The sequence below is a fragment of the Falco peregrinus genome, chromosome 7, assembly GCF_023634155.1.
Source record: "Falco peregrinus isolate bFalPer1 chromosome 7, bFalPer1.pri, whole genome shotgun sequence".
Taxonomy (NCBI): domain Eukaryota; kingdom Metazoa; phylum Chordata; class Aves; order Falconiformes; family Falconidae; genus Falco; species Falco peregrinus.
The window spans coordinates 49,557,791-49,684,252 of record NC_073727.1 but is presented as its reverse complement, the minus strand read 5'-3'; the positions used below and the strand labels follow the sequence as shown (position 1 = coordinate 49,684,252).

General features: G+C 43.0%; 4 protein-coding genes and 1 long non-coding RNA gene across 8 annotated transcripts; 1 reads left to right on the top strand and 4 right to left on the bottom strand.

The window, feature by feature from the left end:
- The first annotated feature begins 2,567 nt into the window (after nt 1–2,567).
- On the top strand, nt 2,568–20,149 carry SLC22A2 (solute carrier family 22 member 2). The gene is made up of 11 exons (XM_055809673.1): nt 2,568–2,978; nt 4,497–4,600; nt 7,902–8,056; nt 8,874–9,042; nt 9,878–9,992; nt 10,531–10,637; nt 10,797–11,011; nt 12,936–13,044; nt 13,790–13,902; nt 14,879–14,978; nt 16,379–20,149. The coding sequence occupies exons 1-11, from the start codon at nt 2,568–2,570 to the stop codon at nt 16,443–16,445; spliced, it is 1,665 nt and encodes a 554-aa protein (XP_055665648.1). The 3' UTR covers nt 16,446–20,149.
- On the bottom strand, nt 8,044–10,948 carry LOC129784858 (uncharacterized). Its single transcript, XR_008748004.1, has 3 exons — nt 10,864–10,948; nt 8,924–9,237; nt 8,044–8,240 (listed from the first exon to the last, which is right to left on the bottom strand). It is a non-coding gene; the product is annotated as an uncharacterized LOC129784858 (long non-coding RNA).
- On the bottom strand, nt 14,940–31,003 carry SLC22A1 (solute carrier family 22 member 1). Of its 4 annotated transcripts, XM_055809671.1 has the most exons (12): nt 30,686–31,003; nt 29,861–30,168; nt 27,915–28,018; nt 26,693–26,847; nt 24,607–24,775; nt 23,556–23,670; nt 23,337–23,443; nt 23,017–23,231; nt 22,477–22,585; nt 21,987–22,099; nt 20,822–20,921; nt 20,175–20,323 (listed from the first exon to the last, which is right to left on the bottom strand). In XM_055809671.1, coding segments are annotated over exons 1-12 (1,563 nt in total). In that variant the 5' UTR covers nt 30,687–31,003; the 3' UTR covers nt 20,175–20,256. The 4 variants fall into 4 exon arrangements, with proteins under 4 accessions (XP_055665644.1, XP_055665646.1, XP_027652783.1 ...); XM_055809669.1 differs by lacking the exon at nt 20,175–20,323 and adding an exon at nt 14,940–15,550 and having other exon boundaries at nt 29,861–31,003; XM_027796982.2 differs by having other exon boundaries at nt 29,861–31,003.
- Nucleotides 31,004–33,066: 2,063 nt separating this feature from the next.
- On the bottom strand, nt 33,067–93,975 carry IGF2R (insulin like growth factor 2 receptor). The gene is made up of 48 exons (XM_055809668.1): nt 93,746–93,975; nt 85,784–85,917; nt 79,716–79,840; nt 77,897–77,995; nt 77,364–77,493; nt 76,135–76,255; nt 74,186–74,300; nt 72,495–72,657; nt 72,162–72,342; nt 71,135–71,238; nt 70,508–70,672; nt 70,058–70,198; nt 69,571–69,717; nt 68,499–68,630; nt 66,841–66,988; nt 65,495–65,672; nt 64,801–64,916; nt 64,224–64,386; nt 62,514–62,693; nt 61,390–61,491; nt 60,562–60,663; nt 59,735–59,909; nt 58,229–58,396; nt 57,533–57,676; nt 56,646–56,824; nt 56,196–56,283; nt 54,504–54,710; nt 53,987–54,117; nt 53,218–53,315; nt 52,231–52,367; nt 51,413–51,603; nt 50,628–50,754; nt 50,135–50,257; nt 48,897–49,159; nt 47,006–47,218; nt 45,942–46,091; nt 44,686–44,847; nt 44,013–44,220; nt 43,467–43,613; nt 42,761–42,995; nt 41,640–41,776; nt 40,506–40,620; nt 39,435–39,581; nt 37,798–37,982; nt 37,112–37,298; nt 35,859–36,023; nt 35,194–35,263; nt 33,067–34,767 (listed from the first exon to the last, which is right to left on the bottom strand). Exons 1-48 carry the CDS (start codon nt 93,895–93,897, stop codon nt 34,366–34,368), a joined length of 7,452 nt encoding a protein of 2,483 aa, XP_055665643.1. The 5' UTR covers nt 93,898–93,975; the 3' UTR covers nt 33,067–34,365.
- A 14,118-nt stretch (nt 93,976–108,093) lies between these two features.
- MAS1 (MAS1 proto-oncogene, G protein-coupled receptor) lies at nt 108,094–109,137 on the bottom strand. Its single transcript, XM_005230219.2, has one exon. It carries the CDS (start codon nt 109,119–109,121, stop codon nt 108,132–108,134), a length of 990 nt encoding a protein of 329 aa, XP_005230276.1. The 5' UTR covers nt 109,122–109,137; the 3' UTR covers nt 108,094–108,131.
- Between the last annotated feature and the right edge of the window lie 17,325 nt (nt 109,138–126,462).

Below are 126,462 nucleotides of genomic sequence, written 5' to 3'. Positions count from 1 at the left end.
GATGCCCTCTGCTAACAGAGTTGCTCCGGCTTTTTTTGCATTGCTATTCTAGCTGCCTTACACATTATATGCTGATTGATGTTGTGCTGCATCTGTGCTAGTAAATAAAATAGGCAGTCCCAGTTTTTTAATGCTGGAGGCATGGGGTATGACATGGCTTACATCTGTATATACCATCCCCAGTCAAGGCGATCTTTTCCCTCCTGCCTACCAGAAACAGCCCGTCCAGCATCACCATTCCAAAGCTGCCTGGGTGTTGTGAGGACTGTGCTAACAGTTATCGGGCAAAACAGTACTAGGAAGGGTGGTAAAGGTTAAACCTTTATGTGTGTGGATATGGGATAGTGCTTGAGCCCATACACAGCCATGTTTAGTTTCTTTGTACAGATGTCACCCTGGCAAGCTGTCATGCTGCCTGCATTCACATGTGTGCAGATCCACCAGCAGGACCACATGCATGCTCACTCCCTGCTCTGTCCCCAGTGAAACGGAAAAAAATCTGCTGCAAAACATCATCAAGAGATCACACAAATGCAATCAGGTGTGTCCAGGTGACAAGAGTCACATGCCTTTATGTTGGTGGGGTGGACCATTCTGTTCCCCTGAGACTGATGTTGCTGTACACAGGAGGGAGTCAGGATATCCTCAGGCAGCTCAGATATCAATAACAAAAACCTCTAGACACCATGCAATTTGTGAAGCTAGTCAGTGGTCGCTCCCACTGTAGGACAATACTGTGTTTACTGGCAATGCAAGAGAATATTCAAGCGACACTAGAGGTTTTCCAGAAGAAATAACATCAATCTGCCTCAAAAGCAGAGATAGAACCTTCTGCTGGCATAATGGGCATACGAACACAAAACTCGTATCAGTCTTTCTTCTGGCTCTCCCCAGTGTGAAACTACTCCAGGCAGAACCAAGAAAAGGTGATTAAGTATATTTCCAGGATGCTTGATGCACTTCTTGTTGCATATGGCTAAGTTCTGGCTGACCCAGGTTTTAGCTGCTAACAAATGCATCGAATATGTGCTCCTCTGAGTAGCCTGTGTGCAGGCGGGTGCACGGTTTAAAAGCTGCTAGTGCAGTTAACTCCTTGAGCATTAACAGGGAGAATAGTCCATTCCCTGCTTCTGGTGTAAAACAGACCTGAACGGAGATAGGTAAACAGTTTAACTGTGAATGGTCAAAGGTCTGGTCTTTTCTTAGTTGTGAAAGACATTTATTGCAAAGTAGCAGTCCCATTTGTGATGCATGACAGTTCCTAGGCATGCAGGTTGTTGTAACTCAACAGGGCTTGTTATTAATAGCCCTTTAAAACATCATGTTACTTATCACCTCTGTTTTCCTCCAAGGTTCATTGTTTAGTTTTGTGTTTCATAAAACTCATCGAGGTCACCAAGTGCTCCTCAGGGGGGGAATTAACTCGATGAGAGCAGCCTGCTCAGGGATTGTCTTCAGAAGCGCTAAAAAAGCTACAAAGTCATTACAGTCTGACCTAGAAAGAAGGGTAAAAAAACATGTCTGCAAAAAATTTGCAGGCAGAAATCTTTGCCCATAGATGTTTTTTGTCCAGGTCCACACTTCTGATGTTCAGCTGCGCTGAACCTCATCCAGGCCTCCATCATCGCTTACATTAGTTGACACAAACTAATTGTTTACAGGGCAGGCAAATGGGGAACAACATGAAAGAACCTTATGCAACTGCAGCTATGGGAACACAACATAAATCATCCCCCTCGGTAAAAGAGGCTGAGGATGTCTCCTTGCTTAAGCACACATTTACACATTAGCATTGTCCAAGAAATTCACACTAAATAGCTGTAAAGTATTCATGAGATGGGGCTGTGGGTTACAGCAGCCTCTGCCCACTGCCTTCCCAGGGTGCAGGGCAGGAGGCAGAGGGCAGGGTGGGCACGCGAGAGCTGCTGGTGGGTCTCAGGGCCACTCCCAGCTCCTCAGGTGTGGGGCAGCAAGTTTGGTCTGGGCACCTCCGATTCAGAAGTGCCAACTCATACTGCAGTGGCCGGTCTGCTTCCTATTTGGGGCATAACACTCTTCCTTAGCTGTTAGGTGCCTAAAAGAAATCTGCCCTGTTGTGTCTTCTCTGGGTCATCTTCTACACCCTCAAAGTACCATGCAATCATGTCTGAGTATGAGGTTCTTCAGTTGCATATATATGAGGGAGAGGACAACATTGCTTTTGTAATATGTATGGCCTCTGAAAAGAGCAAACAAAGGAATTAGCACCTAGCCCATACTGTGCACTGGCAGGCTTTCGGTGACAGACTGAGATGGCCATAATCTAAGACATCAGCTCTGGTATTTCAAGGGTGTCATATACAAAACTTAATCACAATGGAGGCCAAAACAGGAGAGCCCAAGTATGGTTAGAAATGACATTTTAGAAACAAAGGTTGTGATGCATGGCTTGACAAATGACAAAGGTAATTAATTATTTATTTGTGAGTTCTGAGCACACACTTCAGCTGTTATTTAAGCATGCAGTGAAGGGCAAAGCCCTGGAAAGCAGCTGAGTTAGATATTTTAATGAGTTGCAACGTACAAAGATGCCAACCCTGGATGACATTTTAGAGCAGATCGGAGAATTTGACTTCTTTCAGAAACAAACTCTCTTTGTTGTATGCCTGCTCTCTGCTACCTTTGCTCCCATTTATGTGGGGATTTTTTTCCTGGGGTTCACCCCTGAGCACCATTGCCGCAGCCTCAGGGTGGCCGAGCTGAGCCAGCGCTGTGGCTGGAGCCTGGAGGAGCAGCTGAATCACACGGTTCCCGAGTGGGGCGGCCATGGGGGCGACTTCAGCAGCCGCTGCAGGAGGTACGAGGTGGACTGGAACGCAACTGGCATCAGCTGCACTGACCCCCTCGGCAGCCTCGTGGGCAACCGGAGCACCGTCCCCCTCGGTCCCTGCCGGGACGGCTGGGTCTATGACTCCCCAGGGACCACTCTCGTGACAGAGGTAAGACACAGCTCATCCAGCAAAATCACTCTTGCCTGCACAGCTGGGAACTAGAAGTTGTTGGGTTAGTATGCTAAGTAAGCAAAGTTTTCTTTTGGTGCGCAGTCTGAACCTCACTGCTAATAAATCGTGAATATCATGACTTACTAGGGACTTAGAGCAAAGATTCATATGGAGAAATAATGGGAAATGATTGCTTTTCTTGGGAAGCTAATGCTGCAAGCTTGTCATCAATCAGACAACAGCTATTCTCATAATTCCGTGTTTCAGTCACCAAGCTGAGGGTAGGACTCCACAGACCAAACCAAGGAACTGCACATTTGGGTGATAATCCACACAGAAACTCACTTACAATGAACAAGAAGCAGAGGATGGGGCTGCAGTTGTCAGATAATGAGTCAGCAGCAGCAGCAGCAGCGTTCTTTTCTTCCAACTTACAGTATCTAAACCAGATAATTTAGAAAGTGAAAAACTGCACAAACCATTACTAACAGCCATGTAGAGACCTGAAGCATAGGAAGGAACCTCAAGAGAGATCTCTTCTACTTCTACTGTCCCAAATCTCTAATAACTATAGCTAAACCATGCCTAGCAGATGTTTCTGTAACCTGTTCTTAAAAAACTCTGATGCTGGATGCTTCACAGCTTCCTTGGGCAAAGTATTCATATTCCTTTGCTTCACTATCATCACTGTTACAAAGCAACTCCTTCCCACTTTCCCTTGGGATAGATGGGTTAGGGCAGAGAAGAGCACTCCCAGCTGTCCTCTACATCAGGGAAGCCAGGGAAATGGATTTGAGCTGTTTGGTATGGCCCCAGCAAACTTGTCCAGGTTAGAAAAAGATGAAATAAGCAGCCAAGGACATTCATGCTTCCTTCTGGGCTGAAGTCTCGTTACACATGAATGAATATTTCCAGCAGCAGAGAAGTTAACGCCAGTTTGCCCTCCTCCTCTAGCTGGGTTCAGGTTGGTGACCTGTTAATTGTAAATCAAAAGCAAGTCACAGAGTACCAGCTCACTGCAGAGAAAAGTCAACCAAGCCCTGGGTGTTTTGCCAGTGCTAATGAGGAGTGAGACAGCCAGCTCTTGGCTCCCCTCCAGCAAGGCTCATGGCAGCCCCGACACCTCTCATGCCTGGCGATGCTTTTGTGCAGCGAGGTGATACATGGTTGGAGGCTTTGGCATCCAGGAAGGAAACCATGCTCCAAGTGTCCTCCAAATTTCAGGCAGATGGATGGGGAGGAGAGGGTGAGATTATTCTCAACGCCTTAATTTGTTTGTTCAGAGTTTTTCTCCCTTTCTCACTCTTCTCATGTGTCATTGTGCAATCATTTTCCAGGGTGTAACTTTTCCACAAGTTTTGGACAAGTGTTTTGGACAAGATGTATTGCAGATGTCAGTTTAAGAGATTAAGGGGGTTCTTTTCTGGAGCCTGTTTTCTAGTTGTGTGTCATTGGTTTCCTTCCTCCTTGAACAGCCATGGTTTGCATTGAATGTTCCTGTGGTTGCCCTTGCAGTTTAACCTGGTGTGTGAGGACTCCTGGAAGCTGGACCTCTTCCAGTCATGTGTGAACGCCGGGTTTTTTATTGGTTCCGTGAGCATTGGCTACCTAGCAGACAGGTAAGCAGTATGTAGACGGGTGTGAGATGAACCGTTTTCTCTGGTTATCTGCTTTATGCATGTCACTGAATAACTTCCATGATTCAAAGGGGAAATGAATGCAACTAAAACTTGATTAAAAAGGCCCATGTGTCACTTACAAAGGGGGTGGACAGTGGTTCCTAAGCCCCTGCTTTCAAAGACTGTTGTGACCCAAGAATCCATGGAAATGCCATAGTGTTTCTCCACTTTCATAGCTTCTCAGTGGCTGCATGGGGAATTTGTATATTCACGGATGAAGAGACTTTGGGTTTGTTCACAGTGGCAAACCGCAATGTGAGCTCAAAGTTTAAGATGAAACTTTAACTCACATGCGAGCTGTTTGCCCATCTTTGTGATAAATTTGTTTCACATTAATTTTAACAGCATCCAGATGGCCATAAATCAGTTTCAAAATAGAATAGTTTTTCTCAGATACAGAAATAGAAGTTGCTCCTTCTGAAATTTTCTTTGGTTTCCCTTTTTCTAGTTGGCTCTCTATGTAGCCAGTTCTAGACCTTGTTGTCCCTCATCTCCTCTTTTCCACCACAAGTGTCATTGTGCCATGTATCTGCCCAGTAGTGTTATTTTTAGGTTAGACTCTAAACAAATTTAATGCTTTGTAGGTGATCTTCCTGGGCATGTTTATGAAATTACAGTAAAATTACAAGAGATCTGAGACTGGAATTTAAAGGGATGAGGGTAACACAGGATGAAGAATCCTTCTGTAGAGTCAGTCTGTCTTGGAGGAATGTCTTTTTTTTCTGTATTCTCAGGACATCAGAGAGCACAATGAGCAATAGCCTTTTCCTCCCGTGCTGATCAGGCCCCAGAATCATCTCTGTTGGACAGATACTGCCACCATTCCCTTCTTTTAACTTTCCCCCTCCTCCAAGGGGGAAGGTCTATGGGAAGGGGCACAGCTGTCCCTCATAGTAGTTTTGTAGTGTCACAAAATAAGGATGGGTCTGTGATTGTCCTGCTGGTCCCTGCTCCCATGTTTCATTGCGGGCAAACACATCATCAGTTAGGTCGTGTACACCACCTTTGTGTACACGTAAGTAGCTACCAGGGTCCTAGCTAATGCCAGCCTGTCCCTCCGTGTGGACAAACCTGCTTGTGAAGAAGGTCACCTTTGCACAGATTGGACAGACCACTTTCCAGTCCTCAGTAAACCATTACCTTCCTACCAGTGAACCAGATCATGTTTATTTCAGGTGTTCTGCTTAAATGGATTTTACATCAGAAGATACTGATTTATCACAGTAACTCATCCTGGTCACATCTTGTGTGTAGCTACAGCTTTGGCATAAGGTTCTCTTGGGTGAAAGATATCAAATGACTACAGGAGTACTGCAAAGATCCTACATCCAGTCTTCAGTATGGGGCTGGAGTCCCCTGTCTGATTCGAAAGACAAAGGTTGACACACTTACACCAATTTTTGCTTTTCTTCACATACATTTGGAAGGATCTTGGTTTCTTTTTCATCTTGGAAATGTATGTCACACACACACACACACCATCCTCTCTTTCCCTTAAATCCAAATTCCTGTCTTCTGGCCAATCATCTAGTGAACTAGAAAGCATTCCATCCTTTTTCCCAGAACTGACACTCAGATAACAATGCACAGCTGATGGAAGCAAAGGAGGGGATATGTAGCAGCTGCTCATCCAGGCATGACAGGACATGGAGCAGCAGTAAGCAGATCCCGCGACCAGCAGAGGTGCCACTCTTCAGATCACCTCTTCAGCATAGAGGTGGATTAAGCAATCATGTTCCCTAGCAAAGGCATTTCTTGGCAGTGTATGGCTGTGCGAACCAATAGAAACTGGAGCTCCCAAACCCTCAGTCATTTATATCTGAAATGCTCTCTGTGTCAAAATACTGAAGGATCTTTTTACCATGGCTTATTATCAAGCAAAAGTATGAAAAGACATGAGGGAGTAGGATATCTTTGCTGCTAAGATAAAGCACATGCATGTCATAGTGTCGAGGGGTTTTTCTACTGCTCTGCTCACTGCTGTCCTGCCCCAGTTCACCATGGTCCCTCCGCTGCAAGCACTCAAGAGCGATACAAAATCCCATACCGAGCAAGTGTTATTCTTAGGGCAAAAACAAACAAAGAGCCCTCAAATTTAGGAGAGGGACTGGGGAAAATCCTCATGAATTTTGTGTTTCCTGGATTCGAGATACTCATCTTCTTCTTGTCAGACAGCCTGAGTGCAGCTGGAGTGCTGGTTTTCCTGTGCATGAGATTGCTGCAAACTGCTGTAGTCAGGACACCTCCTGAAAACGTTTCAGGTGCTTCAGGGAAGGTTTCATAAGCTTTGCAAGTGTGCTTCTCTCTGAGGGATTAGACCTACTCATCTACTTGATTGGTCTCGGGGCACACATCCAGATGCTGACTTTGACATTCAAGGGCCATAGCTGTCTTGGAAATTGGCAGTCCTGTGCCCCTAGGGAGCTCCCGGGGTCAGTGCTAACATGCAGCATTGCACCTCTCCCATTCAGAGCTGGGGCACTGGGAAAGGACCTTTGCTGGAGAGGACTCTGCTCGTGGTCTGACAAGGCTCTCTTGAGCTGGACTTCAAGACAAGTCAAAAACATCTGTATGTCAGGGTCCTGACAGAAGGAAAGTTTGAGCGATGGGATCTGCTGATGTTATTGTGGAGAACAGAAGACATTTATTTTGGCTGGCATTTATTATCATGCTATTTTTGTTAGTGGACATCCACTAGTTTAATGGTTTTTATAAATCATACTTCTAACAATATTTATCTCTGTCAGATAGAAAACAAATGCCCTTCCAGCGTTCCAGTAAGCTTGTTTCTTTTGGAAACAATTTATTTCCATCAGTGAGTCACGGTGATACAAGGAATGACAAATAACAGGGATGTACAAAACCCTCTTCAAGAGCTCAATAGTCAGCCAAGATTAATGAGAAAATAGGTAAAGATCACAGTTATTGAACAAGGTCCCCACTAAAAAGCTATGAAAGCTTTGACAGATAGGCTGAAGAGCCATATCAGAGCATTTCTTGAACTCATCAGCTAAGTCATTATCCAGAAGTGAACAATAACCTGAAAACAGGACAGGAGAGTCCCCTGGGCTTCCATTGAGATGAAAAATGTTGCAAAGGAAGAGCAGGTACAGACTCCTACTCAAAACAAACAGAATAAGGTGACAGGGACCACCTCCAGCCTCTTCAAACCCTTTGCTCTGCCACCATGCCCTGCCAGCAGCTGAGCCTCTTTCTTCTCTTTTCTGCTCTCCCTCTGCAGGTTTGGCCGCAAGCTCTGCCTCCTGGTCACAGTCTTCATCAGCGCGGTCTCAGGGGTTCTGATGGCCTTTGCACCCAGCTACAGCTGGGCAGTGATCTTCCGCCTGGTACAGGGGCTCGTCAGCAAGGCGGGCTGGCTGACTGGCTACGTCCTCAGTTACGGCAGCTTGCAATTACATTTGGGGGGGAGGAACCCCCTGTCTAGCAGCAGGGCTGACCCCCACTGGTGCCATCCAATTTTTAAGGAATTGCATGTAACAATAGCAGGGACACTGCTATTTACTGCCAAACAGCACCTCTTTACTTGAATCCAGGTGTTTAAGACGCAAGCTTGCGCCTGCTTGTAAACATAAAGGGAATAATTAGGAGGCAGCTCTGAAAACTAGGGAATGTTCATACCTGGAGAAGCGTGTGCCAAAATGAAGGAAAAGGTCTAGAGACAAGAACTAACTGAAAGCACTACGAAGATGTATAATGCTTTTCCAGGAAAGGCAGCAAGCAGGAGATGAGGGCTAACACTTGTGTTTGACAGCTTGGGTGCCAAAACAGTTTTTGCTGTGCTGTTTCAGGTGCTTGGAGGGCAGGGAGGCTCTGTTCCCAAGCCGTAAGGGAGGAGGGAGATGGAGGCAAGCAAATTCCAGCTGTCTATTTTATTTTCCCATTTTAGTTCTTAGCTAGGAGTCGGAAGAAGAAAGCACCCTTTGGCTCGCATCGATGGGTGGGGGCCTGACACCCTTGAAGGCAAGGGTAAAGTCTCCAGCTGACCAGTGGAAGAGGAAGGGTGGGGACTTGCCCTGTAATTTACACCAGGGACCCAAAACTGCTCCACTTTCCTATCTAAACCCACACCTGCACGCCGTGACGCAAGGGCACAGATAAGCACAGAGGCTCCATGTGGTTTTAGCTGGCAGGAGTTACATTCCCCCAGCTCTCCAAACCAATTTATTTTTGCTCATACAACTGACCTTTCCAGTTGCAGAATTTGTTGGCCCAAACTACCGGAGGGCAGCGGGCATCACTTACCAGCTTGCCTTCACGCTGGGACTCCTCATCCTCACCGCCCTGGCTTACGCGCTTCCACACTGGAGGTGGCTCCAGCTCACAGTCACACTGCCCAAATTCTTCTTCTTGCTCTATTATTGGTAAGTGCCTGCTCCTACAGCTCCCAGCAACACCAAGCCACATCGACAAAACCAGGGGATTGAAGCTGAGAGCTGAAGCTTCTCTGTAGGGATTGGCCATAGTGCTACATGTAGGATTTCCAAGACAACATCAGATGAGATCTGGCATTTTCCTTGCCCATGGGTTTAGTCTGAATCACCTAAGAGCAAGATTACCTGCAACACATTGCAATGCTTCTGTGTTTAGAGTCCTTGCCACCCATTAAAAAATAAGAAGTCATTATTTCTTGAACAGTATGTGAGCTGCTGTGAGAAGTGAGTTTTTCTAATCATCGATTAAATTTGTTTGGGTTTTTTAATGCAATCAACAGGCTTTTGTTGACTATTTATAAAAAAAATGAGTAAAAATGCTCCCTAGAAAATTCTATAACTACATCAGGGAACAGATTTGGGAGGGTTTTTTCCTTTGGTCTTTTTATGAAAGGTTATTTTTAACATGGAAGATCAGGTTTACAGCTGTTCTTCTTTATACCCACAGATTATTAGTCATTTCTAAAACATGTCAAAAGAATTTTATCAGAGTAATATTTCCAAACTATAATAAACTGGGTTTAGCCTTAAATATATATATATATATATATATATATTAAAAATCAGGCTGCGTTGTCACTCAAGTGGAGCACAAATCCGAGTACAATCACTGACAGCCACAGCTACCACTGAGTTCCGTACAACCCATGGATATTCAGTACACCTTAGGATCCTAGCCTGAGAAACTCGATTCTGTTTTCATTTTCTGTGTACCACTGACATACATTTTCTTTCCCTGTAGCTGTCATGCTTATATGTGTTGCAGGTGTCTGCCCGAGTCTCCCAGGTGGCTAATAGCTCAAAAGCAAAATGACAAAGCTATGGAAGTTATTAAACACATCGCCAAGGGAAATAAGAAGAAGTTACCTCTCTCTTTCCAGGTGACTGCACTGCATTTGCTGCATGTGTGCAAACAATGTTTTGGGTTTAGGACTGTTTTGTGTTTAGAGTAGGGAGCAGCTTGGTGACAAAAAGCACTGCAGTTCCCTAAAGCAAAGGCAAGTGAGTTTTCTTCAGTTTGACTGCCTAGAACCCTCACAGAGCGTATTTGGGAAAAGAGGCTCGCAAAACCAGCCAGAAGACAAGAAAAACTCTTCCTTTAAGTATCAATCAAAAATAAACTCACCAAATCTTATGACTAAAAATCCCAGAACACCTTTACTCATTATTTGTTACATGCTGCTCCATACCATGCAATAGCCTCATACACATGGCTACACAGATATGAAGACTGGTTATATAAATTTTCACGCTTCCTTTTCTCAAAACACTCTGGAGAAGCTATTTTGCCCCCAGTCACTTAACTGGCAAATGAAAACCCCCATCCTCCCATTAATCCGGAAGAAAATATTCATTGTAGTGCTTCCCACCCTCTCCCCTGCCTACTGTAATCTCTTGTTCTGTCGCTTGTGCTCCCAGAATCTCAGCTCCGAAGATGAAGATGGAGAAAAGCCAAAACCTTCATTTCTAGACCTGGTCAGGACACCTCAGATCAGAAAACACACGTTTATTTTGATGTACAGTTGGTAAGGGAAGGCTTTTGCAGCCCAAATGGAGGTGTGTGATTTGGTGCCCTAAATCGTCAACAATGATGTAAGCCTGTTTTGCTCCTAACCAACTGCAAATCTCAGCTCTTTGCATAAAACAAAGGGTTTGACTTCATTCACATCCTGTTCTCTACCCAGGTTCACAAGCTCCGTCCTCTACCAGGGGCTCATCATGCACATGGGAATAGCCGCTGGGAACATGTACCTGGATTTCCTCTATTCTGCTCTTGTCGAGTTCCCAGCTGCCTTCATCCTCATGCTAACACTGGATCGTGTTGGCCATCGCTACCCCTGGGCTGTGGCAAATGTGATGGCAGGTGGTGCTTGCCTCATCACAGCGTTAGTCCCAGACAGTGAGTCACGCAAACCTCCTCCGTCAATGAATTCTCTCCCTGTCTCTTGGTTATTGCCCTGGAAAATAGAAAACAATGCCTGCTAACCTGGCCCATGTCAGTACTGTGTTCCAATGAAGGCAAAACCATAAAAGCTAATTTACGTCCCACCATCAGCGTTTATACCAGTTAACGAGAGGCTGGAGAAATGGGGTGAACTAAATTTCTGAAATGGCATCAAATTAGATGGCAGGTCTGCATGTGCTAGATCATGAAGCATGCTGTGTTAAGTCCCCAGTTTTTGTCTGGCCTAAAATTTGGATCTGAATGCACACTTCAGCGTTTTCACCCAAAACTCCCATGTTTTCTGTTTCTAAAAAGGAAAAATGTATGGGCGCACACATACACTTAAACACCATATGGGTACAGTAAGTGCTTTCTGCCATCCACAGTGCTGCTGGCATGAATGTAGGTTGTTGAGCAACCACAGTGACAGAAACTTTGCTTTTGTTTATCTAAGGGTTCACTCCAAGGCCACAGTCTCAAAGCAATGTGTCCCTTAAGGGCCACTGAATGAAACATCTTACCTTTTTCTTTATGGCATACAGCTAGACTGGAACTACACACATAGAAGTGCCAAACAGCTGTCAGTCATGTGGGACAAGGACAAAGGACAAAGCCACAAAATGTTATGGAAAAATGTCATAGGGAAAAAACCCAAGGTGTCCAGACAATGGAAACTTATTTTAATGGGCAACTGGGGAGTGCAGGGGCTATGCAAGGACTACGCTGGGCTTTGCTGGGGGAGCCCAGGGGTGGAGTCCTGTGGCCCCACAGCTGCTGCCTGTGCCAGGGCAAAGGGAGCGGCAGTGCCCGGGTGAGCACCTTGCCCCAGGGACAGGTATGGCCAGTGAGGATGCTGCTGCCAGCCTGGCTCAGCCATGCCAGCAGGCTTGGCAGCAGCAGCCAACAGCAGAGACCCCAGCCTTCCCGGCTTGCTTGCCCACGGCAGCACCACCAGCCCTGAGCTGAGCCACCTTCAAAGCCCATAGCCCCAAGTCTGACCCTGCAGAACAGGCTTGTTTTACACCCAGGCAGGCCCTGCGGGGGTGATGGGGTGAGCAGAGCCCCAGCAGGGAGGCAGGGACCGGCCCAGGCACCTACAGCTGCAATTGCTGCAAACCACAGGCAGCAGTGCCTGGCGTCTCAGCTCTGGAGGCGCTTTGTTGGCAGGGCTTGCCAGCAGCTATGGGCCAGTAAAATACTGCCCTGGGCTTGATGCATCCCTCAGCTGCTAAATGAGGGAGAAACTCCATGCCCCAAGTATGCTAATAGTTGAAACATCTGAAGCCACCATCCAGGGTCAGTTTGGGGTCTACAAGCCCATGTGGCACACAGGTATCTTAGACTGATTCTGGCTTCAGGGCTGGGATATTCATTAATTTGCAGCTGACAGCTATAGCCCCAGGTGTGAAAGCAATTGTAAAGCACACACTGAGAGACAGGGAAGCAAAACAAACTTGTCCCAGCCTGAAAGCAATCGGAAGCCTCTGTGCAAAAGTATGGAGTATCTTGCTGGTAGCAGACTTCAACTACCAAACAATACAGTTGCCCTCTTTAGTTTTATTGCAAGCAAGAAATGGTGTCTTGTGTAAACTTTCGGTTAATGCACTGGATAACCCAAACTACTTTGTATCATTGACTTCTCTCTGTGACAGAAAACTAGCAAAGTCAAGTCTTGGTTATTTGACTGAGTCACAAGACAATTGCATTATAAATTCTTTATTGAGTGAAATAGAACATCATCATGTACTGTCCACTTGAGCTTTCATGATAGCAAACTTACTGTTTCCTTAAATTAAATATTTAATGCTGCTTTATGTCAAGAGCAGAAAAAAACCCGCAGTTTTGTATTCCAACCTTAACGAGCACGATGTCTTTACAGCTCTTTATTGGCTTAAAATGACAGCAGCTTGCTTGGGCAGGATGGGAATTACCATGTGCTATGAAATTATTTGCTTGGTAAATCCTGAGCTGTATCCAACATTTCTCAGGTAAGTGCACCATCTTCTGTTGGCTGGTAAAAGCACGGGGTGTTTCTCTGGGAAAGACTGCAAGAGGCCAGCTCAAGGCTGTGGATGCAGCTGAGGAGCCTGTGGCTCGTGCACTGACCTGCAAAAAGAGTTCGCGTGTATAAAACACACCTTGCAAAGGTGGAGGAGAGCTGCTGGGTGGTACAGCAGAAACTCGCCCCCTTCCCTGCTTCTGAGCCCAGCACTGAGGCAGGAGGTTTCTGAGGGGATGTGTGAGAAACCTTCCCAAACATCCTCCAGGCTTCCCTTCCAGTGCAGTTCAGTGAACCAGGAGAAGTCAAATGCTCATTCACACCTCTGCTCCAATACAGGGCTAGTCTTCATGTCTTGTCTCATCTAACTTGCTCCTTTCCTCACCCATTTCACCTTGTCATATTTCTCCATGGGAGAATGCTCTACCTGTGCTCTCTTTTGACTGTGTTCACCACGATGGGGGCCAGGCCTTTCTAAGCACCTTCCTAAGCCCCAGGAGGTTACCTGTCTTCTCCTCCCTGAGACCCACAGCACATCCCTCCTCCCACCAGCTGCAAATTCACTTGGACAGGGCGCTGACCCACTCATCCTGGCAGCAGGGCTGGGCAAACCTTTTGTGCATCCTGCCGTGGCACTGGGGTGCAGAGCTGGACGAGGCACTCCCAGGCGTAGTCAGTGACGTGTGTGCACACGTGCATACATGTGTGTGCGCATGTGTGCATGTGCTTTGCAGGAACCTGGGAGTCCTCGTCTGCTCATCCATGTGCGACCTCGGTGGGATAGTAACACCCTTCCTTGTGTACAGGCTAGCAGAGCTCTGGCACGAACTGCCCCTGGTCATCTTTGGTAAGAGAGCTGCAAGACAGGTTGGCTGGCCACAGCCTAGATGCGTGAGTTTTGTGATCTATTTCCCACCTTTAAAAAAGAAATGTGGAGAGCTGTATATACATGTGCACACACATGTAAGGTGCATCTTGGTAGGTCTGTTTCATCTGGAAGTTGGAGCAAGGTCACCCCTTAGCCCTATCTGCAGTGAAGGGGATCCCATGGTTTCGGGACAGCTCTTTCAAGCTTTGTCTTCCTCCTGCGGAGCCCTTCCCAAGGCAGGAATGTCTTTGGGTTCTGCTGCTCTCATCCACAGTGTGGTCACAGGACCTGCAGTGCGAGCAGGATGGCCTCTTGTCTCCCTACACAAAAGTCACTCTCCACCTCTTGCTGGCACCTCAGGGGGCCCAGTGTGTCGAGGATCCCATGGCAATTTAGGATGGCAAAGCAGCAGAACAGCCTGTTAAGGCTGCTATCCTAAAATAAAAGGCTGCCTTGAATGTCTGGTGCTGCACGGGTTCAAATCGCTGTGCCTGCATGCACCGTCTGCCCTGAGCATGGTCATAGGAGGATCCAAAACTAGTCAGAAGGTGAAACTGGCCAGGTGGGCTGGTAGCAACCTGTTGCGTATGTCCTAATCCAGCCAAAAGTGGGGATGACAGCTAGCTAGCATCACCCCGATCCCATGACAGCTAGGCAACCAGAGCCAAAACCTGTATCCTTTGCATTGCGTGCACAAAGCAAGGGAGCCAGACCACCCTTGAGTCTAGGGCCCAGGATTGCTTGCCAGGCCTCAGATGCACCTCAGAATTGTCAGCAATTACTCTGAAAAATGAGAATCGTGTAGATGAAAAGCCAAGAGTTATTACCACTTTGAGGAGTCCTTATTCAATCATCGAGGCAGCTGTGTCTCACTGGGAATTAGTGACTTGGAATTAAACTCAGGTATGACCATTGCATTGCCTTTGTGATCCTGAGCCTTGCTCTGTGTTGGCAGCTGTGATTGCTTTAATCGATGGCTGTTTGGTTTTGCTCCTACCTGAGACGAAGGGAAAGACTCTGCCTGAGACCATTGAAGATGCTGAAAATCTGCACAGGTATGGTAGCATTAAGTATCCTTCTGCAGAGCAGAGCAACTCCACTTTACATCTGCAAAATCTGCTAAAAAAAACCCCAACATTTATTATACATCTCTGAGAACCTGTTGGGTTTTGTTGTAGACATATACAGTGGATGGCTGGTGGGTAAGACCTCCAGGAGCAATATCAGGCTCTGGGCTCTCCTGTGTGATCTGACAGGAATCCACTAACACCTTAGTGGGAGCCAAACAGTAAGAGAAAGTGTGGAGGATGGTTTCATGGGCCATCTGAAAAGCACCGATCTGGGCTTCAGTCGCTCCTTAGGCAGCGCACACAGCCAGTCTGCCTTGAGAGGCGTCCGTCAGCATGAGGAAATGTGTCGTCCCTGCCATGGCCAGCCACTGCCAGCGGCTGAAGGCAGCTTTCAATCAGGAGAACACCCTGGCATGTTCTTTCATGAGGCTTTCAGCAGCTCATTCAGCCGTCCTACGTGCTCAGGGAAGGTGAGGCAGATGGGTGAAGGCACGGCTCCCCAGGGAAGAGTGAGCAGGTTGGCGGCATGGAAACCCTACTTGAGTTGCCTGTCATACCTGTGGGAAGTAAAGCCAGGAAACACAAACCTTGGTCATGCCATCCTCCCGAAAACTTAGCAGTCCCATCTAAGCATCTGTGGCCAACAGCTGCACCCTGCGTGTGCCTGGGGGTGCTCACCACCCCGTCTCACCTCCCATATGCAGCTGTGCCAGTGAGGGGACCATCCCCAGAGGTGCTCACACCCAACAGGGACAAAGCTGGCTGAGGTCTGGTTTTAAATCTGGGGAGCAAAGCAGGGAATGTCCTGTAGTTTCAGTGCTTTCTCCTTCTGGCATGACTCACACCTGCTGGAGCAGCTTCTGGGGTGAGGGCAGAGCTCCACAGGCACTGAAGGGGCTGCTCAGATTTACTGAAGCTGATGCGGAGCCAGAAAACACTTGTCCTGGTAAAAAATGAGGTGTGGGAGGAAAAGGACACAGCCTGGCCAGAAAGAGATGGCAACATAGCACAGGGTAAAACAAGGAGAGCTTGCCCCTAGGAACAATTAGGAAGTCCATACATGTAACTACACCCCCAGATGTTACTTTAGCAACCACTTCAAATAACAGTTTTTACAGCAGGAAGTGTCAGAGCTGAAGTTAGTAACACTGCTGTTGTGATAGAGTTTCCAGACAGCAGCACAGCTGCAACGAGGCCACTGGAAGTCTCCAATTTGCTCCTTATTCTGCTGCTCTTCAAAATAACCTAACCTCATCTGAAAAATTGCCAGTGATGAGATGCCCGTTAAACCTAGTCTTCAGTGAATGTAAGCACATGGATTATTTGGTGTACCATGCTGTTATCCACCAGGAGCATCATCTGCCTTTTCTCCTTTCCTTCTGCAGGCAAGAGAGAAGCAAAGAAAAAATGATTTATCTTCATATTCTGAATTCAGAACCTGTCCCCAAGTAAGGACCCATTTTGCCACAAATCTGCCTCTGTTGGGGCAGGGAGGCAGAAGCAGCCATAGCAAGCCCAGCCCTCAGCCCCAGATGCAGTGGATGAGCCAGACCAACGTGGTGACCTTGTCCCCACTGCACTCCCAGCTGCCAGCAGTCTGCGGCTCAGGGACTTCCTGAGCCAGAGGTCATCTGCCCACATTTCTGCTTCAGTCCCCTGTGGACCATCCTTCCGCAAATTTTTCTCTTTGCCTTCTGAACACATTCATACTTCTGGCAATCCAGGGCATCTGGCAGCAATGACTTGTACGGCTTGATTGGGAAAATCATGAAGGAACACTTTCTGCTGCTTGTTGTAGAACTAAAATTCTCGTCAGGCTGCTCACTCACAGCTCATCTCTGCAGCGAGCAGGAGTGCGCTCCTGAGCCCAACCCACCTCCTCCAAGCTACAACTGGTTCTGCATGAAAGCAAGCATGTAGGCAGTAGTGAATTAACTGCCAAAATTCCCCCTTAGACCCCTTAAAATCTGGGTTCTGTCAGTCGGTCTATGACTCCTGATGCCCAGCAGATCAGATTCGTGAGACAGCTCCTGCTGCCCGGCAGCGAGCACCGCTGCTGCAGAGCCAACTTCAGGAGCCCTGGGCACCCGCAAGCCCCTCTGCCCTCCCTGTTTGCTCCTCTTCTTCCAGAGAAATAAGTATGAAAAAGAAGCACTTCTAAGACCAGACTGGCTTTTAAGCTTTGGCATCTCAGAATTTGGCTGCATATTTGGCAAGCTGGAAAGCAAAAAGGAGGGTGAAGAGGAGTTGGAGGCAGCGAAGCCTCAGGACATGGAGGTGGGGGGGCTGTGTGCAACTACGATTTTGTTAAGGATCAGTAACGGGACAGGGGGACAAAGCAGCACCACGGCCACCCACCAGGAGCAGCACGAACACTAACAGGACACTATGCCCTGCATATTAAAGCATACCCATGTTTGCGTACATGCAGTGGGCTTACTGATGCCATGAGTTTGTTTTTTTACATGGTCAACTCCAAAACAGCTGTAAGGGGTAAGGGCTGACACAAGGGGGAAAGATGAGCCAAAATAGGATATGGTTTTTTAAGTAGATCTCCCTCGATAACATGAAATTCACTGCTCTAGAGCTTTTGAAGGTTGAGGGGTCATCTGCACAGCCCTTGGAAAGCATTTAAAATGTGATTCACGCAATATTCATCAACTTGTGTATATTCTCTGGATTTGGGTTTGTCTCCTGACCAGTGCCAGTTCTGGGAAAAGGCCCTATTTCTTCATATTTTAAAACATTTACAGAATGTAGGATCACACAGTGCCATACAGTAGGGATGGGATTGGAGCAAGTTGCAAATAAAAGCTAGCACATGCATCTTTTGATCATATGATAAACAGGAGAACTGGAAACCACATGAACTTTGCACTGGCCTGTAGGGTGTGATTTTCCAGCAATTCTTGAACACATGCACACAAGAACACCTTGATAAAACAACCATGTTAAGATTACAGCTTGCAGACAAGAAGCTTTAACAACCTTCTGATACATCACAGAGGCTTTGGACACATTTGATGGCACAAAATTAACACTGGAGTCTCCAAATAACAACTATGTTCAGGTGGTGGTGGTGGTTGTATATCGGTGCTGAGGGCAGGGGACAAAAACAGTGCTTAGAAGGTGCTGCCCTGGACCACAACTGCAGCCAGTCTGTCCATCAGATGATGCCAGGGAGAACACCAGAAACTTTGTAAAAGTAATGGAGCAATGCTTTCCAAAACCCAGTTATTGAAGGTTGGTCGGTACCCTGAAACATGGAGATTTTATATTCTCTTCAGGCACAGTCCTTACACAGTCCAGTTCTAAGTAGCTGGGTGAGGAACAGGATCTTCTTAAAAGGCCAGTGACGCTTTCATTAACCTGGGCACGGCCCAGTCCAGGTGCTCCCTGGGTTCCCTGAGCCAGACAATGGTCAGGCACTGAAATGCTCCTTCCCAAGCTCCAGGGACAGCCCTGCCCCTGAGCTGGTTAGCTCCAGCAGCCCCAGGAGCAGACAAGCTTCAGCTGCTATTAAGGGGAAGAGAATCTGGCAAACTGTTGTTTTATCTACAGCAGGACTTGAACTCGTCTCACACCCCAGAGGAGATCCACTCCTACGGCATTCCCAGGACAAAAGGCTTTCTGCATTTTGAGAGCAACCACGTGCAGTTGGACCATATCTGAGATGTTTCATTGACTTCCCAACTCCAAGCAGCAACCCCTGAATGGACAAGGTCACCAGCAAGGAAACTGAAGTACATTTGCCCTTGTGCTCACTGAAGTGCCACCAGAAGCAAACGCCATTATAACTTGTAGGTGACTGAGAAGCAAAGGCACACCAGAGCCTGCCCTGTCTGTAGCTCCTTCTGTAGTTACTCATTTATCCAGCCCAGTATTTGCTGTGCTTGACTTCTCGCCGCCTCCCTCATTTTCTTTCTGCAGAGCTTTCAACAATTTTCAAATCAATGCACTATAATAAAGACAGCTGTTCTGACAGATTTCTTTTGTTGCGGAGCAGAGACATCTCTGCAGCCACAGCAGGATGCCAGCCCCACAGGACATGTAATTACATCCCCACTGTCCCTCCTGCCCATCTCAGGACCAGCTTGTTCCCCTCTGACCCCAAAGCAACACTTTTGCAACTGCCTGGGCCAAAGTCACATCATTCCCGATCTGTCACTACTCTTGTCAGAGCAACCTCATCATGGCCCTGCTTGACTGGACAACATGCTTCCCTGCTTTTGAGGCCCTCGCAGCAACACTGAACATTAACTGGCTCAGGCCAGTTGAAAGCAAGGGCAAGGTCACCATACTGCCACACTGGGAAGCAATCCTTGGGGAACTTCACCCTGTCTGTGTCCAGCAATGCTTTGCTCAGCTGGGAGATCTCTCACTGCAGATGATCATTAAAGGGCAGCATTATCCTGTGCCCTGCTTATAGCATCCTTTTCGAAACCAGCGTTGTGCAGCAGTGCCTGGGACCAGCAACACAGACAGTGAAGGGGAGCCACAGTACCATTGTGCCTGTTCTCCTCTGCAAACACGAGCCTGTTATGTTTGCTCAATGGGATGGACTAGGAGATTTGTGAAAGGTGCTGGATATTCCCTGGAAGACCCAGTGTTGTCCCTAATTCTCCCTGAGGCACTGGATCGCTGGCCAAAACCCTGGTCAGAGTCCTGCAGGTCCCCAAGCCTGAGCCCAGCCCAGCCCAGCCCAGTCCAAAGGGGGAACCCTGCAGGGCTGCTCCCCCCAAACACTTAGAGATACAGCTTTGTCTTCAGCCTCCAGTAGAGCAGGACTCTGGTGGACTCTCAGTCCCTCCCCTGGCAGCTGTCATTCCCAACTGGAGTCTCAACACATACTTTATAATAATATTCTGCACGCTGGTGCATGTACATGCCCTGGTTCCATGACAGAGGTAGATCTGTTATATTCTGCTGCCCCTTCAGAAGACAAAACAAAGTCAGACTTCATGGCGGCTTATAAAGTTATGTTGCAACAGAACCCACCATCCCCAAGTTGACATTTGTCACCATGTTGAGGTATACACAGCTGGTATGAAAATTTATCTTACTGTGGACAGAGAGGGAAGCAGCTATGCAGGAATAGGGACAATCCCACCAGAAAACCCTAAACATTGTAAATAATGGAAAGGCAGACAAAAAAAAAAAAAAAAAAAAAAAAAGACAAGCCTTTTGAGAGAGCATTTATTCCAGTTTGCCTTTCCATGCTAAGTGCCCTAAAGTTGACTGTCCAGGAAGAATTATGCCCTCTTCAGTCATGTGCTACTTCTGATGTTTGGACATGGAGATAGATTTTTTTGGCCTTTGGAGCACTTTGCCTGCAAGAATAACAAGACATGAGCAGCAAGCCAGGAGCAAAAGGCGTCCAGTGAGCACCTAGGTTCAAGTTCTTCACTTGCTCTGCCTCTGCCCCAAAGAAAACGGGCACCTAATTCTGTAAGTTTGCTCTGGTTCCCTAGCAGATACTGGTGCTTCACTCACCTCATGAGTAGCTGCTATCAAGACTGCATTTTGTCTGTCCCACTGTTAGGGTTTTTTAAGCACAAATAACATTTATAAGAGTGTTGCAGCAGGTTTGAGAGACTAGTAAAGTTATTCACAGGCCAGGAAAGACCTATGCTGCTTGTTTTCAGATGCCTAGGTAGACAAGCAGTAAGGGTCCAAAATCTCTCCACCTAGAATCTGAGAATTCACTAGCAACTTCTTGGAAACATAGGGGGCAGCCAGATAACCCCTGGGCTTCCCTAGGGAGCTCTGGGCAGGAATTTCGCACAATTTCAAGTGAAAGCTGCTAAGAGTTCAGCATCCTGACTCACCCATGGAAGTTTTCAACATCTTCAACAGTCTCAGGCAAAACTCTTCCTTTAGTTTCAGGTAGAAGCAGCACCAATCCACCCGCAAACAAACCAAGAACAGCTTCAAATTGAACAGATGCGCAAAGAGCTTGTTAGCACACACCCCGCTTCCTACTGCCTGACACAAAGGACTTGTAAATGGCATTTTATTTTGTTCTTCATGCAAGACGTGTGCATTAAGGCTCTGTGTGCAAAACAGTCGTGCCATCCCTGGAGGATGTGGCTGCCACGTGGAGACAGCAATGAGCCAAGTTCAGTTGTGTTATGCACTGAACTGGGGCGTCTCAGACTGGACAGACAGTCCCTCCTTTATAGAGGAAAGAACCCTCTCTAGTGGGAGTATGCCAGGAAACGCATTCACTTTTTCTGCTGTTCACATAAGATTAGAAAATACATACAGGATGTATTATCTCCTACACAGTGTGATTAACTTCTCCACTGATGATTGCTTTTACCCACTTTGTACATGTTTGGTGTCTATATTTTAAAACTGCTAAGCACCCTCCTAAATGTCCTGTCTGTCAAAAACTGTGCATTGCCATTCAAGACATTTTTCCAAGTAGCGTGTTGATCTAAAGATTCAGAAAAGTTTTGCAGACCCTGACCTGAGAGTTCAGGTCCCTAGTCTGCAAACACTTGTCTTGCATTTATTTGCCAACCTCTTTCCAAACAGCTGGAGAATAGCCAGTTAACAGACTGTCAGAAAAGCTGAAGTGTAACAGCCACACTTGTACTCCATTAAATAGGCAATTACATGAAAATCTAAGTTTTGGCTCCTGGACTGAGACAATATGCCTCTCAGAAGAGCAGTAATTCATCAGATTTGAATCCATCAAATACTAATCGCATCAAAATGTTTCTCAGCCCTTTGCCACCTGCCAAACCTGTATTCACCTCTGACTTCCTTTCAAATGCAAGGGAAAATAAAAAGTACAAGGGCAAAGGAGACACAAATGCATAAGCAAGCTCCAGGTTGTTATAAACTGAAGGTTGTACGTTGCAGAGACAGCAAGGGGCTTCTGCTGAACTTGGGGCAACTGCCTCAGTGGCTTTTCCCTTCCTTTGAAACTTGCCCCCCTCTGCTGCACCCCAGGAGTGGCCCACAAGGCGGGAAGGTGGCACTTACTGAAGACTATCAGTGGCAGATCATGCCAGATTTCCACCAGTCTGTAGACAATGAATGGGACGATGACTCCACCAACATCACACAAGGAGGAACAGACCATCACCCCTAGGTTCCTGGTTCAACAGCAAAGGGATCACATCAGCGTCAGAGTACTAGAGATGAAAGAGGGCAGGTCACAGCTCTGACCCTTGTACAGGACAAATCCAAGCACTACGTGGGACTTCAGATGCCTCATCCACCCTGGTTTTCTCCACTTTTCCCTTTAGTTCAGTCCATGAGTTTTTCACTTGCCTTAAAGTATATTTGCTCTCCGTGTTAAGGTACCTTTTTAAAGCATTTTAATTGTGCTTCACCTACTTCATGTTCAGCAGTACTCCTGTAGCTCTGAAGCATTTGAGGATAACTTAATTTAGCATAACGTGTAACACACCCATTGGCCTCCGCTATTTGTTCCCAGGCCAAACGCCCATGGGGAGAAGGATGCACCTACCTGATGTATGTTGGATACAGTTCAGTGTTTACAAAGCAAACCATTTCAAAAGCCATTGTGATTCCCATTCTCCCAATGCAAGCAGCAATCACTTTTAGCCAATGTATGTCTGCAGAGAAAATGCATTCAACACATTTAAAAGCATCCCAGCAATTTAGCAGGTGTGAATACACCAGTGTTATTTTAGAGGGACTTCTGATCCCATGTCACTTGATGTTTTTAAGTGGCTTTGTTTCACCTGTGTGAATGAGGGGGTGGGAACAGTCAGCACCTCAAGATCTGTGGCACAGGGACCTTCCCAAAGCAGCACAGAGAACCCAGGTGCTTTGAGATTTATTATTAGCAGTGCTACAAATCAACCTCATTTCACTTCTGCAGCACGAGCACTGCTGAAGGTCACAGGGCAGCACCCGACAGCAGGTGTGGGTTTGTGAACCTTCGGGGCTGGGGCCTCAGGAAAGGGATGGAGAGGTGGGTGCTGTTCCCAGGGGGCAATGCCAGGGTGGGAAGCCACCACATGGCTTAGGGCAGGAGACTCACCCTCTGGGATCAGGGCTGTGACAAGGCAGGCAGCCCCAGCCACCAGGTTTGCCACAGCCCAGGGGTAGCGCCGCCCGACTCGGTCAATGGTGACGATGATGATGAAGGCGGCTGGGAATTCAACAAGTGCAGAATAGAGGAAGTCCAGATACATGTTCCCAGCAGCTATTCCCATGTGCATGATGAGCCCCTGGTAGAGGACGGAGCTTGTGAACCTAGGTGAAGAGCATCCCAGCTTTGTTAGAGAACAGAGGTCTGTGTCCTGCTGGCACCTTCAAAGCCAGAGCTTCAAAAACAGCTCTGCAATATCATCTTCTTACCAGTTGTACATCAAAATGAATGTGTTTTTTCTCATCTGTGGCGTCCTAACGAGGTCAATGAATGAGGGACTCTGCTTTCCACCATCTTCCTCTTCAAAATTAATGTCCTGCAGAAGAGCCCGTACAAAGTACAGAGTACAGTAAGTTTCTGCTGTGAGGAACCGATAGAAGGGACTGTCATGATGCTTACTTACATGTATAGCCAAACCCTGAGCTCACCTCAAAATGGGAAGGCATTTTTTTCTGATTTTTTTTAGCCATATCACTGATAATTTTCATAGCTTTGTCATTTTTTCCTTGAGATATCAGCCACCTGGGAGACTCTGGGAGGCACCTGCAACACAAGTGGATGTTATCATATACCAAAACATAAGGCCCCCATAGTGCTCCCACGTATAGACACTGCAGAGAGTGCTTTGGTTGAATAGAGGCAGGTGGGGAGTTGGGTTCGTTGATTTGTGTGCTCCTCCCTCCATCAGGAAAAGCAGCGTATCCCACCGCTGAAATGGGAAGAGGAGCAGTTGTGGTAGTAGCTTTAGTCCGACATGAATCTACTAAAGGTAAATCAGGGAAGAGTTTTGAACAGGAGTATTGCTATCATTTTATTCAGCCCATTTACCACAAACTGTCTCCTTCTTAGGGAGCCGTTTTCCAGTTGTGCCATCACAGGTTAACAAGAAGTAAACAAGCTAGAGCTCTCTTACCAATGCACAAATACGGCAAAAGGAAAACAAGTCTTTGTACTATTCCTAACCTCTCAACCTATGCAGACAATTTCCAAAACAGGAAGCCTTCCAACTGAAAAACATCAATCAAAAAGAGAGGAGTAAATCTAAAATAAAGGTGAACCCACAGACCAGAAAAATCTGCAACTTTTTTTGAACACGTAAACAACCTGTTACAGTTACGTTAGCATTCAACAATCTCTCAATAACCATCTTTTCAGTGTAGGATCTGCTAAATTATGTCAAGGCATTTATTTTCCTTTATGAAATGCTTAACAAAGATAATAGATGTTATTAAACCACTCTTCCCAAGTGTTTTTCAAAGTAGTCCGTCTTTTAAACACAAGTCAGGGGTGGTGCACAGGCTAAGATGCAATGAACTCTCAGTCGCTGAGGGGTCTTATTTCCCTCTCCTTTTTGCTGTGAACCTTGTAAAAGGTGTGCACAACCAAAAAGCAGTGCCAGATCTCCCTCAGTATCAAGCTTCAGGAAGCAGGAGAGTGGTTTTGGGGTCGTAGGCAGAGGTACAAGGAAAGCCTGTTTACCAGTAGTAGAGCAGGAAGAAGCAGCTCGGCAAGGTGACGGTGAGCTGCAGCCACCGCCAGTGGGGGATGGCGTAAGCGATGGCATCAAAGACCAGGAGCCCAACGGAGAAGGCCGTCTGGTAAAGGATGCCTACTGTCCTCCGGTACTTCGGACCGACAACTTCTGTCACTGCAAACATGCACAGAGACAGGTGAATGACAGCTCAGCCACGACTGCGCAGCACAGGAGTAACTTGCTCTGCAGGGAGGCTGGAAGACCAACGCTGCGCTAACACCCTGAAGAAACAGTCTTGCTAATCCCTGGGCTTCCTGGCATGAAGCCTCCAGACAAAATCCACTGGTGCTTGCAGAGGAAGGTTTGCTTTTTGGTCCCCCAGGCTCCAGCAGAGGAGAAAAAACTGCTCCTGCTCTTGCAGTGGCCTAAGGCATCCAGTACTGTCCCCTGTCATGGAAACCTCTGAGTAAATCAAACATTCCTCAAAGTGCACAGATGGGTTTTGTCATAAAGATCTAACATGATGTCTCCAACCAAATAACAAAGCAGAATATTTTGTTTTCTAAGTGCAGCCTTTCAGCCTGCATCTGGCTCCAAGCGTATGAGAAACGCCTGTACCACAGGATGGCATCGAGCTTGCTGGTCAGGACAGCACCATGGCTCATCTGCACTTCGCAACTGCACATCACAGGATAGACCCACAGGTTAAGTCTTGTTGATGCAGAGCTAAAAGCAATTATTCCAGCAGACAGGCACAAGCACACTCAAAATTTTGCATCCAGTTCTGTGATTTGAAGAAAGCAAACTGATTTAAAAAAGAATGGAAAGCAGTTATTTAGCAGCTGAAGAAAGTGCTGCATTTTGGAGCCACAGATTAGCTAATACTGCAGGGCCAAACACCACACAGGGGCAAGGGCACCTCCTCAGGCTCAACAGGACTGAGCCAAAAGCAGCTGAAGGGTAGGTAAGCGCCCCAGGAAAAGTGTGGTAACAAGGCTGCTCTGTCCTTATACCCTTCCCTGGGCAGGCAGTATTGGCACCCTTAGGGAGAGGATAAAATTTCAAGGGGCTTTGGGGCTGATTCTGCATGACACCTCTCTCATGAGAGAGTTTCAAGGAGAATCCAGAAGTAACAAGGTGCAAATGAGGGAAAGTATCAGCATAGGGCAAGTCAATGTCCTGAAGGGGATTTTGTGCTCTAAAATGGCAGGAAGTTTCCCAGAAGAGATGATGAAGATCTTTTTTGTGCCAGGTGGAGATTTAAGAGGCCAAGCAAGCATCTAGAACATGCACAGGAAGGAACAATCATGTCTTGGCAGAAAATGGTCTGGACTGTGGGCTACATGTTCTGATTTTATTTGTATCAGACATCTGGGTAACTGCATTAGCAAGATGTCCCTGCTAAAAGACTTAACAGAAGTTTAGGGTGTTAACATTTACATTTTTACCATTATCGCAATGAAGTGGATCATCCAGCGCCATGTGGCAGAGCCACCTGACACCCTAATCCAGATAAGGTTCTGTTGGGTAGCGTTTAAAATAATTTGCTGCTTTGGTGATCGCTTGATCTTGGCTATTTTTGACCAGAGCCTGAGCTCCACACCAGAGAAGCCCCAGGCAGCTCCACCATGCACCAGAAAGTGATCCTGAGCCACCCCAGCCCTGCTGTCCCGCAGCCAGACTTCACCGCCTGCCAGGACCAGCACGAGGTGCTGGAGCGGCCGCAATCTGCCCCGGAGCCATCGGCTTCCCCAGCCGGTGCCCAAGGGGAGGGAGAGCAGCCCAGGGCCCAGATCCACAAAGGGGAGAGCCAGTCTGGAGGTAACAGCCCTAATGTACTGCCGCTTGCCTGAGCTTGGACGGCTACTGTTGCTTCTCCCTAAGCACAGTGCTTGAAACAATCCTGAGAAGTCAAAGAGGGAGAAAACTCCTTGATAAAATACCATGGGGTAGGCTTTTTTTTTTAAAAAAAAAAAAAAAAAAAAGGCTTTTGTTGAGGGGTTTGGTACTTTGGTGGGTTTTTTTGTTTTCATCTTCTGAAGCTAGTAACTTCAAAACCAGTTTTGCTCCTGGGAAAAGGTCTGAACTCACCCAGGATGTAGCCTGCAGTCCAGCAGCCCTTGCTGACCAGCCCTTGCAAGAACCGGAGGATGACTATCCACAGGTACGTGGGCACGAAGACAAGAAGAATTCCACAGACAATGTTTGCAAGAATTGTATTTAAGAGGCAAAATTTACGGCCAAACCTGAATTGGAAGATAATACATGTAAAGCAAACCACCAGTCATGAACACACAGGTGTCTTAAACTACTAAGAGCTTTGTGCACCTTTTGGGGAAAAAAAAAAAATCCACCTTTGCTGTACATGGAATAGATACATACTTTTATTCTCAGCCCATTACTCACATATCTGCTTTTCCATCCAATGAAAAATTACTGTGCCAGTTGCTCTGCAATTCCACAAAGACTTTCAGGAAAAATTAAAATTTCCCAAGTTAAAGAACCATAGCGCCACATTTACATATATTTGGACTGTGACTGTTATCCCTGAATTTCAGAACAGGTGGCTTAGTAATCTGCTTTTTTATAATGGGGGTGAAAACCAAGTACATGTTATTGTGATTCTGATACATCTACGTGCACCAGATTTATAACAAATTTATGTACCACAACCTTAATCACCAAAAATCTCATATGTATGGATCTTGTTGTGAGTGGGCTGCACTTCACTGTACTAACTAGGCAGGAGGTGAACCAGGAGGGAAAAGGGCCTTAAAATACTGGCATTTCTTTCTTTTTAACCCCAGCCACCTGCGCTAGGGTGGCTGCCTCTGAACGTGGCAGGACACAGGGATTCCTGCTTTTTCACAGTGACTGCTGCTGTACCCATTTGGCAATCACCGTGTCTACTATTTCAAAGTTTCTCCAAAGGAAGCAAGACATCTCCAAGCTGCAGCCACATGGAGCGTGACAGATCAAGAGGGGCTCCAAACCAGCATCTCCTGGCTTCGGTTAACACCCCAGGGCTCTGGTGTGGCATGGTAGGGAGTTTGGGGTATACGGTCCTGAAATTGTCCTCACAGGCTCTGCAGGACGCACGGAGCGGGATATTTGCACAGAGCACTAGGTATGACCTAAGAGGCAGAGTACTTGCTCTTCATACCATGACATACCAGGACATCCAGGGGTTGACCTTATTTTGAGAAGAGCAGAGGTAGTAGCAGTTGCACAACCTTCCTCTGCCTTTATCTAGGCTTAGCTGCTCAACACCGATAAGCGAGGTCAAAGGGTTTTACTGTCAGCCCACACGTACCTGTCTGCTATGTAGCCAATGTTTATGGAGCCAATAAAAAACCCAGCATTCACAGCAGACTGAAAGAGGTCCAGCTTCCAGGAGTCCTCACACACCAGGTTAAACTAAAGGATCAACCACAGGTAGAAACAAAAATGTGAAATGAGGAGCTGGCTCACAGCCACAAGTTTAAATCTCTAACTGAAACGAAGGAGACTTGTTTCTGGTCAACACCTCTTTTATCAGCACCCAGAAATCCTACTGACGTAAGTGCCCAACATTAAAAATGGGATCCAGCTGTTGAACAGTTTACTGTTATTTTCCATGCATGTCTTATCTCGTCATTAAATTATTACCTGCCAATGTGAGGACCCTAATTTGTGTTAGGTCTTGTCGACCAAACCAGCACGGACCTGATGATCAACCCGGGCTTTTCAAACAGCTTTTTTTGTGGCTGATGGTGAACCTGTCTAAACAGTTCTGGTTGCCTCATACCCTTGCAGACCCCTCACAACTAAGGGCGATGCCTTCACTAAAGGTATCCCAGATGCTTGCAAAAGCCTGCCTTGCCCCACGTCCTGTGGAGCACTGGCTCCCTGAAGGAGGGTGGGAGGAGGTTTCTGCATCTGCCCCAGAGGCCACGGCATTTTCTCCCTGCTCTGGTCTTTTGCCCTAAATCGTCCTACAGCTTCATATGTCTGGAGACCACATATTTTGTATCCAAGTCCAAGCTTTATACCACATGGGTACCCACATATATTTGCTCGTTTCTGGTTATCCTGTGAAGAAAGCATCCCATGGGACTGCCCTCGCAGCCCCTTAAGAAGAAAAGGGAAGGTGACTGATGTGGGAGTGTGACTGCACAAACCCACACAGACTGCAAGCTTTCAGCTTCCCACAGTCTCAAGAAATCATGGTGGGGGCACCTGGTCCACAGCATCTGCTTGAGCCTTTGGCAGTGAGATGTGCCTGCTGCACTGCTCCTTTGTAGAAGTCCTGGGTCACCCTCACTTGAGGCGTCTCACTTCCTCACTTTAATATCACACCGTCCACACCTTGCTGAAAGAAGTACACACGGTACACCACCTAAAATCTAGCTCCAACCTCTAACAAGACTATAAATTCTGAAGTTGCTAGAGCACAGAATTTACCTACTCCTGTATTTGCATTATATACATACATATATGGGGGAAATACTGCATTAGGTATATGGGGGAAAGAATCCTGACTTCCACTTATCTCTCAAAATTTGTTGGAACTTTCTATGATGAAATCAAGTTTGTCATCCCAGATACCAATTTATTTTTAAAAGTTAAAGCACCTGAAACACTGAAGTACTCTGAGTAGCTTAAGTACCATTTTCAGTTTATTCAAGCAGCTTCTGAGAACATAAAACAGTCATCAGCTTTTCCACAGTTTATTCATGACTTAAGCTGTTTAATTGTGGCAAGTGATAACCTTTTCCCCCCCACCCACTGCCATTCAACGATATTTGAAACCAACTTTAAAAGTAGTTTCTTCATTTAAAAAAAAAAAAAAAAGGAAAGAAAAGGAAAAAGGAAAGAAACCAAGACCTTCACGCCTGGGCGTGGATCCCAGGAGGTCCCTGCTCAGGGATCAGCCAGGTTTGTTTGCAGCGCCATGAGCTGCTGCTCCCTCACCAGGGCTGTTTACACATTTCCACCAATCGGACCTCTCACCAGCAGGGAGTTTCATTCAGAACTGGACTTTATCTGCCTGGGAATTTATTTGCTGAAATATGCTTTGCTCCCCAGCTAGAGATATAAGCCTCCCGAGCAGCCAAGGCAACGCTTCACAGCAAGGACCGAGGGAAGACAACTTGTAAAGCACCCGGCATGAGTTCACAGTGAGAAAGGATTCCTCCTCCAGGTAAGCAGGTGTCTCTAACATAGCCAAGCCTACATCAACCCTCTCCCACAACACGGGAAAGGGGGCATTTGTTTTACCTCGGTCACGAGGGAGGTCCCTGGGGAGTCATAGACCCAGCCGTCCCGGCAGGGACCGAGGGGGACGGTGCTCCGGTTGCCCACGAGGCTGCCGAGGGGGTCAGTGCAGCTGATGCCAGTCGTGTTCCAGTCCACCTCGTACCTCCTGCAGCGGCTGCTGAAGTCGCCCCCGTGGCCGCCCCACTCGGGAACCGTGTGATTCAGCTGCTCCTCCAGGCTCCAGCCACAGCGCTGGCTCAGCTCGGCCACCCCGGGGCTGAAGCAGCGATGCTCCGGGATGAACCCAAAGAAGACGACACCCACATACACTGGGGTGAAGGCAGCAGAAAGCAAACACAGGACAAAGAAGGTTTGCTTCTGGAACCTGTCAAATTCTCCAACATTCTCTAAAATGTCATCTAAGGTTGGCATTTTGGCATCAAACCCCCCTCAAAAACCTCATCTAGGTCCTTCTCTGCAGCACTGATAAATAGCTTTGCTGCCAACCAAATGTAAGTGACAAAGACATTTGACCAAAAGTCAAGACTAACTCCATAAATTATTAAACTACATGTTGCAAGCTTTATTTTTTAGTTTTCATTTGAAATCAGACCTTAATTCACCCAGGGAGAATTTGCATTTAACCCCTAATCAGAGTGCATATATGTTCCTTTTCACCAGAAAAGCCCCTACCAACCACAGAACTTCAGTTGTTTGTTTTGGGGTTTTTATTAGGCAAGGCAGCCTCAAAAGAGGCATTTTAAGGAGCAAGTGTAGATGGAAAATTCCACCAACATACAAGTCTAGTGTAGCAGTTGCTGAGCACCACATGTGAATAAGGCTCACTAACCAGGCTCTACGAAGAATCACTAAGTACACTGTGAAATAAAAGCATCTGTGTGTTGAGCCATGTAACAGTAAAGGAACAGCTTTTCTGCAAGCTCCAATATCATGTGTCTCGCTCCTTACTCTCCACACTCCTTCCACCTCCAAGGAAAACCTCTCCTCACCTATATCAAGGAACACAATTTTCACCTGATCGTATTTTTGCAGTGACACAATGGAAAAAAAAGCATTCAGTAAGGAATTACGCACTGGGCGTAGCTGTATTGATAGCTGTATGAAGCCGTAATATACAATACTTATGGCCAAATCAGCTGCATTTCTTACCATAGAAGCCCTGTAAGGCTTCAGGTAGATTTCATTGTGGGGCACCCCAAATAAATCCAGTTCCATCAGACTCCAATGGTACCTTGTGCTGCTTATGGCTAGATACCAGCTACTCCAACATCTCTTAATGACAACAGCTGCTTCTACCAGAAAAAAAAAATGCATCTGAAGGTAACATTTTAAAGATGGGGGAAAAAAATGCAAAATGGTCTGGAGAGCAACTTGAACAGTTTAGGCAACAATCCACAAAAATTGTTAAGACCTCTAAATACACTTGAAAGAATAAACCAGCTGAGGAGGCCATTCTGGCCTGGGGACAGAAACAGAACCAGTTCTTCATCTGGTCTCACTGCCCAGAGAACATCAGAGCAACAGTGGCCTAACCAGCTGTGAAAGCTGCTTTGTGGAGCAGCGCGCTAAGATCATTCCCTGCATCACACAGATGTGCCACCTCCTCCTCTTCTCCATCAGGAACAGCTACAGCAAGGTAACAAGAACATCTCTCCTGCAGCCACTTACAGCTGTGCTACCGCAAGCCCAGCATAGCACCAGCCCACACCAGACTTTCACCCCCATGGCTGCAGGAGCTCCAAACGGAGCTAGGAAGGGGGACAGGGACACACGAGTGCACCGCAGCCCCCACACTCACAGCTAACCCCCACAGCCTCCCTCAGCAGGAGGCTGTGTGCAGTCAGCTGAGGCCAAGGAAACGGGCATCAAAGCCTGTCTGGGAGCAGGTGAATCACAGAACGGTTTGGGTTGGAAGGGACCTTAAAGATCATCTAGTTCCATCCCCCGTGCCATGGACAGGACACCTCCCACTAGACCAGGTTGCTCAGAGCCCCATCCACCTGGCCCTGAACAATTCCAGGGATGGGGCATCCACAGCTTCTCTGGGCAACCTGTTCCAGTGCCTCACCACCCTCACAGTAAAGAATTTCTTCCTAATCTATCATCTAAATTACCTTCTTTTAGTTTAAAACCATTACACCTTGTCCTTAAAGCCATTAGGCTGTGTCTTAAAAATACACCCAAACACCTCACCATTTTTTCCCCCCTAGTGTTTTGTTTTTTTTAAACAGTTGACAATGGTGTGCCTAAGTTCCACATGAACTGAAGAAGTCAGATCCATACTGGACCTTTTTTCCTGATCTCCCACCACCCTCTCCGCAGTCCAGACAGGGGTTGGGTGGCACTGTGCCATGTGGGAGGTATCTTAGGGACACACCTCCCAGGGTGTCATGCTGATGACTGGCAGGGTTTCTGCTCTTGGCCCAGTCATTTTTACATACTTGTCTGGTCCCAACTATTCTTCTAACACTCCCCACCCTATGGTTAAGCAGGGCATTCTACTGGAAAAATAGTCTGGTGAAGCAAGTCACGCATCCAGCTCTGAACAAGGTAAGACTACTCAGTCAGCCTGCCTACTAATCCTAGATACAAGAGAGCAACAGTTCCAAGACCAGGCACTGAAGTTGCTGCTGTCAGCTGCATATTAGAAATACATCATCGATATCACTCCCAGAAGCACCCCGGCAGAGTACCTCTGTTCTCCCTAAGCCTCGTTAGGCACAGTCACAACGAAGAGACCAGGAGGCATTACACATTTATACGTGGAAAGTCATTTCACGCAGTAGTTCATGGACCAAACAACTCCAGGATGCCAGCCTTGAAGACTTGGGGAAGGGAAGGAGGTTTTTTCAAGATCCATCGAGAGAACTGCTGCAATGGTAACAGACAGTACTAAAAATACACTGTCAAGCCTCTCATTCCCCCGTTAACCTAATGCTAAATACAAAAATGCTTCTTTAAGTATGACAAGATGCAGCTTTAGCCAAACTGATTTACAGCTTCACAGGTAACAATGCACAACGAAAAAAACCCAAATCTGATAAAATAAAAGAATACACCACTGTGGCTTACCTATATATTCTGATGTTTGTAAACACTGATTCTCATTTTCAATGATGCAATTAAGATATTGGCTACCACAAAAAAACACGGTATCACCAGACTGAAGAGAAGCATTACAGACTAGTGTAAGAAAGATTCCAGACTTGCGATGTGGGATTTGGAATACCCACTTCATATCTTTTATTGAAATTGCTGAATACTTTATATTACACTATTTTGATTCAAAATGGAGTTTTTATAAAAAGAAACCATTGTTGAAACTGAGCAAGCCAGCCAAAAAGAATAATGAAAAAGTTTCAAAAAAATTCTGACTTGTATGATGCTTTGAAATCCCATCATCGCCCATAATTTAATTTAGGAAATACCTGCAGAAGACTGCTAGAGAAAATTTGACTTGCATTCATTGCCAGCAACATTTCAAATCAATGACCATGGCCATGACCATACCATAAGAGCTAGCACTTAGGCTATCAGGACACATTGGCCCAAAATTTTTTTTCTTGTAATTAATACCAGAGAGGTGCATTGTGCTGACTAAAGCTCCTCTAATTGTTGGGCTTTTCTTGGTGATGACAAACTGGGCAGCGCAGACTGTATTATAGGAATTCTACCTCTATGTCCTTGAAAACTCTGGTTCTCATGCAGTTGGCCTAGTCCAGCCATAATTTAGAAAAAAAAAAATCTTTGGGTGCTTGTCAGCTGCTTAGGCAAATACTGATGAAGTCAGTCATATGACCAGTACCAAAAAAAAATATCATGCAAAGAACAGCAACCATTTCAGGCTAAAGCTACATAGAAATGTACCTTTCAGTCAATACCTTTGAACCAATGATCTGTTTAAATTAGAATGGATATTCAAATTTACAGGATAAATTAGACCAGTTCCAAAATTTACATCAAATCATCCCAACACACGCAAGTTATATTTTTCCTTGTCTTACGATGAGAAATGAACCCATAGAGTACCCTGCCGGCAGGAAGAACGTGTTGCTATTAAGCAAACCTGAGTAGTGAGGATCAATAAATACAAGGAGTTAAAATGCTAGTAGTCAGATAACTTGAGTCTCAGGAGCCAGGGGATTCATTAAGCCTTAAATCCGTTAAATCCGTTCCTTTCAAAGGTTTCTCTTTTTTTTTTTAAGCAAGCATTTAGCATCTGAGCCTTAAAAAAAAAAAAAAAAGAAAGAAAGAAAGAAAAAAAGTGTCCTGGCTAGAGAGAGTCAACATAACTCAGCCAACTGGATGTTAGAAATCCAGTCATTACCGAACAGATCATTGTAAACAACCAAGAAATCTTTCTTTTCTTCCCTTTTCAATGGTTTCTTGTTAAAGGCAAAATTCAGAAAAATCTTTCAGGCTGAAGTCCTCATATTTGGTTGGAAATGTTGTCCCGTTATATATAATTCTCTCTATATATATTTGATTAGGCACGAGAAGGGTTATTAAACATTCAACAAGTCCTCATCACTATCATCATGAAACGATACTGTATTTGTAGAGTTCTGTGCCTGCTGCTGGCCTGGCTTGTCTTTTGCTTTCCTTTCCTTTCCCCCATTCAGCAAATAAGCTTTCTTATCACTGCCAAGACTGGGTGGCTTCTTTTGTGGGTGTTTGCTTTTGTCTAGTCCTCTTCCTGTCTGAATCTTTACATCTGGAATAGTTAATACTTCATCCTCACTGTCCAGGTCATCTACATGGAGAGAGGTAAAGGCTTCAGATGTAACAGACTTGGTAGTAATGTGACCATTCTCCTGCCCTCCTTTTGCTGTTCTTTGATTCGGTGCTGCGATTTCCTCCATAAGCCACTCTGTTTCATTCTCATTAGCTTCTTCTTCACTGTTTATCTGTGAGGAAAACAAAGATAAATATGCTGCATATACCCCTCTAGACTCTGCCACACGCTGCTCTCCCCAGCTGTCAGACCCCACACCACACCTGGCCTTGGGTTCAACTCAGTCATAAGACAGAAATACTGCAATAGCATGCTGCTACTATTGTTTTTCACTATGTCTGAAAGAGACTTTTTCTCTTCCTGTACTTGTTATTTGGCTATTTAGGGACTGTTCTTCATTTCTTCAACTCTATCTTCCTTTCCCATTTCACAATATAAATGTAAATCTCAGCTATGTGGCTTTCCTGAAGCCATACAGTATGCTTTCCATGCACTGAAGGAACTAAGAATTAAGGGGGGTTCTTTATCAAGAAATTAAAGCTTCATATTAAGAAAACTTGGCAAGAAACAAAACCTTCAATTTTTTCCACTGTATTACCTTTGTGTATTTGTAGGAGACACCAGATGTTCTTCTGCAGCAGTTCGTTATTTTGTTTATTACGATTTCCCTAAAGAAAGGGAAGAATGCTACATTAGGAAGACTGCATCCCCCTTATTAGCCCTCACTTCTCTTCACTGGATTTCTACCATCAACATAAAGCATTTCACCAAGCAAGCTGCAAGCTATTGCACAGTGACTCTTGATCCCGAACCGCCAATGAAACTCAGTCCATGACCATGTACATCTTTCTTTCCCCTTACCACAGCCTCAGAATTACTGTTTTGAAACACCTTGGGTCCCCGTGTCTAAGTGAAAACCAAACCTGTCTGGAAAGCAGAGAATCAGCGAGACTTGCACCTGTTCCTCACTGCTGTTGTATGGTTCCAGCTCAACACCACGAAAAGAGAGAGATATCAAACACCAACAATACTGTCACATTGTTTAATCCTCCCAAATTAGCAGTCATGCAGTACTCCAGCCCTCTTTACATGGGCCTTCAGACAGTAATGGGGAATTAAACAAACTAACAAACCAGGTGGTTTGACAACTGATGCTGCTAACTGAAAAACAGAACTTAAGACTCTACAGTTTACTACCTCCCATTCACTGAGGAAACAAAGTCCTACTAAAGAAACTTCTAAAGCCTCCCGATCATTTCTTACCTTCTCTCTTTTTTGTAGAACAGCAGGATTATTAGGCATGCAGTGAGGATAACCAGGAGGACACTCAGCACAGCACCAACAGCCTGACTTCTCCTTGAGAGGCCTTTATGTACTTGGGCCTCCTGATCAGTCTGGCGCTCGTCGCTTCCTGGATCATTGGTTGATCTAATAACATACATCAGGAAGAAAAGGAAGAGTAAGATCTGTTGACTGGTTGCATCAAACTTGACTAGGAACAGCAGATTCAACAAAATAAACACACCACACCATCCTGTCATTCCTACCTTACAGCTGTAAAGAACTGAGTATGGGGGATTTTATTTTACGTAAAAATAACTTAAAAAAATAGAAATGTATGCATTGTCCCTACATTCTGGTATGCTTTCAAGCCATGCATAGAACCGATGACAGTCATGACTGAAGTGCATAATTAGGCACTCTAGAGCTTACACATCAGCAGCTATCCACACAGAGCTGCTATTTTAGAACCAAACCTGCACTTGAGCAAGCTGCAAAAGCTACAGCGCTTATTTACCTTCCAGCTGACTATGGCACTACACAGACCAAATTCCCTCAATTGCCTGTTTAAACCAGAATAAACAGTTTCCCTGTGTTTTCAAGCTAGCAGCCAGAAAGTGAACAAGCCTAGAACTAGTCACTCCATTCTTTGCAGTGAGGCTGCCTACATGTCAAGAATGCCAGTAAGCACCTAGATAGTCACCTGGCTTTTAATACTGTCACCTCATTACTCCTTTTTTGATCCGTAGAATAAGCAGTTAATAATTAATTGCAGAAATACCTCATTATTCCTCTAAGATCTGTAACAATTTTCACTCCAGCCTAAAGAAGTGGGCAGACAGAAGGGACGGCCAGTCTTTGCCATGGTTTTAAATTCTTCCAGACAGTCAGGCAAGGACAACAAACTTACCAAAAAACTGGTTACTCCTCTCAGTAACATGAAACAGCACGTTCACTCAGCTACAGTAAGGTTTTACATAGTGAAAGTCTACTTCTACACCGTGCCTCTACATTTTCCATGTAAACAAGCAGTTTTAGGCCCAGATCAACTTGGCAAGCTTTAATTTAGTGGTCACGTGCCAAACATTACACATAAACACCAATTCCATCTATCCATAAGTACTGCTTTTTTAGCTTTTCCTTTTTTCAGAACCATTGTGATGAACAAATACGAAAAAGCCTTTAGCTAAGAAGTGCTGACAACAGCTGCTTTCAGAAAGTAGTTAGCTACTTACATTAATGGACACACAGCAGACGTGTACCAGGTAAATAAATACTGGCAATCTGCTGTCTCATGAAGGAATTCAGGGATGCCTTCCTTTACTTGTGGACTGCAGTGGAAGAAAATGGTTGAAGACACAAACTTTGATGTATCTTTACCACATCTGGAGTCTGATGAAAATATGACATCCAAGTCATCATCTACAACGAGAAGAAAACCTTATAGCTTACTACTTCCTTGAGAACAGTCTACTAACGCTAGACCCTGCAAAGTTACATATTTATTCTGCAGTAATAGCTTATACCTTGCAGTATCAACAGGTGAGCTCATACTTTTATATAGCTGACCCCATCAGTTGCTATGGAACAGTGGGTTAAGCTCTTCACAAGAAAAAGCAGCTAGATAAAGGCAATCACTGCTTATGCGGAACAAGCACAGAGAAAAACAGGAGACCAAGTCTTCTATCTTGCATCATTTCTACCAAAGTCTTTCAACAAGTGTCAAGCCCAAACCCTATTAGGGCCGTATTTGCAACTGAGCTTACACAGTAAGAAAAAAGCAATCTAAGTTCTGCTAGACAGACTCTGGATACCTTTACAGAAAGGGATTAGCACCAGTGATGTGAAACAAGAACCATTTTTTGATGAAACAATTCACACAGAGTATCTAAGCAACTCTGGCTAGTGAGCAAGTACTTACCCTCCACATAATATTTAGCTTTTCTGGCAGAACCGATTCTCCGAAAACGACGTTCATTAGTTTTAACCTGGCAGATGTTCGCTCCAGAGCATTCTGGGAAACTTGAGTTTCTTATACCAGAAAGTTGAATTTCATATACATATTTATCGCCATTTGTCCGTATGTCCCCAGAAGCTGTGTACAACCTGAAGAAACAGAGGGCAGGTCCATTCTTAAGTCTGAACTCACAGATTTAGGTTACTCCCGAGACATAAGGCTGGCAACAGTGATAGCTGCTACCACTGGCTGATTCCAGAGCAAGCCGAAGTGACTGATTCAGCAACCAGAAGAGATGCAGGACAGACCTCCTCCCTGAACATTAGGAATGAGAATTATATTTTAGCACAAATAATCTTCCTAAGAATGCACAAACCCCAATTTTTTCCAGTTACACTGCCCTCAATGGGTGTATGAATACGTAAATACCTCCAAAGGATTAAGATAAAATGGAGACAAAAAAGCATGATTCAGCAGCCCATACGCAAGTTAGCCTGCTGACAATAAAAACACATTGCTCTATAGCTATGATAAATAGCATAGCTTAGCTGTCTTCTCTAAAAGGTAACTAGTTCTGCTGTGTCACTTAAGTACTATTTACAATTGTATTTTTTCACATTGCCTGTCAGAGCATGAATGCTCTAAGATTCACAGCTATTTGTTCTAGCCACCTGCTCAAAGGCTGAGCTTCCTCAAATACAATTAATCTTTAATCGCACATTACACCAAGTTTTTAACATTGTCCTGACTTTCTCTCCTCCTTCATTCAGGCCTGTTTGACTTTTGCTTTTTCTCTATGCTTGTAATGCTATCACCACGTTTGCACAGCACGTTTATGCACAACACTTTTGCTCAGTTACTCCAGTCATGCACACTAATGGTTTGTGCCCTTCCAGCAGTTTATTCTTCCCATAACACTAGTACGGGGAGTTGCCTTCCATAACACTAGCATTGGCATTAAATATCATAGTTAGTATGAGAGTCTGGAACAGAGTTATGTGCAATGTGTAGTACAGTCAGTGTAACTGCTGGTCTTCCCCTGCCTCTCCTGGGTTCATTCATGCTTCACCATTCCTCCAGAGCTGTCCTTCCTCACTTCTAAGGCTTTTGAAGTACAGCTTCCTACTTCCATATGGGTCATCTGAGCAGGAAAAAAGGTGCTATGTAAAAAGCCAAGGAGTACTCTAGGTGAAACAAAACAAATCTAAAAAATCAAGTTCTCTGACACTGAACTAATGTCTACATGCCTTGGAAGAAAGCAACAATACACAACAGAGAAATCTAACATCAAGGTGATTATGTGCAGGCTTTAGACTAGCCATGAGTATACCTGGACATGCTCACAGCTATAAGCCCAGACGTGAGCTGCACTATTATCCATCCTTTAAGTCAGCCATCCATACAAGGTGAATTCAGTGCTATTTCCACTTGACAGTTAATAACCATTAAGGCAACACAGAATATTCACACCAAGCTCTTTTTTGCAGTACAGTTTTCTACAGGATTAAGGTGTTGTGGTTTTTGGTTGTTGCTGGGGTTTTGTTGTTTTGAGGTGTTTTGTTTTGTTTGTGGTTGTTTGGGGTTTTTTTTTTTTTACTTACTTGTAATAAACATCCCCTAAAGAGAAGTTTTTCCCAGTTGCAGGATTAATAACTGTTCCATTCACCACCTCCACCTCCTGCTGCTTCACAGCACAAGCTGCACGTGTGTCCCAAGTGATGTAGTAAGCACAGTTTTCTTCATCAATCCTACCGAACAGACATAACTGATGATTCCAGGAAACAGTAACAAGTGTTTAGTACTTTGACAAAGGGAAGACACACAGCTGCTAACCCATGTGTGAGAATGTCCTGCCAAAGCATGGTGCTGAGCATAAGCTAAAATAGTCAAGTAGCAATCAAAAAAAGCTACTTGAAGAATTGCGCTGCAATTTTCCACAGTTCCAAGACTTAAAAAGACCTGGCTACACTTGAACTTTCTACTTCAAGAGTTCCAGCAGTCACACAATGTATCAGAGGGGTTTATTGAAATATTTTAGCTAACAACCATTGTCAGGCTGCTCTTGGAAGGTTTAACGTGCTACACGTTATTTAAGACAACGAGTATAAGCTAGTCAGATCTTGCTACCTAGTTCTTTGACTCATCCAGAGCATCTCGCTCAGTTTCCCAATTCTGCAAACAACATAGAGCTAACCAAATCAAGACTCGGCAAAAAGCCATCAAGCTTTCTTAGTATTTGTGATCATGCATATACACCTTATTTTAGGCAGTTTCTAGTTAACTTATTTGTATTGAGGCAACAATAAGTGACTGAGCTACTAAAACATGGTTTATCTACAGTAAGTGTTCTGTACTAAACAGATTTTGAGCAAAGAGTGGCTGTAGTAAAGCTGACCTCAAAAACAACAGCATCCCAGCCATTGTCAGATCTAATTTGGAAGTAGAATGCCTACATTTTTGCCCAGAAATTTTAAGATGATACAGAATATAACTGCTTATGGAAGTGAACAGGTGTAGTAACTCTAAGATTCATGTCATAAAAGTACAGGCCAAGGATTATTTTAGGGACTGTACAACAAAACAGACAGTCACTGTCCTGAGACTTACAGTTTACTATAGAGGTACAAAGGAATAAGCCATGAAGATCAGTGGTATGTTAATTTGTTACTCACCTCTGCAGCATGGGCATGCCAACTGTTTTTGCACACTTCAGTTCTATAATTGTTGTTACTTTCTTGTTTTTCCTACATTCCTGCCCACTGGAATAACTAATATACACTGTATCACCTAGAAGAGAAAAATGGTCACACAAAGTTTTTGTAAGCAGCTGTCAGAAACCCCCTTTGCTCATTCTCCAGACTTCATTACTTTAGATTAATTTCTAGGACTTTTCTCCCCTGCACAGGCCATATATCACTTACAGCACTTCAGTAATCTGAGGGCCTTCATTCTGATGATTTTAAAAATCATTTCTCAGACCTCTGTATTTACATTGTACCACATGTTCAGGTAATCAGTATGGCCGTAAGAAGTGTTTACATTTAACATGTCATAAACATAAGAGTATAAGAGTAAATGAAGATATCCATTTATAAATTAAATTAAGCAATGGACACATGTAATACATTCCACTGTTTTTGTAGCTGGATGGAAAATTTCCCTCAATTTCACAAACTCAGCAGCAATTTGAAAAATATTCTTTAAACTGAAAACTTCAGTAAGGTTGAGATTTATTTTTTTATTCCTTTTCTTAAGAGTGAGGCTAATTAGTCATCTTTCACGAGCTGCTTTAATTGAAGAAGTTAGTGGACACAGAACAAGTCTTTCAAAACAGGATGAACAAAAAAAATAATTCCCCTTCCCACAGTTACAGAATAACTGACTGGTTGAGGTTGAAAGGAACTTCCAGAGGTCGTCTGGTCCAAACCCCTTGCTCAAGCTGGGCCACCTGGAGCCAGCTGCCCAGGAACATGTCCAGACAGCTTTTGAATATCTCCAAAGTAAGAGACACTCTACAACCTCCTTGGTCACCCTCACTGTAGAAAAGTGGTTCTTCATGTTCAGATGGTCAATTCATTTCTTACAGCTTTAATAACAACACCGTTTATTTGCTTCAGTGTTTGCACATGGCTTAAACACTCCTTCTTTTAAGTGAGTAGTAGCATTTACTGGTTTTGTTTTTAGACAAAAGATTCACTGGTAAATATATTTCAAAATAAAGGCTTCGCCATAATTTAAGAACCACTACAGCTAGGTCGTAAGATTTAACGATTTCTAGCTCTCTACAGGAATAAAAGTAACTCTACCTGTCACATTCAGCTTCTGCGTATGAACAAGTCCAAGAACTTGAACATCTCCATTATTGCTTTTCCTGCAAATACTGGCTCTTTCAGGGCAGCCTGTGGGTCCCTCATGTACCCTCTGACAGAGATTCACATAGTACCTATAGACAACAGGGTAGACAAGACTTCTTTACAATTAATTTAGGCTGAACTGAAACAGTGAGATACAAACTTCAGAATCCTCCTGGAAAGCTATCCATGTTGAAAGAAATTAAATACTCAAATTAGCTGACAGAATAAAGCACGTACTAAGATTCAGTGGATTATTTCTAACCATCATTTTCAAGTAAATGACTGTGCAAAAAATTGATCATTCACCAGATTAGTTCACTGGTTATGTTTGACCTAGGTCAAAACTAGAAATTGGAACGAAGTCAAGAAATGCCCAGAATTCTTTTCAGCTATAAAGGTTACAGTACTACCCTAAATTTAGCATCTTTTTGGAGCTATACCAGCTAAGTTTTATTAAAACAGAGGAATGAGTAGCAAGGTGGCAAATAAAACAGTTTTATAACCCCACAGTTTATGATAAGTTTACAATTAGATGCTCTCACCCTTACCAGTTCATTTCCATTTTCTAACTGGAGGGGGAATGCTAGAGAGGTTGATTACTTCCTGCCATTCATATCTTCCTCTAAGTTGTTACTTAGAGAAATGGAAGGAAAAGCACCCTACTTAAACTTTAGACAAGAAGTTACACTCTTTAGTCAAAAAATTATAATTAAGTCATTAAGATTTTTGTTCATCATAATCAAGAATTTAAACAATTGCATTTAAACTACAAAATTATTTTGTTGATACAGCAGTTTAAATAGAAAATCTTTTAAAAGCTTTGAGCTTAGACTTATTCATCCTTTAAAAGGGTTACCAACAGAGGGAAGGGGTAAGGATGAAGACAGTAATTATTCATCCTCTTCAGATAAAATGGGTTCCTTTTTTGTCTATACAGTGTTAAGCATCAACAGTTTTTAAGACACTGTCAGCAATTTAAACAGACTCTGAACAGGGACCAAAGTACTATGCCACATTACAACTGCAACTGTATTGATTAGCAAGCTGCTCCCTTAGAGTTGCTCATTACTCACGAGTTCCCATTGTGGAAAAATATCCAAGATCCTGTCAGGGAAGAAAGCATTCTCAAATCATAAGTTCTGTGTTTTTGGACAAATTTGCACTCCATCTTTTTGGGAGGACAAACAGCCTGAGTCTTCCATTCAAATGTCACAGCACAGCCAAGTGTCTCACTGAGAAGGTACGGTCTCCCAACACCAGCATTTTCATCACATGTGAAGATAATGGTCGATTCCCTTCTTGCAGTTGCTATAAGGGGGAAGGTTGTAAAAAAAAAAAAAAAAAACAAACAACACCACACACTTCGCAAGAGGCTTTCAGACACCCATGGATTTTAGTGTAGCAATTTTGCAGTATCAACAAAAAGTTTTAATCAGGTATCATTTCAAACAGCAAAGAGGCATAAGTGCTTTACCTAGTTTTCATGCTTTTTAGACAGTAGTGTTCCTTGCAAAACAACTGATCTCCATCAAAGCAAAGTCATCACTTACGACTTAACCACTCAACCACTCACTATGTAAAGGCATGAACTTTTTATTTCAAAAGTATTTTAATCGCTCACTCAAGTAAAGTCAGGTTTGTTCCACAGGCTCCTTGTTTTGCCCACTCCTATCCCTTTACTTCCATTTTACTGCACCAGAGGTCTTTGGGCCAGCCTGAAAATGGCTCACGCCCTGTGTTACCTCAGATCCTTGCACATGAGGTATAAGAAGTTCTTACCGTTACCACAAAATCCCCACTTTCCATCTCCTTGGTAGTCTCCAGTTGTAGCACACCACGGCCTATTCTTTTCGTCTGTAATACATTGCTCATACGTCTTCCCTTTGTACTTGAAGGGGAACACACAAAGCTCTCCCTTTTCAGTCACTGAGAAGGAAAGGTACATCCTCTTAATAACATGCAGTAGAATAGCAGGCATATCCATATTCAGGACCATACCCAAAGCCTGTACTTCAATACTGAGGAAGAGTCATAGGCAGACAACAGGAACACTGAAACATTGAGTCTAAACCCAATCAGAAACCTAGGACAACCTAGTGTACAATTAGCTACCATCATCCCTACAGAAGAGTTGCACTCTATCCTCTAGGAGATACATGTTGATGTTGCAGATTAGCACAGTGCCTGTGATTTAACAGAACTACAAGTTTCTATTAACATATGTAAAATCCATATGTTGCTTCCCTCCTATCACAACAAAACCTCATACTTTAAAGGTAAAACTGACAAGGTCTTACATAAAGAGGAGATCTGCTTCAGTCTTACCTGGAGGGCACCGATCACCACCTGTATACTGCAAGATGACAGTCTCATCCTGGTGGCTATAGTCCATTTTCATTTCCTTTATGTCTCCAAAAGATGATGCACCACTTTCAGATGTCAGACACACTGCCCCATCTTTGCATTTTCCCTGAGGCAAGTCTGCTGCCTTGCTGCACACACCAATGTGGTAACTGTTGGATCCAGAAAATACCTGTGTGGACATCCAGAACCATCACAACAAGGCTGCCTCAGAGCCTACACTCAATGCTTACAAAGAACCAGCCAAGTGCTCTATAAACCAAGTCTCATGCAGTACTTGCATAATGCAGGAGAAAAAGAAAGTAACTAATTGCAAGTCTGGCCTTCCTTAATATGGCAAAACTGCAGACAAAATACACCCAACAGGGCCAAGGACGCAGTCTGTTCAGCAGACTTGTTTTCACATTCAGGATTCTGCCACGGGTGAAGATTTCTCCTTCCTTTCCCTATCAGTATATATCCATGAATTTCCCTCTCAAAACCATTAAAACCCCAGTGTTTTCCCTCTATTATTACTCCCCCTGTCAGAGGCCAGACAAGCTTCAGTTTCCTCCGCTTCAGTTTTAAAATGTTGATAGCAAGGGGTAATTACCAAAAAAGACGGGGGGGGGGAAATCACACCACCAAAAGGCATTACCTCAAATGATCTTCCAGAAAGGCTGGTCAGGTTAAAAGTATAGTGTAGCTGTTCATCAGTCACAGAGCAGCCTAAAGTTTTAACTTTATCAGGACACACAACTGGGGTTTCCCACTCAAACACAAAACTGCAGTCAAGTTTCCTTATCATCTTTGGCTTACCCTGTTACCAAAGACAACAGCAAGATACATTAGGTTTAATTTTTGGAGTTTTTTGTTCTTTCTGGACTACTACCACCACCACCACCAAGTTACCTCAGTTATTACCAAGGCTAGGCTTTACTGACTAGGACGAACACCATGCCTTCATATTACAACCAGTACCAAAAAAAAAGCTACAAGTACTTTCTACCTAGCTCCAGAAAGCTATCAAAGCAGTAAGTACACAAACTTTCTTATTAATTAGGGTCAAGATTTTGATGTTTAACTCAGTTGCAAGCAGCAACAGAACTGTGAGAGAGTTGAGTTTCTCCATGGTAGAAAACATTAAGAAAGTTCACTGAGTTAAGGTTTAGAAAGAATGCCGTTGCCTTTGTCATATTTTGAAAAAAATTAGTATGGCCTGTATAATATTTAGAGCTGTCTAGAGTTTCAGCTTATGCCCCAAGTTGATGGAAAATGGTTCCCCTGAGTATTTTCAACAGGCTCTAGTTTGTCACACATATTCAAGTGCTTCTCTACAGTTTGCTAAAGCATTCAAAAATTTCAAGAGGTTTTAGATTCACACACCATGCAACTTCATTTTAGTATTCAGGTATCAACAGAAAATAAAAACCTAAGTATCTGAAAGCAAATTTTTAAAGCCTTGTATGATTATGGAAAGGGTTACAACATAGCAGAAATATTTCCCAGTACTAGCTTTACGAACAGTTACACTGGTTCTTGTGTTAGCTTGTGGTACAAGTACAAGTTTTTGGACCTAGACAACGTGCAATACAGCATTAAGTTTAATGCCAGAAATAAGTTATCGCTACATTACTTTAGTGGAATCTGATCCTTGAAACCATCAGAACCTGCTACTCTCAAGCCTAAAGTTCATGCACTCTATGAAATTTTGCCTGGTGAGGAACACAAATACTAAGTATTTAAGTGCTACGTATTCAAGTAGTTAAGAATACAAATACTAAGTTGTTTAAACACTTCCATCCTTACATGCTAGAAAGAAATCCTTGGTTTAATTTTAAACAAAGCTAACGTTGGTTACTACCTATTTCCCACTGCACTCCAATATCAATGTAAGTTTAATAGATGCCTTACCAGACTAGTTCCTTGGCTGCAGTGAAATACAATAAGAGAAGTATAGTTCAATTTGTTGTTTATCCGACAAGGAGTAGTGCTGTTGTAAGTGATGTAAACTTCATTCACTGCCTCATTTAACTTGGGAGGTTCAGTAACACGACCAATATCCTACACAAGCAAAAATATGTATTGAGACATAGGACATACCTAGATTTCAGATCAGCCCAGAGATTCAGATCAATTCAGACTCCTCTGTCTGGTTTATATGGAAGCTCTTTTGAAAACTGCATTCTATACTCAAACAATTTTTCCATTTCAATCCTAACAAAATGCAAGTTGAACAACTTAAAACATCTTCCATTAAGCTTGACAAAAGCTAAGGAGGTTCTGCATCTTACAGGTAGATTTTTCTTTAAATCACTGTGCCAAAATGCCAATATATCACTTAAAAATAGTGTAGTATTAGCAATGAAGTAAGGTACCTAGATCAACGTCGAAGTTCATGGAAGACAATCTCAACTTTTTATTTTGTGTATCTCCTACAGCTCATAAAGATGGTCTCAAAAGGTAAAGAGCCTCCATCTCTCAAAGTAATAACACAGACAAGTTAACCAATATTCTGCTACAGGCTTGCTATTCATGCAGCTGTCAAGTTTTTACATGGAACTACTAAATTCATTGTAGAGCATGCCAGGACATATCCTGCTTCATATTGTAACAGGCTATCATGGGATCAATCACGCCTTTCCTGTGCCACAGAATGGCAAACTAAGAGCCATTCTGCTTCCCAGTCTCCATATCTGGCACACAGCACTACATGACAAAAATTATCTGTAGTAATTTTTCATATTTGTCACTGTATGGAATCTTCTAGCACCCAAAAAAACCCTAGGGTTCAGGATAGGAATATACTTCATAGCAAAAAGCAACGAAAGGTAATTTTGCAGGGTAGATTTTGATTTTGTATTCCATTTCGTTAACCCATTGTCAAATCTCTGGTTCAGATCAGGTGTCTGTGCTGGGATACTGTTTTAAACTAGCAGGAGAATGCATGTTTCAGTGATTCCAGGCACAGTACTTACTATTGGTGCTTCATTAACAGGAACCATGCAAACAGCTGCTCCAGGTGGGCAACCAACATCCTTGATAGGATTGAGAGGCTCACAAATGTTGATGTAGAAGTCTGGAGAAACATCCGTTGTATCTTCATCCACAAATGCCTCGTAATACCCAGTGCGATGGATCAGAGGAGACAGGTCAATAATGGAACTGCCATTCAATACTGAGCACTTCACCTACAACAAAGCATGTTTTATTGCTCTTATTATTACTTGCTTTGATTTAGTGACAAACACCCTGTCCTTCAGAGGACCAGAAGTGTGACTGCATATAACGTATCAGACTTGATTGTGTAAAGCAGCATTTGTTACAAATTTGATTTGTCTACAGATACTAAGCTCCTACAAGATGTATACGAAAAACCTCAATTGTTTAAACATTCCTATGGAATGGAGTCCTTATCAGAACAATACTAAGACGTAAAGCTCTGGCACGCATACTCCAACATACAGTCAACTATGTCTTCCTAAGATCAGTAGATCCTACAGTTTCTTCCTCTCCGCATCTCCCACACACCACTGGACCACCTCCAGTAAACAAGCTTGGTTATAACAATGTAGTTATTGTATTGCAAGCTGATGTCTTGAGCACTGGATTTCCTCAGAACTTATTTCTCACATTCTTAAAAGTGCCTAAGCTTACTGACAGCCTATGTGGAACCTGGGAATCCTATTCTTGTTTAGATATTAGATAAGGAGCAAATAACAAAATCACTGTTTAATTTCAGGATAAATATTCATCATTCCTACCTAGCCATCACCTGAAATAGCTACGGTCACTGTGGATGCACTGTGAAAAGTGATCAGAAATGCACAAATGATCACTGAACAGAACGAACAGGCTAGGAAACACAATGTTTTTAGGCACTGCTGATTTTACTGCAGCATGGTACATACTACTGAAGAAGAAACTAGAACCATGTGTAGCACAACTCTTACAAAAGAAGGAGGGGAGACATGACAGTTCTTACCAGGAAAAGGAAAGCTGGAAAATGCTTTTCCTAAACTGAAGCAAGAACTGTGGTAGTATTGAGACAGCAATAAGGAGAAAAAACCCAACTTGTCACAGAGAATGACGGTCACAATAGAAGTAATCAAGGCAACAAAAAGAATGATTAGGCAGATTAACAAAAGATAACATTTCAGGTGTTAAGAAAAAAAAATCTGAATTCACCTTACAGCTCATTTAGCTTTCTATTCTTATTGCTATTTTTTACTCAGTGCATCCATTACCGGTAACAATTTAACTAGCTAAAATTAACTGAAGTAAGACTAGCTCCAAGTATTATCTGGAACACCAATTCATCCACAGCTGACCAAATCACATTATTACAGCATGTGTTATACAGCAGAGGCAGACCCTAAATTCATGCTATTGAGGTTTACCAATTTTTGCACTAAGCAAACTGATCATACACTTGCCTGGCCTCTAGTCACTTGCTCAGAAACAAAGACTACCTCCATGCACAGAGATGCTATCCATCCTCACCCTCAACTCAGCCTAAGCTCTATTGGCCTGTTACATTGGTGGATCTTTAACCATCAGTTGCCAAGAAGATGCCCTGTAGCTTCCATTTGAGCTGTACAGAAAAGCAGCTAAGTAGGTTCCACAGCGGGGTTATTCTGAAGTGTTAAAATTTTAACTTGGTTCACCATGCATGCAGTCCAGAAGTTTGCCAAATATTCTTCAACCCTGCTGGAAAAGTCACTAAGTATTTGAGAACTTCTGTATGAACTTGGGTTCTGTGCTACAGAAAGAGACCTTTCCCTCAAGGATTTAAAAACATATACTGCTATTAGCTTAATCACCCAGAAATTCAGTCCCACAAGTGTTTGCCATAAAAGTAATTCTTACCTCTTCCTCACAAGCCAAGGAAGTATGCCAAGAGAAGTAACTAGTGCACGTCTGCTCATCAAAAGACAGAAAAACAGGCTGGCTGTCATCGCCGACATCAGACTTGCACACAAAGCTAAAATAGCTTTTGTGCTTCAGTTCAGGGTCTGCAGGGCAAGGATCTCCATCTTTATAGACAAGCTTTAACACTTGATCTTCATAAGTTAAAGTTTTACTCTGTTTTCCAGCATTAATTGGTTTTGGACCACCAGTGATGCAGACAGCTAAAGGAAAAAAGAAAAATGAACAAAACAGATCTGATGCAACTGTCCTTCAAAATTGCACCTTACAACATGAACAGCAGGAAACTTAAGGTTTTAGCATGACTAATTTTCCTACGAAAGATAGGCTGTTTCACACCATCCAGAGGTTACCATTAATCTGAGATGAACTGCACTGAAACAAAGACCAAACATTGTCTTTAATACTTCATTAACCAGCAGGAAGTACTGCATTTATACACATTTAAGCAACCACAGAGCACAGTGTCTGGTTATCACTTCTCTGAAAGCCAAGAGATTAGCACAAAATAACAGCCAGATAAAATTTTATTAAGATGCCTCTTAAAAACCAAATCAACCAATTCACAAGTGATACTCCTATTTTAGCATTTAAAATGCTACTCATGCATTAGCATTTAAGATAATATTCAGTTTGACAGAACAGTTAGCAATTCAACCTGCTACTAAGCAGCTTGAAATAGAAGTTGATTTCTACTGATGTTTCAGAAGCATCCAAAACAGAACAGAAAACCAGAAAGAAGATTGGCAAGGGTTTGAAGTACAGACACAAGGCTCAGTGCAGATGCAATACAGCAGTACATCAGCACAAAGCAATTCTTGTGCTCAGCTCACTAGCTGGAATCTCCTAATGTCTTCCTTTTCACAACAGTCAAAAGGTGCAGTAGAAGTGTCTACACTCCTGCCCTTATGTCCAAAATAGTATCTACCCATTCAGACCTAAAGGGGTTGGACTGGCAGTGAGCCCATCTAAGTTTAGAAATGGAGTTTGATAGGAATACATTGCTTCATTCTCTAGAACAGTTTCAGGATCTTTTCATAACCAATTCAGCCACAGAGCTGCTCTCTTCATTCCTTCATGCCCCTCTCGTTTTACTGTAACTTCAGCATAAATACTTGCTTTGGGTACCCTACACAGTCAGTCAGTGATTATAGTATCAGAGGGGATAAGATTCTTACCAGCTCCATTAGCACATGAACTTTTAGCGTCAGCACAAACATTCAACTGAATTTTTCTGTTGTGCGAATCTTTGATGGTATAACCAGACTCTCGCTTTAGTGATGTCAAATCAAAGAGGTGACCTGTAGGCAGATCAGGGAATAATTTAATCTTTTTTAAGATTCAAAATCAAGACATTTCTTTCTTTAAAAGCTTTCAGTAACTTAGTAGGAAGGCCAAGCAGCTTCTACTTGCCTGCTAGCTTAGAAAGGCAAACAGTTACTAATTCATATTAACGGAGGCAAAACTAGTTTCAGAACTATAGACTATTTGTTCCAAGTGATATTGCAGCACCTTACAAGATATTTCTACCCACCAATAAGCTTGTTGGTCACTATCCAGAGTATGTGTCAACACTGCCCTTTTCTAATAAAGTCCCTCAAGAACACAAACACGGTAGTGCTGTTTCCAGAGGCTTCTTCCAGATACAAAATCCTGAGGCCACCTCCTCACCTGTTGCAGGATTGGTTACCCGACAGTCATTTTGCACATTGCTTTTAAGAGGACATGCAGCAGCGGTGAACCATAAGAAGGTATATTCACAATCCTCAATGGCCATTATAAGTTCTGGCTTCGATTCCTAAACAAGGAACAGTGGAGAAAGACTATCACTCTTTAGAGATGTGTCTAAGATTTCACGCCATGGAATTACCCCTGAAGCCTGCAGCTGAGCTCAATTTGAATGCCAGTCCTAGGACTTAACAGACCGATGAATTAACAGTCCAATGAATTATCCATGGGACAGAGTATTTAACTGTGAGTATTTCAAATAGACAACAGTACAGAACCATTATCAGGAACAAAAGAATTGATGAGAGGAGAGCTAAAGGCAGCCTAGCTGGGCAACAGAAAACGCAAAAAGTGAGGGTAAGACATCTCACCAAGGGGAAGAGTACTTAACGGCAAGGCATACAGGTGTGCAAGAGTTAGGAACTACATAGATAGTATTATTTACTACCTGAAACACTTCCCAACCTACATCATCTTCAAGACACAAACAGGCAATCTGAAGCTATTATAGATGATAAAATTTGTGCTAGCAGAGTGTACAAAAAGATCTCTTAAAAATTGCTCAGCATTTGAAGTTCAAATACTCACAAACCTGCTTACAAGGCTGGCTCCCATCCAACTACAGATAAAAAGGGAACGGATAAGAACTGCCCACCATTTCCCATACACATACAGTGGTATGAATGACTCATGAAAACATAGAACCCCACCAGAAGGGGCCTACTTACAATTCTGCTTTCATCACACTTGAGGCGCAATATTGTTGTTTTCTTGCGAATTTTATCTGGACACTGCTCCCCATTAATGTATTTCAGAATAGAAATGCCATTTTCCCACCGGGGACCATCAGCCACTTCCCCGAGACTTGTACATTTTGTACCCTCCATGAGGGAGGCAGCAGCATCAGAAGGACAGGAACCTATGCAGATGAACAAAAACAGCATTATTACTCCTAACGTTGTTCAGGCTTACTTCCTTGGACTAAAACTCCACTGCTCTACTTTCAGGTATGTAGTGGCTGATGTATCTCCAAGCCACTGTCCCAACCATACTCATTGGGGTGGGGTTTCTTCTCCCCCCAAAATCACAAGTAGCAGCAACTGCCTCACTTCGCTCAAGCTCATGCAGAAAGCGGTGGCAGCAGCTACGGGGGAAGCAGACTGCTACACGGAGTGGAAGGCCAGAGTCTGTTACCTGGTCTTCCACTGGACAAAATGTAGAGTCAGTTGTTAAGATGCCATAGAGAAAATTCTGAAGTTAACATCTTGCACCAAAAGGTTAAAATAATCTTTAAGAGCTATAGCAGACTTTGGATAAGGATGGAAGAGCTACAGTACTGAAGTTATCAAGAGAAGATAAGAATTGCTAGTGAATCTCATTAGTCAAGCAGATGGAAATCAGGCCCATAATCCACCCTTCCCTCTAGTGCTGAAATTACACCACTGTCTCTACACACTTTGCTTTGTGATTTTTTCACTCTGAACAATAGAACGTTATTACTTGCCTCCCCTAACTACAGTGAGAATATATTTTATTTTGCTCTTACGTGCAGCACCATATGGTACTAAGGGCTTGCAGACATTAATATAGTATTTCTGTGAAGAAGTAGATAGAGCTATTGCCTCCCAGTTCTCTCTATGCCGTGTCAGAGATGAGAAGTCATAGAAGTTTCCTTCATCATCCCTGTAAGACAAAGGATTCAAATTAAGAGGCATTTAAAAAAAAACAAAAATCAAACATTGTAACTTACAATTCTTAAGTTACTACAATACTCTCAGCCTAGTACCTCTGAGCAGAGTATCATGCTGGAAAAGAAGTCTGCACCAGACTCACTGCTCCCTACAAACCTCAAATTGAGTAGAGGCATCAGTGCCCTAGCCATGCCCACATTAACCATCCACGTGCACACAGCCCTCAGCCAGCGCAAGGGTAATTCTGAGTTTTCATTGAAGCACACCAGCTTTCAGCGCATGGCAAGCACAAATGCATAGTTACAGTGGATTGTTCTACCGTAGGGTAGAAACCTATCGTGATGCCAGACATTAAAACTCTGGGCCAATTATTAGCCACATTTGACACCACTTAACAAATCTTAATGAGCTAATACTTTGTTGTGACAGAAGTAGATGAGATTTTTCCTAGAGCTTTGTTCGGTGGAAGTTCCAAACAGACAGCAGTTGTATTCTTGTTTAAATTAGCTATAGTTAAATAATAACTAGACACTTGTAACAACCTAACATACTCAGAGTTCAACCATCAATAACAGCACACCCAACAGTTCACTTTGATACTAAGCTTATTTCCCAGAAGAAGCTCCAACAAAGTCTTTTTCTTCAGTGAAATTAGTTTTAGGAAGTATAAATTGCAGAAGTTACTTAAAACACATGACATTTGCATTGAACGCTACATTAGCTGGTTAGTGACCAAGTCAAAACACAATAGCTAAAGTGGTAATATCACACTGAGTTGCAATAAGGCTGTACGTGTTTCTATCATCATACAGCTCCATTTTAAGTTTGTGGAAACAACTTACTTGTAGGAGCACTCCGTAGATTTAACAGGTGGGCAAGCGTACTGAGTATGCCATTCAAACATGTAGGTACAATCTGGAGTTTCCTTCAAAAATACAGGCTGAAAGAACACAATACAAAAGGAATTCACTTTCTCATTTAGACACGTTGAAGCTACCAAAATATCTCAGCCTTGCTTCAAGAAGATCCAGGAACCTGTGTTTACATATAATCTTAAGAGCCACACTATGCCTCTGACCAGCTGAAAGCATGGCTTCTCCCAAACCCAAGTTTATCCATATGCACACTTCTGATAAAAGGGCAGCCCATCAGGAGCTTCTGCGTCCTTCATGAAATAAGGGGAAGAGAAAAAGTAACTCTAGGCACCATTGTTTAAGAACAGGAAAGCAAGTGCAAGTATAGAGAGGGTAATACTAGAAGCAGGTAACCAGCTATTTTGGTCTGGCCATGTAATAATACCTGCTTTCCTCCTACCTTTTATTTCTTACAAAGAAAAGGCTGTTATTTCTGGGAGAATGTCTCTTCCCCACATCTCCAATATCTTTGCTAATAGCAGGCACCCCTTAAAGGAAAAACATGCCCTGACTTTCCTGGGGCATAACAAAGGTACCTTCCATAAACAGGAAATCCAAAACATTCCTCATTTTTTATTACCTCACAAAATCCTTCAATCTCCTGCATAATCTGTAAGTCCTTGAAGGAAGCTAGTTCAGGTTTTTCACCTTACATTTCCACACATTACATACAGGAAGTGTATGTTTTGAAACTAACCTCAGATGTAGTCTTGTCACAATAGAACAATATGGCAGTTGATCGTTCATATATTTTATGACATTTTTCTCCATTGGTGTAATTAATCATTATTAAACCATTTTTGAAAGTCAGTTTTTCTGTAAGTAAGCCTAGAAGCAAAGAAATGAGACAAGTAAACAGCTAATCCAGTAAATACATGACTGCAGCAATGCCTCTAGCAACAGGGTTTCACAGACAGCAGTAACATGCACAACCAAGTATTGATAGAAAGACTTCAGCTTTCCTCTAAACTTTGTGACCTAGTTATTGCATGACTGCTATTCCAGTACAGTAAGGGGTTGAGCACATTCCTAATTGTGTGTCAAGATAGCTATACACATGACATTTTACTTGCACATGAAGCAGAAGTGCTAGGGTGCTTTCTCCCATAAAATGTACAAGGTTAGCAAGAACCCCTTTTGTATCACATAGTGGCTTCAGTTACACCCCGGTTAATCTTCCCATTCTCTAAGTTCCTTTTGATCAAGTGCTATACCTGCTACTTTTCTGAAAGTATAGTCCGTCTTCTTTACTTGACATGATGACACAGTGTGAGCCTCTGTTTTGCAAGGTTCTGTTATTTCTCCACAAACTCTGAAGTAGTAGTCATACTCATCTGTACTCACTTTTATGTCTTTATTGGAAAGTGGTTTCAGGTTATAGACATGACCGTACCTTGGATCTTTCACCTGGCAATCCTCTCCTTTAAAGAAAAGTTAAGAATTTAAAATACAACTTAATATCAATGAGCTACATCAAATACACTTAGGACAGCTAAGGCCTACTGGCACAAACAAGGCCACAAAGATGAGTATCTGGCGCTTTAGGGCAGTAACGCTTAAGAACCATTTTAGTCCAGCTAAGCAGCTCATTTCAGGAAGTCACCAATTATCTAGAACTACAAGACTAAGCTACAAATGGAACATTTCTGTTATAACTACCACTAAAGAAAGATGCAAAAGTCACACTGTAGTTCAAAAACTACCTCAGAGTGGCCTCACAGGTTCTTCCTTCAGCCATGCTGAAGATTAAGTACAGAACTAGAGACACTAAGTCCAACGCTTGCTTAATGATCTGGAAAGAACAGCAAGGTCACAAGGCCAAAGCAAAAGTTGTCCTAGATGTCAGTCTTCTATCTTCTTTTAACAGCTGTTAAGTTTGCCAAGTTAGGAAATAATCAATCATAGGAAATTTAGCTACAGCTTATGGGTCTGACAAGACACAGACAGAAAAGGTTTGGGAAGATTCTAGTGTCATTAGTCTAATCAGCTAATACACATCAGTAACTTTGCTGCTGATCAAGTCCTCAGTTTTAAAGTGACACATTGCTCCATATTCTGAAGCTTTTAAAAAGCCATCAGATTGTATCACATGGTTATTATGCTCCCCTCAATCACCCAACAAGTTGGTACCAAGTTAAAAACAAGGCAGTCTGCCTCCCTTGAAAACCACAACTCTTGTCACCAGCTCCTGCACGGCCATTGTGTGCTGCAGGGCAGTAGCTTGTAAACACTCCTCTTATGCCACATGAGGTCACTGGCAGTTTCAATAGTGTCTAGGACTGTTGCAACAGATGCTTGACAGGAAGTCTGGATGTTTTATAACATGTTATCCAGAAGTTGCAAAATAAAGCCCGCAAGGGCAGAGAAGATACCTGCACACTCAGCTTCCCAGCTAAAAGCCAACCAAGTACCAGATGTGGAACCTGTGATTCCTTCTTGCATGTGCCACAGTCAACTGTAAACTCTGATACACCTCCCACTGGTCTCTCCCGTATTGTCTAACAAGGGTCACGTTTACAGCATAGCTTCCAGTCTTCAGTGGGGGACAGGGAATGACGTGCCAGGCATAGGATCAATCATATTCTCATGGAACCTGATGCTTTCAGATTTAAAAGACACTGGCAAGTCTGCCTGTGATTTAACAAGTTAGTACCATGATTTGTCCAAGACAGCATTGTTACTTTTTTTTCCCTAGATAGGGAAGTACAATTGCCTGTCACCCTAAATTGTACTTCAAACGTTAGATGTGACTCTTAGTTGACTTAAAGCTCAAAAGAGACATCCCTCCACAAGCCAGGGCCTTTTACAGGAAGATTCATAGAGTAAGAAACAAACATGGCTTCACTAAGCGTTCACTACTTGTACAGATTTGTTTGATATTTTAAAGCTCAAGTAATTACACTTACCTTCTGCTTTGTGAAGAGGACATGCTGCCAAGGTTCTCCAAACAAATACAAACTCACAGTCACCTTCTTGCTCAAGCACTGGTGATCCCTACAGAAAACAGCCATATGAAGGAGGCTTACCAATGATTGCTTTGCGAGTCTCAAAAGGTACATTGCAGAATCCTTTTTTATTGCAGTTGCACAGTCTAAGATCTCTATTAGCAAATTTCAGTACTTATTTTCAGCAAAGAGCTGCTTTTGGTGGCTCAAAGGATTCCACAATCAAGGTAACTGTTGTGTTCCACAGACTCCAGAAAACAGTTGTAAGGAGAGACAAGAGAAAAGCCTGTACACAAGATATTTGGTTTAGAACCAGCTTCCCCATTCCAAGAGGAATAAACACTGTCTATTTTGTTATACTAAGCTCAAGCTCTAAAATCTTCATTAACAGCAAGTGGCACAGAAAATTACCATTGTTTGATCGCACTGGAAGATTATACGTGTAGAATAACGCTGCTTATCTTTGCACGTGTCACCATTCAAGTAGATAATGCTCAATGACCCATCAGTAGCAGCCTGTGGGTTTATCTGAATGACTCCAAGGTTCCTGCTTTTATCAGTGTATTTCACACAAGATCCTATGGCACCACCTACAGGAAAAAGAAAAAGCCTGTATTTTAGTTCAAAGCTTTGACAACTATAGTTAACTTCATTGTAAAACAACAGAGTGGAGTAGCTTTAAGAGAGTTTTGAGAACTAAAGCAGACACTCTCAAACTCATGAAGCAGAACACAACGTAAGTGTTTTCATAAGTACAGTTAAGAGACATTGTGTGCCTAAAGCCTTTGAGGAACAGAACAAACTACTGTCCTGTGTTCACCAAAATCTGTAAAAATGCACTAACTTATCTGCTCCCACAGACTTGATAGAAGACTACCACAACAGGTAAAATAAATCAAACTGGCTAGAAGTGCAGCAAGACATAGCATAAGCTTCTCATTCTGCCCTCATTCAGTTAAGAGGCTTCAACAACATTTAGCTTTCCTTTCTTCTTAAAAAACAAACAAACACACACCAAACCAAACAACAAACACACAAATAAAATCAAGGTTACTGGCAAATAAAGCCCTCAATGCATTTTTCCCAAATGCATTCCCACACATCTCAATGCAGGAGTCCTGCTCTCAGTTTGAGAAGGCCTATTATACCCTTGACATATCTCACCCAGGTCTATGCACTTTAAGTGACTGAATAGGCAGGATTCAAGGCATCCTACTAAAATAACCAAGGATTTCATTCTGCATATAAGGTCTTGCATCAGAAGTCACAAGTTAAGAAATGTTTGCCACTTGGCTTACCAGGGCATCCAGGCACATAGGGCAAAGGCTTGCAGACATTCAAGAAAAATGTTCGCTTCTTTGCTTCCTTTGAAGTGTCTATAGCAACCCATGGCTCACCTTCTTTGCTCAAGTCACTTAAGTCATACTCATTGCCAGCAGCATCTGAAAGATATGTGGTACATACAGTAAACTGAAAGACAACCTATTAGATACTTGTAGCAATATTGGGTTTGAAATGGTACAAGTTTCACAGACGAACATACATAATTCAAAGTAATTTTCAGAATTACATTAGATGTCCATTGAAAGAAGGTACTGTTGCCATAAAAAAAAAAATCACTACATTTGAATTCCCACAGGTAACTACTCCACAATTTACAGGTGCACTTTTCCAGAGGCCAATACTGAAGTGACTCATTTTCTTCAGAGTTGGGCTGAAGCAGCACCCAGTCATGAAAAGGATTAAACGTTTTCAAAGTAATTATCAACGCCCTTGTGTATACCACTGTGTTGCATATTAGCTTCTTGACTGTCTTTGTAACTTAAGCCTGCTTCAAACAACTCCTCTCCCTCTTTACAACTTCTATGAAAACTTCAATTTTTACAAATGTCTTCACAACAGGTATTCTTAAAGCCCTTCTCCACAGAAGTTTGCTACTAGTTAATCCTTCCAATATGTGTTGGACAGAGCCCACCCATATTCCAGGGACCTACCCGTAACCTGGCAGTCCACAGGAGCGGGAGCACAGGCTAGAGCTGTGTGAAACTCAAAAAAAGTATCATGGATGTTCAGCACACTGTTTATCTCTTCACGCACAAACTTAAGCTCTCCAGGATATGAATCATTACAAATGAAAGTCACCGTAAACGTGTCTGATGTTCCTGTAAAAACAAACACTTTGCTGATGGTTCCCTCAGGAATATTTGAATTTAAAAGTTCAAGCTAGTGTTTGACTAAAATTTTCTAGCAGTTTCTTATTATTGCTTCAAGGAAAACACTACCTTATCATTTATGGGTCTTTTAACCATAAATACACAAGCCTTCTTTAGAGACCTGTGCTAAATTGCCTAGCAGCCACAATTCTCTCTCCAAATGACAGACGAGAACATCGACACATTTCACAACTATAATTACCTTCACTGAACTATGTTTGCTAGGTCTTTCACATACTTAAAGAAACAGAAAACCTATAAAACATCAAGTCAGCTGTACCAACAACCTCTAAATTACATCACACATACCAAAGTTTTGGCTGTTTGTAAGTTCAGTGTTAATGACTGCTGAACAAATACTGACATTATGTAAGCAGCGTGTTACATTCTGTTTAGACCTGCTTTCCACAGCCCACAAGAAATGGTAGAATTACGGGGGGGGGGGGGGAGTAATACTTGTCATCAAAATGGTTAGCAGTGTTATCAAAATGGTAGAAGCTCTTAAAGCAAAATACATGACAGCTCAATCACTTGCTTCCCGTTGGATATTAGGTACAAAAACATCACAACTGGGAAAATAAGAGATATCACCATAGCAATTTTTACAAAGGACGAACATGTAGGAGCATCTGAGGTTCCCGAATTCAAAATTCGGTCTTCCTAAAATTCTTTTGCTGTTAAAGTGCCATATGCCTTTCGATGAAAACTCAATTTCAGTACAGTTGGAGGGCACGTGAAAACCAAAAGCTAGACACACACTTTTCAGTAACCTTACCTGCAAAACAGACTTAAATTCATGAAATAGGTGTACAGGAAGTAATAGAGCACTTAAGAAATTCCATATAGGAGAGTATAAGCTAACTGAAAAGTGATCTTTCAGATATGAAAACTTTAGAGAGCATTATTCATGAAACTGAAGCTTAAAGCAATGACTTCACTTAGGAAAACAAGCAAAATGAATTCTGACTCATGTCCTAATTTGGCTACCTATTTCTCCATGCAAGGAGCAGTATTTTTCATCTACTCTGTAAGAAAAAAAATCCTGTTTTGTATTGGTCTCTTTCCAGGAGTTCTGAAATGCACATCTATTTCTGAAAGCTGAGCCATTACCATTCCGCATGATTTGATTTTTTCCTAAATTTTTCATATGAACTAGCTTCTTTAAGTGGCTAACAGCAAGACCAGCAGGTTTTAGCACATAAACAAAGGAAAAAATGATGACCATTCACAGGAAGTTTATAGAACATTAGGAAATGTGTCTTGGAGATAGATGGATGCTGAACTCACCTGATTGTACTCGAAGAGGACCTCTGTAAGTAAGAGTTAGAAACCCTTCACCAGATAGATACAGGGTTTTGTCCAACTCCACCAGCCTCACCGATGTCAGATTTTCTGCTTCACATCCAGCAGCTGTTTTGCCATTGATCTTACCGCAATCTGGCATGGGTCCACAAATGTTTAGCTAGAAGTTTTGAAAACATGTGGGTGCACACAATATTAACTGCACCAGAAAAATTAGGTCCACATAGCCTTTTCAACATCAGTAAAGTCACTTGCCAAGAACTATTTCAAACAGCATGAAATGTCTGTCATTTCTAAACTGCAAGCCAACCAACTATAACACAAGAACAGTATTCTCAGTGTTCAGCTTAGAGGATCCACAAGTTCTCCCCAGTAGTAGTGCAGGATGTTGTTTAGCAAGTTTATTTTTAGACTAAAAAACCCACTATGGTAGGATCTATGGATACCCTAGGACTACTGATACATGCAGATCACATTAAGAACACTGATACGGACAGATTAAATCCCTTTCAGGCCACTTCAGCACCAGCAGGCAAACTGGTATTACGAAACAGAGTCCATAACTGGAAAATGATGTATAGACTCGAAAGTGTAGCTACCTTGTGTTTGCTAAGAACCAGAAGTTCGATGCTTTTAAGATCATCTGAGATGAGTCAAGTTACCTTCCATTCCTCCCCTCAAGCACAGTACTTCACTGCCAACTAAAGTTTCGTAAGAGGACTGAGTCAAAGCTTCACTCACTCACTAAGTAAAACTGTAAAAATTTAACAGCAGCATCCTTAAGCAACAGATTGTACAGTCTGAATCCTTACCAAGAACTTCTTCCCAATGCCAGTAGCCATATAGCCTTTTTCAGAAGCTAACGGCTGCAGATTGAACAGAAAGCCAGTGTCTGGATCTCGCACAGAGCAGGACTGGGAAAAAGTAATATTACAACAGCATTATTTTCTCTTTCTGCATTTCTTCTGTTTAAGTTTTACCTTTAACTTGCTTAAAGAGCCAAAGTAGCGATTTACACATATTCCTAGCCTGCGTACCACTCAGCAACTTAATTTGAACCACCAGAATACAACTCTGGCAGTAGCAACACTTAATTCAATTCTTTTGCACAGCTGTCCGTTGACATCAGCCACATAACAACATATCACAGTCACATAACATATCAAAGTGCAATTTAACAGATGACATCTGTCAGGTTAGCTAAGAGCAAGGAAACTATCTGAGGGTTGTTTCCACACTAACGTATTTATGTTGGGACCTGTAAAGTAGAAACAACTGAGTAGCCTGGGGTAGGGGGGAAGCCTTATTTGATGATCTGAATACAAACAAGGACAATATATCAATATAAATCCTTACATATAAACTCAGTTTTACTAGCAGCCACCTAGGGGAATGAAACAGTGCTACAGCAAATAAGTTGTCCTCAAGCGACAACACTTGAATACTTTAGTCAGAAGTTACTCATTTTAAGAACACTTCAAGAAAGCAATAAAGTAGCATAAGACTCCATCGCAGTAACTTCAGACTTCACTGTAACTAAGTTTATTCCAAAAGTCATTTAAACACTGCAACCAGAAATGCTAGGAAAAAAAAAAATAGTATGTTGTGACTATGAATGCAATTATGTCCCCATTTCTCACCTGAGAATCATCTTTTGTTTCCTTGATTGGACAAGCAGCCTCAGTTTCCCATAAGAACGTGGCCACACATTCCTGAATAGCTATAAACTGTGGGCTGCTACTCTGGAAACAGATTGCAGAGAGACCAGAGTAAGTGTAACAGTCAACACCACCTTGTGTTTTGAGATTCCACTTTATGAGGAAGTGTCAGGTTCTTCTAAAAGACTTCACTACAAATGCACACAATTCCCATCCTGCTTCCATCTCCCCTATTTATTTTGACAGTCACCACTGAAAACTTTGTCTAGCTAAACATTTGGCATCTCATTAAGCTTCAGCAAATAACTGAACTTGACATCCAAATATTCAGATTAGATTCAATTTAATTTGATCTAATATTTGAATTTAGACATGAATAACCAGACCTTGCCTCAGTCTGTGCTTTGAAGAGCTTTGGGGTATAATGTATAGTCCACTATTACAAAAAGTAAAAATAAAGCAACACTAAACTCTGTTAGCTGAAGTAACAACACGAGTATTAATTATACACACTTCATTTCAGTGTTTTCAGGCAAAAGAAAAGCAGTTCGTAACTGCTCCAAGTCACAGAGTTTCACCATACCTCTTGGGCTGATGATCATGTGAGTGAGGAGATTCACAGACCTGCAGATTCACAAACCAGCAAGACCAAGTCTAGATTGAGGGGATAGTTAGACTGAAGCTGGCCTAAACTTCAGAATGTGGAGTTGTATCAGAAAAGCTTTAGGAACTCCAAAGGATGCAGAATCTAAGCCTGAAGATACACTTTACAATATTAATCCTCTTAAGAAGATCTGCAATGTTTGCACGTACAATTCCTCCATCTTAAGTCCCCATGTATTTTTCATGCTAATTATACTAGTTTGAAATATCAACTGTTCACTGAGGCTGTTAGTTTTTAACTAGTTCTAGCTTATGATACAATAGTCTGAGACATGCACTTCTGTAGCATCTAAGTCAGCTTTGGTTTTACATTTCTATTTAGTCCTCAAGAAGTCTCCCTTTTCATGAATCTGCTACACCCTATACGTTTTCATGTAGCTTCACATTATATGATGGAAAATCTACTATGATGAAGCAACATCTGAAAGATCAATTGTACTTACAAGAGTGCCCCTGGAACAGATGAAGTGAATGGTGGTGGTATAAGTAGTTTTCTTTCCGTCAGCATCAATACACACAGAGCCATTTGCATAGGTTAGAAAAACGTGTCCAGGTCTTTCAACTACCAGTTCTTTGCTGGCAACACCAAGATTACTAATAGAGGTGACTTCGGAGTAAGAAACCTATAAATAACAAAAAGCATGTCAGTAATTCTAAACTCAAGTGAGGAGTTACAGATATGGTCAAAAAGAAGAGAACAGCTACCACAACAATCTTGTATACAGAAGGTTATCTTAAGTGTTTTGAAGATAAAGGTGTAGAGATCCACCTGCATTTTTCACCCGTTCTGTACTTAAATTTCACATATTCAACAGACAAGCTCCACAAGCAGGTGTGGAGGTGGTTTTTTGCATTTATTTGTTCTGTTTTGTTTTTATTTTTAGTACAATAAGGTGCCTGTAAGTGCCTCACAACAGTCATCCTCATCTCACTGGCTACACAGCTTAGGAATTCAGTAAGGCCTACACCTCATGCACAGTAAGTAGGATTAAATTTGTACAGCTCTAAAGCACAGTATGTGGAAGCCTCCAGTCAATTCTAAGAATGCCCTTAGGGATCTGCCACACTTAGCAAAGCCTAAAAAGGACTAGCAGAAACTGAGCATTAGAACAACAGTAGGTGCTACTAATAAGGTCCAAATCAATCTTCACTTCTGCAAGGTAACTGATGTTTCCTATTTTTAAGAAACTAAGTCAGCAACCGCAAAAAGAATACACTTCCAGAATAACTCTGTCCACAAAGACTTCCACTGTTTTGTTGGTTTTTCTTTTCAAAACTCCTCTGCATTTAGGCTGACCTAGTGTGCTCACTTTTTATCCCAGTGTCTTCAGCAATGAAGCAACGAAGCTCTAATGTGCCTCCACACGTCAAGTAAGCACCCCTACACAACAAGGACTAATGCAAGCACAAGGAACTAGTAATATTTAGCTCAAGTGCCACAATGTACGGATTCAGTCACTCAAGACATACTCTCCAACAGTATGGAGGTAAAGTGTCTTCTCCATTTTACAGAAGGAATTAGGTTGGTAAGCCTCTAGTTCAGCTTTCCCTACAGCTTTGAGTAGCACTGAAGCCAGCCCCTGGGCAAAGTGTCCATCCTGTCTGTCAGCACAAACAGTCCCAAGATAAAGTTGTTATACTTCAGGGAAATATAGAAATCCACAACCACCACCATCTCTTTTTTTTTTTTTTTTTTTTTTAAACAGCTTGGCAACATCTGCATAATCTACTCAAAGTCAAAGAGAGCTCAGAGGGTGATGACAAACATTTCAAATATATTTTTTCCACAGTTCCATCTAAAACAAGCCAGAAGAAGACAGAATATCCAGGAGAGCAGCCTGTTCCTAAAGTAATGCTAGCAGTCTGTGACACCACAGCAGTTTACATGGAAGGGATGCAGTTTGTCTCTGCAACCTATGACAAAGAATCATGCATATCAAATGCAACATTGGTATACTTGTAAAAATTAAAACTTTAGTCTTTGAAGGGACAGACAGGAGGTCTACCATTCTGCAATGACTATGCCAACATTACGGATACACAAGAATACCATTTTGCACAAAGAAGCCAGAATTCACATGCTTATCTCGTATACCCCTAAACCTCACTCACTTGGCAAACCAGCTCCAAGCTGGGATGGAAAGGCTACTCACACGATCATGCCGATATTCCATCTGACAGACAGAGGCTTGCCGGTCGCATCCTGGGACAGCGATTAGTGGTCGACAGACATTTATGTAGTACTTCTTGCGCTCACTTGGTCTTGAATTATCCATGGCATACCAGTTTTCACCTCTCTTCTCAGATTTTGCTAAGCTGAGCAGGAAGAGAAAGTTCTATGAAGAACATGTGTTCTAAGCTTAGATTCTCAATAGCTTTCTCTGTCAGTCTCAACAACAAGATGAGTAAGACATTTCAAAATAACTTTTCCTCCTCATTTTTAAGCGTTACAATTAAAATGAATGCTCCTAGGAAGCAGAATACCAATTGTCAGAGTAATATGTTATTAAGCAAAACCATCCCAAAAAGTCAGCTTACACCTTCGAAGGCAAGTCCATATACTAGAGGGAAATACTGTCCCCATTTCAAGGTATTTGCAGGTAAGTTTGTCACAACTGATGAAGTTTCTAGTGCTGCCTACACAGGAAGCCAACCTCTTCCAGTGCTAAGCAATCAGCCAGAACACTGAAGTAGAATAGCCATGTAATGGTGTATATGTTACTCTCCTACCTTGACAAGTCATATTGGTCCATGGTGTTGGGATCAGTCACAATGCATTCTAGTGGCATTTCGGGACAAGCATGTTCAGTGTACCACCTAAAGTTGTAGGTGTAGTTATCTTCTGTCTATAGAAAACAGCAGAATAGGTCAGTGAGGCCTTCCACACTAAATACTTTGTGACTCACAACTACTCCTTTATATGTTAAGCTTGTTATTTCCCCTTGGGTTTGGGATATATCTTCTCAGATTGATTTGTGTAGGTTTATTTTGTTGAAGATCTTGTCATTTGCTGTGCCACCAAAAAATACTCTTTCCAAAAATAACAGAACCAGAGCAACGTAACTGATGTCTGCTGTGTTGCAGGACACACAGTCCTACCACCTGTTACTTCTCAGCAAGTTTGGTTTTTTTCAGCTAGCAATACAAAATTATCAAGAGCACTGGTAATTACATGCCCCAGAGACTAGAGAAGAGTGAAGTAAGAACCTGGATCCAGGTGGACATCTTACTGTTCAGTGGTCAAGACAAGCCATAAGGGTGCAACAAGAGGCATATATCCCAAGAGTAATAACTACTTCTCTCAGTCTGCTTTATAGATAGTGAATATTTCTCCTCATGAGCCTCGGCTTGCACTACCCTAGCAGCAATTATTGTCAGGGTTTTGGGATGGAAATCCTTCCCTTCTTCATATAGCACTTCTTACCTGATACTCAGGCTGACCTACTCCAGCCTGATGGTCACACAGGAAAGTTATAAGTGTAGATCGCTGTGTTTTCTTCTCATCGTTGTATGCTGTACCGTTTTTGTAGGTCAACTGAATCAGACCATTGTAATATGAAAGTTTGGAACTGGGCAGTCCAAGACTCCAAAACTGATCCTTACTAGAAAAGAAAAAGTGGACTTTGAGACTGGGCAGAATGCAAAATTAATTTTATCTTTAAAAGAAGTCTTACAAGTAGTAAGCACACAGGTAAGTTTATAGAAGACACTATAATATGACAAAAGAATTAAATAAGGTTGACTAGACATAAGTGAGCTAGGATGAAAAGAATGCTGTCAAAAGGAAACTTAAAACATGAACAGATGTCCTTCTTTGGAAGGGAACATTGTACCTTGCTTCGCTATCTAGAAAACTTTAACACTCCTTTCTCTAGAAGAGCAACAGAAATACAGAGTTCTCATTCTCCAGAGAATTCAAACTGCAGACGCGCTAATGCTGGGCTCAAACTGGCTCCATGCAAGTACGTGTGGACTGCTAAGACCTAGCACTGCACAACAGCAAGTCTTCTTTCTCAGGGAAAAAAGCCTCCTTCACACGCTCTTAGTTCAGGAGCGGCTTTGGTTTAGCAGGGTTTCTTTAATTTAACACTGGCTCTGTCAGACCTAGCCTGACCACCTTCGCCTAACAAACATTCTTAGTGTCTGCAGTGAACTCCCCTTGGCGGGAGAGTAACTCAGAGCCAACTCCGGTACAGCTGCATGTGTTTGCACTGTACCACACCTCTGGCACCACACTGACCTGGAACCTGTGATGTACAGATATTACCTCAGGCATCACTTGTAGAACACAACAGCGATGATGCTGTCTGAGTAGCAGTACACACCGGGACCGTGCCTGCACTGTATTAGTAACAGAAATACAGAGCAACACGCAAGCTCTGAGCTCCACCTCTGCATAAGGCAGCCACTACTCATGCCAAGCGCTGCACTGCTTCTTTGGCCAGCTCTTGGAATCCAGCTGACCCTGAATACAAACTGTAGGTTGGTTTACTACAGCTGCAGCAGTTAATGGGAAACATAAGGGGGAGCAATGGACACATTCAATCTCAAAAGCTAGCTGTAAGCAAGATTACATGTGTGCACTTTACTTGAAACAGCTGGCAGCATAGTTACAGCACTACCAAATAATATTTTGCATGCAAATTATATGAATTTATTACAGGCAGCACAGTAATTACTTTACAAGCAAACTGTTCACTGTTGCCCACAAACAACACATCATGCAACAAGAGGTGATCTACTACAGACAACAGAACTAGAGTTACCCACCTTTGTGTTACCTGGCATGCTGCTGATTTTGTGTGACACAACTCCTCCGGCACACTGCCACAGATGTTTATGTAAAACAAGTATTCACTAGTATTAACTATATAGTGCCCATTTTGCTTGGCCAAAGGTGATAAATCAAAAGAGAAGCCTAAACGAGAAGGAGTAAGCTTTATCAGTTCAATTTTTCCCTGCCATCTCTCACAGGTTTTGATTCTACCAGTCACACAGCTAGCTCACTCCCCCACCCCCCCAGTAAGTCTCCTTCCATGTAATTATTGTTACAGAAACAATATGGACACACTAAAGTATGTTTTCTTATACGGAGAGATTTACTACAGTAAAATACACGTCACACCTATCTTCCTCCACAGACACTAGAGGAATATTAAGCTTGTGCTGTTCTGATCTTCCATGCCCATGTGCTTAAAACTGCCGTGCTAGAATGTTGCGGGTGCTTAGACTTAGACTGAATTTGCTTTGTTCTTATGTATCAAAAGGACTCAGCGTGGGAAAATGGCTTGGAGGGGGAAATTAAGAGAAAACTGGGACCTAACAGAAGTTGTAGCATTGTAAGAACCTTTTTAGGGTAAAATACAATTGCCACTTCCAGGGCAGTTGGCACGCACACAATCTGCTCCACCAGGGTTCCCTGGGCAGCACAACCTGCTACCCTAGAGGAGCAGCAGAGACCCCCACGGCCAGCCTCTGCTGTGCTCCCTGCAGGACTGGGAACTTGATGGGACCACACAGCCGATATGCTGCACAGCAGCTGTCAAATGGGAAGATGTCCGATGCTGAGCCAACAACTGTGTCAAAATTACAATGAGCATCTAAGAATTATCTCATTATAATATGAACGCACACCTTCATCCCAAAGTTACCCACCTCCAAGGCACAACCACCCCTCACAAGCATGCGCTTTTTGTTCCTTATTAACTATGTCTTTAAATGAAAGCAAGAGAAATTTACACCAATCAATAATAAAAGAATGTTTGACTAGAGTCATTCAAGCTCCACCTGAGAGTAAAGTGTAACAAGTGAATGAATGAATGAGGGGAGAAGTCAGGGAAGACTCCGTCGTAACTGCTGGGATCAGTCCACGGGCTGAACCTGTCTGCTCCCCCACAGGGACACCTGCTGGGTAAGAGCTTGGTCAAGTGCTAAATGACTAACTCACACCAGCTGTTGTTAGTGATCAATGTTTTGGTTATATACCACTTCAAACTTGTTTTTGCCAACAGTCCCTATCACCAATTATCATGAACCTTAATTGTCATGATTTTATATTAATAGTGTTATTCCGTAACCTGTTACCGTTAGCCCTTTGTGGGCACTAGCAGCTGCCAGCGGTGGGTAACACATTCAGGTAAAGCGGGAGGACCCACTGAGGGTCCCCCTGATGCAGCTGGGGTGTTTCCCTGAACAAGGCAGTTGAGTTGCCCTCTGACCCAGCGGGACTGTTCAGTGAAGGGTCCCTGTAACGGGACGCTGACAGACTGGTCGGGCACAAGGGTCTCTGCTTTCCTGGGGTGCTGACAGACAGATCAGACACCCGGGGTTGGGGAAATCTCCCCCCCTCCCTTCACATGACACTCACTGTTGTGACAATTTCTATCCCTCACAACCTTTCCATCTATCTGCTCAATGTAAATACATACCTGCCTGAGGATCAGAGACTTGGCAGTTATCTCCTTCAGTTTTAGACAGGACACACGCAGCAGCGGTATACCAATCAAATGTATATAAACACACACTCTCAGACATCAAGATTGGAGCACTTTCTAGATCACCTGGTATCACAAGAGGAAGATGTTACACATGCAGACAGTCAGGCTGCCAAAAAGATCTAGGAATTTAAGCCTAGGAACACTAACTCCTCCCCAACAGCAAACCCAGATTAACTGTTAAACAACCTCTCCTCTAAAATGAGGACTAAATAGAACAAAAAATTCCTTGCACAAACTCTTTGCATCCTCCTCCCACGAACAAAAGCTTAGCCCAGAAGCGAAAATGCACTGCTCAGTCTGTCCCTGAGTACTATCACACTCTTCAAAAAAAATGTTTGCTTTGACACACTACCTGGTGTTCTGCTACAAAGCAACAGCTTTATTAGGAAGTAATGCATAACCAGATCCTAATAGCCAGCACACTTGAAGGATTCAGCTTCCTCAGGCAGAGGAATACAGGTTATCTATTTCCCTGGGACACAGTTAAACTAGTGGGCTGTTATACAGAGATGAATAACATGAACAACTTCTGCAAATGCTTCTGCTTTTCATAAACTGCAAGGAGTGTAGACACAAAACATGCTTATTGGAAGAGAAGACTAAAATGTCTGATCTCAGTTCAGAACCAGTCTTTCCCATCAAGACAATCTAGGGAAAGAAAGTGCTTTGTATAGCTTCCAGGTATTTGTAGAGTTTTAAATGCTTGAACATACTTCTGTGATATTTCTGAGAATCTTAGTTCAAGACACTTATTCAAAGTTCTTTAAAGGGTACTTGTATACCAGGTGAACAGAACTAAATACCTGTGAGTACACTGTTATCATCCTATAATATAATATATATATAATAAATAATGTAATAAAATAAACCACAATGCTTCATCTTTTGCACAGAAGGAAATGAAAGACAAAGGCACACGCTAATATTTAGCATTCATGTCTGGGCATTTCAAGTGACCTCTAGTTTTTAATCAGATCAGAGATCAGAGTATGGATATTCTCACCTGGTCTGCACACTAGAGTGATGATAGTTTTGATTTTTTTGTTACCACCACAGCTGTCTCCATTTGAATAGGCAAGTTGAATATTTTCTCCAACCTTTTTAGGAGAAGATACAAATGTTCCAAGATTCTTACTCCTGTTTTGTTTATCTGTAAAGACAGTAAATACATCACTTTTGTTTCCCTGGAAAGAAGTGTACTTTACACTAAGATACTACTAACTAGCCAGATGAGACATTTTAAGAAAGCATAGCATCAGGAGCTTGTTAATACCTCTCCAAAACCATGCTAGAAAGCCTGGAGTTTTTTAGTTATAAAAGGCTACTTGCATCATTTCTTCTTGGGTCTTTGGAAGCACAAGAGAGATGTGGTCCTAATTTCTGTTTCCTCAAACAACTGAAAGCACTCAGGGTAGCTAACTCCATTTGCAAAGGAAGTACCAAGCCTTCAGAGTCTTAAAAAAAAACCCCAAAATAACACACACACTCACCTACAGAGCAAACAGCAGCAGCATCTGGGCAGCTGGAAGCTCCTCCTCTCTTCCACACCTTATGGCAGACATTGATGTAATAACGCTTCCTCCCTACCTCCGAAAAGCTACTGTCCACAGCTTCCCAATTCTGGGCTAACTCTGAAATACAGGGGGTTGTCAAGAACAAGTCATCTGGCTTAACTTTTCTAGCCTCTTCAAGCCAAAATGCCTTTTATCACAAAAAGACCAACATTTAAAAACACTTAAAATCCCAGTAACCAAGGCAGTCATGGATATAGATACTTTCATAAGGCACTCACTCCTGTTGGGACAAGGGAAGTGAACACAGTACCCCAGAAATTAACTAAGAAAAGCAAAAAGTTATTAATGTTCAACTAAAGAATTGCACTAGACAAGGCATGTAAACTCAGAACAAAAGTAACCGAAAGCTAGTTTTCATTGCCATACCTGAACCGCGGACCAGAGGTGACAAGTCATAGTGTTTTCTCTTATCAGCAACTCTGCAAAGGAGATCTTCTTTCTCATTAACACATGCATATTTTGTATCCCAAGTGAAAAAATAGGTGCAGTCCACTTCACCAGTAAACACTGGAGTTCCTCTACCGTCATTACCTTAACATTGAAGATGGATAAACAGATGTTAGGTTTCCAGTGGGGCAATGTGAGAACAGCAAGGAGACTTGAGGACTTGCAATGAGCAAGGAACACAAAAATCCTTTTGCTGCACAGGACTTACATTTGTGGGTTGGTTTTTGCGTGTGTGAGTTTGTCATTTGGGGGAGAGGGGTGGGGGGGTGGGGGTGTGTGCATTGCTTGGGTGGGGTATTTTACAGTTGGCAAAGAAACAAGGCTCTTCCATACCTCAGTATTCTTGATCGTTAGTGTAAATTTAGATTAGCAGTGCTACTACACAGTGCAAAACAATTCTGCCAGCCCTAAAAAGTAGTGCTTACTCTGACAATATTTATTCCTTGTGTTAGCTGTGGCTCAAAGCAGGCAGTCCTTCGAACATAAGGTCTGCTAGTAACCACAGACATCAAACCCTGAGCAGTCATCACAGCTTCTTAAACTCACCTGCTGTTTCATTGCACTCAAAGTTTATGACAGTCATTCTCTGAAAGCCAGAACTACACGCATCCCCATTTGGATAAATTAAAGTGAGATCCCCATCGGAGTATCTGAGTAAAAAGTCAGTTTGAGAAAAAAAACATGTGATCAGACAGTGTTTTTCACATAACAGAAGCCACAATCTTGTTTGTTTATTGTCTCTCTCAAAGGGAAACAAATGCTTGTTCAACATTAATATTGACATTTTTACTGCAACAAAGGCTCACATCCACTGATTTTTCTGGTTACTTTTCATGAATTTGTATAGAGTTTAAAGAATGCTCTAAAGCTACTCTAGGTGTGGTGGAATATTTGTTCCCATTAGTTTATTGCATGACTTTTTTTGCAGGTGGAGGAAGTCATACTTCCTGGAAAAACACTCCAACAAGTCTGTCATGTGCTTACAAACAGAACAGAAGGTCATATCTAGGTGAATAATCACTGCTTTGCAATTTCATGCAAACTATTATCCCATATGCCACTTGAGAACCCTGAAGTTCTCAATTAAAAAAAAAAAAAAAAATCAACCACAAAATCCTGGACCTCAGTAGTCTTAGATATGATTAATACAAGCTCTTGCAAAGGAAGGTGAGATGCTGAAGACAGCTTCTAAAACATCTGATCCTGATGCCAATTAGCATGTAAAACTCAAGGACAGCAAGAAGCAGCACAGCACAATCTGCAATTCTGATACCAAAGCTGGTTGAAAGCCTCTCCCCTGCCTAGGCAATGGCCTCTACCAACCTCATCTGCTCCTGCATTTGCTAATGCCAGCTTGGTATACCGTTAGAAGTCTATACATAAAAAACTTAGTGAAAATACTTGCTATACATATGCTTGCATATATATATATACACACACACGCTTGCATATACATATATGCATGCTAAAAAAAAATTTATATCAAATATTGCTTACATGACAAATAAGGGCATCGAAGTAGGAAACAAAGATCAGTCAGATCAGTTACCATAGCTAAAGAGCCTTTACACACCTTAGGGTTTGGTTCTCAAATCGTCCTGCCACTTTTTGCTGGTTATTTGAAGATTTTACTTGGCAAGCTGAAGTATATCCCGTGCTGTCCCTGCAGTTACCTGCAGTGGTTTTCCCACATATGTTCAAGTAATAGTAATATTCCTCTTTATCATCTTTGGCTAGATATGGTGTGACATAATCTGAATGAATAATAAAAGAAAAAGTTTTCTAACACAGAGCAAAACAGATGTAAAAACCCAAAAATCTACAGAGGACATTTTTCCTGTCTCTGAACATGGAACTGGAAAACTGGCTAGTAACATCACAAACAAATGAAAAATAGTAAGCTTACCTGCAAGCTGAGTAAGTGGACTTAAATCAATAGAGATATCATGTTGCTCATTAGTCAGAAGACAGCTTTTACTCTCCAGGTAATCCCTGTGACAGGCATACTCAGTAACCCATTCAATTTCATACCGGCAATTTGTTTTAGCTGTGAGTTTGGGACCTGCACTCTGATATAGAAGCAAACAGAATTTAAATTACAAGTAGAGAGTTATTTGAAATATAATTCTTAAAGCAATTCCTTTAGGATCAGTAATGACTAGCATCACCTGTAAATTGCTTAAGAGGTGGAAACATTGTCCCTAGCCTCTCAGAAACAGGTGTCAAGAAGAAATAAAACAGCTCCTAATAATGATGCATCAAACTATTAGATTTCTAAGGAGCGATAAGGTACCAGGCATTAGCAGGACAGCAGAAGTAACAGTGCTTTAAAAAGCACTTTTCCTTAACGCGTTGACAAAAGCAAAGATATGTGAGCCCAAATTGCTAAGTACAGCTTGGATTGATTTTGCCTCAGAGGAGTCCTCGAAGAGGGGAGCAGAGATCAAGTGTTCTCTGAAGGTAAAGCAGCCTTTTAGACACTGGTGTTTTAGCAACTTTGATTCCCTCAGTCCAAATCAAGACTGAAAGACATTTGAGAATTCTTTAGCCAACACTTCTGTCAGATGTTGTTTCTGTAGTGAAATATTTTTGCACTTCTGGGAGAAGAGGTAGTCTTGCTTTTCCTCACTTTAAAGCAAAACCTTTAGAAACCCACTTTGTTTCATAGATCTGTATTTCTGCCATCCAACAAAACAGGCAGATACATGGGTAAGTATCAGATAAATTACAGGCACAAGTAACACTAGCAATACTACTCATACTACAAGGGTGCGTAGCTGCAGCAAGGTATTACAAAGTGACAGTAGGAGAAAGGTCTATGGCTTTTTTCTGCAGCAATGAGGGTGATTTCGGGTACCTTTCTAGGTCAGATGAGGGGAAAAAACATTAAACCAAAAATTAGTCAGACAAGAGCTCCCCCTTCGCTAACCTGCAACCAGAAGCACTACAGTTTAAAGTTACAGAGCACTAGCAATAGCTGCTTTGGCCCAATTCAAAGAGTGTGGGTTGCTGAGATTACCCAGCATCACATCAAAGCAATCATCATACTGCACTGAAGCTAGGCTAAAACTTGTGTCCTGCAAAACCTGAGTTGCTGCCTAATACTAAAGATTTTACTTTGAAAGTAGTTCAGAAGCCTGCTTAGTAAGAAGTGACACTTACCATGCAACAGCCCTTGCTAGCTATTATTTTCTTTTTCCTGAGGAAGGCCAGATTAGTAAAGAAACAAGTTAGCAACTATAAGCATGCCCAGCCAGACTGATGATGGAAGAATGGTCATTAGCAAGCAAAGCCCTGTGCCAAGGATAACACTACACTAAATCAGTCGTATTCTCAGAGGAAAGCTTTGAACCCAGAAAAGGACAACCAAATTCACCAAGACATGAAAAAACACACCCCTGGGGAAATTTTATTCAAGTTCCTGTTTATCTCTTAAGTTCTATAGGACTTTTTGAAGAGTATATTTAGGATCTCACACTTCACAAGCTGAGAACCAAGAGGATTTCTGTTTCTCTTCAGCCCTGAATAAAAATGAAAAATGCTGCACACAAAAGTTAGAGAGCAACCATTTAACACAAACTGAAGCAGCAAAGTTACCTCTTCTCCCCTCTTTGATGGACAAACAAAAGTGATCGTCACTGCTGGGTTATGGCCTAGGCAGAAGTCTGGCTTTTCTTCATCACTATATATTCTCTCATAACTCAGTACCAGCCTAGAAACAGAAAACGGCAAACCAAAAATTCAATTAAGACACTGAGCACTGTACAGAAGAAGGATATTCTTGAAAGAACATCTACTCTTTGCTAGACACCCACACAGAATATACCAAAGTAGCCCTGCTCTTAAAAGCAGCTTCCATGGAGGCCTTAAATTCTTCTAATCTTACAGTTAACCGTAATAAAGATTAAAACAGTCCCAGCAAAATCACTTAATACAGCATCCTCTTGCAACCCAGTTAAGACTATGCTGAATACCCTGTAACCAGTATTGTAGCAAGAAGTTGGCTGGCAGTCGTAAGAACATTCTCAGCTTTGCTCTCAAACAGCTGGAAAGCAGATGCAATAAACACTCTTGCATCTTTTTTAAGTAATAACCACTCACGTTTAACTGCATTCCTATACTTCACCACCTCTGTATGTATAATCTCTTCCCATTCTGCCCCCAGGATTAAGAGCAAGATTATCTCATTAGCAAATTGAACAGGAGCAAGGCAACTGGGACAGATCAGAGGCGGCAGGCAGGAGAATGAAACATGGCAACTACCTGACAGGGAGAGATAAATGGCAACATGACTTGGGTGGATTGCCTTGTTCCCTCATCTGGCTTCCCAACTAAGCATTACTGTCCTATGCAGTCTAACAGGCAAAAGCTAACAGCTCACAAAGGGGTGACAGTCTGGTTTCAGTTTAGTCACACCTCTAACTGGCCTCTCTACACCCGAGGACACAGGTATACAACTGTCTTACTCCCTTCTCAGGCCACTGTAGTCTGACTGAACACATAACAATGAATTTTCATCGAGCAATGAAGAGCTCTTCAACCCTAGCAGTAGTAAGATACAACTTTCTTGCCAAGCACTTTTATAGAGTACTAGTTGCACTTCAGTGTGAGAACATGCTTCCTCAGATGTAAGCTTCTGCCTTGGTACAAAACACCTCAGCCACTTGTTTCATGCTGGGATAAAAGTCCTTCAGTGAAGAACTAAACTTCCCTTGTAAATTAAAAAAACCCAGCCTTCAACCTTATCACTGACAGGCCAGAACCTTTGGCCTCCCTGTTATTAAACTGGTTTATTCTGCTTGGTTTTTTCAGCTTGCATCTGAGATAAAGAGTACTGCGAAGTCAACAGGGTACTATTGACCCTACAGACATGGTAAGCAGGCTCAGATGACCTGAAGCTCAGAAAGATCAGCATGTTAAGTAAGTCACCACCCAAACAATTCAGTATGGCTCAGGGTTTTTGTGCATTTTTTTTTTCATTTGTTTGGGGTTTTTCTTCTCTTTCAAGCTACACTTCCAACATAAAAGGCAGCAAGCAGAAGAGAGGCAGCATCAAGGAAACAGTTTCTTCTAGTTCCATCTCTGCCACCACCAGGAACAGTAAGTCTTGCACTGTTTATCTATTTTTCTACTAAAAATTCATTAACGCAAAAAAACAGAAGGGCAACATCTGGCCCTATTCTCAACTTTTAAAGTACTTCTGGCAGTGAGCCAAATACAGTGCGTAAACCCACAGAGCGCCAAGAGCATTTACCCTGTGGGCCCTCAGCCAAGAGGCAGATGGGGTCAAATCTTACTCTTCTGCTTGTGGGCAGAAAGCAGCAATCATCTCTCACTTCTGAGAGTTTTGCAATTCTATAAACAGTACAACAGGACGCCTGAAAGACTCTGCCACACCAGTATGTGAAGAAATTTTTTCTGCCAATGCTTCAAATTTGAAGTGGTACTGATGTTAAGTTTTAGAAGATTTATTTGGTACTGACTGCTTCTTTCAGCCCAGATGACTGAGAAGCTTTCACATAAGTATGACCACAATAATTACGTACCTGTCTTTGTCATGAAGTTTCAGCTGCTCCTGTGGACGGCCAACATCATACGCCTGACCTTCACGTAACAAGCAAGCAGCACTGCCAGCAGGGCAGCTTCTGGTCTCTCCACCTGAATTTCCTGTTATAGAATACAAAAGATAGAATATAGGACTCAGCGTCTAAGCCCTGCACTGCCTGAAGTATCTTGCCATTTTATCTGTGGGCTTACTTACCATTCATTGCTCTACCCTCTTCTAAAAATACATTTAAAACTGGTTACATTAAAATGTGAAACTGACAAGTGAAAACCTGAAACCTTTGTGATACATCATGCTGCTCTGCTTCTGGACAGCAAATTCACACCCCCCGACAAAGTAGCTGCAGCTAGTTACCAGTTGCTAGTACAGCTGTTGGATGCTTAGGGCTTTGAGAACTTCTAGAAGTGTGGCAAGTTGTTTGTTTGGGGTTTTTTTTTCCACATCATCAAAACGATACCGAGTAATGGGTAACCCCGATTATAGGGAAGTTTTTTCCCCTCCTTTGTTTCTTACAAACCGCCTTATTCAGAGCTGTCAACAAAAAGTTTCAGACTAGGAGGATTTTTAAAAGAACAGACCTGGCATTAAAACTAGTAAGTATTAAACCCTTAACAGGGGCACAAAACATATGTTTAACTGCAGAGTAAAAACCACAGTGGGAGTATACATCTAAACTAGCCTTTTCAGCAAGTTTCAGATGAGTGATTTTGCTGGTTTAATTCCTTACATATATAGCTCCCAAATGACACGAAGTGCTAGCAGTGCACCATTACTTAACCAAGCACCTAGAAACACTATTTCAGATGTACCTCATGACATTCACTTGGAACTAAGCAACGATCTGAACTGAAGCCCAAAGTAATAAATTAGAGCATATGAAGTGCTATGAACCATCCTGGTCCTATCTGGCAGCAACCAGAAGCAGCTACAACACAAGATGAGCTCTTCCACTCAGTCCAGTTTAAGTCAACTTTTCTAATAATACTTGCCATTCCAGAAGGGGTGTATCTCTAAACACCTCAATAGTTGGACAGAAAGGCTTGGCTTCACAGAAAGCAGCCTTCAAATCATTAAAGGCAGCTTGAAATAATAGTGCAAGTCCCAAAATCCTGATCTTTGGTCATAGAACAACCTCAACTGAGGCACTGGAAAAGTACCACACTACTAGAAACTCATATACTGACAGGTGCCACAAACAAGTGTTCACACCTAAGTCCCTGCAGATGTTTATGAACAAGGAATCATCATCAGAATCATCCACCAAATAGTGTCCTGAAACTTGGATGAGAGGATTCAAGTCATGTTTCTTCAAGTCTTCATCAAACACATAGCAAGGGACCTAGAACAGCAACAAAAAAATTACATGCAATCCATGCCACACAAGTAGGGAGAAGTTACGAACAGGCATCTATAAAGCCAAGTTAATTATGTGGAAAAGGTTTTTACTTCTAGAAGCTCAAATACTTAAAGCTAGACACACTGACTAAAATTAGGCATCCAAAGTTAAGACTGTGTGCTCCAGCTTTTAGAAGAGTTTTCCTATAAATAACCATACAGATCGCAAGAAAGGTTAAAGAGTTTTTAAAATTCTCAGCTCCACCAACTTCAACAGATGCTTTGTATGTCTATGAAAAAGTTAAGTTTATGGATGTTGGCGGCATTCATTTTGAGGTGGGAGCAGGTTGTTATGAATAAAATTGCTAGATGTATGAAAAGCTCTGCACGGATAGTACATAGATTACCTCTTTCACAGGTTTAAATGAGTTTTTCTTGCAAGCCACAAAGGTCCTCCATTCAAAATAATGCACACACTCTGTTGCCGTTACAAATTCAGGGGTTCCCTATTTAAAAGGGGAAAAAAATAGTTCTTTGAAAAACAGACTTCAGTTTTATTTTACATCTGTAGACAGAAAGAAGTTCATTCAAGGGATTAAGAAAAACAGGATACAGCATGTCACAGAACAAGGGAATAGTTTCTCAATAGCACTTGTTAACAGCAAGTTTGTCATTCAACAGCTTTGTTGGTAAACTCTGGAAGATGCAGGGTGCCAAATCCTTCTCAGTCTGCATATGCACCAGTTGTCAAATTAACATCTGCCAATCCTAATATGCAGTAGTTGTAGTACATCCTTTAGAGGCACTCACTATGCCAATTGATATTGGCAGAAGCACCAGTCACAGAGGTATAGAATCATTTAGGTTGGAAAAGACCTTTGAGATCAAGTCCAACTGTTAGCCCAGGACTGCCATCTAGTTACTAAAAAGAAAAACATCAACTCAAATGTGTATAAATAGGTGAACAGCAAGACAATGCATGGTTTATCAGTTCCCTGTCTTTCACCCTACAAAGGACTGATTAGCAATCTTGTGCTACACAGAAAGAACGCCTCTGACCTCAGCTACTTCTTTTTATAGGCTTATGTTATACACATTTGTATGTCTTTCAGGATGGGGATTTTACCATGGTTCAGGGCTGGATGCTCAACTGAATGTCTCTGCTCAGAGAAAGACAATCAGATTTTTCCATTCTCCCTCCATTACCTCAGCTAGAATCACTTTAAATATGCTGAAGTGCTTTCCTCCCTGTTTAAGCCCACCATAGAAGCGTTAGAAACAAGTTGTTCCAGACACTATTACAAAATTCTTTTACTAGGTCACATGAAGGATGGGTGTTAGAACTACACTAACTAGAAGTTTGAAGATTGTTATGATCGGTGTTATAGCTGGAGCTGAGCAATAATTTTTAACTTAAGGAGTCATCTGCCAAAACAGAACAGAAAGCATTTAAATCTCTGCTGCCCTGGCACTTTGTTTAAATCAGCTGGACTTCCAAGAGGGCGTGTGCAACAGCATCATCAGTGCCAACATCAGCACTAGTAAGTACTTACCTCCAATATATAAATATGGAAACTGATTACAGTCTGTAGAGAACACCAAGCTGTGCTATCAGTTAAGTGTGGGGAAGGTGTAACTCCAAAAGCACATGGAAGAGAACTGCATATACACACGCCCCTAGGAATTTTTGGGGGATCTCCATGCACATTTTAAGCAGATTCTCACAATTTCTCCAGAAGCCCAGCTAGACACATAAGCACTGTTGGTTCAACAATGTGCAGACAAAACCTAATGCTTACTGTTGTCAGCTCTGCTGACCCATGATAGAGGTCAATTATTTTCTTCAGTGCTGTTCTATTAAACTGCCACACCAGGTCCACAGCTTGGACACAGCCAACATTTAAACAATAGCTCTCATTGTTGACTCACTCCTCCACGTTACACTATTAAAAATACTACAGTGCAATCCCTGTAAAAACATTAAAGGCCCAGGAGAGCCCATGACCAGAGCTAAGCTGCAGATCTGCAATTATTTTCTACTGGGACAAAATTTGGAAAGCCACAGTAGATCATGACTTTAACTTGGTATTCAAACATAACTGGCTCTTCCTTAAGCTATGAAGCTCAGTAATCGATACATCCATAAGTACACCAAGTCTCCTTAAAAAGCAAATTAGAAGAACATGCCATTTCCATTGAAGGTAAGAACACATGGTTTACACTTACCAGTGTTTTCCCACACAGGAAGTTAATGCTGCTTTGAATTTTGTGCTGGCTGCCTTGCTGGAAGCAGTTATACGTAGTGTTGAGTTCCAAAAGAGTTTTAGAAACTTTTTGTAAGTTTAAGTCACCTAGGATTTAGAGAATTAAAAAAAAAAAAAAAAAAGAAAAAAAAAGATATGATTATAATATAGCACTTCCACACAAGCTCAACAGACAGGCTCCGATTTCAAGCACCGAGCAGCACAAGACATACCAGCCCACTTGAAGACAGTCTCTGAACAGAGTACAACTGAAGACCTTCCTTGTGGTTCTTGCTATTTGGAAGACTAGATCCAAGTTAAGATAGTGTTTGACATCTCTAATCACACTTCTTTCTCAAAGGTTTTTAGCAAACACTTTGAATGTTAAGAAGGCCAACAGCAGCTGCCACTACAAAGTAATCACTGCCTTAGGAACAAGGGCTAAAAGACTCTGTCAGTAAACTGTTACCAAGTTTCAAGTACCGTAATTCACACTTTCTTCCCACTGGCTTCTGTTTATCAGCTTCTCAGCCTTTATACCATTTATACAAACAGCGTCAGCACAATTATGAGGAAGAATCTATCAAAGAATGGTTTAGCTTGGAAGGGACTTTCAAAAGTCATCTAGTTCAACCCCTCTGCAATGAACAGGGACATCTTCAATGAAACCAGGTTGCTCAGAGCCCCGTTCAGCCTGGCTTTGAACACTTCCAGGGATGGGGCATCTATCATCTCCCTGGGCAATCTGTTCCAATGTTTCACCACCCTCATCATAACAAAAAAATTCTTCCTTACATCTAGTCCAAATCTACCCTCCTTTAGTTTAAAACCATTATTCCTTGTCCTGTCGCTACAGGTCCTGCTAAAAAAATAAAAAAAAAAATCTGTTCCTCATCTTTCTTATAATCCCCTTGAAGTCTTGAAAGGCCATTATAAGATCTCCCTGGAGCCTTTCTTCTCCCAAGCTAAACAGCCACAACTCTCTCAGCCTGTCCTCATAGGAGGAATGTTCCAACCCTCTGATCATCTTCATGGCCGTTCTCTGGACCTGTTCCAACAGATCCATGTCTTTCCTATGCTGGGGGCTCCAGAGCTGGATGCAGTACTCCAGGTGGGGTTGCAGAGCAGAGCAGAGGGGCAGAATCACTTCCCTTGACCTGCTGGCCACACTGCTTTTGCTGTGGCCCAGGACACAGCTGGCTTTCTGGGCTGCATGCACACATCGCTGACTGTAAGTCTACTTAATGAAGAACCCACTGGTGCCTGGGCACAGTCACTGTACTGGTGCTGCCTGCAGACAAACCTAACGCAGACCCACTTGCCTCAGCGCACATCTCCCTGCATCTCCAGTCCCCTTTAGCACAGCTCATGTGCTGCGTGAAGGCTGGGGTCAGTGCTGCATTGCTGCACATCCCTCTCCTCCCCAGCACCTGACACGAAGGGGAAAGGTGGAGCACATTTCAAGTCATGATGAGCACCAGCTCAGGCCACTGAAACACTCCTGCTCAAACCTATTCTAGTTCACATTAGACACAAAATCCTTTTAGATCCAGCATGCCGACTCCAGCTTGCCCATTTTTAATAGGTAGATTTTAATTCTGCAAAGAGTTGGTATTGAACTATAGGGACTGCTATAAAATGCAAGTATTGATCAGCTTCCCCCTTTTCATTTTTGTTGACATATACACTAGGGAAAAAGGAAGTCAAATCTGTAACCATTGCAGATAGCTGCTTTGCACATAGGCCAAATCTTGTTTCATCTTAAAAACACACTTGTTGGAACTTTGCCCAGCCTGTTATCTCCTCACTCAAGGCAAGCAAAACTACGCTACACCCAAGTAATATAGTCTTGAAAGCAAAAGGAGCAGAAGTAAGCAAACTGGGCAGGAAGAGGGTACAAGAACCTCAAATATTCTGTTGAACAGCAGACAGAAACAACTATAGCCACCGAACGTGCAGGTAAAGCTGAAACAGTGGCAGTCAGAATGGAAACTTGATGCTAACCCACGTAGCATCCCCTCAGTAGCTCAGGGCTCTTCTATTCATGCTGCATATGCTCACACTAACTGCACTATAGGAATGCATGTTAAAATTCTCATACCTAAGCAGCCATTCACAGCATCCCCAGTAAAACCAGGGCAACAAGTATTACAGACCATTCAATAATCCTCTGCCTTCTCAAGGGAAGGTAAGGGCGGAGACGTGTCAGCACAGAAGAATGGCACCATAGATTAACGCTGCAGATACACACCTGTGCACAGGATATGTGCCAGGCTGAGAACCTGCAACAGGGAAGCATGCTACCACTGCTGCAGTTCAGTGTCACCTTCCAGGCACCTAGAGGCTGTCAGTGGTTTCTGCCATTTATATTTCCTAACACTCCTGGTATCAAAAAGCTGTGTTCACATTTTAAGACTTTCAGCACTGATACTGGTAAAGGTGCCACGCAGCTCTCTTAAACCTAAGAGCTACTTTGAGAGCAAGAGTGCTACTTAGCACTTCATTGCTTAGAAGATGCTGGCAAAGCATCCTCTTTTCTTCCCTAGATTAGCAGAAGGAAGCCAACACAACTTTCTAGGCAAGAGCTGTGTATAGTAACAATATGCACACACGATTAAAAACTCTCCAGTTATAAATGCATACAGTTATAAGCCCTAACTTAGCAGAGAACTTATGGCAGCACCATCTGAGGACTTAACTTAGTGCTCTGTAAACACTAGCTTTCTCTCAGCCCTAAGAACACACTACACCGCACTAAAGGCACTTGTGAATCTACTTCCTCTGTTAAAGTGATATCCAAAAAAAAATCAAGTTAAACCAGTACATCTTGTTTACTACAGGCCAATATGCATGCTCTCTTACCCCTTGCATGCTTAGAACTAGTTTGGGAACTTGCTAGAAGTTTTAGCAAGAATCTCTTCAGTGGCACATGACTTGTCCCATCCCTGCTCACAGAGCAAGTAATCTCATGAACCATCCCTTCACATCATCAGCTTCCAACAAGCTTCCTTCCAGAGCACCAGTTCTGCAACCACCTTTACCTTAACATCAAGCTCCCTCTTCAGTGATCACTCATGTTTTCATGACTTTAGATATGTGCTCTTCCACAAAGTAGCACACTACAAATCAGCTAGTACAGCTTCTTATTACACAGTTGTGCTAAATCAGTATCAAAGATACTGTCCACAACACCTTTTGCTCATTGACTCCATCTGTTCAGCTGTTTGGAAGGAGAAAGGCAACCATGGAAGACATCCAAGAAGAAAGGGTCATTTAGGTGGTAGCTGTCATTTCATGACCAGTCCTTCTACTGCAGCTGGACAAAGTCTGCATTTCACCACTCAGGTTAATAAAAAGTTACAGTAATATTTCCACTTTTAATTTTAGTAGTAGTCCAGCTAAATGGCACACGAGTCACTAGGTGTCACACTAAGTTAAATAAGGGCCACATCATTTCCACCCTCACTGACATTCAAGAACTAAGCATTTTCCTACACCTTGAAAACATCTATGGTCAATTAATAAAGCTGAAAAGCTTTTTCTAGGAGAGGCCTTTGGGGTCTCAATACCAACCCTGGCATGTCACACTGACACACTGTTTATGTTAGCCACAAGGCTTCCTTTGGATACAGGCCAACTACTGTCAGAGCATGGGGCCTTATCACCTATCAAAGCTGGGAGCAACAAACAGAACCAGCCCCACAGCTGTCACCTCTTTCATAGCCAATGTTTAAAAACAGTATTATTGTTTGCAATGACAATTTTTTTCTGGAGGAATGAAGAGGAGATCTGATTGAGCCCGAATCTGAAGAAAGCTTATAACTTAGCGAAGTTTATCAGCTAACAAATTGCCCTTCTTCCCCCAAATCAAAGCCCTTCAGCTGCACTCAGCTGTGGCATGTAAGCAATCTCACATCAGCTGGACTGCTTGAAGGCCAGTATGCAGCTTAGCAATTTTAGGTAACTGGAATCTACACTGGGAGTTGACACCTGCCTAGACCTGGATCAAAGAGTCTTCTTTTCTCGTTAAGAGTGGTTTGTTTGGGGTTGGGGTATTTTTGACACAAGAAGCTTGATAATCCATTAGCATGACGCCAGCTCCATGTGATGGCGCTGAAGCTCCAGTGCAACTACAGGCAGTACAATGAAGCATGGCAGGCATCACTTACGTCTCAGACTAACCATGAACAAGAACAAAACCTGTGACAATTTGTCCAATAAAACAAAGCAAAATTCAATGTCGATGTTAACTGCACTGCTCCGATTTCTTTATTTTATTGCAGGGTGGTTAAAAGACAACTTAATTGAACAGGATTTGTGGCTTAACCCTTGGGAGTCAGTTCCAACAGCCTCTGCAAGACCAAGTTCTGACTGTTGCAAAATCTTCCAGCCAGTAGCAGTCAGGCAATGAGACACTCAAGGTTTGCACACAGCGGTATATTTGATACTGCTCATAGTCATTACCTAGCTCCATTCTCCCTTGTTTCCACAAGAAGCATGGAACAAAACCTACACAAGCCTCTGGGTCTCACACTTCCTTAGGGAGAACAGGTTTCCTCAAGCTCACTCAACTTGCCACATTCCAGCCTCCCTCAAAAAGAGCATGTTAAAACAAATGCTCAGGTGCCCATTCCTTTTCTAATCCACAGACAACTGAAGCCTCAACTGCATATGACTTGAGACTCACATCAGCAGGAAACAAAATTCTTGCTGTACATTTTAGGAATGAAAAACATTTAACAGCATCAAGTGGTCTGAGATGTCATGCTCCTCAGAGTAGAAGATACTACTACATGCAATTGCAGTTTGAACTCCAATGAAATTTAATCAGTCAACCCAGAAGACTCTGGAACTTGGATATAATGCCCTACATAAAAAAAGACACACACACACCCCACCACACATGCAGCCACAAACTGAAATACACTTTTATTCATGCACCCAGTGATTTTATAAGCCTAGGTCACAACACTAGCAGTTTGTCTGTAAAACACTGATTGACACAGCCTGAAACCAAAGTAACTCTACAGTTAGTGCACAAGGGCAGGGAGAATGGAGGCTGACTAGCTGCTGTGCAACTGCCTACAGATGAGAATCATTTTTCTCCTCACCATCTTCCAGCAGTTCAAGCTAAAACACTTTTACTGAAGACTCATAGCTTCTCATAAGAGTTGTGTGCCAATGGAAGGCAAGATTGGCTAGCATGTTAAATTCAGACTTCAGATCTACAGATACTAAGAGACAGTGTGAAGAGAGATTACTTTTCAGAAAGCTATTGCTTTATTTTATGAGAAGTAACAGTCAACTATCAGAAAACCTCTTCATCAGTATTTATATATTATTGTTTCATCAGCTGAAGCACAGAAGCAACCTTGCAAGTGACAAGCATCCATTAAAATAAGCACACAAATACTGTTCAGAGCACAAGGTGCTTCTAACTGATGAAATCACGTGCAAGCATGTGTATAGGAATACGCCAGTTTCATATTTAGATCAGCATACTGAAGTCTACCCCTTCTCAGAATACCAAGGACATCTGAACTACTGAAGCAGCCACCAGATTTTACAAGTGTAACTGAAAACAAAGAACTGCATGTAATTGTCTTCCTTTCTTAGCAATACTCCAAGACTGCATTACATAGAGTAACCTGACTCCAAAGAAAAAGATGATGTTACATCAGGCTACACTGTAGCATAGTTTAGAGCTATAGCTCAAGCTTTATCCTGTGTTCAGTATCCAGCTCCAAACAAGGCTGTGCACAGTGCATATCCTGTCACAGGTAGATGCACTTATCTCTACCTGAGACAGCCTTGCATAGTTTCACACTAGATTAGTTACCTAGACCATAAGTTTAACTGTCCTGTGATGTGATTATCTGCAATCAGTTCATGTTTTCCCAAATCCCTCCAGTAAACCTACAACAGAAGAGTTTTAACACTGTTCTGAAAAAAAATAATTCTTTCCTAACATGTCAAAGTTTGCAATAGTTATAAGACTATCCATTAATGTGACCATGAACTACTTTCGAGGAAAGACACTTGTTGACTTACCTACAGACAGAGAGGTATTCTTATTGATGTCAATTGCACAGACTGCACTTGATCTTCCACACTCTTCAACACCATAACAGAAGTTTATTTTATAAAGCACATGCTTGTCTGTATCAATTGCTTCCCACGTATAACTGAAAAGAGAAAAAAAAAAAAAATCTGTCAGCTGGTATTCATAGCCTGCACTGCAGTCCTCTAGACACTAGGCCCTGAAATAACCAAGTCATAAAGCTAAGAGCACAACTAACTTGAGTTTCACATTTGTGTTCTACATGCATAAATACCAGAAATAATTGCTATTTTGTCACAGCCAAGAACAAAACAGATTTAATCACAGAGGAGGGTATATCAAGTCCATTTTCCTCTTTCTTGAACATCCAACCACCCATTCTTTCCCATCAAACCTCTGTGAAAGCCACTCTGACTGGGAATATCACAGGCAGTAAACCTTTTTCCTTGGGAGCGTGATGACAAAACTTCTCAAACATCTTTGGCAGGCTGCACACTACTGCACTTCAGCAATACCCAGTGACAGTGGCAGAAGTGCTAAGCCTGAGTGGCACAGAACAGCCAGTCTCATCCTGCATGCAAGCAGCAGAGCCACCTAACCAGGGTCAAAACTGGGGGCGAGATTCTCGCACCATTCAGACTGCAAAATGCTAATAATGCTTATAAGGGCCTAGCTGCATCTCTATGCATTTTACATATATCTAGCTGAATATTGAAAAGACAGTTTCTCAAAGGTGTGTCAGAAGCTGGAAAGCAAGCAGAGCTATCCGCAAGAGACTGTGGAAGTTCACACTAGCCAGCTACAGGCATTTCAGAAAGTTAGTTGTCTAAAAACTGATAAATGAACTTGAAGCTCTGGTTAATCAAAACAGGGAATAAATGAGAGTAACAGAAGAAAAAAAAAAGTTAAACACAGCGTAGTTCAGTGGCAGAGCAAGGATTTGCCTCCCTCATAGCAGGCACTCAGACTGCAGAGAGATGTGGTCAGCCACATGACACAGCAGCACCCAGGTCAGCTAGCTGGGAGTCAGGAGCTGTTTAGACAGCCTGGCTTACTGGCACGGCGCTCTGGCCAAGCTCTGTTAAAAAGGCATAGCTCAGTAAACATGTGCTGTCAGCTTGGCTCAGCTCCACCTCTTCTGGAGCTGGCAGCAGCCTGCATCCTCTGGACAGTACTGATTTTTGCAACATAAGAGATTACCCAGCTTCCCTTCTATCCCAAGTGGAAACTTTAGTAGGATTTAATACAGAGATAGCACAGCAGAAAACTGAGGATGGCACAGTGACTTCGTAGGTATTCCTATTATTTACACAGGGTTTAATACATCTGACCCACAGAAGTATGTTTCTTAATCTACAGATGAGTACTATATGCACTGAGGGAGATCAGCTACCCCCTCTCAGCTCTCAAGAAATTAGAAGCTGACCAGTAGCTTCACCCACCAGGTTTGTTTGCCTTAATCCCCAACTCACAGGTGCTGTACCACTTGATGTTATCATACCCCAGACCCCCACCAGGAGGAAAATCCATTCCTGTTCCACTCTGCAGCCCAGTTTTTGGGTGAGGAAGGGGCAACAGCAGTTCAGCTACTTTACCCTAGATTTTGAATCCTCTGAGAACTCTACTCAAATCCAGTGCATCCCATCGCTAATCAAAGCCAGCATTAAGATACCACATATTTCCCCATTTAATTACTGGCTACAGGGTTCTTAGCTTCCCTGTACTAGAACAGACATATTAATTTCAGTCTGTTAATGGCTGGAACAAGTTAGGGACAACTATGAGAGAGTTCTCTCTGTAAACAAAAAAAAAGGAAATCTTTACATCCTAATTATATTAGGATATAAAGGCTCAAATATAATAATATCAGCCTCAAAAAATAACTTACCAGGTACTGAGTCATACCCAAAACACCGACAGAATTATTTTTTCATCAGATTCAAGGACTATGTCTCAATCCTAGGCAAACACTTGACATTATTCTTTCCTCATAAGCAGGTAGAACTGACATTTTACAATCATACTGATTAGTTCTCTGAGCTATTTTATTGTATTTCTAAAGTGGATAAAGACAATCCCAATGCAGGATGATGATGAGAATTAAACCACAGTACAGAATAACCAAAGTTCAGCTACAGGAGAAAAGCCTGACAAGACAAAAAAAAAAAAAAAAAAAGAGAAGAACCTGACTCTAGCTTCAAGGTATTAAAACTAAAGCCAGTTTTACCTCCAGAAGAAAATGCATTTCAATCAAAACACAATTTCTTCACAACGAAGGCCCAGAAAGTTAGCATTTCAAGGAAGAATCTCAAGGGTTCCAGTACTCTCTTTTTTGACTGGTTTTGAAAAACAAAAAGGTAACATTCAATACTAAGGTACAAAATTTTTGATCAAGCCAGTGTTCTTCAGCACAGGTTTTGTTTGTTTATCCTTTTTTTGAGAACTTGCAAGTTAAAATCTGTCTGTGAACTGAATGAGAATCCAAGTCCTTCACACACCGGAATTATCACTCTCCGAGAGATTAAGGGGTTTGCTTTCCATGTTATGAACCAGAGGAAATCAACATCTTCAAGTCAGTTCACCCACACACCAGAAGAAAAGACAAACAAGATTAGCAGCTTACAGAACCGAAGCAAAGCAGTCACTGGAGCCAGCCCTTCTCTCTGCCCTTTCACAGGCTGCTGGACAGGGAAGGCTGGGGTGTCCTTCAAAACAGTCCACAGAAAGGAAATAAGAAATCCCACATTTAATCATGTTCCAAACCACAACTTCGGTGGCACCCAAAAATGAAAATCTAATGCAGTTTCAGAGTAGTATTACTTTCAAGGAAGTTCACAGGACTTTTTTTCTTCTTCCTAATGGGTGGGAGGAGCAGGCAGGGAGTAACAGCAGGCTGGATGCAGCCTAAGCATCTGTTCTCAGAGACATGCAAAATACAATTTCACAGTAAAAGCAAGAATTGTTTCTCTCACAAGTAAGACTTTTGGCATTAAATCAGTGCCTGGGAATAGTTTCAAGTTGCTTGTGCTCCACTTTCCAATAAGATAAAAGCTGACCTCTCCACTGCATCCCATAATAGAAATTGTCTGTTGGCAATGGCATCACCCATCCTGACTATGGCATCACCACGCAGACTGGCTTCCTCCAGCTGCTCAGCACTCACCTCCACCAGCAGTGATGCCTCATGTAATTATCCCCTCACCAGGGCCAGCCAAAATTATCTTGTCTGAAGGGCTTAAGCCATACCAGATTCAATGTAGTTGAACTAGTTTAGGGAGCTGTTATACCAGCAGCTTTAAAAAGCAGGAGCCTTGGTCACGGGGTGGGATGTGATGCACACTCTATCCAGGGAGCTCAATACAGCTGCTGCCTCGCAGACGACCCCATTCAAGCAGCCACTTCTGTTGCAGTTCAAGATCTGAGCTCAAACATAGCATCTGCCTTGATCAAAACAGTCAAACAGTTATTTTTACTGAACTCACAACATGACCCCTGTTTCCAGATAAACCCAACCGTGGACTATCCCACAGTTAAACGCCTGAAACATACACCCACATAAATCCCCCGAGGGCAGGCTCTCCTCCTCTCCCCTCCCCTTCCTGCTGCTGGCCCCAGTGCCCGACACAAGCTGGACACAGGGATTGCCCTCTCTCAAAATTAACTCGGCAAAAACAACAGGTGCATGCGCATGTGTGTGGAGAGGGGACTGCGCCTGGCCAGCTCCTAGTCTGGCTCGCAGCGGTTGCTGGCCCTGCCCCAGCAGCAGGCAGGCAAGCAGGGAGGATCTACTGCTGCAGGCAGCGCCAACCCAGGCCACTGTTGAAAGCAGTTGTGCAAGCAAGGTCCCAACGAGTGACAGGGAATAACCTTGCCTGCAGGTCAGCCTTTCCAGCTACCTAACTTTGTTTTTTAGAGACCGAAGCAACAGCATGAAAAAGAAAATTAAACTACTTTTCAGAAAGTCGTAAGATCAAAAGAGTGCTCTGCATTTTTTTTTTTAACAAAGCAAAGAGCAACTCATAGAAAAATAACACAGGAAAGGAAAAAGCAAGTATATTTTACCTTGTGAATCAGTAGCGCAGGCACCGAAGTCAGACAAGATGCAGGTGGCTAACGGCTGTCACAGCACGTGCATCCCCACGCCAGAGCCGCTTTGAGGTCTGAGGACTACTGAACCACTTCAAGTGCAACAGAGCACCAGAAAGACTATTGCTCCCATTCTCATAACCACATTCAGGTTTTTGGTTTTCAAGCTCTTACCCAAGGGATAACTGCCAGGAAGAGCAGCACACTCTGCTCCAAACAGCTGTAAAGTGTACCGACAAAGAAACACAAGTTTGGTCTCTGGGGACTGCATCGAACTGGCTCATTTTGCTTAAAGAGTGTTACACACACAACTCGGCACAGACACAAGGCAACCTACAACCACAGAGTTGGAATCCATATGAGATTATTCATCCACACAAGTTTGCACCCAGCAACTCCTCAGCTATCAGAACACTGCAGAGATTAAACTATTAAATGTGGCTAACATTTTAGCACAAATATGTAAAGAAACTTCTACGACACAGCAAGCTCTCCTTACAGAAAATGAGAGCTTGAATGGCACATGGTACAGAGCTATCACTATGCTTCAAGAGCTTTTTAATGCACCCCTATTCATACTTAGCTCCGTCACCTTTTCCAGCCATCACGCAACACTAACACTGCATGTCTTCAGGCAAGCGTTCTTCCATATGCATCATGTGTAATAGCCTTACAGTTACACCACAAGCTGTTCAGCTTTCTCCATCTGAAAGACATGTGGTCTTTCATGCTACACTAAACCACACCTACTACATCATTTTACAGACTGCTTAAGAAAAAGGATAGCATTTTGAAGTTCAAGTGCGCAAGAGCTATAAGGAAGCCCATGTGCTGAGAAATCACATTCAAACCATTATAATGGCAGCTTCCCAGGCATGTGAAGCAACCACGCACGTATGCAAATAAGACCAGTAATTACTTATTTATGACATCTCCCAGTTAAATATGTCAAAGCACTTAATAGAGCTGAGCAGTTCACCTAAAGGTCACCTGTCTGTACTCAGCACGTGCTTCTTCACCGAGGCTAAGCTGAACACTAAAGCCAGGGCTTCCAGTGGCCCACAAGAGCACAACTGTGGTTTCACAACAACAGCTGAAGAGACAGTGTTTGAATGAATAGAACTGTACATACATACAGTCAACTGTAGGAGTTGCATTATTAAAAACTATAACATTAAACGTAAAGTCAACTTAATACAACCAAAGTTGGAAATTCTTCATAATAGCAATTATGTGATGTACAGTAGTCGGAGTTTTCCTTCCACTCACAAGCCCAAAAGTTATAGAACTCATACACAAACTCCTACCCTTGCAAGGGGGCAAAAATATTACCTGTCATCAAATCATCTCTCATCCAGGGTAGATTATCAGGCAAAAGAGCATGCAGAGGAGGCAGCTGGAATTTGCTGCTCTACCATCACACTTGAAACATTTCCTGCCATTTTTTCACAGGGGAAGGAAAGTTTTACAGTAACTTCCCTGATGTTACATGGAAGGTGAAGCCAAATTGTCTAGCTTTCTTTTGTTTTTCAAGTAGATTGAGTTAAAGAACAGTTCACAAAATTAACTCCAGAATTTGTTTCTCCTGTGTTGTCACATGAAAGATGTATGGGGAAGAAAGAAAAACAGGGCAATAGGCCAAACTGGCTAGTAGCTTCCTATATCCAGCCAGTTCCCTGTATCCTTTCCGAGGTGCTCATACAATCAAGGAGCAGCAATCCTGGAGACCTCTCTACACAAAAGATAAAAAGAGAATTCCAATTGCAAGTCACACAACAGCACAGTCAGCTGTCGGAGTACAAAGGAACAAAGAAGAAAGCATGACAAAACCAGTTACTACAATCCATGACATTAGAAAAAGTTTCAGAGAACAAAAGCTTGTCTTCTTCTCCCAGACTGTCCAAGCATACCAGCACTATGTACAGCAGCAGTACACAAAACAAGCAATGAAAACCACTAACTCAAGTTTAAGTAGCCCCATGCCGCAGTTCTTGCGCAAAACTGTTTTGACACCTTTCCCTCTTCCTGCAAGACAGCTTTCCTAACCTGGGTATCATTCTAGTCTTTCAGAGGAGAGTCAGCACCTTTTCTAATGCCCAACATTTGCCCTCCTTGCCCATCTTTTGACATTCCCACACCAGACAGAAGCTGCTGCAGCTTCACCAGCCACACAATCAGGACACTGCTTTCATAACACTTGTAAAAGAAATTCAAACCTTGTTTTGAGGCAATGCAAAAATAGGTTGGTCAGGGACTTGTTCTGCAGACTCATGTTGTATCATTTGGCTCAGACACCACCTAGCAGTGCATCTGAATTACCTAACTGCATCACCCCTCACTTGGTAGCTTTTCCACAACTGTGCCTGAGATGACACTTCATCACCAATCTCCCTGGGGTCTTCCCACCTGTCAGACTACAAGTCCTTTTTTCCTTTATCCATTTTAGATTAGTAGGCCTAATCCCTTCAAAGCAGTTTTTCCCACAATGGCACAATAGCAAGTACACGTTTTTGAAGCAGACCATCTTAAAAGGAGAACTGCTGATTGTGCTATCTATTCACAAATTATTTTTCGCTTGCTGGTAATAAAGGAAAACTAACTGAATTCATTTGCATCCAAAAGGAGACTGCACAGTCTCCCGATGGCACTCCCAAATACTCCTGTAGTTGCAAACAATACCAAGATAGGCATTGACGGGATTTAATGCTATTCCCAAAACGGGAACTGTTTGACAATCAAACCAGTTAGGGCAGGAGGGTTTTTACAAAAAAAAAAAAAAAAAAAAAAAAAAAAAAAAAATCATTAGAGTCAGAGGAGTTAAATTCTTTCCAGGAGCCACACAAGTTTCTCATCTCTGGCTCAATTCTACAATTAGGGTGGTCACCTCACAAGGTCATTTTTGCCACTCTAAGGGGTTTATTTTGCAAGCAAACCTACTTCTTCCCTTTTTCATTATTTAAGAGGATCATACCCCAGATTCCACCACGAGGAAAGCCCATTCCTTCCAGTGACCCAGCCTCTGCCCTCAGCGCTACAACCACCATGTCATATCGGTGCCTGCCCAGCGCCCTCGATTGAGGGGGCTACTCCTGTACCGCCTCCTCTGGCTAAAGTCACAGACTGGGAAGACACTGTTGCCAGACTCAGTTCATGGCTGAATCAGAGCAAGAACGTGCCAAACCATGAAGAATGGTGCCACTTCCACATAGCACTTCTCGTTTCTCAAAGCCTTCTTAACTCACCTGTAGGTAACTTAACGGCATTTGGCGACATCCTTACCAAAAAGGCGACTCCCAAGTGACGCCCCTTCCAAACCACTTTGGGTGTTTCCACACTAGAACAGACACAGTGGCACAACCCAGGAGTCCTGACCACAGGCGACTCCGACAGAGCAAGTCTCCGCAGCCTCTCACCTGCGGACCTGCTGTGCCCACAGAGTCCCACACCACGAGGTCCCCGGGGGGCAGCTGGGCGCCGCCGGCTCCCCCGGCCCGCCGCCCCCTGAAGCGGCTCCCGCAGCCCCACGGCCCCCCCATCGCCGCGCCGCGCTCGCTGCGGACCAGGCTCGCTCTTCAGCCCGCGAACAGCCGCCCGCCCCGCCGCCGGCAGCGCTCCTCGGCCCGACCCACGCCGGACCAAGCGGCCAACAGCCCCGCTCGGGCCGCCCCGAGCACCGGGCTCGCCCCGCCGAGCCCCCGGGCTGGGCTCCCGCACGCCCCGCTCGCTCGCACGCGGCCCCGCGGAGGGCAGGGGCGAGCACGGGCGCCGGGAGACGTCCACCCCCCGCGCTCCGCCGGCTACAGCCGCTCCCCGCGGGAGCCCCCTCGCCAGCCGCCCCGTCCCACCGGCCGCCCCCCGCCGCCCACCTGCACAGGTCCCGGTAAAAGTCGCTGAGGGCCGCGGCGGCCCCGCCGCCTGCCCCCGGCCGCAGGGGCAGCGCCAGGAGGACGAGGAGGAGCGGGCCGAGCGCGGCGGCGCGGGGCCGCGGAGGCGCCGTCCGGGGAGCAGCGGGTGCCATGGGCGCAGGCCGGGCCGGGCCGGGCCGGGCGGACGCGGCTGCCCCGGGACGTCAGGCGGCGCCGGCGACCAGCGGGACGTCATGTGACCACCGCGCGCCCGCCTCCCGATCATGTGACCGCCGTCATGTGCGGGCGCGGCGCTCACATGATGCGCCCCTCTCGGCTGCCGCGGGGTGGGCGGAGCCTCCCGCCGCCCCCCACACCCGCACCCCACCCCCGGCCCCGCACGTGCCCGGCGCGCCCGTTACGCGGGCTCAGCGCTGCGCCGCGGCCCGGCCCGTGAGGCGGGCGGGTGCGTGAGGGCCGGCAGCCTGCGGCGCCCCCGCTGCCCGCTCCCGGGAAGCAGGATGCCCTCCCTCAGCGTCCCCCGCGCCTGCCTCAGCCCTGCTGCCCGCCTCAGCTGCCGCACGGGCGGCTGCGGGGACGGGTCATTCCTCCCGGGGCACGCCGGCGTCGGGCCCCGCTGGCTGCTGCCGGGAAGGGGATTCGGGGCCTTGCGCTGTGCCCGGCGGCGGGCAGCCCTTTGGGGGGCGCGGGGTGTGCAGCGGTTCACCCTGTGGGCCGTGCCGTGGTGGCCGAGTGGGAGACACGCTGTGCGGTGCGGGGTTTCAGTTACTCAAAATGCGCTGTGAAGTCTTGGGAGCGACCGGGAAACTAAAGCCATTAGGGATGGAGACCGAGGAGGCAATCACAGGGACGCCGTTATATATATTCTATATATAGAATTACTACTACGGCAGGAAGGCTGGCGCGGTGTGGAAATTCTCCCCATTTCAAACTGAAGGCGTGAAGGGGCTTTCGCAAGGCAGCGGCCTTGTCAGGGGGAGGTGGAACATACTGTCCTGCCACCTCTGCCTCCTAGGCTCCTGAGAAGAGCCAGCTGGCCCAGAGTTTGTATAATAGATTATTTCTGGGATTTAAGAAATTTTAACTACACAGGGCTTAAGATTCAGAAGTGGGGCTTGGCATGTAATTTTTATGAAACTGCAGTTAAGAAAAGCACCTTTGAGAGCAGGAGCAGGCATAACAGCGGGGGGAATAAAAGAAAACTAGAAATTACGCTCTTTAAACAGCTGTGTTGCTTGTATGAAGAAATTCTGTTCACAAACTAGGAATGCTTTACAGAAGTCATTTGCAGAAAGAAATACAAAAAGCCTACAACTGAAATAGTTTCTGTTTTTCTTGCCCTGTTCCCTAGCATCCAAAGGAGTAAGACAGCACTGAAGATCTGCCTCTATGGCAGTTTAGCCTGATTCCAGGCTGCCGTGATCTGCTCCTTTCCTCCTGCTTTCCGTCAGTTACATATTCCACTTGCCTTGGTTTCAGTAACATTAGTTCTGCAGCAGGGCAGTCAGCTGGCTAAAGGTGCTGGTCTGGCTGAAAGCTAACATTATTTTCATTGCTCTGTGTAAGTTTAAGCTGTACTAGTTGCCTGACTTACTTGGCTCACTGCACAAACACTGACACAAGCTCACAAAGGGGGAGAGGAAGGCACAGCTGGTGCTGCAGGGGGAGGAGGCCCCCAGTATGATCAGCTTTAGTTCCTGCAAAATTTTATGCAACCAGAGAAGCCAGAAGTTACAGCTCAAGTCAAGACAGTTGTTCCCAGCTGCCACACAGCTTCAGCCCCCAGTCCCCTCTACCTGTATGCTTGCACAAGATGTGCTGGTACTTGTGCAAAGCTGCTCAGCAAAATTCAACTCATTGGTCCAACAGAAAAAAATCACCTGCTGAAAAAAAAAAGGAATAGTTTTCTGCTGGTTTAGCAATTGTAGCATCTTGGTGAAGCAATGAATCCTGCTACAAGTGCAAAGCAGGAAGAGAAAGCGGGTAAAGAAATGGACCATATTTGTTGGCCTGTTAACCTGTAGTGGCAACTTAGCTTTTAGAGGTATCACAGCGTAACCTAACAGCAATGTTCTCAGCTGACGAAGAGAGGAAGACCTTCAATCTTTGTGCTGGAAAGAGAGTTGTTACATGAAACAATAATCAATCTTTGTTCAGAACCTAAAAAAAAATTAATGAAAAGGACTGGGTAAGTGCTGTTATCCTTGGCAGTTTTCTATTACTATATGATGGATTATTGCAAACTCTTGCTCTTTTTTTTTTTTTTTTTTTAGCCTTCAGTGGATTCCTTAAAGCTCAAAATCTGACTACCCAAAGTTCCCTGTTGTCTGCTTTTAAGACTCCGGCCTGTATAATTTAAAGATAAGCTTGATGGCACGAACTCAAAGGCTCACAAGAAGACAAAAGCAGTAGACAAAAGGAATACCAAGTCTATTATTTCTGCGTTTATGTCTCTTAAACTTTACTGATCTGCTGGCAGTACCAGCATCACTCACTCTAGACAGAACAGTGCAAATACCTAAGACTTACTGGTAAATTCTGTCTCTGCTTACCAAGCTGAATTAAAAATGTAATGACCAGAAAGTTCACCGCAGACAGCAGTGCAGACAGACATACTGTAGCTTCTGATTCCATCATCTACTTGAGTTTCTGCAAAGAGAGCTTTATTCCTGACACAAATTTTGTATACATTTAAGCATGTGACTCCACTAAAGACAACATGTCTGCTCACCTTGCTGACATTGAGTATAAAGATCTGCAATGTCAGGGCCTGGCAGTGCAGAAACAGGTAATTTCAGTTATCTGATAAGAGCTAATTCAGTGGTTTACTGACAAAAGAATGAAGGAGTTCATACGCCTTACATTCTTCATTCTGCATACTGCTTTCTATGAGTAGGCCCCTATATTTGCACAAGGCTCAGAGACTTCAGAGCAGTTTCTTTGCATACAGAGAAAAGCATGTGAACAACTACCTAACAAGAAAGAAAGACATTGAAATGTCAGGAAAAAAATCCCAGTTGGACAGGAAAAAAACCCAGAAATTCTGCATTCATCTGCAGTACTAATACATGTGCATCAACCTAACAATGAATCAAAGTTGCAACACAGCAAGGGTAGCCATGGAGCTGCAGAAATACTGAAATATACATTGTAAATACAAATACCTTTAAAATAAAATTATAAAGTAAAAGTTTGCAGATTTCAATCCTGTGACTGTTTCCATTTCCTGTATATTTTCCTTAACTTTTATAATCTGGGGGATCCAGTGGTTCTCTCAAGATCCATGGAATTTCTCCCATGTTTAAAGCTATCTACAGGAATAAAAATTGGTGGGAGCTATGCGTCAGTCATCTTTGTATCCTAAACTACGTTCTGCAAGTAGGCAGGAATGTTTCATTCTGAGTATCGTTTATAAATAATAATTTAAATATTTACCACCCATGTTTAATGATAGTGTCATCTCGGCTAACTGGCTAGCATGGCACAGTGCTAAAATATTCTGAAATGAAATCTCCTAGTCTTACCTTTTCCTTTTCCTCAGCAGAGGCTCAGCATGACGACTGCTAGTTAAGTTGCAGTAAATCCCAGTACACCTGAAACTCATGCTGAAACTTCCAAGTTATGAATGGTTTTCAGTAGGCAGCATATCATGAATAGGTGATGAATATATTGGGCCTTTAGGATTCTTCCTTACAACTTGCCAGGCGTCAAATGTCGCATCATTTCATGTTCTTCTGATTCACAGTCTTGCTTCAAGTGGCCAGTAGCAGCTGTGCAGTGCAGGCTGGCTGAGAGGCAGATTGTTTCTACTGTTACTCTCAGTTCTGTTCCCTTAACACTCGTATCTGATCTTTGCCTTTTCAAAAAACAGGAACAAAAACTCTTTCAGAATCCAGAGCTGGTTTTATATTGGATTGTGGGAAATTCTTTCTTTTGTGAGGTTTGGACAGTTTATTTCTAGCTGTACGTAAGCTACACTATAATAAAGTAATAATGTTTGTACTTTGTGAAAACTTCATAAAGCTCTTGCATGGAGCTGTACTGTTCTTCAGAACAGAGGACTGCTCACCTGGTGGTTCTCTCGTCTTTCCCTTTTTCTTGCTTGCTAAACCTAAACTTTAGTCTTCCTAATCTTGCACCCATTTCCATTATTTCTGAATGTTCCTTGTTCTTTTTGCTGCTCATTCAGTCTTCCATCAGTTCTCTAATTCTTTCTACTCCTTTTCCTTCCTTTTCTGCTCCACTAATACTGTTCCGTATTTCTTTCCCTCTAGCAGTTCTCAAAGGCAAGCTCTTGATAAGGGTTACCTCCTGATTTGTTATGATGAGTCATCCTGCTTTATAACAAATTAAAGTCAGACTGTTGAGGAAAACTATGTCTGATGATCTTGTTTCTCAGACTTAGGTTTAGGCTTCCCAATGCAGTTAGAGAGATAATTAGTGACATTTCCTAACCTAGCTGATATTGTTCAAGGAAACTGTAAAAGGATACCAACTTGGTCTAAACACGTTGACTTTATTTGAAATCTTTGTCTTGTTGGGAAGGTCCTTACATGCTGTATGTGGTGTATGCACTAAAAAGGGCCCTGTTCTGTACTGTAGCTTAGGAGATGGCCCTCGTCAAGGCCGTTCTTGAGTCATTGCCTAGGCAAGTCTATAGCAGCTTTTTTGTATTCCTCTGTCTCTTTTCACATCTTTGGTCTAGCTTTCGAGAAATATGACTCTTGGCTATTTTTGCTTGGGTGACAACTCAGTGTTATAATGATGAAGGATCTGATTCACCAGCTAGGGCGTAGGTTACTCGGTGGACTTGCACTAAGCAGAGCAAGAACTGTAAAATATAAATCACTTCACCAGAGTAAACCAATGGCACTTTCATTGGTAGTCAATGAAATTTCACTAGCACAACTTCTTTATGTCACAGTAATATGATTTGATTTCTCTGCTAATCCTGTTTCATTTGAAGCACCTGCTAGAAATTTATCACAAACAATTTAACCTCAAAGCACCTTACCAAGACAGTAAATGTAGAGTGAAAGACTGTTCAGTGTTTTAAACCTTGTTACCCAGTCCTGGGCACTTCTACTTCAGTGTTGCTCTTCACACTTCGGTCTGTTCTCCCAGAAGCTTTTCTCTTTGTGGCCATCTCTGAGCTAGCCACCATCCTTCGGGGTTCTGTGACCTGTGCCGATACCAGACGGGCACACAGCGCAAAACTGCGAGGTTCCCAGAGAGCATTCTGTCAGACCAGCAGATGTAAGTGTGGTGGTACTAAACACAGCCCCCACTTGCAAGGCAGGCTTTGGAAATGAAAGTGTCTCCAAATGTATTTGTTATTTCAGAATTATTTTCTGACAGTTCCCTCTATTCTGCTCCTGACTTAGATTTGTCAGCAAGCTCCCAGGCTGCTATATGTTGTCATTACCCATGTACTCCAAAAATATCACCATCTCTTTCCAAATATGATAATCTATCATGTTTTACTCTCCAGTGACTTGATCTTTCCAATCACTTTTTAAATTCTGGAGATTAAGTGTTTCCCTTTCCTGCAGCTGGGACCTCATCTGTAACATGGTTACCTCATGGTTAGTTGCAGCTCAGCACAAAAGGATGTGATAATGCTCCCTCACCTACCATAGCTGAAAACAGTTGTGGTTCCTCTGCTGCAAGAAGTGCAAGCTGGTACAAAATATATAAAGACCACTTGCCATGGCAAAAGCCTGCAGGTGTCTCTTGTGGAGCTGAAGTGAATAAATGAAACTTCTTACGTCTGGAAGACTTACTGCTCCACCATGTTGTATGTTTATTCTGAGACAATAAGATGCTTTTCTTTTTTTAATTCAGTAGTTACTTCACCTAATTTGTTAGTGCTATATATGGCAATAAGTTGCCATCTGTTGCATCTTGATTGTCATAAGATAGCTGATAAATTTCTCCTTTTTTCCTGGCTCTGCGTAGTGTGGCTTCTCTTTCCCTTGTAACTGAAGGAGACTAAAATGAAAATGCCATCATCACCATCACACTTAAATATTAAGAGACTTCATACACAGCAGAGAAATGACCAAACTGGTTTTGTTTAAAGAATCAAGGCTCAATCTACTTTTTCTTTCTTTATATTCATCTCAGGGGAAAGAAGCTATGCAAGACATTTCTTGCATAATGTGCTATTTGTGGAGGGCTAAAATATGTGGCATACATTATTCAGTTGATTCTGCTATCGCCCTGTCTTGCTAGAATATATTTATATATTCTGTTCATGTATACACTTTTGTTTTCGTAGCCACATTCATAAATATGTTTAGATCAATATTAAATGTCTTCTACATATGCATTTTACTTCCATTACATATGTCTGTAAACCATTTTAAGATATCTGAAGTAGAAGAATAAGAGATAAGGTTACATATAAACTCATTTAGAAGAAAAGTAATAATCTGTTTCTTTGATAATAGATACCACATTTCCCTGTATGCTTTATATTCACAAGTTGCTGAAGAAGATAGGGTAGAGAAAATTAAGTAGCAATAGCAATATATATATGAAGGCCTGGTTAAGTCATTACAGGATTAATGCCAAATAACAATATTGTATAAATGGTTCAATTAAAGATTCACATTAGATTATAATAATGGATTGCCATGTAGATCACAAGACAGGAAAAATATCTCCAAACTGCACTGTTTTGAGTTGGTAATATCTCCACCTGAGTCAGTGGAAGTAATCCGGATTTTCCTTACCTTTTTTCAGTCAGAACCTGAGTTAAATGGACAGAACACATGTAGATATGAATGTGAATGTGCTAAGAAATATGCGTCAGATCGACATGGAATGACAACTGTCTTGAAGAGTTTGCTGGCATTTTCTGAGGTACTGACACAAAATTTAAAGGTATAATAAATGTTATCATGGGAAAGAAAAATCTTACAGTTCACCCTTACTGAAGTGAATAAAAACTGTGATGGAAGATTTACCAGTGATAAATACTGATAGTTCATGACAGTTATTTCCTTAGCAGCTGAAATAAAGTAGTAGTAGGAAATATCATGTATGTTCTGTCCCAAAATAGGACGGAAGGTTTGTGTCACACAAGAGAGAAAATAGTTTTCTTTGTGTATTATTTGCCTTAACTTTCACCTTCACAATGTTCTAATGTGCATTCCAGACCCAGAGCATGGGCTCCCAAACAGGTGTTGGCGGAGCTGCTAGTTTCTGATGTGCTAGCACTTATTTGTCTTTGAAGCCTTCAGTAAAACTACTTGGAGGGATTTTCTGCATCTTTTCTGCTTGGCGCTTCACACAAAGCAATAATGAGGAGACTGATACTGTGTTTGATGATAGGCAGCGGTACTGAAAGTTTGTTCAATCCTCTTGGCAGTGTTTTGTTATCCAAATGCTACAGGAGGGACACAATCTCATGAACATGACCAAGAGAAGAAAGTAATGGCTGCAGCAACTCTGAGTAGACAGGGTAGAAGGCATCCGGTCTCTGCAGAATTTTACAAGTCTTATGCTAAGGATCAGACTGGAGGGAAGTATGAGCAGAGTACACAGCAGGAAACTCAGGATGGATAGAAAGATGAGAGATGCATGGCATGTATTTTGCTGTGACTGCCTAAGGACTTAACACAGCTGTGCTGTAGGCTTAAAGTCTTCTGCTGTAGGGGTTAAGCAAGGAAGAACCCACAGGATGGCACGTAGTGGCTGAATGATGCTTTGGGACCTTCCCAGACAGGGAAAAGTACAGATAAAAGTTTCTCAACACTGAAGGCTCCTAAGAAACAGAGGCCAGTGTTGTGGTCAAAAATATGTATGCTAACAGATAAATGAGTCAAAAGAGAGCTGATAATAAAGAATATAGTTAGCGAACAGAGCTGTATTTACAGAGGACCTCAGCCATGCCATGGTTAGCAATAGAGACATTGTTCATTGCTCCAACACTGGTCTGACTGGCCCAGCCTGTCCCTTGGCTAGGGGCAGGTCCCTTCCAGGCCTTGCCCAGGGGAAAAATTATCAAAATTACTCAAAACAAAAATAACTGGTTGTATATATTTATTTTCACCAAAATTACACTTTGCTATACTATTTAATTGAGTATTTTCAGTGACCTTAGGGTATGTGTTCATCTGAAAATCTTCACGCGTAATAAAGAGAACTTTTTTCCTATAAATAACATTTAAAAGTTATATCTGAAACACATATGTCACTCTTTGAGTCAAAAAATAAATCCAGGTAGACCAAAGACAACATAGAGCATAAAGCACCCTCCTCCAATGCATTTAAGCAAATGTTTTTTTCTTCTGAGATAGAACAGTGGCACCAGGGTGTTCACTCCATCTTCTGCACATAGCTGTTAAAAGTTCTACATCTCTTTGTAGACTCTTTGTACATAAAAATACTTGCTTCTATAAATATTTTAATTTATTCTTTACCTCAACAATCTGTTACTTTTTATTATTAGAATTACCATTTATTTGCTATACTGTCCAACTGTGAAGGCCCATATTTGTCATAAAGTAAATTCTTAAAGGGATCAATACTTAAAGTTAACTGCTATTCCAGAGACACTTTGTGTGCAGCTCAAAAAAAAAAAAAAAACCCCACAAAAAAACACAAAACAAACCCAAACCCCAAAATTAGCTTCTTAGTGGTGTTAGAATACTAGAATCCAAGTAAGAATTTATTTCTCCTACCACTGAGGACAAACCTTCAAGGTGACCATGAAATACTAAGGTACAAACTATAGAGGAAATATAAGTAGACAGTGTTAGTCATAGAATAATTACAGCAAATTGGAGAAAGATTGGGATAAAAAACAAATTTACATGTTAGTAACAATGTAACAAATTAACATGTTAGTCTAGATTTCAAACCTATGGACTAACATTTCAGTTGGAAAAGAAAAAAATTTTGTTGTTGTTTTCTGCATCACCAACTGCCCAGCCAAGGTGCTGAGGGAGGTCAAAGATGCTCTGAAGGCAGTGCATGGGGCAGTAATGCAAGGCAGGGGCTACCCCACGCTAAAGTGACTGTCATGTCAAAGTGTGGGCCAAGGCAGCTGCTTCAGATAGTCAGTGACTCTCCATGGCTGGTGCAGGGGCTGGTGAGGAGAAAAGCATCCCCTGACTTGACTAAGTAGCATATAGGACCTGGTTCAAATGCCACTGTGAAAACATTGCTGCACTGTAGCTTCTATAATATATCCAGATCCTTGCAGGAGTGACAAAATCATGGACAATTGTACTCAGTGTCAATAAAGGAGCTTCTTAAAAGCATGGAGATTTATTTTTAAAGAAGGAAGATGAAGGGGAAATAGCTTTTGGGAGGTACAAGAGAAATCTGTTTAATCCCAAGTGGCACAGACAGGTTGATCAGAATAGATTGCTCTTGTTCATGAGTTTTTTCCAATACAAGAATTAAGGGCATTAAAAGATCTAGGTGGTGGCAGCTTAAAACTACCTAAGGAGGATATTTTTCAGGAAACATTTAATTAAGCTGTGAAAGAGTGTTGTAGACATAAAAAACTTGTATGGCCTCCAGTGGAGGTCAGATGTATTTATCGAAGAGAAGTCCATTGAAAGTTACCAAATAAAAAGATTTCTAGACTGGGAAGTTTCTGAGCTGATAACTGTTGAAAGCTTGGAGAGGATGAGAAAGAAGTGTGATATGTGTTTGTCCTGTTTCTTCTTCTCTCTAGGCATCTGCTTGTGACCACTGCTGGGGATAGGATTTGGGGCCAGATGGACACTACCATGTCCACTTCCTCTCCTTTCCTCTCCTCTCCATATTTCTGAAACAACGGAAAGGATTCTAGAAATACTTTACCTGCAGCAGGTCCAGTCTGTGTATTTAATGAGGCAAGAGTCCAGTTTGGAAAAAAATAGGTTGTAATAATATAATTAAAAATTGAATTATTATGTGCAAGGCAGAAGTATTAGAATTGTGCAGGCTACTTTATTTCAGTACCTCTTCTCTGAATTTAGAGTTTTGCTCCTCAGTACTTTTCTTTGAATATGGACCCTCGTGCTTCATCTTTTAGGTTTGTAGGAGTAAACTGGAAAAGCAAAATAATTGCATGTGGACATCACATAAGCACCTGGGCAACCAAATGGAAAGCAAACTGGCCTTTCTGTTGCGTAGGTAGCCAGAAGTCCCAAGGAGTGGATTTGAATAAGTGATTTCTGCATGGAGTTAGGAAGAGAAGCAGCAAAGTACACACATGCCAGGCAGCGTAGTATGGCAGTTGCATGCAAGCTCACACCAATTTTCTGCTTTCCCTTGACCTAGGTACTATCTGAGAATACCCTCTTCTGACTCATATCATCACTGCAACATCAGCAAGCTATGAATACCACCGCTTGAACTAAAGGAGTAACTGAAAGCTGCAGGCAGCAGCTGGCATTTCTTCTGGGAAGCTGGCTTTTCTGCTGGGGAAGGAGAGCTGGGCACCCAACTAGGTTTCACCCAGATACCCACTGGGGGTACCAAAGGACAGTACACCCCACCACCAGGACTGGAGTACATAGTCTACGCCTAGCATAACAAGCTAAGGGCTGTGGGTATTGGCAGGTTAAAAAAGCAGTGCAGGGAAAGGATTGCAGAATATTGAGGGTGAAAGTCACTAAGGATTCAAACAGTCTCTCCAGGCACCATCTCTTCAGGCATCCAGGGTGTGAGGAACTCATAGAGTCATATGCGATCCCTTGTACTGAATCTCCCTGCTCACAAAACCCAGTGTGTGGATCACCCTCCCCCTGAGACTGGCAGAGTGGGAGGACTTGGAAGGAGGCTCTCCCAGGTGCGTACAGAGCCAAGCATCCCAGGCTCCTGGAGGATGAAATTACCTAGGACCTTGCTGCACATCTGTCTAGGATTCTTTGGAAGACCCTGCAATTGAACTGTCTCTCCTATCCTCCCCTCAGAAGTGACCCAAGGCATTACATCAGGAAATCCTGTGCACTTGTAGATTGTTCTTATGTTAGGAAAGGGAGCAAGAGGGGGTTCTATGTCAGCAACCAGCACAACTAGCAAGTATTTTAGCTTCCTTTTGAGGATTTCCCAGGCTGAGCTCCAGGCTAGACGTAAACTGACTAGTATGTTCTTCCTCACCCGTCTGCCCTCCCTGTCACAAGGATCATTTACAAAGTCCTTGAGTTACAGAGGAAAGCTGCCGCACAAACTCACTGCATTGTTTTGGGCCCGAACGCGTATAGCAACCTGCCCTATGTCATCCTCTCCACCCAGGGAGTAGATACAACAGCAAAAAACCTCTGTGCTATGCCAAGGCAAGTGACTTTCTGCATTTCTGACCACACTCTTATATCTCACAACATTCATTAGTATCAGTTAGAACAGGAGTGCGGTAAAGAGAGTTTTAATAAACTAACTAATATACTGGGCATTTCTTCCCTGAATATTCCTTGTCTTGACTACACAGCAAAATTAAGTCCTTTTTGCCCTGGACATTACAAGAGACAATCAAGGCATAGCTGCTGTTCTGAAGTGTCTGTAGAGTAAATGTGAAGGCACAACACTGGAAACAAAATAATATAATCCTCATTTTATAGGCAGGAAATGGAGGGACAGAAAAATTAGATGCCATGACTGCATTAAAACAGAACCCACGTGTCTAAACTCCATGGCTAGTACATTACCCACAAGACAATCTTTCCTGTTCTGCACTACTGCAAAGTGCTTATTAACACCACCTGATCCACAGGGTTATTTCACCCTCTCCCACAGATGCAAATCATTTTTAAAGATGTAAGCTGGTGGAGAATTACATTCTTGTTGTGCAACAAATGAAGTGTCACGTTTTCCCTGTTGTTTTTTTAATCATAATGTGCTTATCAGTTCCCCTTGTACTGCAGCCTGTCTGCACAGAGAAGAGTCATCAGGTGCTGTGATAAAGAAGAAAGAACATCCCTAAGATATTTTTATCTGTGGACGGGGAAACATTAATCATTTTTCAACTGCTAGCTGTTCATTCTTACTCAGACTTCTGGATGTTCATCTCATGCTGAATGTTAATTTTGTCTGCTCTGTGAACTGATCTATGGACAGTTGTCCAAATTCTGAAACATTTGAGGACATGGCCAGACACAAGTGCAAAGGGGTAAGAAGCTAAGAGCACTAGAGCACCTGTTCAGCTCATGAACATCCAAATCGCCCTGCTGCATATTATTGCCTCTTCAGATCTACCACCCTGGCTGCATGCATACTGATCCTTAACCCAAACCTGTCATAATAATCTGGGGATGTTCAAGCACTGTAAGTAACATGTCTTGATTCAACCAAATCACTTTGAGAGAACTGGGTTACATGCGTGGTTACAGTGGAAGCATGTTTTGAACATGTTTCCTGCAGCTTTCCCCTTTCTCTGGTTCTCCATGTGGTAAGGGTAGGGAATGGCTTTAGAGAAGAGTCTAAAGTGTTTTTTTTCTGGGCTAGATCGACCCTAATCTGCCAGTTGACGGTATGTATCAGTGTGGAAAAATTCCCCGACCAGCCCCCAGCAGGTGCATTCACACAAATGCCACGTGTGCGTGGACATCACACACGCTCATTCCCCATGACCCTCCCAGGGTCTCTTACAGACCTGCTTGCCATATCCTGTACTCAGCATCGGCAACGTGGAGCTGCTCTGCTGATTTGTTGTTCCAGTAGTACCGTAGGAAACTGCCCTAAGAGAGAAGCAGACTACACTCGTCTCCCACCTGAATCAATAGAGGTGGCTTGCCTGGGACTGGAGTTTCAAATACAAAAACTGGGACAAGTAGAGGGGCTGTCATAGATACAGTTTTTGATGGAGTGAGGGAATTAGGAAGATATAAGGGTAACCTCTTCCTTTTCCTGAGTCTTTTCTGCAATGACATACTGCAACACTTCAATGTAAGGAGAAAGGAGCACATGCATAGAAGGAATATTTATCCTTCTGAGATCTCTTCTCTATGTGAATTCCCATCCAGTCCTCAGTCTTAACCTACCATCTTCCTTATTCTAGGACTGGCAATCTTTCAACAAAGGAGGGGTAGGTTGTATTTTTCTTTCCCCAGTTAGCTATTAAGTGTGCCAATGGAAACTTGGCGGGAAGCTGAAGATGCTGCTTCTGCCTGTGGCAGGAGGTTTCAGTTCCTGCTGAATCTGGAGTTCCATAGGGACCAGAAGCAAATGCAACTCCCAGACATCTCTTTTGAAAGTGCCACAGCTCTCTCACTGCCCAGACCCCCCATATTCTCTGTCCATGTGATAAATCTGACATAGGCCCGTCCTCTGCTTGCCTTTTTCTTCTGTGCTCTGCAGCTTGACTGTAGCTGGGTGAGTGGCCCTGGGAATTAAACTCTACAAAACACCAGCCCTGATACCCTTGTATACAACAGAAGAGGGCAGTCAGCTGGAACAGTGTGGCTGCAGTGTAGCCCTAGTTGTGCACTGTGTGAAGCACCTTTCTTTTTTTCTGTTTATCCAAAACTGATTGTTATAAAACAAACACAACATACAGGGAATATATATTCTCCAGAGAACAACTAAATACTAAGTGGCTGGGACAGCAAGTGTTGGGACTGACTTTCTCATTGAGTCTTTGAATAACTAATCCTGCAGGAACATAGACATTTTGGGAATAAGCCAGCCCCAACAGAATTAGAGCAAAAGCCCTTTGTGAGTTGACCACATCCCTATATTTCCAGCTACTCCTGTGTGCCAGGTACCAAATTATCCAAGGACTCAGAGAAATGCTGATGTCACTAGAAATTACACAACATATACTTTGAAAACAGACTCTGAAGTAGCCACTTAACCACAGAGGAACTTGACCATTTAATATATACTTAAACGTCTTGCTTAGACCAAAGCTACACCATATGTTCTTGGGTATGTATGGGGACTTACTCTCATACGTGGATTTCTTCCTCTGTTTCCCCCCGGGAGCAGCTCTTTTGTGCAATTAAACAAGCTGGAAACAGTTGAAACTAAATCCCAGGATGTAACGTAAATCCTGTGTTTACGGGGTTTGACTTTTAAAAATGCAAATACACACAGGCCCTGATGACTTCAATAGCATTTATGGGTGCTCAGTGCTTGTATAAATGTCACACTATTTATAACATATTTCAGTGTCCTTTTTTTGTATTCTCTGTTGGCCTGTCTCTTTTCCACTGTGGTATCTTTGACTGACATAGTCACATCAGGATGTAGCATGTGTTTGAATAATTAAGAAAATACATATAAAAGTTAACTTTATTCTAGTCCATATTTTTCCATTGCTCAACCACCAAAGTCAATAGTACCATTTCACCACTACTTTTTACATTCTACGGAAGACAAATACTTTTAGTTTTGCAGTGGTTTACTAAACCTTTCAAGTCCAATTATTAGAAAATAATTCCAATTAGAAAATTGTTTCAGCTATATCCAAACTCATGCCAACTTCCTGGCTTCTCGGCCGCAACCCATCAGCAAGTGCTCTACTAAGAACCACTTTGAGGCTCTCCTTGAACCTCTTCTTCTTGCTGCTTCCTACGAAGAAGTAAACAAGGGGGTTGATGCTACTGTTAACTGTGGAGAGAACAACGGTGACATGGTTCTGCTGGCTGAGCAAAGACGACCAGTGGTGGTAATTCAGAAGATACAACAGCCTCATAGGCATGGCAAAGATGAGGAAGACAATGACTGTGGCCACAATGATGATGTAGAGCTTTGATGAATGAGGTCTCAGGGAGTTACGATGAATCCTGATAACCAAGATCAGGCTGGACAGAATCATTAGAGGAATGAAGATCATGAAAGTCAGGATCCATGTGAAGATGAGCAGTGCTTGGCAATGGTTGCCATTGTCGAATTGTTCCTTCATTGAATCATCTTTGCATGTTAAGTATTCGGCTACCGTCATTAGAAAAGACAGAGTCCACAGAATTGCACAGACAATTGCCGATTGGTGCTGTGACCGGTGGCATCGGTACCAGATGGGGTAAACAATAGACAGACACCTCTCAATACTTATGGCTGTCAGGAGATAGAGACCAGTATTATATCCAAGAAGGAAGACAATAGATAGTGTGGTGGTTATATAATAGTAAAAACCATATGCGAATCCAAACCCAGCAATGTACTCAATTGACAGAACAAAGGTACAAAGCAGTAAGGAGATATCGGCAATGGACAGGTGTGTGATGTACGCAGTGAATGGGTTTCTTTTGATCTGGAAGCAGAGGCACCAGAGGACAATTCCATTTTCACAAAAACCCAGGAAGGAGATGATCATAATTACCCAAAGTGGGGTCAATATCTCCCAGACCCTTTCCTGTGTAGAAATGTTTCTGTGCATTGAGATGTTCTCTGTGCCTTCGCTGGGATGAAACGTTATGTTTGACTCATCCATGGGGAAAGCTCAAGTTTGGATAGCACAGCTCTTCCTTCTGTAAATATGTATAAAAATATACTGTGAGCATTTTGTGCTCCTCCCCTCCCCCTTTTCTTTCTGTTCTGTGGACCCTCAATTTCTGGTCATAGCTGAAAGCCTTAGCGAAAGGAAAACCAGCCTGGATATACTGATGCTAGCTGAAACCCAGTTGGAACTACTCTTGGCAATGTTAAACATTGCTAAGCTCATCAGGCTAGCAGAAATCCTGAGCTTTCTTCTCTTAGGGTTCAGCTTATGAGTGCTGAACCACAGCGAAAGAGATACTCTGAAAGAGCTTTTGGACAAGCATTGTCTCCATCACACTGCAAACTTTCATGACACAGTGCTCACAAATAGCATTGGTGGTTCTTGTTAGAGCCCTAGATTGTTCCCAGACAGGTCTATTCAGCTCCCGTTGAAGCTAATGACATTAATTTTAAGTTACACATGTGTATTTTCAAGTGAATTTGGCTCGTAAGAGGTTTTTTTATTGTTTTTTTTTAAAAAAAAAAAAATGATACCAACATCACTTTTCCAGGAAGGGCTTTAATAAAGTAAGTAAAAATAATATGTAGTTACTCAGCATTGTTTTCCCTCCAAGTACAGAGGTAAAGGCAAGGCAAAATGCCACTGTTTTGAGACAGTCTTTTTTTACCAGCTTCAAGCGTCATTTATCATAGCATAACATAATTTAACCATGTTTACACACTCTGAACACTTAGCACAACTGCAAATATCCTGCAAACATTACAAATCCAACCCATCACAAGGAGAAGTAATTGTCAAGGTTCCCTGCCATTGTTGTAATGGTTTTAACTGGTGTTTTTCTGAGTCATGGAACAAGTTCTCCTTTTGTATGTCTCCTTTTATCTCATGACAGAGAATTAGCAGCATTGGCTTCAGCTGATTTTCATATGAATATTTCATGCCCCCTTCCCTGTTAACTTCCCGGCTGCCCCTGTGATGATACATTCAGGACCCTTGCCAATTTACTGATGTTAACAGGGCACCAACTGTTGACAATAAGCTTGTCCAGCTGACTTGGTTCATCCATATAAGCAGCCTTGTTCATTAACATGCCATAATGAGAATTTACCCAGCTCCTCAAGCAATTAAGAACGTCAAATGCAAGGTAAAGAAGTTTTACTGGAGCAACTTTTGCAATGATTATTTAAACACAACCATTCACCCCAGTCATATATTTTCACTCATGAGCCTTGGGCTTCCTGGGTTCAAAACAGATTCTTAAGATAGGATATCACAGTCTAAAAAAAAGCATTCAGTAAACAACCCGGGAAGCCTCAGGGCTTACTGGCATTTAAACCTGCACAAAAATGATGATCCCACCTGTATGTTGACCATGCCACCCTCTAAGACCCAGTCAGAAGGAATAAACAACATAGCTGGAAATGTGATAGAGAAGTGGGTAGTGGGAGAGAGTGAACGCAACAAGTAAATGTAGTGACCAGAATGAGTGGCAAGCCTCCCAAAAGCAGTGTTCTGCAAAAAATGCAGAAAGGTGTTCAAACACAGTGCTGCTGGAAGCGTAGTTAGTAAAGCTTCACAGAAGGAAAGGAGAGGTGAAGCTATCTACTTCAAGAGTTAAAACAAATAGGAAAGGAAAAACAGAATTAAAAGACTCAAGTGTGAAAAAAAGACTCAAAAGTATGAAAAGACTCAAGAAAGTTCTTGTTCCGTATCTCTGTATCAATGGAATATTTACCTCTGGACAGTAAAACAAAGAGGAAAAAGTTTTGGACTTACCAAGGTCATTCCAACATGGCAGCATTCAGAGATGAGAATGGAAAGGATCCTCTCCTTCCAGATACATCCATGGTCTGTTCAGATTTCCCTGAAGTTGTTGAAGAACTTCCTTGAAGAAGCTGAAGTTTACCTTCTCCAACCATTTGCTTTTGGCGAGAGGGGGAGCAAATAGAGACTCTGACCATGACTCCCTCAAACACAAGTGTGCAGCTCTCCCATTGCTCCAGATGGCTGAGGCATGCCAAATAAAGGGCCCCAGGCTCATCATCTGAGGCTGTGCTTCAAATGGCATCACTCAGTAACTGGCGAGTCATCTAGCTGAAAGCCTGGGAGTTAACTCTTGTGGGAACTGGATGGCAGTATACGGAAAGTTGTCCTGAGCTGCCACAATACCAGGAGACAGTTTAAACAAACAAATGTGAAGTGAGTAGGAAATCTATTTGGGGATGATAAGATCTGAAGGAAAAATCTCAATTTAGAACTGTGCCACCACAGGCCATCTAAAATAATACAAGTTGATTCGTAAGTTTGTCTTACATGTTTTAAATATGAGAAAACAAGAAAGTGAGAGGGACAGAGAGGGAGCATGAAAGACAAAAAAGATAGAAAGAGAGAGAAAAGGAAGGAAAGAGAAAGAAAAAGAAAGAAAAGGAAGGAAACTAATTCACAGACTGAAGAAAATACATGGAAAGAAACAAATCACAGAGCAAAGAAAACAGCCACATCCTTGTGTTAGTCTTATACGTCCATTCCTCTTGGTAAAAACTGTATCTTGAGATTATTCTACCAAAAAAAAAAAAAAATCCATTCTTGAGATTTAAACAGTCTCCCCTGAAAAGTTCAAACAAGCCTAGGGGCAGATAAACTCTTTGAAAGGTCCCCTGAGGATGTCCCCTGCTTTTGCCCCAAGTATTAGGTTGTTTTTATATTCAGATATTAGCAGAACAAACATTCTTAGCCAAAAAAGGAGAGAGTTTGCTTGGTCTTCTCCTTTAGATGTTTCACTAAAACTACCAAATCCCCAAATGGGAAAAACTACTAACTAATGTGAAAAATAAATGACCCCAAAGGGAGGGTCAGAATAAAGTTAGGAAAGAACCAGAGTGAAATAAAACAACTTCTAATTGCTTTTTGTTGGCTTAAGTCATAATCTACCTTACGTTCAACAGCTATGCGACCAAACGTTTCAAGCTACTTCTGAAAAAGAAAAAAAACTGTTCCTTTCCCATAAAACGAAATATGCATACGAGTAATGAGAAGGGTCATTGTAGGAATAGGCTAACATTTCAAGATTGACCAGGTACCTGGGTTCGTAGCCTACTGCACGAATGCAATCCAAAATCAGGGATGCTCTGGCCTCTGTGTCTCCACAGGACAGGTGGTTTGTGATATATCTGTCACACACACAGAGCACCTCCTTCATGACTGGTCCCTGGGGCACCAGCAGTCATCATCTACGTGGCCAGGGCAGCAGAATGAAACCAGGTCTTGAGGGAAATAGCTCACAAACTTATCCTCGGTGACTTCAGGACTAACAGGAAGGTTGAATAGCACAGGGTGACCCTTGCCTGGCAGCTGTTGGAGTGTTTGTATCAGATGCTGCCGAGAGATGGAATGCTATTTCTGAATCAGCTTAACTATTCAGGTATTGAACAAGGTGGCTACAATAACAAAGCATGGAAACCCAGCAAGTCTTGGGACTAGAAATTAGTATTGGCAATAAAGATGTGATGGAAAATATAGTTACTCTGTTAATTTCAATCTAATCTGAATATACAGCAAGATGTGACATGAATGATAATTTATCCTAAAACTTTTCTCTGAGATACTAACCTAGCGGGACAGAGCAGCTTTGCAGTGGATGTAAACTGAATGTACTAACACTTTCAAATACCATGTATGTACAAAGCTCAACGTTACCTTTTTATCATTTTGCTTTGAACAATTTCATATTCTTATATCTTCAATTCCTGGAAGCAGAAGACGACCTGAAAAGAACACGCAATTCATTCATTAAACACAACCCAACAACCTAGGTTTTATAAACCAAATTAGAGGGGTTCATGTGGTTGATACAGGTGACAGTTTATAACAGAGCCTTTATGTGCCTGTGAATCAGAGCTCCTAATTATATGCTTACATGACCCATAACAAAAACCCCTAAGGGATGAGCTTTGGCAGCACTTTCAGGCAGTGCAATTTTTCCTGATGGTCATTCAGTTATTACCACTTTCCAGCTAAAAGTTGTTCCATAATTACTTAGCTCAAACAAAGGTTAGGAGTTGGGCTTAGGTTCCAGAGGAGTGCAGAATGAAGAGCTGGTCTCACCCTAAACCCAAAACCCACCACAGAACTTGCTATACAGCTTTTGTCCTACTCGTATCAGCCATGATCCTAGTGTATGCCCAGTTCCCTTAAGGGTAGGAATTGGTGGACTGTGTTTTGTAGGCAACAGTCATGAGAACTGGATTTATTGTTGACTTCTGTGAGGAAGGTGCACATACATGTCACCAGCTAGTTTTGGGGCCAGCATGGGTCATCTGCTCACAGTTAAAAGTAAGGTTAAGGTAGGAGTTAAGATTCAAGAAAAAAGAAGATAAAGACTAAGAAGACTAAGTCCAGAATCGGGGTTAGAGGCTGCTCAGTTGTTATAAGGCCAGTAGTAAAATCCTGTTAATGGCAATTGTAGGATTGTGTTTTTATGGGAACAGTGTGGAACAGCTTAATCCTGAAACCCTGCTGAGAGATCTTGGCAGGCTGGTAGAGGTGAATTAATCATACTTCTTTCTGGGTGGTTAAGACCTGCCACATGTTGTTTATGAAAGTAGATTTAGGGCCTGCGGCAGAGGGCCTGAAAGCTCAGTGTACTCTGAGAACATGCAAAGAACCTTATCTGAGGCAAGGCTAAGGCAGCTAGGGAGAGGTGGGCAGCTTATAGCTGCTGTTGGGACCATACCGGCCCCTAAAACAGTTTGGTACAGCTGTTTTCAGATTACTTTTCTATCCTTTGTCAGAGATGTTTTCTAATGATTCATGCTTTTTAGGTTCTGCTCTGAAATGGCTGGTCAGAAGGTAGTTAATAGTGGATAGAAAGCTAGGTTCAGACTAGCCCAAAAATGGTGTGCAGGGCTCTGGAAATCTCTGGAAGCAAAATGAGATGTCTGGCCCATTCCCATGTTGCCCAGACCGGTGGCAGGTTAGGGGATCTGTTTACAGGTAACTTCATGGGCTGACTGTCGTGAAGCATGGGAGGATTTGGAGATGTTCCCACTCCTGACTTGAGCCGCACCTTCTTTTTTCCCGCCAGCAGAGCTCTGGGTGGCATGCCAGGGCTCGGCACGGCAGGGCTGTGCCACGCTGGAGAAGGCTCCGCAGGACCAGGGGGAGGTGTGTGCCACCTGGGCATGCTGCTGCTGGCAGGGAGCACAACTCCAGGCTGGCTCCACTTGTGCAGCCCCACAACCAGAGGGGAGATGGGCCAGTGTGGGTACAGGAGATGTACAGATGCATTCATACTATACCAGGTGGCTGCGTTCACCCGTCTGGGTGCAGCACATGTGGTGCTCTGGGTCTGAGCTTGTACCTCTGTGTCCTGTCACGGTGATGGTGAGGAAGCAGCCAGGGGAAAATCGCAGGGAGCTTGTCAAATCAGAGAGGGGTGGGGAACAGAGGGAGAGTACTGGGAAGCAAGGAGCTCTCAGTGATGCTGTGAGCTTTGGAGAAACTAATATAAAATAGCAAGGTTTCCTATTGCCCATCTTTCTGTGGTTTTGGGGGAGGAAAGGAAAACGTATAAACTCTTCAAAGTTCTAAAAAATGAATGGAGAAGGTATTCCTGGGCAAGGAAAAGAATACATACCTTTATTAAAACCAACAAGTGTTCACCTCTCAAAGAATCTCTGTAACATATTTCTGTATCTGTTGGTTTAGAAGAAGTGTCCTTTGCAAGTGGAAGCGTGTTCTTGCTCCCTGCCTGCCTTCCAGCAAGCCACGGAGATAGGGAACCTGGGCCTTAATGAAGTACAGAGCAGCTGTCGTCTTTCTTCACAAACTGGCCTCACTTCCTTCCGTACTCTGATCCACCCTTGGTTACGCTTCACCTACCTGAGGCTTTGGCCATTAGTGTTGGGGTCCCTGCAAAGCCTCACCAACGTTTTGTTCCCTATCTCCCTCTTCTTGAGAAATCACCATGAGTCCTGCGCAAAACCTTGCTTATTCAGACAGCTTCTGTCCTCAGCCACACTGATCGTGAGGAGGTCTCCTCCGTCCTTGGATTTCAGAAGCACTCCAACCGTCTGTTGACCTACCCTTCAGTCCTAACACACAGAGCAGATGGCAGCTTTTACTTTGGGAACAGTGGGGTCTGTCCCCAGCAGAAATCTACCCTTGCTAAAATCATTCTGAGCCTTATTTCCCTCCTGAGCCAGTCACTGGTGGTGCAAATGGTAGCACCAAACCCAGCAGCCTCACACATCAGAAGAGAAAACACGCTGGACCTGCCTGCCGGCAGCCCCACCGGCAACCAAACTTTAGGGCCACCGCGGCTATGCAGTGTCAGGCAATACAGGAAACAGCATTTTCATTCTACAATTTCATTTTACGTATGTAAGACAATACAGGAAACCACTGGGGAGAGAAGAGGATAATAATGGAAGTAGTAACTTGGCATGTATGATTAAGTAGTATAGGCAGTTTAGACCATTTTAGCTTTAGTTGTGCAAAGCAGAAGTTACAGGATTAGGAAATATGACACATGACAGAGATGAGTCAGAGCTTTCCATGATAAAAGGCTGGAAGAACAAGCTTGAGTGCCAAGTAGCCAGTAAACTTAGCTTTTGCTTTGTTTAGGCTGAGATAAGATGGTGTGGCTATATCCAGTTACCTCATATAGACTAACACATTTTGTATTACTAATAAAGATAGTGAAAGAAGGGTCTGGTACCATGGTGTTCCACCCCTCAACCTTATTGTTTCTGGAGGTTCCCATCAACAGATGTCCAAATCCTTCTTGAAACAGAATTGTTGGTCAGGCTAAGTTATGTGAAGTGCCTGTCCTAGTAAAAAAGATTACCCTGAAATAATCTTTACTCCTCATAGTACTAGTCTGCCTGTCTTCTTTCTTTCATCTCTCTTTTTATTTTTATTCTGTATCACGTATTTGTCATTTACATGCATTTCCAACCTATCATAGGAGTTAGCCATTATTCTTTATTTGCTCTCTGCACTGCAGGAATAGGTGGTTAAGTAAAATGCTTGATGCTTGCTACTGTGAAATTTCAGTCTTTTTGGTTGGGTTCACTGAACACTCGTGATTTTTTAGCTGAAGTCTGGTGGTCCACCTATCTCCCTGCACTCTGCCTTTACACACAAGAGAAATAGCTACGGTACTGAGGACCTCCTGTACCGGAAATTATTTAAAAGGATAATAACTGCTGTATGGAGGCACCAGTAGTTCAAAAAATCAAGGTAGATGGCATTGGTTTTGTTGACAGCCTTTTCTGAGCACTCTGTGGACTCAAACAGGATAGGTCTGTGACTCCTTAGGGCAACATCTTTAAAAGTCATCTAATGGCATGCTTGCAAATGTAACTACTGTGTATGGACGTAATTAGATAATAAGCAGTAAACAATAAAAGCTTTGTAGTGACCTGACTGAAAGAGCTGTGTATTGCTATATGATGCTGTGGTTTAATACAGGATTTTCCATCTGAACTGTAAAAGTCATCTAGAAGTCCATGGATTAAATCAGTGTTTTAAAATCAAAATTTCATTGTGAATATCATGTTGTGCTTCTGCAGGGAAACTGTAGTCCAGTTTTCTCATGTCTTATTTCTCCTTTGCTGGATTGAACCTCCCACAGTGCACCATGGAATAGGACTTTGTAATACAGTCCTCTTTTCTCTTGCCGTCCAACTGGGAGCCTGACTGACAGAGATGAACCAGAGCACAGTGCATCAAAACATCATTTCAGAAGAGAAATACTTCTTTCTACTTTAGGATTTTTCCCAGATGTTGAATTCTTAAAATGAAGAATCCCAAGTAGCCAAACCTTTTCCTTTGAGTAAAATTTTTCTAGTATTTTTAAACAGCTTCTAATAGTAGTCTGTTTTCAAAGACAAAATACAGACTCAGATAGTTTGTATTTTTCAAGGTGATCTAGCTTGAATACAAGTGCAAAACAACCTTGTGCAGTAAGTTTCCTACATAAAGCCAGAAGGTCACTGAATGAAAACGCTGAACTGTCTCTTATGTACCTGGAGAGGATTTAGAATCCTAAAATATGAAAAAAAGCCATTATATTTTCTGCAGAAGGATAATTTTGAAGTGTAGCAAGAGTACAAAACGATTCTGAGGGTAGAAATCATGAGGCCTGTGTTTACTGAGTCTCAGACTTCCTCATCCTCATGAAAATTCCTCCTTTGCAAAATTGGAGAAATACAGGAGCACTGGGAGATGCTTAGCCAGCACAGTAATATAAATATTAAAAATGTAAGGAATTCACTTACTGCTTCAGCTTCACTCACACGATAGGAAGCAAGTTTGATTCTATTATAGTAAGAACAAGTGGTCTTGGTTTTTGTATTTTTCCCGCTTTTCCAACTTTCTCCTCTATACCTGCGACAGAAATGGGCCAAGATGCTCAGCTGTGGTAAGTCATCACAAAGCCATGGAAATCAGTGTCAGTAAACCAGGTGACAACTCAGCCCCTACATGGGAACAAAGGCTGCTCTTGAGGACTTATAGCCACATCTTGCCAATGTTTCAGCATGACCATCTATATTGGCTGTGTCAACAGTTTGCTTCCAGAAATGGTATTGACTTGTCCTCTTCTGTTCACAGGTTGGCTTGGTAACAGCATTTGCTCTGCAGAGTTGAGATAACACAAAATAAGTTAGGTTGTGAGCAACCAACTGAATTGCAGCTGCAGATAAAGAACCTGAATTTCTATGCTTTTTAGGAATTCCACTTATTCTTCCTGCATCAAAATGTCAGGTTCCTTCTTCCTCTGAGGTAGAGGGGTTGAAGACACCACTGCATTCTCCCTCCCCTTAACAGGGACTTCCAGCAGCTAAAATATATTAAGACTAACTTGAAGTCTTAGTCTTTTCTTAATAAAAAATATTTTCCTCAGGATTTAGATGCTCCAATGACTCTCGGGGCCTCTATTTCCTCTGAACACATTTCCTAGGAATGTTTCTTCTTCCATGTCATGCTTTCCCTTTATCTTTCGATGCCAAGGATGCAGGACTTTTCTTGCCCTATGAGCAACACACCAGCATTTCTGTGTGCCTCTTGGCCATGCAATGGGTGCTGCTGGCCACAGTGGAACCAGCCGCAGGCAGGGCTTAAGGGCATGTCCCCAGTGGGCAGTCATGGTGGGATGACCATGGTGGGACGGGGTGGGGCTGAGCTGGCTGTGCAGAGAAGAGCCAGCGTAGCACAGAAATGTTCAGGTTACCACCAGCCCCCTAGCCAACACAGTCCCAGTAAAAACCATGGGCTGTAGCCCTGGCAAGGAAGCACTTAACTGCACCTCAGCTGCTCACAAGGCACTTAGGTTAAAAAGCTGGAAGGTTGGCAGCTCTGTATCATCTGTCATGTTTCTCTGCTTCATTGCCCTATATTTTTTCCTCCCAGTTCTTGGCCTAAGCTTTTAATGCCTTGCGGTTTATATGCACCTGCGCTCCCACTGATAGGAATACATATTCTCATTTAGGAGCAGAGTTTACAAGCATGACTCAAGGCACACTTAATACCCATCACAGATTGAGTCTTCTCCACCTGTGTTCTCACGTGGACTGTTCTGCTGTGGTACAAAGAAATCAGACTCTGATCTGAGATGAATTCTCAGCAAAGCTATTTCCTTAGTGCTTCTCCAAAGATGGATTGATGGAAGGAGGTAAGCAGGTGTCAGTCACAGAGCTAGACAACACCTCCTTGTCAGGCTGAATGCACCAATACTCCAGATGACTGTATAATATATAACATGCATAATATTTGTACACATACACAAATCTTGCCAAAATTAAACTTACTGCTCTCTGGGGTGAAGAAAAGCTTAGTTTCTGGCATTGTTTTGGGGGACAGGGATGGGGAAGGAAGAATCAGTAAGAAACTAGAATGTACTTGATGTAGAAATCATATTAGAAGAAAAAAAGCAGGTAAAGACATTATCAAAATAACTGGGTAGACTTTATCTCTTTCTTTCACTGGAAAGTTTTGGGGACATCGTGATGGCTGAAGACCAAAATCAGAGTTGTCTTTTGACACCGCATAGAGATCGACTGCCATCCTCCAGAGCTGCCAGGTGACTCCAGGGACAGAGTCCTGAAACAGGCACTGGAGGGGTAAGAGGCTGACCCCCCCTTTTCAAGTAAAGGATATATTGGGATTAACAGGGGAGGAGCAGAACTTCAAAAGCACAGAGCAAGGAAATGGTCTCAAAGCAGTCAGCCACCAGCAGGTCACCACCATTCTGGACCAGCAGTGCCCTGTTGGCCCTGCAGATGAGGTGCAGATGTCCAGCACCAGTGTACAGCTGCCGTGGCATCCTTGGTGTACACTGCCCAACCTGCCTGCTACCGCCACAGCTTGTCTGGGTGCCAGGGACCGTGCAGATGAATGAATTTCTGAACCTGGTGCTAAAGGGTCTACCAGCAGTCATGCCCCTGCACAGTGATGATGAGGGAGGTCATGGCACATGCCCTCTCCTGCCTCCATATGCTGGCAATGATCTGTGCATGATGGGGAGCTCCAGGACAGTCATCATTCACAGGCATTAGTTTGATGTCTGTGCTGTAATAAAGGAGGCAATATGGGAGGATGCTGGCCAGGACCTGTTAACGTGCATTCCTTGTTCCTATCACCTGTGCCTGTCTCCGGTCTCCATGTGCTTTCACAAATCCTGTTTTGGCAGAGTTAAATTAAGGTACAGAATTTGTGAGCCCAGCAACAGGGAATGAGCCCCAGGCTACAGGGTGCTTCCTGATCCTTGCTAACTAGTTTTACAGGGGTTTCTTGCATCTTCTCAGCTACTTAAGCAAGCTCGTATGCATACCTGAGGGTGGGACCAGGGTGGAGCCTCTCAATAAAAAGGCTTTGCATGGTATACAAACCACTAGCTCTCTTCTGAAAGGCAAGCTCAATCCAGCGTGGAGTGAGCACACGACTTAAATCACATCACCTAAATTCAAGCCTGTGTTCAGGCATTTTATTCAATCGAGCCTCAAATGCTTCAGTCTTCAGGTTTTCATCAGCTGGGAAGAAACAGCTGAGCAGGCGGCACTGTCTGTCCCATAATTACAAATGCAAATCTTTCTCGTGATGATCATTAAACTGTAGGTGCAGGTTTCCTGAAGGCATGTCATGCCAGGCAAAACAAGGGCAGGCTTTTCAAGCATTTATCCCCTTGTGTCAGTGGTGGAGCAGACTTCCCTGGTGGGAACATGTGACTGAGTAAGCCTAATTATATCCTCTGGCTTTCAAGAATAGGCCTTTATGTTGATGCAAGAGAAGATACATTCTCTGCCCTAATTCACAGCCGAGAGCATTCCCTGACTGCAGTAACCGGCACCATCTTCCAGAGTGGCAATACTCATATTTTTAATTGTTTCTTGAGTACCTCAAACATACCCTTGCATCACAAACAGATGAGTCCCTTGTATCGCTCTTAGACATGGTTGTTATAGCACCATGAGGTGAATTACATGTTTGTGCTTTGAAAAGCCTTTATCTCCATACAAAACGTTGCATAAGAATCAAAATCCTTCTGGAATAGGCACAGGTGGCCCCTCCCCTCTAGGGTCATTTCTTTCTCATATTCCAAAGCCAAGCTGTTTCTCTCAGATGAGGATTTGGAAATGCTTCTGGGGAAAGCAGGGGAAACGTTTCTTTTTTGGGCTTCTGCCCTGGTCCCTTCTACTCTTGTATAACTTCACAATCCGATGGATGTAGAAGCCAGAGATGTCCTCCTGGGGCTAAGCAAAGGCCTGGGCTGCCAAATCTTCTGTTTGACAGCTGAATTGAAAATAAACAGACTTTAAAATAGTACTTCTGCCACTGCATTGGCTTCAGACTTTAAGCCCTGTGTTGAATTGGACCAAGCAAAAGGAACAGAATAAGCAGCGCTAAAATGACTGTTGTGCCTCCTTTGTCCTCCAAATTACTCCGATGTCCACAGCTTTTTTTTTATTTCCTCTCTTCTTCATTTATGCCTGATTCTTGACTTTTTTTTTTTCTCTGCCCTTTCTTGCATCACCTACATGCTCTTCAGCTCTGCCTTGAGAATTTAACTTCTTGTGACCACTTGAAGTGCCAGACAAGACTTGAGAGATTGGGAAAATGAAAATGATGGAAAGAAAAAAAAAAAACTCTAAGGAAAAAAACCATGAGACTTTTTCCTTTACTTCAGTGCAGACAGAGCTCTCAAAGCACAAGTAAAACTAGTATGGAGAGCACGCATCTTCAGTGTCTCTCTGTGACATCCCATCATTGCATTTCTACCCAGCAGGTCTCCACACTTAGTCTAATCATAACATGCTTCATGCCCTTCTGTCACACCACCAGCAATAAGAGCTCACTACTCCTCTACTCTCTACTTGCTCATTCCAAAATCACCCTCTGGCTCCAGGAGGCTGCCTTCACCCCCTCTTCCAACGTGCACCCACCTCAGGCAGATGATTTATTTTTGTCAAGTAGTTTACATGAAGTCTCTGGTGCAGGTCTTCCAGAGCACAGACATACACATGAAACAAATAATTTCAGAAGTTTCTTCACTTTCCTAGTTTAGGCAGAAAAGAAAACCTTCTTTTTTATCTTAACCCTTTAGATTCACTGAGAATTGAGGAAATGTTACCTTTTGGGAGGATTTGTTCTGTCCCTCTGGTTACAACGTCAACCCTGGAGCTTGTCCGAGCGCACGCAGTGACCTGCCTGGGCTTGGCCTTTTGCTCTTCCTCCCACACACCTCATCTACAGACCATGGGACATCACTAACCCGCTTGGTGAAGACGTCATGGGCTGGATTAGTTGGGGTTCCTCTTGTCACAAGCATGGTGGCTGCCACTGAACATGTGCAATTCTTCAGATGCACAACTACCCATTGTCTGCAAAAAATAGCATGCTGGCATTATTCAAGATAAAAGTCATTATTTTTAAGCATGTATCTTAAATGTTTTAATAACTGCAGCAGCTCCCATCAAAACCTCCAGCAAAGCCCACCCCTTGGCTTGACCTGAAACGGGACCCAGCCTGAAACTTGCCTTGAATCTTGACTTAAGATTTTTGTTCTGAAAAACTGAAGAAAACTGCCTGTGAAACACATTTTCTGCCAGTTAGGAAGCGACATGGTTACTTACATCAGGCATTATCTAGAAGTGTCAGAGTGCCTTGACTTTGACGAGATTGTATCACCTCTGGTATGACAGTGCATCTGGGATGAAAATGGGTCTGGTCATCAGAAGACCACAGGTTTTGGACAAGCTGGGATAAGAGTGGCGCAGAAAAACCTGAATACTTTTAGGAAGGAGTATGATCAACTTAAATATGGGATTTTTTAATATATGTACATAGTAACAAGAAATTGGGCTTTGGAAAGTAAGGGCTTCCTTGTAGCTCTCTGTTCCCACTTGCTCCATCACATTAATGATCTCACTTCACTTTAGTGCAAAGAAATATCAGTATATTCTTCTTTGCATCTGTTCTGCTCTTGGGAATTCTGGATTCAAGCACTGTGCCTGCAGTGACAGTACTAATAAAGTCTGCTTATTTAGCTTTAATCTAGTTCACGGGTATGTCTGGGACTTTCCATTCCTGTATGACCAGTGGAGCCTGCAGCCTCCCATTTGCTTTGTTTTGCAAGTCTTGCAAGCAGGAGAGTTGTCTGAGAAAGCAGGCGGCCATCTCCTGCTGTTCCCTGGAGACCAGAGCAGCCTTAAACAGCTGCAATAGCAAGTGTATGCCCTCGTGCACGCAGTTCCACCTTCGAGGCAGCTGAAAAACCATGTGAGGCTGCCACAAGGCTCATGTTCTACCCCAGCAAGGACAGCTTGAGGATGGCAGGTGTGGGTGCTGTAAGCATAAAACAAGAGTTTTAGCTAACGCCCCGTGGCCTCCTTTGCTTACAAAAGAAAGAAAAGAAAATTTGAATTGTAATGCTGGTTGGCTTGTTCTTTTAATTCAATGCCATCTACTACTCACATTTTTCTGGGTCTTTTTAATTAATGGAGTATACAAAGAAGTATTTAAACAGCATGAAGAATTTTTGCCATTTCATTCAAAACTCAGAGATCAAATGCACCAGAATAAAGATTTCATCCCCAACAAAGTTTTTTTCTTTTTTTTCTTTTTTTTTTTTTTCTTTTTTTCTTTTTTTTCTTTTTTTTCTTTTTTTTTTTTTTTCAGTTTTCATAGTCTCATTTTTAAATAGCAGTGGTAGGGTTGTATTCTTTTTTTATGTACTTTTAAAATGCCCCTAGGCATTCCCTATTAGCTCTCTAAAGCAGACTGGTAAGGTGGTGCTTTGCCTTTGTTGGCAGGAGATAACCCAGGACATGCTGGGGAAGGTCAGGGTGACAGAGCTGAGTACCCAGCCCCTCCTCACAACAGATGTATGGAGGCTGTGTCTCAAGGCAAGGAGACACGGCCTCAGGACCACAAGCCTATGGCACCAACCACCTCTCCCCTTTGCTGTTGGATGTAGTGAATGATCGAAATCAGTACACCAGAGCTGGGGGGATCAGTGTTACACCCCCAGTTAGATCCTTGGAGGGAAATTAGAATGAAATTCAGACTTGTAGAAGATGTAGGCCCTAGTCCCATAAAGCATTGAACATTATCAGCTGTTATAACCACAAATAGGACCATAAAAAGTCCATAAAAGAGGAGCAGCTGAGGGAACTTGGGTTGTCTTTAGCCTGGAGAAAAGGAGGGTGAGGGGAGTCCTTTTCGCTTTCTACAACTACCTGAAAGGAGCTTGTAGGGAGGTGGGTGCTGGTCTCTTCTCCCAAGTGACAAGTGATGGGACAAGAGGAAATGTACTCAAGTTGTGCCAGGGGAGGTTTAGGAAAAATTTCTTCACTGGAAGGGTTGTCAAGCACTGGAACAGGCTGCCCGGGGAAGCAGCTGAGTCACTGTCCCTGGGGGTATTCAAAAGCTGTGTAGATGTGGCACTTAGGGACACGGTTTAGTGGTGGACTTGGCAGTGTTAGGTTAATGGTTGGACTTAATAATCTTAAGGTCTTTTCCAACTTAAATCATTCCATGGATTCTATAAATGGGGTAAAAGATGCTTGGTACTTTTTTCCAAACCTATAAAAATGTGAGCAAACTACACCAGGCAGCAAAAGGCACAACATCAAATGATACTGTGAGTTATGTATATATACTTGTGTATATTTATGTATTAACACAATGCATTGATTGCCATTGTGTGCTCTAAAAATTACAACCTTTTTGGTTACAAGACTTTATCTAGCTGTGATGATTTCTTTCTTTGATGATAGTTATGATTTTATCAGACTGGTTTCCATGAAAAGTACTTAGTAGCTGATGAAGTGCATTGTAATACAGTTAATTTGCTAACATGGTCACATTTGCTGGGTCTTTATCACAAGAGAAGAAGGATCCTTTATTGCTTTGGGGCTCTGGATTCCTAATACTCATCCACAAAAGTAAGATCAGTAGGGCCACATAGTTTGGGAGTCTTATTCCTGGTTATTTCTTTGCATACAGTGCTATCAAAAAGAGAATCTCTGTTGTGCCATCAGCTCAATACTGTCAGCTTGAACATTTGCATAACTTGCAGAATTTTATTTCTAACCTTTGGAGAAGTCCTCCCCAACAAGCAGCTTTCTCTCTGCCAGAAACTATTTTTACCTTCCCCCTTTCCTGCCTGAGCTGAGAGCTTTGTAACCCTGCTGTAATGGGGAACTGGGAATCAGTCAGTAGAATCTGTCAGCTGTGATAGAATGTGCAGTACAGAATGCGTATTGGCTTCAACTCTCAGGTGTTCGATAAACCCACTTCTCCTTTGGTGAAGTAATTTGTTTAGTTTAACATTCGGAGACTATTCTGTTCCTAATACCTTGGACTCATGACAAACAGTTGTTTGCAATCTCTCTGAATTATAATACCTATGAAATTTTGAACTATTTGGTAAGAAGATGATACTTTTCCATCAGCTTCACTAACAAAAACTGATGACACAACATCCCCCGCTTGCTGACAGAGGAAGCAGCTTTCGGTTACACCATGACAGAGTCGAACGCTGTGTTGTCCCTCATTACAGACTCAGCAAAACCTGACGAGTCTGAATCCAAGGGCTGAGAAGACAGCAAGTTACTTCTGAAGGCAGTCTTTGCCAGGTGAGTGCTTCCCACTGCCACTTTGGGATTGAGTGGGAATGGTACCATCCTCTGGTTGCTCCAGGCTGAAGAGGAGCAAATTTACTGTGTGTGTCCTAAATCTGGCCATTGTTGATGTCATCTCCACGCCAACACTAATGGACCTGCAGTCACCTGCAGCTTCAGGGGAGCTTCTCAGCTATTCTGACCTGGTGCCGGGTGTCGTTTTCTCTGCTGGGTACAATGCTGGTCCCTTCCTTTTGGCAGCTGCCAGTGCAGCATGGTGCCTGAGGGTCCTGTCCTTTCCCCCTCCCCTGCCCCAGCACTGGTGCAGTCAGCCTGAGCCCCTCTCACCCCACTTCGGAGCCTGCCCTGCCTACTCAGAGGCATAGGGGTTGTCATCAAATGAAGGACTCACAAGCTCTGCTTGCCAAGGGCTCTGGGAGCAGCAATGAAGTAATTATCTTCACTTCTGTCATTATTTGATATTTTAATTGATAATTTGTATTAATTGATGATTATATCAATTACCTTGTTTTTACCCCTCATGTTTCTCTCCAGTTTGGTCTTGTTCTTCACTGTCCAAAAGAGGCCTCCACAGAAGGGCCCCCAAATGACACTTGACCTCACCGTCATTGTCACTCACAGCATTCCTCACCTTTGCTGTGCCTGCCAGACTTGCAGGCACCACGAGGTGCAGGCTTCCTACATCACTGCCATTCCGGCTCATGTACATGTTTCTGCTTTGTTCAGCATCACCAACTGCAGTGCAAACCCCCCGGTCTCCTGTGTGGGAGGACAGGGGAAGGTCAAACTTGGAGAAGCCATTCAGAGAGCCTTAAAGGATGGGACAGGGAGGGCATGGTGAGAGCAGGAACAGAGCCAGGATGGGCTGGAAACTCAGGAGTTGAATTACAAGACCCTCTTGAAAGGATGCACACTGAAGGTGGATGAGTTCAGACTTGTGAAGACTATAAAGACAGCGAGCCACTACATGAGATTGCAGAGGAAGACTTACCAGTCTTCAGCACAAGTGGATCTGAAGGGGAGGTGAAACAAGCAGCAGGCAGTGTTGTCATACACACAGTGTGACAAAACCAAAACATTTTTCCAAAGAAAAGCGAGTTTTGAAAAGTTAAAGTGAACTTGCTTCTTTTTTTTTTTTTTTCAAAAATTTCCCTGTTTTTGTGGTGAAAACTGCATTTATAGGTGAA

Bases quoted from the DNA above. Each gene is read 5' to 3' on its own strand.
- SLC22A2 (XM_055809673.1), top strand. From the start codon at position 2,568: ATGCCAACCCTGGATGACATTTTAGAGCAGATCGGAGAATTTGACTTC. The intron at 2,979-4,496 runs GTAAGACACAGC...TTGCCCTTGCAG, and splicing joins GGACCACTCTCGTGACAGAG to TTTAACCTGGTGTGTGAGGA. The intron at 13,903-14,878 runs GTAAGAGAGCTG...CTGTGTTGGCAG, and splicing joins ACTGCCCCTGGTCATCTTTG to CTGTGATTGCTTTAATCGAT.
- SLC22A1 (XM_027796982.2), bottom strand. From the start codon at position 30,271: ATGCCAACCTTAGATGACATTTTAGAGAATGTTGGAGAATTTGACAGG. The intron at 26,848-27,914 runs GTACGTGTGGGC...CTTCCAATTCAG, and splicing joins ATTGGCTACATAGCAGACAG to GTTTGGCCGTAAATTTTGCC. The intron at 22,586-23,016 runs GTGAGTCTCCTG...TTTTCTCTGCAG, and splicing joins CACAGCCCTGATCCCAGAGG to ACATACATTGGCTAAAAGTG.
- IGF2R (XM_055809668.1), bottom strand. From the start codon at position 93,897: ATGGCACCCGCTGCTCCCCGGACGGCGCCTCCGCGGCCCCGCGCCGCC. The intron at 85,918-93,745 runs GTGGGCGGCGGG...TTCTCTTTTCAG, and splicing joins TTTTACCGGGACCTGTGCAG to TTATACGTGGGAAGCAATTG. The intron at 77,996-79,715 runs GTAAGTGTAAAC...CCTTTTAAATAG, and splicing joins TCCTGTGTGGGAAAACACTG to GGAACCCCTGAATTTGTAAC.
- MAS1 (XM_005230219.2), bottom strand. From the start codon at position 109,121: ATGGATGAGTCAAACATAACGTTTCATCCCAGCGAAGGCACAGAGAAC.